A 127,324-nucleotide genomic window follows, 5' to 3' on the forward strand; every position below is an offset into this window, starting at 1 on the left:
TAAGTGCTGACACAGGATCTGACAAAATTTGTGTCAGATCCTGTGTCTAGGTGAGACATGACCTTTGACAAGATCTAAATGTATCCATAGAAGAGCAGGGAGACAAAAATGTGCACCACTTCAATACGAGACAGTCAAATAATTTACATCTCCCAAAGTTCCGTACTGGTCTGTGTCAGTTCTCCATCAGATACAGGGGGGCCCAGCTATGGAACACCTATACAGCAATCTCACCAAATTCTACTTAATTAAAAAATTTCAAACATAAGTTTAGGACCCACTTAATTGACCAGATCACCTAATTATATTTCTTTGTATCATCTATTCTTTTCTCTAATCATGTAAATAACCAATGTTGTGTTTTTGTTTTGTTGTTTTGTTTATGTTTTATATACTGCATTCATGTTTTCTGGATATCTCATGTACAATGTTTCATTTAAATTTATATAGGTAGAGGCCTCGTATAAGCCCCTTGGGCTTTTTTGCCTCAGCCTAGCACCTTACCCTTCTCATATTTATGTTCACTATGTTGTTTTTATACTGTGCTGAATAAATAAATACAAATACAAAATACAACCACCCCAATTCTATATAAGTTATATTGTATTAACATACTCTACCATACTGATTGGACAAAATGTAAATGTATTCATTAAAACAAGGATGGAATTGGCAGGCATTGTTTTAATGTTTTTAAGAATACAATTCACTGAACTGATGAAATGTAGGAAAACAAGAATAACACAGTCAAATTATACCAGGAAAAAAAGTTAATCCTGACCTCATGCGGCTACAGAGTTTCTAATGATCCAAATTTAACTAGGGTTCTGGTGAACGCTGACTTGTTCAGTCCACCCGCTTCGAATGTTATCAACCGATAATCACCAGTAGGTTACTTATCACTCTAATGCAATCGAGCCAACAGGCTGCAATTAGAAAATGCAGAAGTAAAATTACTGCCGCCGAAGCGAAAACATTGTGAAACTGACTTACGTGGCCGGTTAAGACTAAGATTTAGGGTTAGTGTTAATAGTCGGAAAACGCGACCAACCCCTACCAACTCCTGCACTGTCAGACATCTCTGCGTTTCCTAATCACAGCCTGTAGGCTCAGGCGAGCCTGCTGGCTCGATTGCATTTGAATAACACCTACTGGTGATTATCGGTTGATTTTCATTCAAATCCGCTATTCAGACACTCAGTCATTGGAGGCGCATTGAATTCTGAGACCAAGGGCTGTATTTTGCGTGTCTTAAGTACCAGGTCTTATTCCCTAACTTGAGTAAACTAAAGACCTGGAGGCGTGGTCAATGCTCTTTGGCCACTCAGAATAGCCAAATGGCATTGATCACGCCTCCAGGTCTTTAGTTTACTCAAGTTAGGGAATAAGACCTGGTACTTAAGACACGCAAAATACAGCCCCAAGGCTCTTACGCCCGTTCATAGAAGGCTATGGGAAGACGAGAAAGTCATGAAAAAAGTCACTACTAGCACAGCTACTGAATATACCTGCTTGCTCCACAAGCTGTTAAAAGAAATATGCTTTAATCATTAACTGGCAACAGGCCTACCTGGAAATAATAATGGAAAACTAAAATGAGAGTGTTTAAGACCCCTAAAATGTTGAAAATATGGAAAGAAGCTATAGAGAATGTGGGAATTGTCCAAAATTACATAGATTTTGGAGTGATATTCAGGAGAGATCAAACAAATCATGGGAGTTGACATACCTCTGATTGCATTCTTTACATGGTGGGATGGGAATAGACACCAGAAACCACACATATCTACTTGAGTGTTGCAGTTGAACTATAAAACCACCAAGTGTCCAACAATGGAGGGGGAGACTAAATAAGCTAAATAATGCAATTTAAATGTGTTCCAGTAATAATGCAACTACAGAGACTGATTTAGGAGACAACTATCAACAGGAAAAAGAAGACCATCTAACTACAGTAAATGGAGCCCTGTACTCTCATGGGATTCCATGAAAAATATTCAGTATTAGGAATAGGATTGTACTGATGATGTATCTGAAACATGTCCTCCTACGGGCGATTATTGTTAGAACAATGATGTGTGGTGCCTGTGATGCCTCTATGAACAGCACCAACTTCATTCAAGCCAACTTTATAATTACAGTAGTAAACGTTATTTGCATTCTTTAATATTCTTGGTTTGACTTATAATTAACTGCAGTATAGGTTACAAGACAGATTGTCTAGCTCCAAAAGGAAACAATGAAATGTATCTTTTTGTGGTTGGAACCCACCCAGGGACACACCACAGAGGTAGAACTCTGTGTGACTACTGACTGCAAACGTACAGCTGAATGAGTAAGCGATGCATGTGCTAGTCCAATGTTTAATGGATTGCATGAATCAGAATACACCTGTTGTGCTTACGGCATGGCTCCTCAGAGGTGATCATTCCAAATACAAGTTCCAGTACTATATGCTATGTGTATATGTACTGTACTGTATTAGACAAACCGTCTCTAAGTAAACACAATTATAACATACTGTATCTGGATATGATTTGGGGTGTGGGATCAGGTTTGAAGTTATATCATCATACGCATTATTCATTACTGAATAGTATTTTGAGGGACTGCTGTTGGCAGTAGAATTACGTCATCCAAGCCTATACCCATATAGAGATGGTGATATTGTGAAAAGGCTATTCATATATTATGGATGCACAGTTTGGACACAGTGGAGCCCAGAGGGTTCAATGAACAGCTGTCTCTTTCTTGTTTCTCATGAAGTGACTGTGCAAGCTCTACAGTAAATCTTTGTGACGTTGTACCCTAAAGTTTTATTTGCATCTATTTTATGTGTTTTTACTGCCTTATATTAGTTTGAACATAATGTATATGTATAGTATAGTGTTATTTAATTGATTACAGTCTGTAGATCTTAGAAAGTGCCATTCCGCCATAGGCTGTACAGTGTACGCCATAGAAGGCGTACAGCGGAAACATCAGCCTGTATTGGCCCCAATAAATCTTTGGTTTGCAGCAAAGAGAGTGCTCCTTCCTAGCCAGTTTCTTTCTTCTGAGATAGTTGTCTCATGAAGTGTCCAGGGGAAGTTTATCAATTTGTCCTCAGTTGAGTAGTTCCTTGTTATTATCTGATTCAATGTGGTACAAGAGCACTGGATTAATTATCTACATTGAAAAACCGGCAGAGATACTAGAGGGGTGGAGCAGGAAATTCAGGGAGAAGTAGACAGACAAGCAACAGGACTTTCTGATCTGACAAAACACAATGAGGGTTCCGTTGTATGTTATATTGGCTAGTAAATTTGTTCTAGTCAACCTTGACTAATAGTTTCATGCTGTTCGTTTCTGAGATATGTCTGTCTCTGGATGAAAAGAATGAAATATGTCTCTGAGACTCCATTCACTAGACTAGAGTAACACTCTACACTGATTAAGCAAAGATAATTAAATTAAATTAATGAAATGCTTTGCAGTATTTATTATGTATCTGTTCTGCTTAAAGTATACATGAAATAAATAGCAACAAATAAATGGCTCAGAAGTACAGTATAAGCATGCAACATTAACTCAAACAAGGTGGTGGTATTTAAGTAGGTATGCACAGTTCTTAATAATATAGGGCCACCATTTCAAATGATTAGTTACCATACCTTTTCTGTTATTTTGAATTTGTTGGATGCTCCTGCAGTCATTTCAATGCAGTAGTATTCTTTTCTTAAACAAGCTGAAGAATGGGCCTAATTATGAACATTCTTTGCTGACTTAGTGTTGAATGTGTGGTAAAACTGTGCCTGCCTTTGTCTTGATCCCTGAACTTGTTCCTTACTCGATTCTTGCAGGGGTCAGAGGTGACTTGGCTAATTAAGGGTCCCTCTCAGCCTTTGGACAAACTCATCTGAGCTTAATGTTTTCACTTTCATGGCCCAGCAGCTCTGCCTGGTACCTCTAAGCTAATTTTGCCTGCCTGCAAGGCTTTGGAGGGTCTTTGATAATCCACACACAGGTCAAGTTCAAACTGGCGCTATAGCGTTGTATGTGCTTGCCCGGGAAACTAGGATTTCCCTGAGTATTATGTGCATTAAAAAAGAGCCAGATATGAGAAAGACATGAATGTTGAATATGTCCTGCTTTAAAATCAGTCCTACCTTCCTAAGGAAAAGCGTATTGCATTGTATTGACAGATTCCGATAAAACAATCCCAAGATGACCTCATAATCAACTCTTTGGCACGTAACACCTACATTTATGCTATTTTTAGCCAAGTAAGGAGTAGGACACTGTTTAGGTGAATGTACTAGTAGTAAAAATATTAGTATTATTATCATTATCGTCAGGCACTGAAAAAAACGATCAGACAATAGAGAAGGTTCCTTTTAACACAGAGGCATAAAACAAATCAATAAATGCAGGACCACAAGCAAAATTCCACTCTGACTGGATTGAAATTTCATACTGAAATAATCAAGTATGATAGTACTAAAGGATTACGATACTCTGCTTAGTCTGCTATCAATAAAAACTGAAACGTCAAAGATTGAAAGAGTATTTAACACAACTCTACAATTGATGTCATTATGGTGACCTCAAAAGAATGTGCCTGTCACCCAGTGGTACAAAGCGCAAAGCTATCTTCTAATTTGCAGAACACATTGGAAATAATTCCACCACATGCATATCTGTGATGAATGGCAGATGAAGTGAGATACGACGCTGTTTAACTCATAGGCATAGAAAATCACTGAAACAAATTGCATACTGTATAAATACTGCACATGTCCAAAGTGTGCTTTCTTTCCCAGCTGGTTTGGCCAAACGTCAGCACCCTGAAACGCCGAAAATGAATACCAGACTCTGATAATGTATAGCCATGACATGGGTCAAGTTTGCCTGTGTAAAAGACGCTCTTACCCTGTAAAAGTTGTCTTTTAAGTAATATATTATATAGAATGTTGGTAAGTTACTTACCACTTCGTTCCATAAATTTATTTTTGAACCCATCTATTTCCAGGATACTTGCGAAGGTCTTTTGTCTCATTAAAAGTATTCTTATCCTCATGTTTTTGGGGTCTACTTGGACATACCAGGAATCAAAGCAGTGAAAACACATCAGTGTAGTGGAGCAAATAGGATTAAACATGTTGAATGCCAAATGTCTGGAAACAGAGGAATTCTGTCAGTAGATAATCCCCCTATGGATTTAACACAGTCCACTCTGAAAGAGCTGTATTTGTCTCTCAGAAGGTGACACAGTCACAGGAATTTCTTAAATGAAGTCTGTGATCATGTTTAATTAGCTACCTAAACAAAACGGAACATTTACACTTAAATCAATGATCCAGTCACAGTTCAAGTGTGGCTAGTAGACATTTCCACAGGAGAGCATGCACTTCACAGTGTCCTAAATACAAAACATTATTCCCTATTTATTTCCCCACAGGTACAGGTGGGCTTACCTTGAGAACTTCCATGGGCAGAGGGGTCTCACCAGCAGGCAGGCCAGGGGGTGGCGTGACATTAATGGTGGGGGCGTGAGTGCTGCTTTGCAGGTGGTTCCTGCTGGTCCTCCTCTCTCTGTCTTTCCTCTGCTCCTGCCCCTGGTGCTTGGCCCGCTCCAGTCGGAGCTGGACACGTGATGTCCTTGCCGGTAGTGGTGGTAAACTCCGAAGAGGCTTGGGGAGGCCATGCAGGTCCAGAGGATCACTGACGTCCCCAGCCCACCCAAGAGCAAGGAGAGGAGAAAAGAGATGAACTGAGTCAGGGCTAAATGACACACATTGCTTGCTTGCATGCTTACACACACGCACGCACGCACGCACACATACACATACACACACACACACACACACACACACACACACACACACACACACACACACACACACACACACCCCAATGGCATCTTTCTTAACTACTGAGTCAACGACCAATTTGAGGTATTGTATTGGAGTACAATATAATGATTGAGTGAATGACAATTATTTTATTGAGAATGTGATTATTGTTCTGTGTAGGCTATAGGGTATAAAAGTCTTTTAGTGGATATGTGTTATGAGAACTTTTCTATCATCATGAATATGCATTTCAACTAATTGCTTGAGCTCCACTATGTCACTGTATAGCAACGTTGATTTCCAAACACATTTATAAGCTAACTGGGCAAATGGAAGCCATCCTTGAACACATTTGAACGTTGTAATCTGCATCTATCGCAGTGTGTATAAGAGTAAGACAACCAATTCCCGAGCTGATTAAGGCAATTACATCAATTAGATTTCTGTTAATCACTCCACCATTGGTTACCAAGTAAGTGTGGTAAGAATCTTACTCCTAAATTTAGATTATTCCATGCTTCACATAATTTGAGGGTAAGCTGTTTCCGAGTATGTGCTCCCAGCTCCCAACAAGTGGTCTGTTGTGACGTCTGAGGCCGGCCTTCGCTGTCTGAAAAAGACTGCACATTTAATCAAGCTTCAGAATTTTACTCATGTGCAATGGGCAATAACTCCCTGCTTTCCTTCCATAACTCCACCGTCCACTTTCGCCTGACCCCATCAAATCTACAACATATCTCAGAGGACAGAGCCTCCCCAATGCAAACCTAAATGAATCTGACAGTGCGTAAGCTGTCAAGACGAGGCATTCCCTGGGTAAGTGATCCTTTTGATAAAACCACCGCAAAGCCCCTCAGCCTGCACAGCTGTGTGATAATCGCACTAATTAGGCAGACATGTCAAATCCAGCCCTGGTCTCTAGCTATAATATAACATCATCAATGACCATGCTTTGGGACCAGCAGAGGGGTTCCATGATCTTATTTTTCAGCATACCCATACTTCCCCATTATACACATGTGCACCCTTGATAAAGGTTGTGGAGATTGTGCCAAGTTAATTGCCCTTGGTCATTATAAACTGCAAATGGCCAGTGCCGTGGCCTGGTGTGTTAATGTGTTTAAATTGGCAATATTATTATTTAGTCATAATGCCCGAAAAAATGTAACGTATGAAGATTGATTGAGACACAACGCTAATATGTGCACGTGTCAGCCAGCCATTCATGTTGTTAACCCCCTCCTTTCTAAAGGATGTTCTCAAACTCCCGTCCAATTCTAAGCAAATAAAGACTTTGGCAGTGTTAAGCAAGCTACTTGGAAAATATAGCAAGCTAAGCTACCACTTTATAAAAAATATATACCGGTACTAAGATACTGCTGTACATGAAAGCTATTCCTCAGAGAAATGTTGTAGCTGTAGGCCTATAAAGGAAATTTAGCAGTTCAGCATGAAGAAAAGTAAAAGATGGCAGCACCAGCAACGTAATAACATTCAGCAAAGCTGGACAAACTTGTTTACAATAACATCCACCAGTCATATAGACTTGATAAATCTTAGGCTTTATTGAATGTTGTTAAACAGGTGGTGGATGGCACATGCAATGCATGCTTACAAGCATGTATGCTAAGTGCATAAATGTTTTACATTTGATAGATTATAATATGACGCTGACCCTCAACTATCGACTGTACATATTTATCCATATACAATGGTGTTCACTGCTCATTAATACGTTTAACTTTTTTTCGTCTATATTTTATCTCTTAATAGCTCAGTATGTCAATCCTGTTCAGACAGCCAGACCAGACCCAGATCTCCTAATTGGTACAGTACTACCTGTTTACTCCTCTTCTATAGTTTTTTTATTCTTGAAGCATAAATCGGCTATCTCTTAATTGTACAATATCTGTCCCATCTTCCCTACTACAGTGCATGCTGTCTGTCTGTCTGTCTGTCTGTCTGTCTGTCTGTCTGTCTGCCTGCCTGCCTACCTCAGGACATTGTGGTACTGCAGCTAAAACTGCTTCAGAAGCAAAAAAATAAATGGTTACTGGTTATATCAGAGTGGTGATTGAGGCTCAAACCATTAGAAATAAGTTTGAGGGACATAGACAATATGATATTAAAATATAAAAAACTGTTTTAAAATGCATGTTATAACTGCTTTAAAGTAATTTATTAAACCCCTTGTTTTCTTTTTTCTTCTTAAAATTGCTAAATACAATGCACAAGTACAAGTAGATACAATCGATGCAGATTATTTGCATTATTTCGATACAAAGTCTAACGATACAACTTGTTGCTAGGGGTAGAGATGCCGGTAGAGTGGCCAGATGGGAACCGCGAGGTTCCCAGTTCGATCCAGGGCTCGCCCAGAGTTAGTGTTGAAGTGTCCTTGAGCAAGCTGCTGAACCCCTAATTGCTCCCAATGTGTAAAGCTCTAGGCCTATATAAATGCACCATTTACCATTTATTTACATATCGATATATTTTGATTGTTGAAATTTAAATCGATTTTTCGATGCAGTTACTGTATCGTTATACCGTTACTTCCATGACAGATATTTATTCTCTTCTTTATTAAATCCACATGTCACATGTCCTTGGGCAAGACACTGCACCCTACATTGCCTCCAATGAGCTCACACCGACCGTGTGAGCTTGCCACCATTGGTGTGGGAAGTGAGGACGCTGGCGTCGACAGTTCACCGCTTAATTCACCTCCCAATGTATGAATGAATGAACAATTGTAAAGCACTTTGAGCATTTGGAAAAGTGCTATAAAAATGGAAAAAAAATCATTATTATTATTATTAGAACATAATGATTATTATTTTTTAACTAAAGAGGTGCGTGCCCCTTGGGCACTGGCCTGCTTGGAACGATGCAAGTTGGAAATGCATGCCCCACCCAGTTATTACGTCTGTGTCCCTTTCATGCCCATATTTGGAGTTCTTTGTCAGGCATGCCAAATATGGAGTCTATGCAGATGTCAGAACATAATTGACATATATGGAGATCTACGGGGGCTTAATTTGGGCCCTATCCACTTGTCCAGAGCCTGGGCAGAGGCTTTTGTGCTGGTTCTGGACAACCGGCTATCCGACAGACTTGACACTCCGTGGTGTGGAACACGTGTGTCGAATTTTAAGTTGGTGGGGAAAACGGTTCTCGAGTTACGTGGGTTACAGACGTACACACAGAGACATGGTTCATTTATAGATAGATAGATAGATAGATAGATAGATAGATAGATAGATAGATAGATAGAATATAGATAGATAGATAGATAGATAGATACATTTACGTACGGGCAGAAAAACAACCAGTTTTAGTCGCGATCTCAAAGTGAATTAATTCTATTGTTATCCATTCTATTGTTAACAACTGTTATTCTGCATTTTGAACTACTGTATGTTCATCACTTATTTCTGATTGTCCATGTATTCAAATTTTTAAGTTTCAGTGAAATCCAAATTAAGCCACAGCTGTGAAAAGTCCACAGTTTTTACGACATTGGTCCACATGCTTTCACCCCACTGTCTCCAAGTGTACAATGTACTGTATTGAACACATCGAACTAAAGTGATACAATTATACACAGCCAACTCATGCCATTGTTAACAAGTACTGCAGTGTGCCTCAGACAAACACATGCAAATTGTTAAATAGCAGTCAAGTAAAAAAATTAATCCTCAAACTAAAATCCCAGTTGCCTCCCAGTTGCCTTTTTTCTGTTATTGGGAGACTTTAAATGTTGCAAAACAGCAAATGTCGCAAAACCCTAATTTCTTACCTTTTTATTTTCATGTTAGAAAGGAGTACACTGGGGCTCACTTCACTGGCGCTGTAGTTTGTGGAATAAGATCCTTTTAAAGCACTTCACGTAGGATGGCAAGACTTCCTGTTATGACACAATGATGTCTCACTCGCCAGTTGACATGATCCTGGGGTCCTTGTGGCATGTCTTGTATACTAGGGCCCACCAAGCATGATGACTAAAATGATATCTATAATTATATTGTTCAACATTGTCCTTGTTATACTTGTGGTGTGAACTCTGCCATCCACTTGACTTTTGGAAATTTTGGAAAACGATAGATTTATACTTTATACATTTATACATAGTTATCATGCTTGAGTGTTGTTCATTTAACTCTGAGTCTACAAATGAAACCAAATGGATCTTCACATGTCAATGTGGTAACATTTTGTACTCTCGTCTCTGAGTTACTAGTGGATGAATTGTCGCTTACTGTGTACACTACAGCTGTTGATTTCATTTCCAGTTTTTTCACTGAATATGCGGTGTCTTCAACAATGGAGGGAAACAATTTAATGTTTTTATTAAAGTTATTCTTTATATTATAGTCTAGGTCAGGGGTTCCCAAACGTTAACCTCAAGATCGAACTCAGACCACAATCAATGTGTTTTTAAGAACACAACGCAACCAAGCTGACACTTTAACGGTGTTAACACCGTTTTATATTAAATACATTTAATAATTTTATAATAAAATTAATTATTATATTATTTGATTTGTTCCATGTTGTGGTCATTTTGTGTTTCTTTAGTGTTTTCCAGGTCATATAGTGTCTGCATTCACTATAGGGCCCTTAACCATACACCCCCAAACACACACACACACACACACACACACACACACACACACAAAGATATGTGACATCAGTGTTTCCTTTATAAGTTTAATTTTCCAACTCTGTAAACTCATATATGGTACAACTACTGTAGCAGCTACAGAAAAACAGGAAACGTGGACAGTGACTCAACGATTTCCATGCCGAAACTGGCTCTAAAATTGGTGTTTTCCATTCCAGATGGTTTCTGCACCTTCCTCTAATTGCATGAGAGGAGTTCTAGGGTCACTCTTGAATACCTTTTCATAACATTTATCAATCCCCGAAAAATATATGTTGTTGTGCACAGTGCAATATTCATTTTGGACAAGACAGAACCACAATCTTCCAACTCAAAACATGATCTTGTAGCATTTCACCTGCCTGCTTCTATTAAACTATCCAAAAGTACACTTTGTTTTTAATAACATGGCATAGCTGTACAGTATTGTTTTCACAATACATTTATTCACTCCATTGTAGAATCACTATGCAGTGATTATGCCGAGCAAGGCAGCAACCCCCCACACCACACACATGCGTGCGTGTGTGCATGCGTGCGTGTGCATTAGTAAGACAGTGGAATTACTGTAGATGCAGATACCTCAGAGAATAAACCACAATAAAACAATTGTCCGTCCATCTCAAATAAGGTGAAACAAATGAGAACAGATGCAATTTCGCATTTTAGAAAATAAAATTCAATTGCTGACTCAAAAGCTATTTGCAAGTGATTGTGTTATTCATAGAAATATAGTCAAAAGTACAATATTTGTCTTTGAGATAGCAGAGACTCAATAATAAACAAACTTCAATGCCATAGAGTAGTAGAAAAAAAAGAAAACAGATCATCTTAATGTAACCTGTTACAACTCAACTCATTGATGGTTGTCTATTTTCCTTTAAATTAGTTAAGAAAATATTGCAAAGACTTTCCCCTTAACTGGATGAAGAATAAAATTAATTTTGGCAGGGATTTGTCTCATTACCAGGGCCATTTTTGACTGTTAACAAAGACACAATTCAAAGCTCACCATGTGTTCTTTTCTCAAGACAAGAGCTTATTCAAAGAGTTTAATGCACAATGCAACAGATAAAGCTTCCTTTTTTTCAATTATCTGATCCAGAATGCCCATATGGAGATCTAGGGGGGCTTAATTTGGGCCCTGTCCAGAGCCTGGGCAGAGGCTTTTGTGCTGGTTCTGGACAACCGGCTATCCGACAGACTTGACACTCCCTTGAAGGTATGGGCTAAGCCGCTGAGGCTTATAGTAGATCAAATTCATATCTAAATATTGAACCAAGCAACTTAAAGAATTGTCCCACAAACGTCTGAGTAGACGAGAAAATGAACCCAGAATTTTGTTTTACTAGAACAGTGCCAGTTGGGGGTGATCAGGTGTGATCAATTGGCTAATAAAGGGCAAGGTTGTGTATCATTGTGATGTCAGAAGACGATTGTTCAGGCCAGCTCCATATATGGAGATCTAGGTGTGATCAGTGCCCTTTGGGGGGTGATCAAGTTATACATTTTATTATGCAGCATTGTTGCTTACTTGCCTGTCATGTTTTTGAGCTGTGCACCGCTCCAATAACTGACCGTATGTCTCTATAGACCGATTCAGAAACAGGTCCCCTGGTCGCAGCGAACGTATTTCCTGTAGGCGGAGGTGACATAGCTGCGGTGTAAACTCACAGGTCTTCTACTTAATTGAATGGTAGAGTGACTAGTCTGCTCAAATGTTACTCTTTTACCTGCTTTTTTATAACACTAACTTTACAAAGATGCTCAGAACATCGGGATGAACCTGTGTAGTTTATGGCTGCTCCAACAGTAGTGGCAACATTCAACTTTGGAGAAAAACAGAATGTCAAAAAATACACTGCGGTGGCTGAGACCAGAGCCATAGAGTAATGGTTGAGACGAAGCAGTGAAAGGTCCTGAAAGATACATAACGTCAGTCTTACCCAATACCCAATCTTTCTGTTGTATGAACACAAAGCTGCTGTACTTTAAACCTCATATGAGGGACCATGTATGATGACGACCAGGGGACCCGTTTCTGAATCGGTCTATATGTTCCTATATATGCCCCTATGTTCGTTTAGAGGTAAAACAGCCTTTTGTAGTGTTTGCAGGAAAACAAACTACAAAAACAACCCAAGGTTTTGTTATTCTTTTAAGCAGTTTTCTAATGCACCTGCGGGAGGACAGGTCTGAGCACAATTTAGGTATTTGTGCCATACTGTCACGTGTCACTGGTAGGTACTTGGTAGTTATGGGATCTGTGTTCCTGCAGCTGATGGAAGAAGAGAAAAGTAGCCTCTTGGAAGAGACAGAGCTGAAGAATGCTACTGTATATGGGTTTCATTCAGGGGTCAGTTCATTTATCACATGTCAGCTACACACAGCCTATGCTGCTACTTGAGAACAGTGCATATTTCATCTGACAGAGCTGGATGGAAGCCTACTGAGGAAAACTGTGGGCATGATGGAGAGCAGAGATAGTGTGATGGAGGAACTCTCTGGCACGCATGCACGCACGTGCGCGCGCACACACACTCTCTCTCTCTCTCTCTCTCACACACACACACACACACACACAAACATTTTTGTTTCCTTTTGTTTTCTTCAACTTTAATGTAGCCTATTTAAAGGACAACTTCACCACTTTTCAACTTATCTTCATATAATTGGTCCTCACTAATAATATATAAAATACCACAATTCTTTTCTACTCAGTCAGTGGGCAGTTCAGAAACCCATCCACCAGTGACATCATCGTTAGGCAGATTTATTTTAAACAAGATTTTTGAGGGGCGCTATGTCCAGTTTTTAGTGTTTGTGCAAACAAACATTGAATGCCATTGACAATGAATGGCCAGTTTTGAGTGTTTGTGCAAACAAACATTGAATGCCATTGACAATGAATGGCCAGTTTTGAGTGTTTGTGCAAATACAAACATTGAAGACAAAAGTGAGGACACAAATTGTGATTGGCCAGAATGAGATGATGTATGATGATGAGAGTGCCTCTCACTTCACACCGGTATATATCTAGATGTTGATCTGACCTCATATTTATCTATCTATCCCCACAGGGTTTGCAGTGGCTAGTGTCGAGTCAGTCGGACCCACGGTTGTCCAGAAACCAGCAACAACATTAGTGGACCAAGGTAGGTTGAAAAGTGGTGAAGTGGCCCTTTAAGTGAATATTGCTCTTGTTGCTAGATGGCGCCAAAGTCATGAGCTCTGAGTTTATATTTGGGTTTATTTCAACTCCACTACTCCACAACTAAGTAAAGTAAACGTGCAGAACATTGGAAATGCTCCAGTAAAGTACAAATACATCAAAATTAAACCCTGTACAGTACACTGTACAGGGTTGACCATTGAGTACTTAGTTACTTTAGTTTACACCACTGTCAGCAAGGCTAATGGTACTTCTCATGTATCTCCACTTGGTGGCACTGTAACATTTAATAAAGGCACATTCATTAACCAGACGATGGCCAACAAAAACATTTAACATTTAACTTTTGGATCTATACATCAATACGGAATAAATATATCAAGTGATCTCAAATCAATTATATTTTGTGTTGAACACACTTACACAAAAGATAACTATAGGCCTACTTCAACAAGCGAAAGAAAAGTAATATTAAGATAATAACAACCATAATAGCATTATTGTTATTAGCTCTATTAATTGGCCTATTATATTGTGATTATTATGATTATGATTATTATTATGTCCAAACCAACCAGGAAGTGTATCTTGCTCATGTGAATGGTCTTTGTATCATTGTAGTGCATTTTATATCTTTACTTAGCTTGTTGGTACAGTAGGCTACTTCTCTCAAGGGTTCATTCTGTTTGAGAGAATGAGATGGTCAAAGTCATGGGTCTACACAGTAGATTGGAAGGAAGTAGGTAGACCTATGTTTCTCAATGCCCTTTAATAAGTTACAGTACGATATGTGTCTGCTGAAGTATCCCTGGCTGATAATGCAGTTACTCTGTGATAGGAAACAGACACACTGTCTTCAGCACTTACATTTTATATTGTCCAACAGATTTTATGCTTTGTGTTTGAACCTGCCAGATAAATAGCAAAATAAAAAGTATTATATTGACCCTTTTTGCCTGTTGGTCTGTTTGAATAACTCCCACAAGGAATGAAGATGAACCCATAAATAATCATATAAAACTTGATAGAAAGACAAAATCTGACGATCGCCTCATGTAAAATCTATTCACATAATGTAAGACAATGGCCTACTAAATTAAATGATTGACATTTTTGCCCATGCGGGGGTACAGGACTGGGAAGGGATCAGCTAGGCTAGGGTGTATTTAATGTTCTAAACCTTTACCCCTCCTATATAGGAGGAGGTTTTATGTCACACTTTTACTGTATGAATGGGCAGTTGTATGTGTGTACAGTATAGTGTGTGTTGGGGGGGGGGGGGGGGGGGTTGCGGGTGTATGGTTAAGGGCCCTATAGTGAATGCAGACACTATATGACCTGGAAAACACTAAAGAAACACAAAATGACCACAACATGGAAAAGAATGTGTGCTGCTGGTGGTATATGAGGACAATGCCGTAACAGTCGACCTGTTTTGAGGTCCCTGAACGGGATGCATTTGTAACTGGAGCAGAAGGGAGGGGGTTCCATGTGCACGCAGCATGCCCACAACGAGCAATCAGCAAAACAGCACACGACAGCAAGATCCTTAATATGAATTTAACTCTGAGAGATGGTATTCACTTATGATAGTCCATTATTTTGAGATGCCTTAAAGTTTCAGTTTGAAGTTTTCTCTAACCCGATAGCTGCAAAACGTATTCATGTGTTCATGTCAGTCATCACATAAAAGAGGATAATGCCACCAGTCAATCAAGGTCAAGGCCGAGGGAATCTTGCCCCGGGGGGGGGGCAATGTGCCACAGTGAAGCTGCAGAAGACACACAGGATGCACATTGACAAAAGGCAGATGAGACATGGCACAGTCACAGTGTCAGTCAGACATGGGTGTCTTTCGTCTCTCTCTCTCTCTATAGAGGTTAACCCTCTCCCTGTTAACATCTGTTGTTCCACAAGGAGCAGAGCAAGAGCATAATCCCCTGTACTTAAAATTCATAGTCCTCTCCCTAGCTGGCCTGTACACACAATGGTGCCTGCATTCTGTGCTTGCTTATCTTTAGGCTGACTATTAATGTGTTGTTTTTATCAATGTTTAAATAATTAAGACACACACTGCCTTTCCTATTCAGCTTTTCACCACAGACTGCCTGTCCTATTCAGCTTTTCATTTAATGAAATCCTAAGTGGAAACATGGGTAGTAATTCGTATGACTTTACTTAATTTAGATGTAAGGCTTGCACCTATGTTTCTTAAAATCAATTTAGACGTGTCTTTTTGATTGCATTAAAAAAAATCATTAACTTGTATTTCCCCTATGCATATTGCATTGTATATCCTTCAGGGAGAATTACCAAGCCAAGAAAATAATGTTATATATTATATTATTATCATCATCACAATAGCCCGGGGGCTAATCTCAATAGGAGCCAAGCTGAGAGTGACGTGTGTGTGCGTCCGTGTGTGTGCGTCCGTGTGCGTGTGTGTGTGTGTGTGTGTTTATTTGTGTGTGTGGGGGTGTTTATTTGTGTGTGTGGGGTTGGTTTGGGGGGGGGGGGGGTACATATAGCACACATGGCACTGGGATGAGCCTAATCACGGGGTAGCAGAAATCCTCACAAATGGGGGGATGGGGCCTGTCCCTCCCTTGGGTGACTCATTAGGTTTTGAAGAAGGCATTTTGCTCCAGTAACAAATTAAGCAGTCCTTTTCCTGGACACAAAGATATTATATTTTTCTATGTACACGATGGCCGTGTACAGTACATTCTTGCCTCTTTGGCCCTGCAACCTGTCTCAGCTGGTGTACAGTGAAATTGGGTGGCCCTCCCATTTCCTTTCTTTTGCAGTTCCCATATGGATTACGTGGCTTTTCCATTGTTCAGTTTGCCACAGCTACGCAACAAGGTGGCACTCCTTTCCTTCCTCTTTAACATTATTGTCCAAAATGATGCATTAAAAGAATGCAGCATTGAACAATCCTATCAAAGCCTACATGATGCTTAAAGCTTTTATGCTCTTCTTACATCTTTTGCGAGTGGAACTTAACATGAAAAGCTGATCTGCCCATTATTACCAGATAACAATTGAGATCAGGATGAAAATATGGAACAGTGAGCACTGACTGAGCAGCAGCCTCGTATACATTCTCACAACCATGCAAGCCATGAAATCACAAGTCTGGATAGAAATGTCATAGATCCATTCTTTCACAAAGTGAAATGAACAGGACACCAACTGAATCATGAAATGACAATACCCTAATAATAATAATAATAAAAATATGGGCTAATATAATCATAATAAAAAAAAATATATATATTATGTTGACACTTATGAATAAAGTGTTAATGTAACAAATAGACATATGGTGGCTATATCATGACAGGTTAATATAGGTTACTGCTGTAGGTAAGCCAAAATAGCGCCTCTGGTAATTTAGACCTTGGTATTGGGTAGGTCTAGGGGGCTATCCCTTGGAAAAGGAGTAGGCCTCTAAGCTACATTTGGTTTGGCTTGAGTGATGATGAATTGAACATGGTGGACCCTCTTGTAAACAAGTGTAATGCTTAATTGGGTCGTCCACTCACCGTTAACAGTGTTTGTATTGAGTTTGTGCTTGAAATGTACTGTAATTCTGCAAACTGTTGATTGATTGATAGTTTTTTTTATTAACAGGTTGCAGAATGGGTAAGCCTGGCCTGGGTACCGAGGCTACAGAATGGGTACAGTCCAAGGAAGGTACAGGTCAATACAAAAACTGCTAACCAGATGAAGCAGACTTGTTTTACATCAGGGTCCTCCATTTTCAATTCATCAAAATCTCCCCTGGGCCCTGAGACCCGGGTGTTGCGTGCTTTTTCACCCACAGCTGTTTAAAAAGCTAAACAAGAACTAAGACAGAAGGTTCGGCTTGTTTATTCCATCGTGGTTGACGGCGATTCCATGATCCACACCTTCAGTAAATGACTGACCGTTTGACCCATAAGTGAATTACATGATTTATAAATGCCGTATAGTAGTAGCCTAGGGGCATATCCGTTTAATACCCCAAGGATAATATTGGCAAGGTCACATAAATGTTCCATTCATACATTTTATTTTCTTAAGACCTACACCCCATAACGGCAGTAACGGATTTTTTTTTGTTTTGTTGCTTTGAGCGTGTTTACGCACCAGAGAGCGCTCTTCCATTGGTCAGCCGGCAGTTGCACAAGCACGGCTAGAGGGAAATTCGTTTGTTGGATGGATTGGTTGAAGGTAGTGAGGGAGACAGGGTGCGCGCCGCGGATAAATGGCTCTGTGTGTACGCGCGACACAATGCCGACCAGGCTGATTCCCTTCCTGGACCAAACCGAGCACCGTGACCACCAGCTTTTTTTGTTGTAACATAATGAGTTTTCCCAGTACTGGTGGAGACAAGATTATTATTATTTTTCTTAAATAGGCTAACCCGGCACCGGCGCCGGTTTTTGAAAGAAGTGGAGTTCACTTCACATCGACCACAACAACGTGAACTCGCCAACAAAAGAAACAAGGTAAGATGCAGTAGTCTATATGTTTAACCTGTTTGATTATCACTCACACAGTCACGGCCATGCGTATATGAAAGTCGCTTTTACGCTACAATTTCACACGGTTTTCAACGACACCTGCAGCGAAATATTTCAGTCTCGCTTTATTGTATTGCTCCTTTGTAGTACAGGGCAGACTACTACTTTGTTGTTATCTCGCTTTTAAGTGTTGCATCTTTGTTATAAGCTTAGTTGCACAGCTGTTTTTATCTTTATTAAATATTAAGTAGGCTATTCCCCTTTCAATTTGTCCCTCAATTGAATTGATCTGTATGTCAAGTTAGTTATTAAACTAACTATATATTTATTTAGATGCTGTAGTGTTACCTGGTGACAAGACAACCGGCAATTGATGATGCATTATTGACTTGTCACTGTTAGTGTAGCCTAGCCTAAGATTTAGACTCGTCGTAGATGTATTGATCGATTCTGATATTTTCAATCTAAATGTCAGAATCGACAAATACATCTACGAGAGTCTAAATCTGAGGCTAAGTGTAGCCTATAATACTCACGTTTAATCGTTATCATTGATTATTTATCAATGTCCAGTGGCAAGAAGGTAAACATGGAAGTTATCTGACACTGTCACACACACACACACACACACACACACACACACACACACACACACACACACACACACACACACACAGAGAGAGATGAACAGAAAACGAAGGTCTACTTTTAAAAGACCCCTTCTCTCTTTCCTGCATGGGTCAGCTGGTCAGCTCTAGCCTACTCTGTGTGAATATCCTGTTTCCTGGACATGAAGAAACAATGGGAGAGAGCAGACACGTGACGTGATGTCCTACAGCTACAGTAGCCTATGTGTCGTGTGTCACCCACGACCATTTAAACATAAGGATGTCAAATGTATTTGGCACCTATGAATTGACATGCTTTGCTTTAGAGTTTAGATTAATCGAAAAAGTTTTAGATTGGATGAAGAACTTTACAGATGAAATGAACAGTGCTCCGACAAATCGAGTCTTGTAAGTCATGCTCTATCTGCCCTTTGCAGTGGTTGACACAAATGGGCTGACTTGAAGAAAGTCATTGCCATTAGGTCCGTTTGTCACTGATATAGAAGAAAGTACTAGTAGCCTACAGTGGCTGATTCAAATATTGAATTTTCTTCTATAACATGCTCTTCTGTCTGTCTCTGTCTGTCTGTCTGTCTGTCTGTGTGTCTGTGTGTCTGTCTGTCTGTCTGTCTGTGACACACGCACGCACAGACATGTGCACACCTATACAAACTGGCTGTACAGTGCAGCATTGTGTTTATTTTAGTCTAGGATGTTCAGTTGCTTTTAATGGGGTCAGCACTTTCAATTCAATAAAGCTATACTGTCACAGTAGATTCCACCACTGTTGCTTGGCTAGCATGGATAGCGAGTTATGTGGCAATCAGTCTAACATTTATGGACATAGGCCTATACGAAGAAAACTGGCAGAAAAATACTTGTTTGCTGCTTTTTTGACCTTTCACTTTGAGCACGTACAGAGCACTTTATGAGCATGTTGAAATAAAAGAGAAAAATGTTTTCTTAGTCTCTGTGTAAGGAGTCTTCCTTTGAAAGTTTATGTAGAGTGCAAGTCCTTTCCTGCCAGTTTTCCTTAAAAAGTTTGAGACCACAGCACCTGCAGTCGACCCTGAACAAAGGACAAAGAAGAGCGCAACAGTTTACCCTGGACCTGGGACATATACAAGACAGTCTGTAAAAGGCTAATCGGGTAAACATAGGAATGCTTATTTCTCGGCCAAACTGTTGATCCTGCAGAGGTCACACAGCATCCTGAAAACTGGGGCTGTGAACCGCACTAATGATATTTTCCCACCTAGCCCCCCCCCCCTACACACACACACACACCGCTGTTTTTGTTTTAAAGTTGCTTATCTGCACTTTCTGTTTCTTCCCACACGTCTTCATCCATTTAACGTTCTTCGTTCATATTTGAATGAGAGGATTGGCTGTCAGAGACACATGATACTGTGGTTGTGTAGGTCCTCCACACACGAAAACATTTCCTGCTGGACAGGTTTTGACAACATTTCTTTCCACAGACAAACATCTCTCAACTCTTCACAATTGTCACTTTGGAATTTATTATGAAGGTGAATCTGATCATTGCATGTGCTGTGAGCTGACCTGCACATTTGTATGTATGTACAGTATGTATGCTGTAAAATCCTCACTGTTAACAATTTAACTCTGATAGAGTACAAAGGAAAGGGAACCTTCTGGATCAATTTGGTTCCATTCGTACACTCTGGTAATTTATAAATGAACACTGAGGAATTTACTGTGCATGTGAATTGGATTGCTTAATGTGTCTGTTTGTAGGTTGAGGGCATGATCACGCCGCACTTTTATTCTACCTAATGAGGGCTGATTCTGTCAATGCATTTCAATGGGAATAAAGCGTTATTTAAAAAACCTAAAAATAAATAGAAATCCACAAATGGCAGAAAACCGCTCCATTCCCATTGAAATGCATTGGCATTGCGGTGTGACTGTGCCATGGCCGTAATTTATTGGTTTAACAGTGGAAATCAATTCAGATCCCCATGCAGGGAGAACATCTGTGTTGCTGCCGTAGTACACAGATGAGATGACCAAACCCCATACTTACTGTAGTTACTATACTAGGCCACCTCCTGTTTCCTCGACAGTAAATATCTTCAACAAGCTCATATTAAGGTGGTGCGTTGTGGTGTGTTTGTTATGCTTTGTGAGCCCCAGAATAGGGATGCTGCTAGGGTTCAAGTGCATGGTTAAAGAGGTTTGTTGCGAAATCTGCCCCGTGTCATTTGTGGGACAAGGCAAAAAGAGCAAGGTTGTAGGTTATCACATCAATCTATTTGACCTGTGTATGGGACAGCCCTTCATATTGCCCTCAGTGCTCCATGTGGCCTCAGCCTGAGGAAGTGAGGACCATTGCAAACATGGTTTATACTGTCACATGTATCAACAGGAATCTGTTCCTCCTTGGCAGTGAACCAGAAGTGCATAGGCTCTCTCTCTCGCTCTCTCCCTTTTCTTTGTTTCATGTCTTCTTTTGTCCTGCAGACAGGACATCCTCTGTAAAACAAAACAGTCTGTGCCTTGGCTCATTTTCACGTGCAAAACAGGCTTTCTGCAATATATCACAAGCACATGCAATTCTCACAGATTGTTCTATGCATGTTTAAAAAAGTGTTTGACTCTGCAATGATAACTTTATATCTCACATCTGTATTGTTATGGTTTCGGAGTGACTAATGCATGGTACTGACTGTGATTAGTCAAGACAAATGACATACTGTACCTTCTTTTCAATTTGTGTTTCCATTCAGAGTAATGGGAAAACAGTTGCATCAGGCTCTCAGCTGGCTGGCAATTCCTCTGAGAGACAGTTTCCATCGTTTTAGACGAAGAAGACTGTATTGGGATAAGCTGAGAGCTCCAATCTAGTTAAACAAAGAGGGCTGGCAGTTTGTGAACAGATTCTCCGCAAATGTAATCCTGACAGCTGTCTTCCTTGACATGATATACGTATTTAGAGAATGGACACATGGCATTGATTTCTAGATTTACCATCTGTATCAGTGGCCATTGACTGGGACACTTCACTTTAAGTGCCCTGTATCCCAGAGGAATATGTCATAAAGTTAAATTGTGGTTTTTAGACCAAGACAAATCAGAGCTGTATCTCCACCAGGTTGGGCTGCCTAGCCAGGGCTGTGTAAAGGCTTATAGACACCAAATTGATCATGGATCAATCATATGTTCATCATATGTCTGGTATAGATACATGTGTTAAAATATTGCTGTGCATTGTGCACGCTTTATACACACACTCACTGCAGAGACAGTTGGCTGTTTTAATAAAGGAAGGGCTCACTTTTCTTGCTCCAGACTTATAACATGTTTTAAACCAAACAAGACCATGAAGGTCAAAACGTCGTTGTTGCTGCCTGTGTTGTTTCAAGTAAGTTGAGGCCCTTCCTTATTGTTTTGGATTTTTAGATTATGTTTTGCACTCCGTCTGTGTGTGTGTGTGTGTGTGTGTGTGTGTGTGTGTGTGTGTGTGTGTGTGTGTGTGTGTGTGTGTGTGTGTGTGTGTGTGTGTGACACGTGTGTGTGAGTCTGTCCGTCCGTGTGTGTGTGTGTGTGTGTGTGTGTGTGTGTGTGCATCCGTCTGTCTGTTACCAGCTAATCTCTGGCACCATTAACCCGGTCGATGCCAAATTTTGCACACCCACTCTCTGGATGCCAATGATGAACCTCTGCTCGAAATTCTCCAGAGCGGCCTGTTATAGCGCCACCGGGAGGCCGACTTTTGAATGTTTTTATATTACTCCTCTAGATTCTGTCCAAAAATCCCGAAAATCGTTACACACTATCGCTATAGTCATGTGTTCAAGCCGAATTCAAGCTGGATTTCATATCCCATCCTAATTGGCTGACATTGGCTTTCAAAGTTTTCAGGACTGGCCCGTTTTGAACAAAAAGCCTCAAATCATGAACACGGCGTGCAATTTACGTGTAATCTTTCATGGACTGTCCTACTAGGCTGAGGAATATATCCCACCCTTTTCACATTGGCCTGTTAGCACCACCAACAGGTGAAGTTTTGCAAAACACATTTTTGGAACAAAATGCCTCAAATCATCCAATTGCCATCCAAGGCGTGAGAAGAAATGGCATTGTTGCGAGACAACAGCATCCTTTTCACATTGGCCTATTATATCGCCACCAGGAGGCCACAACCTGACCTGCCCTGGTGGAGACCTGTGGAGACTGTATCTAGTTGAAAATAAAATGAGCAATATATTTATTATATTGGTTTGGCGATGAATTGGATGTGCTTTGTAGGTACTCTGATCACACCATCAGCACCAGTCCCAACCATAGGGACTCCCCCGTACCTAAACAGCAGATCCAAAACGACAGGTGGTGAAGGGTGAGCAGCAGCAGCAGAATCAGTGTGTGCAGCAGCAAGCAAACAGGACGAGAGCAGTACAAATTACCAGTTTAAATAGCCGGAATGAAGATGTGTGATTGGATGAGTGAATGTTGTGAATGAGAATGTGATGCTGAGTCGGCCCAATGAACGGCCGGCAGCAACCGCACTGAGTTTCCTGACTGAACTTGCTTTGCGCATGTCTGTGACATTCACGACGCTCATATGTTTAACAATAATTAATAACTTTTGAGAGTGTAAAATGCGTATTTGGTTACACTCTTAAGAGTTAAACATCTTGTAAGGCTCCATTTGGCTACCAACTCAATCATTTAGCTGGGGACCACCTGGAACCTGGACCACTGGATGAAAACCATAGTTCTGTTAAATAAATGGTAAACGTTATCTTTAAATATATGAAATGGTGGCAGGTTTTTGTGGTGAAAGGTCTGTGGCTCTGGGAGTATTGTCAGGAATATGTTTTGTGTTGTTTTGTTTGTAACACTATCTCAGTCAGAATACACCAATTATCTTTATTAGAATAGGCAGAAAACGGCTGCCTTTCCGATTAACATCAGGCAAAAATAAGCACTCTGAGTCATGAATGTTGCTGGGCCGGTAGAGTACTGAGAGATGTGAAGTCTGTGTGATTGCTGCATTTAATGGCTTACAAAGAGCAGATACTAGTTCCTGCCTGCATTTTAGTGAGGCTAGCATAGTTCTTCTGTGCCTGTCAGTGCATTCTAGGAGCTTTATCATTACCCCGGGCAGCATTCAGTCACAGAGGGAAACATGAACCACAGGTTGAAATTCCCTACAGCTTTCTACAGAGAACTATAGCCATGCTTTTGTTTACGTTCCTGTGCCTGTCAGCCAAGCATGGCGTTGCTCTGAGGCGAAGAAAACGCTGAAAATATCAACAAAGCAAAGCCCTCTCCCACCCATTCTCTGTTTGTCTGACGGTGGATGTAGCTACTTTGTGTGTGTGTGTGTGTGTGTGTGTGTGTGTGTGGGGGGGGGGGGGGGGGGTGCTGTCAATGACCCTTGCAGTAATTATGCTGCCTGTGTACTTCTCACCATCCACCCATCCATCTACATCCTGCGCTCAACCTCTACACACACACACACACACACACACACACACACACACACACACACACTCGCAACAGGAGTGCTGTTTGGGGGGGGGGGGGTATTTTGATGGCCTGTACCTTGTATGATAATGACCATTAATGTCTCCATTGCACGCTGCTTGGGAGGGGGTTCAGTGGTCGTGGACTGAAAGGCCTGAGCTGCTATTATTTCCCTCTCTGACGCAAATAGAGAGGTACAGCTTGTGGAAGGCCGGGAAAACAGCCGTGCTCCCAGAGCAGACATACCCCACAGCCCTGGATCCGCACTGATCAATACTGACCTCACTGTGGTTAACATCCCGTGTGAGCATTTCACACATCTCTACTGCCAGAGGGGATAGACGGTGCACTAAAGTGGAGAATACCCAAATGGATGAATTAACACTGAGGATTTTACTGTGTATGAGATATATTGAGAACCACCACCCCCTCCCTCCACCCCACCCATTTCTCATCTGTGAACCCTGGAGTGATTTCCTGATTCTGTTATTAGGTAGGCGTGCACGATTGTCTTTGGCATCTCCAAACGCTGCCTTTGTGGGTGTGCTCAGTTTGGCTGTCTGGTGTGGTTTATTAAAAAAAAAAATCTAAACACTTTTATTGAATTTTCACGTTTTCACATAAAGATGAATCACAAATGTATACAAATAAAGTAAGACAAACTAGAAAGGTATAAATGAAAAGCACATGGTGTGGTTCAATTACTACTAGTGGAGGTGGGTTTGTGTAGGAGTGTTAAAAGGGTGTGATGTTATACTATAGAGACAATGTAGTGTAGATCATGGGTGCACTCCCTCTGGGAGAGCTTAGCATTCATCATTCATGGGTTGTTATATGAGCCCCTTCTTTTCTTCTAGACAGCTAATACTGCAGAGAGAGAGATACCCGCCCTCGACCTGGACAGACACGGTCACTCTCATCTACCCAGTACTCGCTCACATTGAAAGGCACACGTACCGCAGACATCAAGGATGCATACAATCTAGCAAGAAAGATTACACACAAAGGGAAATTAAGCAGAAGGCATGCAAGACAAGTCTCTAGCAGCTAGAATCTAGCTCTCTATCTATAGCTGGAATCAAACTGGGGACGTTGCGATTATGCTATTCCCTCACACCGTGTCTCTCCAACATCCTCAGACCCATTGCTGTTTAGAGGCCAATCCATTTAGGTAGCAGTCACCTTCACCACTGCAGCCTGGAGGAGGTGTAGGCGGGAGAGGAGCAGAGGGTTTTCAAGGAGGAGGAGGCGGTGAGCAGAGGGAGAGGAGGGAAGTTATTATCACCCGCCCCGTGGACCAGAACCAAGCTTCCTGCTGGTCCAGTCAGACAGGCCAATATGAGCTCTGAGAGGGGGTGGGAGTGTGTCTACTCTAAACCATGCATGACAGAAAGGACAGTGTTACAGAGGGCGAGAAAAAGGAAGTGTGTCTGGCTTCATAACACAGCCAGAAGGAAGCGCTATCTGAGTGACTAATTCAATAGAAAAAACTGGCCTGCTGCACTGTACTGTTCGGGCGCCTAGGCCACTTCTCGATGGATCAATGCGTGGGTTATCCTGTTAGAATGGCTCTATGGGTACCCTTTCCCCTACTATATGGCCTATTGTTGTTGCAGGAGCATGCCTGGCTCAAATAGCAGCACATTTACAGTAGCGTTGGGGCCCCTCGTGTAAGCGTTCATAAAGACAACTAAAGGTGTCCATCAGCAACATTAGCTCATCAGAACTACACTACCACTTCACCTCATATGATGTTACCCTTTAGTCACAATCAATCTTTGCCCACAGCCATCAGGCTAAATTGACGATGTCAGGTCTGTGTGTGTAGGGTATCTGCCGAGTGCCGATCATGTGACCTGGATAACGCAGCGAAAGACGATATGACGGCAGCAAATGCACATCACTCGAAAAGCATTGTGGCTGTATTACTACTACTATAGCAGAGTACTGTACTGTAACAGGTGTCAACCTCACTGGGTGGTAAAGTAATACTCCTGCTCCCCTACGGGGAAGGCAGTGGCTAATCGCTATTATTATAGGATGATGATCTTGTTGCTAGAATTTTGGAAATTATTTTCTCACCTGAAGGTTTGACAGCCAAATTACATTCAGATTGTCATTTTCGTGTTTGGCACCTTCTGTCAGAAATACATGTCTGAAGGGTGTGAAGATGTAGTTACATGACTCAAACTGTAGGAAAGAATTTCATCTTAGTACTTCATTGCACAAATGTGTTGCATCAACAATTATGTCAGTTGAAAACATGTCATTAAAAGCGATAAGGACACTCTTTGGAGTGCCTGTGTTTGCTAGCCTGGAAACCAGACAAATCTGCCATTGCAAAACAAATTGCCCTTATAGTCTGGGCATGCCGGCTAGGTCTTCACCAGGCTGTGTGGCATACCCAGGGCTGCATCAGGACATGAGGAAGCTCCAGGGGGAAATAGTTTCTATAGTTTCTACAACATATGGTTCATATTTTCATATTTATAGAGCGTCGCAGTCCCCCCCCCCCCCCCCCCCCCTTTCAGAACGACGAGGGCATCGGAAGAGAATTTCCCTTCCATAGACGTTTAACTAAATAACTAAAACTAAGACGTTTAACTAAATGACTAAGGCCGTCCATAGACGGCCTTAGTCATAGACAGCCAACTCAGCTCCTGACAAATCATGACCATAAACACAATTATTTTGCGACAAACTAAATAATTAGAATTATAAACATGATTTGTCAGGAGCCGAGAAATAATTAGAATTATAAACATGATTTGTCAGGAGCCGAGTTGGCTTAAAGGTCTTTAAATAAATACTTTCTGAAACTTCTATGGAAAAATGAATGGGAAATTCTCTTCCGTTGCCCTAGTCTTGAAAGTGGGCGGGGCTGCGACACTTTATGGGCAGAAGTGGAAACGCTTCTGCCTATAGAGGCCCCTCAAAATGCAATTCGAACATGGGCTTTAAATGGATGTGTGTTTTTGTTTTTGAAGGAAATTATAGTCAAACAGCATGGATTACCAAACCTCTGTTTGACATTTGTAGGATTGGTAACTCCCCCTATGGGTTTATGTGAAACATGAATTGCTTTCAACTCTGCATTATTTAGAGGCCTTTCAATGTGTGATTTATTGTGATTTATGTGTGATTTAATTATTTTTGGTCAAATGGGCCCCGCTCGCAAACATTGGAATCATAGCCAATTGGAAGGGAATAGAGACATTTCTGAATGATGCATTGTTTTCACAAATTTCACATGACTCAGTCCAGAGATCATGTGTACCGATTTGTGTACATTTTGGAAACAATCTGCAGGAGTAGTAACAGAAAGTGTTGGCTTGAAGAAAATGCTAAATGGTGGAAAAGATTTCTAAAGGGGAAATGGCCGTGGCAGTTGCGTTGTGATTTTTAAGGAATCCAGGGGAAAATGTTTGATTGTACAAAATACAGTTCAAGAGTTATATGCCAAAATGCAAAGAGGACTGGCCTACACCAGGGCGACACTATATGAGGCCGATTCTAAATATTTGGGATGGAGTGTCTTCCTTGACACACAGACACAGGGGCGAAACCATAGTCTTTGCCTCCTGGCCCATCGGCCTGGCAAAGACAATTAACCTTTAGTGTGCACAGTTAATTCCACAAACATGAGAAATGTTAGTGCAGACAGTGAGGGACAATGTTGAATTAAAATTTCTACTTGAAGTGAAGTGAAGCATAAACAGATCCTCTCCTCTGACGCCTTATTGCTCAGTAGAGCATTAAATGCATTACATTTTAACACAGTTGTCCTCACTTGACTCTCTGTGAACTTACATTCCCTGAAGTTAAAATACTGCTTCACATTATTGTGACAGAGCCGTTTTCAATGCATTTGTCTTTGCATTTTCTATCTATGAGACAATATTCCAATGGCAAAGCTCTCAGGGCCCTCTTGACCAGCTGTCATACACGTAGCTGCATGCTTTGTGTGATAAACATCATGTCATTGATCATGTAGTTGGCAAATTGGATTGACTGTGACGAACTTGAAGAGGATTATCTCTAGAGATTAAATGTAATTTGTTAAATGTTAACATGCTATAGGCTGTAGCTCTCATTAGGACAGTTTAAGTGTTATGAAATGTGTTGATACTATGGTAATGGTATCATATATCAGGTTAAATACATGCCTAAAATAATATGAATCCGAGATATCAGTCAGTGCTTAAGTTTAGGGCTCATGCCAGACGTGAGAAGTCACTGTAGACCTGCAGAATATTTAGTTTTTGAGCGGTGCCTCCGCTCCATTACGGAGATATGTGTCCGTCCATCCGTATGTCTGTGTCTGTCTGTATGTCCGAGCACGGAAAGCTGCAACACCTAAAGTGGCCAGTAGAGTACAGCACAGAGTAAAGTGAGTACACTACAGTACGAGCCCTGGGCCGTTCCTGGGGTTCTAGATGTTCCGGGGACCCCCACACGGACCCCCACATGGTAACTCTGTCATTTCTCGACCGTTTCGGACGCGCAGCGGCTTGCCAGACCCCTGGGCGTGTTCCTGGGGGTCTGGAATCTGGTTGTTCCGGGGACCCTCGGGGACCCTCACATGGTAACTCCGTCATTTCTCTACCGTTTCGGATGCGGGCGCGGCTCTTGTCCGTCTTCAGGCACTTGTGGAAATGAGCCCATTCATTATACTCGTTGACAACCAGTGACTCTTCATGTACCATCTGAGGAGTGCTTGGGGGGGGGGGGGGGGGGGGATTTTGATATAGCAGACATGTCTGTGGATGGTGGCCCACACTATGGCTTCTGTTCCCCCCACCCTCCCATACACACACACTCTGACCTACTCTGCTTCATGGCATCTGGGTTATACACACTAGCGTTTGTCATGGCCCACAGCCCCCAGCGCGGCCCTGAGCGCCGTTCCGTACAGCATGGAGGGCCAGCCCCCAATTCCCCAGCCGCAACAGACAAGCTGATGGGGGGCCAGTGGCGGCAGGCCTCAACCCCCAGGCCCTCTCTCCCCTCTGCTTTGCTTCTTTTCTCTTCCCACCCCCTGCCGGGCTGCACAAAGCTGGGCCTGACTGTATCACATCAACACACACAAAAACGCTTTTCTCTCCATTCATCTGGCAACTGAAGCTTTATCCCATGGCTTTAATTGGGCATAATTGAGATCCCTCATGATTTAAACAGATATGGTGGCAATTTTTATTCCAGACAATAAAGATATACACTAACAGTATAATGAGGATTTGTAGGCCTTTAGGGCAGATGTTTCTTAAAACCAGGAGCTCATTTTCACACACATCACAGCAGTGAACACAACGCATTCGCATGTATGCATGGTTTGAGACAATTTGCTTTGTTCATGTTTTATGAGATGTATTTTTAATCCATTAATTTATGATTCATAGAAACAAATCGTCACCACAGCGTGTCATGACACCCACCTGCTCCATTTCGAACTATTGAGTCAGTCTAAGCTAGCTATAGTCAAGTGAGGACAGTGTCCCTTGAAGGCAAGGGGGCAACAGCAGGTGGAAAAGGGTGTGTGAGCGCTACGGGGCATGCCGCTTACGTGTGCTATGCCGTGTGTCGTGCATACTGTGTACGGTATGTGTTCCATTCAGCCCGTCAGCTGCAGTCTCTGTATGTGGCATGGCCCATCAGCTGTGGGGCCATGTGGGCGACAGCTGTTTCTCTGACCTCCCTGCTCAGGCTCTGTTCAGTCTCATTTTTGAGTCTTCTAATTCGTTATTTCGTCGTGACACAACTGTGTCATGTTGCACACTCGAAAATCTTTGTTATTTTCGAGCGAGCAACACTGTCGTACGACAGAATATGAACGTTTCAGTGGGAGGCCTTCCCCTTTCAGACAATTAATCTACCACTTACTGTAAATGGTAATTGCCATCCCTTAGAAATGAGCCTGGGGACAGGGAACTATGATGATCTTGGCGGCGCCACTCCCCTTGCTCTGCCATGTATTCTCAACAGAGCCTAGCCCATTAACATTGAACTTTGGGAATTGAACTGAGGAGTCTGCTAAATGAATACAGACAGAACCCTTTCAGGCCAGGCTTGAGGCAGAGCATCGTCTGCACTACGAGTTAAATGAGACTCCCCATTTGAGAGAAAATAGGTGTTTTTTCATATAGGTAATAGACTAGGTACTCGGGGCATAATTTTGTGCGCAATCTCCAGCATAAATGTATTTTCTTGTTTTGTCCCCTCTGGGTGATACTGTCCAGTGACATTTCCCCATCTGCTGGTGACAAGTGACTATTGCACCCTGATTAGCTGGGGCTCAACAATTGATTGTACTTTGTTTGAGGGAAACAATAGCTTGTCAAGTGGCCTCTAGGCGTCATGGAAAATGGCGTGATCTTGTCTTGTGTGGAGCATATATGGCTTTGTTGGTGAAATGTCGACATTTGGAGTGACATCAGAGTCGGTGATGGGCAGTGGTGTGAGGTCATGCTGTTTGCCCACTGTGGTACCAGGCAGGAATCAGGGAGAGTCTGTGATAGGGGTGAGAACGTGACCTGATGAAGATGTAATCTTATATAGATTTCTTTCCTTCTGTGCTTTGCACCCTGTTATCAAAATAAAAAGGCCCCAATCGTCCAAGTTGCTCCAGTGCCTTCTTTATCCCATGCTGACCTGAGATCAGATTCATGCGAGGTTTCCGCTGGACACACACTGGTCTGATGAACCCATTCTGACCTGAGATCAGATTCTAAAAATGTCAGTCGCTCTTCGATTTTTCAAAAATAGCAGACCTACAAGCTCGTATCGCGCCACTCGGTGGCGCGATATGAGCTTGTAGATCTGCTATTTTTAAATAGCTAGAGCATAACATGATGCTGACACCAAAATGGGTGCCCGTTCAGAATGGGTTATTCAGCTATATGTGTCGGCTCCTGAGACGCACCGGATCAGCCTGATTTTGTCTTGAGGCGCGGTGGAATGTGAACGTGTTTATGTAGGACAGTGTTTGTCCAGATTTTTCATGTCAAGGACCACCAAATGTATTTGGGCAATCACACCGATTAAGGCTGGATAGCCGAAACGTCTGTCATTTCTGAGGGGCGCAGCTTTAATGTTGTCTGAACAAACATAAAAAAATGCCATTGACAATGAATGGAGAATTTACGTCATGTGTCTGAGCAAATGGGCATATGTCGGTGGAAACCCTTGGCCAATAAGGGACCACCATTCTTGATGATGATGTACGATGATTAGAGCGCCTCTCACTTCACACGGGTGTGTTTTTTCCCCGAAATCACAATCACAGACCCCCGTCTAAACGGTTTGTGTTGCAAAAAACGAATCTAATCTGTCTCTAAATTGTCTTTTTCTCCTTTTTCTAACTTAAAGTGGTTAAACTGGGACCACTACCAGCTGAATGAGTGAGAATGTCACGTTACTAGTAGCTAGTATGATGTAGATTTATTTAGATTAAAGAGGCTTTTGTATCATTTGGCAGTATAAGTACAAATTACAAATAGTATCACAGCTTAAATATATGTACATAAACAAAATAATAATCAAACATTTGTACACTAATTCTTAATTTGGTATCTTTGTCTGCCTGTAGCCAAGACTTGATCTGACTGATTATCAAATACATTTGTAATACAGCTCTGTCTGTTGAATTCATTACATTTTTCGTAAGTAAGGTCAACCAGTAAGGTCAGGTCACCCAATGAATCAGAATCAAGGAAGATGATGACAATGGGAAATGTTTTGACTTAAAAATAGTTATGAGCAACAAAGCACAGAGAATAACATCTAAGCTATATTTATTAGTCATGGCCCTGGCTGAGTCATTATACAGAGCTAAACCCAATATGGTAATGGCATCATCATTGCTTCAAATGATAATATGAAGTGATTTATTACGGAAGCATTTATGTTCAGATGAGGAGGACAGACAGTTGGTGGATCCAATGGAGAATGGCTACCTCTGTTAGAGCTTGTGCAGAAGTAAATTCATGTACTCCAAAAATACAGACACGGTAATTCCAGCTGGAAGCTGGCTTGCCTATTGCTGCACCCCCTCATACAGTATCAAACCTCTGGTCATCCAGCATGGATGTCAGCTGGGACTATCGATTTGTGATCTGTGGATATTGTGTGAGGTGCACGTGCGTGCGCATGCATTGGCATGTGATGACATTGATAATGACAACCTGTACATTATTGTGTTGTGAAAACACATCTTGTTTTGTCTTTCTCTGCAAGGAGAATCTTATACACTGAATGCATCCTGATCCAGTTGTGTAGACTTTGTCCACTAGAGCTCCATATTCGGACAGTGTGGTGACTTCAGATGAAAGATGGAGAACCACCTCTGTTTGTGTTCCCCAGATGAAACGCCTTGCTTTGCACTGGTGTGGCTGTCCCTGAACATTCGGGGTGCGAATTCATTAGAAACGAGTGGTTCGAAGGTTCGCTCGAAAATTCCTGGCGAAGTTCTCACAAAAAACAGGGCTAGGGTACAGCCTTACTTTGCAGCGAAAAGAAGGGGTGTGTGTGTGTGTCAGCAGTACATAGAATTAATAATGGATACAAGAAAAGAAAATCATGTTACAACATTTTTATCCTCCATCTGTTAAGCTTTTTGACAGACTCGTGCGAGACAGACTTGTGTGTGTCCAGCCACATCTGTCGGTCACGCCTGTCACTGAGGTCAGCTGTGTTCTCTTGGTCTTTTGTTTTGCTGTTGTGTATAATGTGTAATTACTACAGCATTGCTTCCAGTACAGTGTGACTATGGGTCCCTAATGTATTGTACCCTCCAGAAATGGATCAATCCAATTCTAACCACGCCCTAATGCTCATCCCTCCATCAATAACATCAATACCAACTTGGTTATGTCACTGGGCCCTCTGTTGCAAAGACCTTTCTTGTATTATAATAAATTGAGTGTTTTTAAATTACTTTCATGTTAAAATGGTATAGCAGTTAACAAGGATAGGTTAGGATAAAATGTTCTTAGGTATGTTTAAGGACGGCACCAAAACAACCCCTACATGCCATTTTAGTACAATGTATACGTTTTAATTCTTTTAACCCTTTAAATCTCCAGTGTTTCCATATGAGCTTTAGCCACCGAGCCAAACTAAACCCAGAAAAGCTTCCACCCCCCCCCCCCCTCCCCCCCCCCCCCTGGGTCTGGAAGTAGTTGCCACTATGAAGTGTATAAAACATTCAGAAGATGGATAGACCACTGGAATAACAAGTTGTCAGTCATATCAATAAATCTCACCCTAAAAGTGTAGCTCGTAAATTAAACTGTGTCATAGAGGGTTGATGGAAATCATTTGATGTGTCATAGAGGGTTGATGGAAATCATTTGATGTGATTTTTAGATTATAGTGGGCCTATTTTATTGCGCAGTGAATATATTTGTCATATATTGCCTCGATGCTACAGAGTCGACGCAACAGTCGATGCAACAGTGTAGGCCTATAACAGTGGCTTGCTGAAAAACATTGTTTTTAAACAAATATTTATGCTTCTGTCTCATACATACAGATGTCTTTGTCCTGTTGTCCTGTCTATTGAATTTGAAGGTTTTCTGTACAGCTCAAGAACTTATCCTCCACAGGCTCACAGGCCCCTACTCCTTTCACTAAGCTGAATTAGACTTTTCCCCAAAAGCCTGAATGAAAGGCGGTCAGTGATTATGTTAACTAATTATTGTGTTTATGGTAAGTTTAGATTTCATATCACACATCATATGCACTACTGTAACTGTACAAAATAAAATAAACTAAATATATAAAATAATCTTCAAAAATGTATGCATCACATAACCCATTCTGAACGGGAACCCATTTTGGTGTTAGCATCATGTCGTGCTTTACCTATTGAAAAATAGCAGATCTACAAGCTCATATCGCGCCACCGAGTGGCGCGATATGAGCTTGTAGGTCTGCTATTTTTGAAAAATCGAAGAACGACTGACATTTTTAGAATCTGATCTCAGGTCAGAATGGGTTCATCAGACCAGTGTGTGTCCAGTGGAAACCTCGTATGAATCTGATCTCAGGTCAGAATGGTATAAAGGTAATAAAGTAGTATGCCGTGGCTCTTGCCGAGCCATTAGACAGGAGCCTATCTCCTGTTTCTGTAGCGTGACTGCGTGAGGTGACTTCATGTACATGTACATCCCCCAGCCATGATGTACAAGCATTTAATAGTCTATGTGGTACCAATAGAAATCAAACCCTGACCTCCCAATCTCAGAGCGGACTCTATAACCACTCTGTGACCACTGAGCTGGTCACTCTCAGAGCGGACTCTATAACCACTCTGTGACCACCGAGCTGGTCAATCTCAGAGCGGACTCTATAACCACTCTGTGACCACTGAGCTGGTCACTCTCAGAGCGGACTCTATAACCACTCTGTGACCACCGAGCTGGTCAATCTCAGAGCGGACTCTATAACCACTCTGTGACCACTGAGCTGGTCACATAACTGTGGTAATACGGTTATTGTCTCCAGCCCTACTTCAACTCCAGGATGCCTTTGTTTGGTTTCCTTAACCCATTTTGGCCTGACCTCGAAATTTTTGAAAAAGTCTTCTAAATCCTCCAGTTTTCTGAAATAAATATTTTCACGATTTTTCAAAAATAGCAGACCTACAAGCTCGTAGCGCGCTATAAGCTTGTAGATCTGCTATTTTTCAATAGCTAAATTATAACATTGTTTAAAACACCAAAATGGGTTAATTCTGTTGGCACCTGTCACTGGTGTTGAAACCATTGCATTAAAAAAACATGTTCATGAATATGTTTATGAAAGCACCTGCCACTAGTGTTCAAGAACCGTTACATAAAAATGTGTTTGTGAATATATTTATGAAAGCTAAATTCTGCAATGTGAAATAAACCCCGATCTCCCCTCTCCCCTCACAATCAGAGTACAGACTACAGAGGTTAGGACTGGAGATAGATTTTTCCATCGATTACATGGTACAATATTCAGCATCTGCATGGATGAATATGTCGGTCCCTATGCCTGACTGAGACTTGCTATTCCGTACTGTCCCAATGTCACAGCTGCCACTGTTCAGTAATTGCCAGCCCACTGTTTGCATGGGCATTGGGCAATAATGTATATGTGATATTTTCTTGACAGCTTTGCAAATGAGGGTAAACCTCTATGGTTTCAATTTCAATTTATACCATATCTCAAGGGCAATCACACATCTGTGGATTTAAATGGATTAGATACAATTCGATGCTTAACTGATCCCGATCAGGAAAGCATATGATTGTCATGAATACTTATTATTCACATTTTCTGAAGACAATTCTAGCCAATCTATGTATTTGAACCGGTGAACTTTCAGTGACAGACCAGTATTTACAGTATAACAGACTACATACTGTACCTGCCGCTACCATTTACAGATGCTGGCATGCTGCTATTGCTATTGCTCACTTGGGCCATGTGTTGTTGTGGGGTATACAGTATGCATCATATTGTGTCTGGGTTGGACTGGACTCTTTAGGATTCTTAGAAATGAGCGTAGCGCAAACAGGCAGACATTCGTTTTCCAGATGAACCGCACCAGAGAACAGCGGACATTCCATCACGCACACCTGGGCCTTATATACCCGTGCGTGCCAGTACAACTGGTGTGTCTTAAAGAGATATCCACGTCACAAGTGAGGTGGGGACATTCCCCATACATATGAAATATGTTGGGTGGAGAGATAGTCTCTGATACGATAGAGAACAGCGGACATTCCACTGAAGTTGACATGAGTCAAGTGAATGACACTTTGATCTTTTGTCCATTCAGATCTGAACCCAGAGTATGAAATAATTGCTGTCTCTCCTTTCGTGGCAATAAAATATCGATGCAAAAACATGCTGTGATATAACAGTTAAGCCAATGCCATTTGCAAGAGTTCACACACTAAAAGGTGTGTGATATTCTCACGAACTGAATTCTGCATCTGAAGTTTACAGAGACAAAAATATAACTCCCAACTAAAGAAACAAACTAAAACTAAAAAGAATACGAATATGAGTCACAGAGATGATAACATTCTTGAGGAGAGAGAGTGGAAAGGACGGTCAGACTTTGTTTCTGAATATACCCTGTATTTGTAAACAAGTCTTGTCTTGTGTGGATGGAAGGCAGAGCCTTGAAGGCAGAAACTCTATAGTCCTGCCCTGTCCGGCCCTCCCCTCTTCGCAATGAGGCTGTGTCTTGGACCAGGGCCCAGGGCGGATGGCTGGGATGCAAGCCTGAGGCATGCTACACTACTCCAGGCTTTCCAGAGCACTGACATCACTTAAGTACTCACACATAGTACTACAGGACTGTAGCATTTTCTGAGAACAGAGCCAAACAAAGTGGTGCAGTTTGCCTGCTCAGTCCAGTGAGCATCTCGGGTCGAAGTGGACAGAGTCTGCTTTTTTCTTTTACTGGCAGAAACTTTAGTTAGTTCTGAGAAACAAGAAGGCTTTATCAGCAGTAAACTCTTACCAGCCATGGCTGTGCACATAGTGCGTGACATGGATGACCTGGTAGCGTCAGGTAGCCAGTTTTTCTGGAGCGTGGCACACCATTCACTAAAGAGATGGTACGACCGGAGACTGATGCCGTGCCGTCGCTTCCTAGGGACATTGCTCAGCATCGGAGACCAGGTACGCTGGCCTGTAGAATGATGGCCAACTCACTAATTGAGGGTTACTACATAGTATACATACTAATTATGTGTTGTGGAATTTATTGATTGCTTTATTGACAGATTATGTTTGGAACGACTTGGCACCAGGTGTTTTATGGTGACTTCCCGTCTAACGTTTTAATTGTTTATTCAAAAGAGTAAACCAGCTTTCCTTTAAGCACAGCTAAACTCTACCGTATGTTTATTCAAATGCACTAACAATTTTGTGTTTGTGTGTACGTGTGTTTGCTTTTGTGGACAACACACATACTGTTTCCTAGTGAGTCACACAGCCTGTTTTAACAAGGGTCTGTCTCCCCGCACATATGGCAGTCGTTAGAAAGCAACATGACCAACTGTTTGATCTCACCGTCTGGCTGTCGTGAAGCAAATGGAAAATAATGCAACTTATTTGGTGCTGGAACACCTGACCGAACACCGTGTGTTCCATACTTGCCTTTCCAGTGTCTACTGGAATTCCAGTGTCTACTGGAATGAGATGAGATGAGATGAGATTCAATTTATTGTCAATGTACAGTACAAGTACAGCACAGCGAAAAGTATTCAACTAGGTTTCCTTTTATGCTCTCCCTTTTTTTTCCCACAGTATTTTACAGTATTTTAATTTCAAAATGTCCCTGTCAATATTTGTTATTTCGTAATAGCTTTCATGTCACATGGGTGACTCAACATTACCAGGTTTCAGAGAGGAAGAAGGGAGTGGTGGTTGTCAAAAACGGCAGGGTGGATGCTGCTAACCCCATCTATAGGTCAGGGGCTGGGGGTCATATGAAAGGGGCTCCATCAGAGCTCTTCTGCCCATAATGACAGGGCTTTAGGGGGATGACCTCGCCGTCATGGTCATTACATAGCATCTGACCTTCCTTTTCAACATGGTGATCCTCTCTTTACAAAGAAGTGGTTATCTCTTCAGTTGGTTTCAGGCCAGCGAGCCGTATACTGCCTTTCTGTTATTTTGTATTTATCTCAAAACCTCTGCTAAGGCCGCAGAGGTCCGCAAGTGTATGGTGGGAAATAATGTGTTTTCATGTTCATGTTAAAGGATAAACTTTGCCTTCAAAACTCATGCATGCACAAAATGACCTAGGGAGTGTGAATCCTATTAAACTCATAGATAGGTTTGAGAAGTGAACCTGGCATTGGTTGGTTCCCTGTGGTTAGCTGTGATTAGCGAATCTGACTTAACTGTAGGGCCTTTGTCCGTTTTCTGTGTTTTGATTTCACAGGCCTGTAACAATGCAACATTGATAAACAAACTCCAATCGGGATTGTGCACTGGACAGCTCTACCAATCCTTGAAAGGGTTTCTATAGTGACTAATCCCTGCTTAGACAGTGGATCTTGTGTAATTAACAGTCACAATAATTACCAAGACAAATCACACAGAATTCTGTTGTTTAGTGAGGTCAGATGAAGTACTTTATTTTTCTTTTAAAGTACCTTTGTGTATATATATATATAAATGTACAGTATATACATTATGTTGTGATACGAGACATGCAAAACAAATCCAGTAATGGAAGAAATTGAATTGAAACTAGAAAAAGCGCTCCTCGAAGCACCAGATCAGGAATATTTGTGATGTCTTGCAAAAATGTGTACCGATTTGCGTGATGTATGGATTAAATCTTTAGGGGTAATATACAAAAATGTGTTTAGCAAGAATCGGCCTCAAGGTGGTACTATAACAGGCCGTTCTGGAAGATTTGGGGCAGAGGTTTGGAATTGGCATCCAGGTCTGTGCACAGTTTGGCAGCGACCGGGGCCAACGGTGCCGTAAATTAGCTATACACGGACGGACAGGGTGCAAAACCTACTCTGTCCCCTCATGTCTAAGGCCTGGTGGAGACAATCAAGATGCATTCGGTCTGGTGGAGACATTAACATGACATGAAACAATTTATTCATAGTCACAATTTTGCCTGCAAAACCGTAAATGTCAATGAGGTTGTGGGTGTATAAATATAAAGCAAAAAAGTAGGCTGTAAATTGTGGTAAAAAAAAAGGAGAAAGGACAGCTCTGTTGTGGTGACGAGAACAATATGAGTTGGTAGAATTAAGGTTTAACACCAGCCTGTGTTCACGCCCTGCGGTCGCACTGGTAGTCAACATGACCCTGACTTTCCACTAGAGAGGCCAGGCTCTGGCAGTTTGAAGCCACATGTTTTACACTTAGTCACAGAAATACATGTTGCCCTCACCAGTCTTTTCAGTAGGAAGCTGGTGCCTTGAGAGCCATGCTCTCTAGAAACTACCACAAGGACATTTTAATTAGATCAAACGGTGGTTTGATAAGTTTGTTAAAATACTTTTTCAAAAGGTATAAACTAAGAAAAGTAATCCTAAAAAGTGGGCAGTGTAAGAAAAGTAATCCTAAAAAGTGGGCAGTGTGAGCGTCATCTTCTCCCTTTTATATATTTTATTGAGAGGAAAAGGGGAGGGTCCAGCACTGGGACTGGCCACCGGGTCAGGGGGCAAGGGGCCCAAGCAACATCATCATCAATGGACACTTTACACTATTATTTAAAGAATTGAACAGAGAAAGACATTATAGTCCGTATAGGCAGGGCTTGACATTAACTTTTACAGGCACTTGTCCTTCGGACAAGTACATTTCCCATTATTCGTCAAATACATTTTAAATCAACTGTAAGTTGGTTTTGTTGAATACAGGTTTGAAAATTAGATAAATATTCTCAGTTTACAAGTTTTTAATAGCCCAAGAATGTCTGATTTTAAATACATTTCATGTATTACAAATACACAGCCATAGATCGGTCCTATCCGCGCACGCTTAGCAGACTGACCTCGTCGGCATTGGAGTAGTTTTGGGGACTGTTTCATATTCATTTTAAAGTTCTAGCAGAAAACGTGTATTTTTATTTCTCCACTTCTTCCACAAGCTGTGGTGAGGGACCCGGAATGAGTGCAGGACTGAACACATAAAAACTTCCTTTAGGAAGGACAAATGTATGGGGCACACAAAATAGGTGGTGTGATCAATTACCCCACACCAATCGCAACACACCTGCTATTGTGTGCCCCATATGTTTGTGCTTCCCAAACATCGACTGTTCCCAGTTTTGGACTGTTGCCACTTTTCTCGCGGAAAAGTCGCAATATTTTACTTAACACACATTTTCTGCCAGAACTTTCAAATGGATATGAAACTAGAAGACAATATCTGACTCCATTCTTGGGAATTAATTACTGGGTTAGTACACACAAAGTTTGTATTGCGTGTATAGTTTAAACGCCAACGTGGTCAGTCTGCTAACCGTCTGGGACCGATCTATGGCTGTGAATTTGGAAAGCAAGAAAACGATATGCACATCCCAGTTTCAGAATACGGTGCTGGATCCAAAAATGATTAAATGAAGAAAAAGGTGGAATGTCCGCACACGATATAATTCTGCTCCCCGTCTTTTTTATTTCAACCTAATACAACAACGTTTCGCCCCTCCGGGCTTTCTCAATTTGGGAGGAGACCCCCGGGGCAGACCAAGGCGCAGTCGGAGGAAACACATTGACTCACTGGCCTTGGAACGTCTCGGGATCCCCCAGGAGGAAGTCACTAATGTTTCTCTGGAGAGGGAAGTCTGGAGCACGGTTGAATATGGATGGATGAAATGTATGTAAGATCGCAGACATTCTAGTGCTATTAACAATATTGGGAAGGTGATTATTAGGAAAGCCACATAATAGTGCCAGACAATATTGTTGGCTGCTATAGGAGTCACAGAAAAAGTTAAATCAGGAGTCACTTATCCAACGTACAAGTACATTCTTAATGCACTTGTACTGAAAGATGTATTACTTGTCCCGGACAACCGGACAAGCCTTAATGTCAAGCCCTGGTATAGGAGAGTAACAACAAACCTTGTATCTCTTTATTTGTCATCCTAATATGGATCTAGTTTTTTCATAAACTAGACCAGTGCCCGGCTGTAGAGTACAGAGTTGGTAACGATGGAAGTTGGAGATCCATCCCCCACCCGGCTATGCAATAGTTGTTGTACCCGTGGCCTTTTGTGGCGGTTTTGGACAACCGTGGGTCCGACCTACTCAACACCGGGCACTGCACTCCCTGTGGGGATGTGGAACACGTGTGTCGATTGTCAAATTTTAAGTCGGTAGGGCGAACTGTTCTCGAGTTACATGGATTTCAGACATACACTCGTACACACTTACGTACATGCACAGAGACATGGTGCATTTATAGAGATAAGATGAATGCCCTGTTTTATGGCAGTGGAAAACAAAGTAGTGAAAATAGCTACACAATGAGACGAGCTTGTAGATGTCCTCTTTTCTCATTTTTGAAAACATTTCTGAAAACTGGGGAAGCCAGAAAGTGTTGAAAGTGATTAATTGTGTCTGTGGGTTTTTATAAATATTTAACCAATAATAAAAAGTATTAACCTAAGCTACTAAATAATAACTAAATTGGATCCATTTGAACACAGGTTTTTTTTATTATAACTATTTCTGTCACTATCTGTTTGACTGCTTTCCGTGACCGGCACGCAGAAATAAAGAGACCAGGTGCTTATTTTTGGGTTGGCACACGCACTCATCGCTTCTGAAAAGCGGGTGTGGCTGGAATGTGATGATCTCATACAGGGTGAAAGCTGTCAATCTGAGTGGGCCCAGATACAATTTGGGCATCGTTGTGGGTGCCCCCCTCCAACCCTAACCCCCAATAAATACATAAAATAAAATATAATTTAAATGCAAATTCACAGGGTATTGGGCAATTGATTATAGCTCTAATTTTGGAGGCCAGTGCTCACCTGTCACCCATCCCTGTGTATTGCATAAATATTTAGCTGCAGATACAGTGTTAATTAAGCTGGGGAAAGTGTGCTATGTGGGACATTTAGATTTGGTTTAGTCTGAACATCGGTGTGAATTATTTGAGAGCGTGGCAGTTTACTGTTGAGGAATATAGAATTGTGTGCAGTTATAATATGTGTTCATAACAAAAACAAAATACCACTTGAAGACCATTCACCCACACGGTAGTTTTAATGTCTGTCTGACACTGGAGAGTGCTTGTGCTGACTGCACCTGCACCAAAATGAACCTGACAGACGTTCATTGGGACAATGGAGAGATAATTGTATTTAACCTCCTCGATGCCTCCTCAATCCCTTCATGATTCAATTTCCTTGCATCACAGGAATAGCGCTGACAATATGATTTGGTCTTTTCTTATTTTCATTACACTGGTGCCGATGCAGAGAGTGGAACAGAAGACTGGCTGCCAAGCTGGACCCCCCCCTCCACACACACACACACACACCCCCCCTCCTCCCGCAGTGCAGATGATCATGTAATGTCGATGTCCCCGTAAGTACTTTTAGTACCTTCGCTGACTCCCGTCTGTGTTCTTCTTGCTTCAGATGACGGAGGGCCGTCTGTGCCAGGTGCACCTCCTGGATGACAGGAAGCTGGAGTTGCTGGTCCAGGTAATCTCTTATTTAGAAATGATGGTCTGTGTCTTAGGAAAGGATTGTTGATGCTATATGAATTGCCTTATGACCTGTTCTTTGATTTTGTGTTTGCAAAAATGTACAATATATTTGCCTATGCTGTATTGTCTGAATAATTGTCATGCGTTGTTAATTTGTTTTGTCATCAAATCTTTAGCCCAAGCTCTTGTCCCGTGAACTGTTGGATTTGGTGTCTTCACATTTTAACCTAAAGGAGAAAGAGTACTTTGGGATCTCCTTCATAGATGACACGTAAGTACATTTCCAAAGCTACACTACATTCTATGATTGGCATATAGGTGTGTGTGTGTGTGTGTGTGTGTGTGTGTGTGTGTGTGTGTGTGTGTGTGTGTGTGTGTGTGTGTGTGTGTGTGTGTGTGTGTGTGTGTGTGTGTGTGTGTGTGTGTGTGTGTGTGTGTGTGTGTGTGTGTGTGTGTGTGTGTGTGTGTGCTGTACGTGCACGCATGCATGTGAGCGTGTGTGTGACTGTGTATGTGTGTGTAATCACACTGTTTCAGTTATGGGTCAAATGAAAACCATTTGCTACCTGTAGCAAAATGCATTTAAAAAAGGGGGATTGTAAGCTAACATGTTTTCTTTCATCAGTGATCAGAATAACTGGCTCCAGTTGGAACGCAGGGTACTTGATCATGACTTCTCCAAAAAGAGTGGTCCTTTAGAACTCAAGTTTCTAGTCAGGTGAGTGGTGTTGTTATTACAGCATTTGTTTTAACACTCTAGAGTTAGAGCTTCACCCATATGAGCTAGAATGTAAACATGATTTTTTTTTTTGTATAACTGAGACATTCAAGAATGATGCCGGCCTGCCTTGACATTTCATTTGACCTTCTGTATAACAAATAATAGCACTGCCCCAATTCAGGGGATGCGTCCTTTGAATGCCAAATTGAACGCTGCATTTGAAGAAGCCTTTGAAAGGGGACATCCTTGGTTGCACCACTGTGACGACATTGGCCTTCAAATGCAGCCTTTGAAGGACACAGCCCCTGAATTGGGACACGGCTTTTATCTTGAGAGCTGTGAGCACCTCTTACATGAAGTTTTGTACTGTAGTGTTGTAGATCTACTGTACATCCAGCAGATGGCACCAAGCGACCTGATTTAGAGACAGCTTGTATGACATTGACAACACTACTACCGCCATAGCGCACATTCCACACAAGTAAAGCTAAATGTGCTATTATTCAAGCACTGTTACATTGACAACAAAAAATGAACTCTTCACAGGTTTTACATTGAGAAGATCACATTCCTAAAGGACAACACAACAGTGGGGCTCTTCTTTCTGAATGCAAAATCGTCAGTGTTTAACGTAAGTGTTTATACTTTAGATTAGAATGTTATGCTGCTACAAGTTTTGTGAAATGTCTTTACCATGCTGAAGTGAAGACCAAATTATGTCTGCTCTGCATGTCAATATCTAGTGTAAACACTGAATCATTTTTTGTATGGTTATTGGTTATTGCTAAATAGATTTATAACCAATACATTGAAGTTATGCCGACAGAGAACTGCAGGGAGTAGGTCGCCTGAATAGCCTATTTGGAATATCACGTACAACTGCGACAGTCGCATATCGGCATATGCACATGCTGTAGTAGGCTACAGTAGAACGAACCGCGTGGCGCGTGTTCAACAACATCCTGCACACCGTTTCACGGTCTCAGTATATGCCTACTTTGTTCAGTTTGTAAAACAATGTTGCAATGCAGACTTTTTTCGCGGGGTGGGCAGACTTGTCACCACGGGAGACGGGAGATTGTTGAACCTGCTTTCAGACTGTACCATTTCACCGACGAGTTGTAGCTTTGAAACTGCACAACGTCGAGTTTTGCGCAGCCTATTAGTTGTACGTGTGTTGTTTACATTTGTTTTACACTATTTAAATATGACTCGTGTTTAATAATAGGTTATTACGAGCGTATATACGATCTTGAAAGCATTCCAAACATGCGCACCCTATTCGGAGCGGTAATGGTTCAGTCGGTAACAGTGGGACGAGGTACGGGTGAGGAGGAGGAGGTTTCTTCTCTCAAGTCAAGTGTTTCGGAAAAGCTACACTTGTTTTGTCAACGGAATCGCTTTACTTACTTCTGCTTTTCCCACAACAGGAGAACATCGAGGTGGAGAGTGAACATGTCTTCAAGTTAGCGGCATTCGCGTTGCAGGTAAGCGCAAGTTTGACACAGCCTAGGCGTTCGAGACTGAATGTTATTAACTCGACATTTGAATCAAAGCCGTGAATGTGCGTCCACACCTTAGAATACTCCAAGGTCCACTACCGTCCACACACGCTGCATGCAACATTTGAAAACAGTTGTCTCTGAGAGATCGGTTGGCTGCTGCCATTGTTTACATATGGATGGTAGGCTGTGAGGTTATAAACACACGAGTCAGCTGAGTAGATCATAGATATTTCTTATTCGGGGTGAATTGCTTTGCTCATGCGTCTTCTTTTCTATTTATTTTTTTCTAAAGGAAGCCAAAGGAGAATTCACAAGGTAAGGTCTATTGACATAATGCTGCAAACACAAATGAGCTTCTGCTTTATACTATAGCCTACTGTGGTTAGCCAAGTATTTCTTGCAGTATTCTGACAAGGAAGTACTTTGGTTTATTGATCTGTTTGGCCAAAGCTCAGTGTAGTTAGTTAATGTTCAACTTAATTTGCTCAGAGTTGTATTTCATGCTGGAGTTCCCTCAGTTAATAATTTCCTTGATGGTATTCTGTTACTAAACTAAACTCAAGCTGGCCAATTCCACTCTCATGCTGGAGAATGGAAATATGTTGCTTTTACATAATAATTAAAACATAGGCCTAGTTGCATTTCCTAGATGAAATTGTTCCATGTCCTAAAGAAACATGTCCTAAATGGCTGTCCCTCTGATGTTTTGGTAGTGAGTGTCATGTACCTGGGAAAGGTGACCCTCAGACTACAAATTTTGCCTACAGCATTGGTCAGACACAGTAGTGGTGTGATGTTATGCACGAGAAGACCACAAATCATTAACCAAATGACCACCTCCCAGGTGGGGATGGTGTTTTTGTATAAGGCCTTGCACTTAGTGAAAAGCTTGACCCACTGATATGGTCTGTAGGGAGTGTTCAGTCTATGGAATGAAGGGTACAAGCTGCGATGAGTAAACATTGGTCTAACTGAGAGTAGCCGAGCAGGTTTTGGCAGCAGACTCTGTCTGTGTGTCCCAGCATGGTGCCCCTAGAGGCCCCTGTGCATTATTTGAACACAAAGCTTTGTGCTCTGTAAGGAATTGTAGTACATGTACGCTGTGACTGCACATAGCTATATAGAATGCTGAAAATGCAGTTTGAGTTCCTGCAAAACTGCTATCTTAGTTCTCTCAAGAACAAAATCGACAGCATCCATTCATCACTGTTAATCTTCCAATGTTTTATTAAGTGTTGATAGAGGATGGTTTGTTATTAACAGTATTTTTCTTTCTTACTGCTTAGCCCTGGAGTGCAGTGTGTGAGTTAGTCCAAACTTTCCAACTTGTGTAGGTGTTGGGATGGGCCGTCCTTTGTCCACACTGTGAAAGCACAATAAACCAAAACCTGCCAAGAGATCTGTTAGAAAACCTGCCAAGAGAGTTTGTAAGAATCAATGTCCTCTGTGTTTATTTAACACTGAAACAGATGTATTTGTACACGCAGTGTTAAATTTTCACTGAGGTTTTTACTGTGTAGGTTTTCTTTCCTCTCCTCTCTTGCACGAATGACACCAATGCTGCATATACAGTTTCAGTTTTGTCCCACCGGGAGTATCAATACAATCCATTCCATTACTTTTACTTGATCACTAGTTTGGCATCTAACATACTGTGTCTGAACTGAAGGCAATAAATGCAAATTCACTTTTTGACATTGGTACTCCTGGGGTAAACTCTCCTAATACAGCAACATACAATTTGATAGTCATAGTGTTATTGTCTCAAGAATATTCAATGCTAGCAAAGTGTTGCCACATCCCTATTTATGTTATCGTGTCTCTTTCTCCTGTCTGATTCCTTTCATTTGTACCTCTGTGGCAGAGGAAGGCCAGTTAATCTCCTCATAAAGCATATGCAGCTCCTCAACACAGAAGCAAGCAAAGGGCCCTGTAGCAGTGAGATTAGATGTGGAGGAGTAGAACTCCTGTTCCTTGCTAGCATTCAGCCTGCCTTATGGAGGATGAACTGTGTTGCTCAAAATGTAGACAGTCTGGCGTCGGAAGGACTCACCATAGTGATGTCGTCATCATGGTGGTCTGAGCAAGGCCCCTGCCAAACGTTAAATTAAACTACATCATCTGATTTTGAGCTATGCTCGGGTTAATGAGGTTAGTCTACTTGTTGCTAAATGCAAATGTCACATTTCTAGTGTTATATGGGTCCTGTACGACGTGTACGTGATCTGTAATATAGGCTAGCATGACGAATAAAGCAATCATGACATGGGTGTCATGCCATTGTTTTACTAAAATATAATGCACTGCTACTGCACCACGTTTGAGAAAGACCAATGTTAATGTTTCCAGTGCTCTTGAGTCAATAACAGCATGACCGTTTTAGCTCTCTGCTCGATTTGTTATGTGTAGACTGTAGTTATTGGTTCATTCGTGGCAATGGGGAATCCCGCAGGCTCTGTCATTGTATTACCTCAACAGTCACCCAGTCTCAGCCCAATGCAATCGCTGACACATGAGTATTATCTCTCCCACACTAGCTGGGCTGAGCTGTACTGGGCTGGGCTGTACTGGGTGTAGGAATTGCCCCCACGCTGCAGGAAGATAACAGACGTAGTAATGAATTCCAGATTGCTGACAGGGCAGTGTGGCTGTGGAGTAGATCACCCCGACAACGCCAGGCCCCAGCGCCCCATAAAATGTATGCCATCAAACTCCCAGTGAAGTGCCATGGCAGCAAAACCCAGTCAGCCTAGAAGAGGCAGCTAGTAGGAGCAGTTATTCAAGTAGCTCTGCATGTGCAGCCGTTCCCCCGCCCCCTTTTTATGTTTAGTTTTTTGGTTTTGTTTAGTAAGCTGGTTCATACAACTGGATAATTAAAGGCCACCTTAGTATATAGCATGGGATCGTTGGCTTCCATTGTCATGATTATCAGCCTAGGATTAATGTGTACACTTCATGTTGAGAAACGTCAAGTTCAGGTAAATTTATTTTACCCTACCAAGGTCTTATTAACTCTTAATATCGTGGTTATTAGCTCAGCTAGTACAATGGAAGTGTTCCAGGATGTCCTAATGTTTGATGTTATGTTGGAACCATAGGAGCGATCTAGTCCTGTCTTGAGAAGCCAGGGCCTATTTTGGAACAGCACTGGGACTCGTACAGTACCTTTCAACACTGGGAAGGTTTGCCAAGTGCTGGTGAATGGCTTTTGTTCAGTGCTCCAGTAGACTGGCCTGCCAAGCCATAGCCGTCTTTGTCCTGTAGCAATTGTAGACCAAGTTCTCCCCCCACATGTTGTTGCAGTGACTCAGGGTTCACTATCGCAAACCTTGACAGTGACATACACCACAGTTTGTCCACACTGATAATGTTCTTATATTTGCAGTGTTCATTAGATCACTTTCGGTCTCTGCTTAACATTTCTCGTCTGTGATTTTGGGTGAATTCTACCGGCTACTACATGGTTGGCTGGTTGATCTGAATTATATAATTAGTACTTTGGCATGATGTTCATTCTATACATAACTTTATGCTGAAGTACCCTTAGATTATGGCCGGGTCCATTTTTACACAAGTTAAATTAACACAGAGGACTTGACTGTGTAGAACGTTTTTATTAAAGTACTTTTTTTAGCCCCTTAAAAGGCACCTACGGTTTCCTGCTCATGTGCTTCTATAATTTAACTCTGGCAGGACATAAGTAAAGCTACAGAATAATCTTGGCAAGCGTCAGTGCTCTTATAGATAAGAACAAAAATCCTGACACAGCACCTTTTGGCTTTGATTTGCAATTGTGAGTTATCTCTGCCATGCGTTAAGTCTTAGAAATTCAAACCACACTGCATAAACACATGGAGAAAGTCTCTCCGTTCTATCCTAGCATATCTCCTGGTATTCTTATCTAAACATTTACCTTAACTTCTCATACGTTTTGCATACTTGTTTGTTGAGCTCCTTTAAGGTCAAAACGGGACATGTGAGATTTATGAGCACTGAGGGTGTCACGTGTAGGAGGCCTAGTAATTAGACAGTAATAACATGTTTTTGATCAATCAACAGTATAATTTCTGAGACTGTACTGTGTCCCTCCCAGGCTCCCAGCTCTGTAGAATAGATGAGGTACCCACATCCACATGAATGACTAGAAAGTAGAAACTAAGGACACTAGAGTTAGTGCATTGGTTAATCATATAAGACATTATTCTTTTCTCCCAGTGCTGAGACTACTAGATCAGACTTGAAGCAGCTCCCAGTACTGCCCACCCGAGTCTTGAGGGAGCACCCTTCTCTGGCTTACTGGTAAGTTGTGTCAGCTGCTGGAACCTCTGGAAACCACAAAATACAGCACAACATACTGCCTGCCGCCCCTCTTCCACCTGCAACGTGCACCCCCTCCAAACACCCATCAAATGGCCTCAGCGTTCTGTAACACCTGGCTGCACAAAGCAATTATTTCCCCAGATGAGTTGAGCATGCATGCCTGCCTGGCACCAACAGAATCTTTCCCTCTGATGGGGCAACTAATTAATGCCAGGGCTATGTTAATTAGGTTTGCCCATTAGTTCGGAGAAAGAAAGGGTAATGCTGACAGAGGTGAGGCCAGCCGCTCTACAATCCTAAATTGTTCCTGCCTGGCTTTCTCTTTGAATATTTGCTCCTTTCTCTCTTTAGAGTTTTGGTTCCTTTTCCTCTGTGCCTGCCATTTATCTGACTGTAGCACCGGGACTTAAATCAACTGCCAGTTATATTGTGTATGTGTGTGGGCATGCGTGCGTGCATGCGCAAGTTTCTGCAAAGTTATAGGATCTACAGTCCGACAACGTTGTAAAAGGGTATGATTGCAGATATGTAGTATGCGTGCGTGTGTGCACATGCACGTAGAAGAGGGGAAGAAGAGAGGCACTAGTGGGCCAGACAGAATTTCCTGCATGAGCGAACATGGTGTTTGTCAGAAACAGGGCCATCTCATACACCCTCTCTGGTTGGTGGTGTGTAGTACTTGATGGATTTTTCATTAAAGGTTTGATCCCTTCCATTGCAGTGAGGACAGGGTGATCGAGCATTACAAGAAGCTGAAGGCGCTGAGCAGAGGACAAGCCATTGTGCAGTAAGTTGTGGCATTAATGGTACCAATAATAAACAATTGTATTTATATATCACCTTTCAAGCACACACTGATTGACATGGTTAAAATCACAGTATGTAAAATGTGTCAATCCTTAAAATGATCATCTCGCATAATACCATATATACTTTCTCTGTGGCATTTTTTGTAGCTATTGAATGTAATTGTGTTCTGCAAGTGCTTCTGTGTGGCAGTTTTATGCATGTAACAGGAGGGAAGAGCCACCGGCTAATTGGCTGGTTGCAAATTTTAGAGCTTGTCTTCTTTCTCACAAATCCACTACTTCACATTTAACCTTTTAATCAAAGATTTGTTGTGTTCCTGGTTCAACCACCGCAGCAACATACGTTTTGAGATGGTTTGAGTGGTAGATGACAGCCCGAGGGCTATCCTTTAAATAAAATGTAGCCATAATAGCCATTTTCTCATGAAAAAAGACTGACATCACTAAATGTGTCAGAGAGTGAGAGTGTGTTTGCTATGTAATCTTCAAACAAACTTCATAGGCCGACAGACATGAGCGCAGGTTTAGTAGAAAAAACATTTGCACGTTCGTTTGCATTTGCGTAGTCTGCACACCTTGTCTGGCCCGTGTGAAGATGCATTTGACCCAATCCAGCCTGTGACCTCAAATGTTTGACACTGCTACTATATGCGTATAGCCGAAAATAGCAGATCTACATTCTAACTATTTTGGCAGAATGTTCAGCCCCTATAGGGATGCTAGCTGGGGTTCATTTGTGCTGTCCTGCTGACCTATGGTGGTGGTTGTGTAAGGACATGGCGGTCCCCATGCCAGAATGTGTCATTAATTAGGATCGGCACTCTTGTCAGTCTGCCAGCTATGGGTGGGGGGGTGACAGACCTCTACTGTGTGTTTTCCCCAGGAACTGCAGCTCAAAGCAAACCCAGGCCATTTACGCACAAATTATTTGTGCCCTTGAATTGATCAATGAACTCTCACTCCTGTCACAGCCCTGAAAGAAATCGATTGGCCTTCCACTGAAAATGACTGTGGCTTCTGAATAGCTATAGGGCTTAAATCCCACTCTGTTCCGCAGTACAGCAGCCACTGGTTGACAGTGATTAAGTGTAAGTGGTGGAATTACTGTTAACCTGTTCCCATCTCTTCTTCAAAGGTATCTTGCCCTAGTACAGTCCCTGCCGACATATGGAGTCCATTTTTACCCAGTGAAGGTAAGACCAGCACCCTGCGTACACATACAATAGCTTCAGTGGACACACTGTCTTCTTCACATTCTTCTGTTAACTGACACCGGTTCTCAACCTGGGGGTCACGACCCCCATAGGGGTTGCCAAATACTTTGGAGGGGTTGTCAGATACTTTTCTGAATGTGCAAAAGAGAGAAAACTAGATAAAGTGCCAATCGGCACAGGTCTCCACCAGGGCAGGGCAGGTTGTGGTGCCACTCCGTGTTGATCACATGACTATGGAGATATATTTGGGGCAGAGGTTCGTCGTTGGCATCCAGGGAGTGTGTGTGCAAAGTTTGGCATGGATCGGGCCAACGGTGCCGGAGATTAGCTGATAACGGACGTGTTTTGCCTAAATCGGCCTTATGGTGGCGCTATAACAGGCCGTTGAGGAATATTTGGGGCAGAGTTTCGTCGTTGGCATCCAGGGAGTGTGTGTGCAAAGTTTGGCATGGATCGGGCCAACGGTGCCGGAGATTAGCTGATAACGGACGGACGGAAGGACGGACGGACGGACACACACGGACGGAGTGCAAAACATACTCTCCCTCCATGCCTTCGGCCTGGTGGAGACAAAAAGAAAAGAAAATGTTAATAAAAATGTATAATTTAAAAATGTTTTATTGCTTCATTAATATTTCAGTAGAAGCACAATAAAATGGAAGCAAAATCAAGAATGAATTAGACAAACTTTTTTAGAGGAGGAGGAGAGAGTGAGGGTATGTGTGTATACTATGTGTGTGTGTGAGCACACTCCGTAAGATCGATCTAAAAGTACCAAACATCTGACGAGTATCGCTCGCGACTGTGACCACAAGTGAGAAACTCTGTGGGTGTAACGTTGAGGGCCACAGCTGTTTACATTGCGATCCAAATACCAGCAGAGTTTGGATTCACATATATATTAATATATGTGATATTTCCACACCAAACGACAAATGACACTGATAAATTAAACCAGTATCGTTTTTTTCGGCATAAGAAGGAATGTGGTTGGGTACTGGAGCAGCGGCTTTTACATAAAAATGCTTTTGCTATTTTATTTCATCAATTAATTATAGCAGTTTGTATCTGTGCACGCACATGTTTGGTAAGTTTACTTTACGCACACGCTCGCCACATGCATGCACATTTTGTTCAGTGCGTGTGTATTTTGTTAGATTGGTGAGTCGTGAAGGACGGGGTCGCCAGCCAAAAACGTCTCTATTATGTTCCGTCAATACTTCCGTCTTCTCCTCTTCTTGTCTACATTGATCTATGGAATAATTTCACTCATTAGAAGCAAACCTTTTCCTCCATACTACAGGGATTTTTATTTACGTACAGTATTATATATATATATTGTGTGTGTGTGTGTGTGTGTGTGTGTGTGTGTGTGTGTGTGTGTGTGTGTTTGGTTAGATTTACACAAATTAAAATTAAAACAAGGTGCAGTCTCACAGACACAGTGAGGAAAAAATACAAATGGCTTTCATTTTCAAAATATGCTTAGTTTGCAGAAACTGAAGCTATTTCCTTGCTCCTGAGCCACATCAACTGACTTTTTCTACCTAAACTCATTAAATCAGGGTTTCTGAGGAGATCAAACAGTGGTGTTAAAATGACTCTGTCTGCAGAGTTTTTAAGGCTCCTTTTAAATGCATTTGATCCCTCCTTGCATCGCTATTGCTCAAAGCCTAATGGGCTAATTGCGCTGGTCGTTTCTTTTTAAACGATTAAACCAATAATCCTTCCTCTAATGAGCGGTGTTCTGTGTGTCCGTTTTCTCACAGGATAAACAGGGCATACCGTGGTGGCTGGGAGTTGGCTACAAAGGCATCGGCCAGTACGATTTACAGGACAAGCTGAAACCAAGAAAGGTAGGTTGGATATCAACACTAGGCTGGAACAGCGTGTGGCGGGATTCTGTGACTCTGTCTGTGAGCAGCTTATCTTGGCACCACTGGCGACCAATTGATTCTACCCCAAACTTCCTCAATTTTCATAGATGTTTCATTTTCTATCTGATTTTGTCCAAAACTCACACAAATGTAATCATGACTCCAAATCGTGTAGATGGGCTTTTTTTGGCAAAGAGATTTGGTGTATATAGTGGGTAAAAAGGGCACCAAGTATAGATTCCTGGAGGGAAAAAAACAGATAAAGGTCTGTATATGCATCCATCAGTGTTTCTACATGAATAATGGTGCTTTGTATTGATTCCCTCCCATCATCACCCCATTCCTCCCACATGTTGATCCCACAAAATTGCAAATAATTGAAGAAAAAAAGACTCTTCCTGTCGAGAGTTATGAGAAATGAAAAAAAGGGAGATAACTGCAGGGAGTGGAGGAGGGAAATATTGGTTTGACTGGGGTGGAATGAAGTTTACAGTGATAAGAGCATGTACAATAAAATCAGACGGTGGGATAACAATATTGGGATGATGAATAGCCCTGAGGATTATAAAAAACCTGACAAAACAGCTTTGGAATAATACAAAAAAAACTATCAACTTGCCTGAGTCTACCCTCCCCTTTTATTTGTGAGGTATAATTTAGTTAACTTTTCGTAGCAACCCAAACACATGTTTCCCCCCCAGACCCTTTCATTACTGCCCTCGTACCTGTTCTGTGTGGCAGCGTTGCAGCAACCTGTTGACATAGTCGGGTATGCTGTTAACATTGAATACCAAGGCATTAATGGGCATGGCCCACTTATTAAAGCCACCACAGCGCCTCTCTCTGAAACCCTCCCAGTGGAAGGTATAATTATGGCACTCTGTGGGGAGCAGCAGTGCGCTGGGGCTGGCACTCTGCCAGCATGGGCTGGTTGGGTGGGGTCGGAGTTGGTGTTGGGAGGTAGGGGTTAAAGAGTGTGTGGTGTGGTGGGGGGGGGGGGGGGGGGGGGAGGGAGTTTACTTTAGCAAACTGAACTAAACTGTCTTCCCCATTCCCAAACACCTTTTCACAAGAAGCAGGGGGCACTCACAGCAAATCTTTTCAATGTACACAACTTATGTCCTTGTTTCTGTAATGTGATCTGGCGAATATCGATAGGTCTTCCCTTCCTAGCTGTCAGGCATTGTATTCATTCCCCCCCGCCCCAATTCAGCCTGTTCTCATTCAGTACTGTGTGTGTGTGTGTGTGTGTGTGTGTGTGTGTGTTCAACCAATAAAACACATTTACCTTGGTAGGGGGCTTTTGGGGTGGGGGTGGAATTGGACAGCAGCAGTTGTAGAGGGATGCATCTGGAGGTGTGGATAGATGGGTTTCACCCTGGAGTTTTGGTTACATTCAGAAACCAGGTGAGCAAGTAACCAGGGGTTGACATTAAGTAAAATTTGTCACTGGAACATTGACCCTTGTATTGAACAATGCAATGTATTGCAATGATCATTTATTTTAAATTTAAATTCTAAATCTGGAGCAGAGGTTCTTCCTTGGCCCCCCAACAAAGTTTCACGCTGATCAGTCCATAGCTGCTCACAGACATGCACATGGACACAGACATGCACACGGACAGACGGAGGCAAGCAAAAACATAGTCCAGCCTGGCGGAGACAATTATACGTTACTTTTTTTTTTTAAAGCAATATTTTAACTTTGCAGGTCAGTGTTCCATTTAAAATGTGGAGCCCTGCACTACGATAGTTTAACCTCTCATTATCTTCACTGTATAATGTCAGTGTTTTCACCACTTAATGAATGGTCTGAAGCTCAAATGATCCCCCCTCCCCTGTTGTGTTTTAAGAGAAGTTGGCACTTCTCGAAATCTGAATACTCTCGTTTATGTACTAGAATTTCACGGCCGCTCATCCCAGAGTTACTTTGCCGCGCACTATGGGAAGAAGGAAATTGCGGGAGTTGACTCCACATGTAGTAACGGATGGGTTATTAGTTATTATTATGTGTCCTTATTAGTGTAGTGTAGTGTAGTGTAGTGTAGTGTAGTCAACACGTTATGGCTCATACACACTGCCCGGTATTTGCTCCGATTATGCTGTCGGGGAGCATTTTTGGCGCTGGCCGACAAAACCCCTGATCTGACGTTACTGGTAGATCGTGATCTACCTTTTGGGCACCGCTTAACTCAACCTTTTTTGTCCCAGGGCACACCTAGATATACGGTTTGTGTACACTGTATATATACCGGTGTGTGTGTATATATAGTAAATATATATATTATATATATATATATATATATATATATATATAATATATATATACATATAGAATATTAGTGGTCCATGACATGAAACTGTTTGAGAACCACTGCTGTAAAACAACATTGGACAATGATGTTTGACAGTCAGCAATATTGTTGCTTATTCTAGATTTATTTTCTGACTTGATCTGGCCTGTTAACATTTTCATAGACCTGGTTGCTTGTTTCCCTCTCAGTCAATGTGGCAACCCTGGTCAATGCCGTGTTGACTGTTCTAAATCTGATGATTTAGCTTAGCACACAACAGCTAGGAGGATGCAGCAGGCTGATGCCGTCATGTTTAACAGTATTTTGCGCAATTTATGTCCCCGAATTTATGGATATGGACTTATGGCTCCATCGCTGCCTCTTTCTTTAGTAGAAGTAGAAATGTAACGTGTTGCTGACTGTTTACGGTACCTCCCTCTCACACGCGCGCGCACACACACACACACACACACAGCTGATGTCCTCTCCCTCCGACGTCAGCTGTTCATTTATCTCATTCATACACGCTTTGAGCTGAGAGAAGCTATAAAGCGCCTTTTAAATATGACAATGCTGTATATATATCAGCTGCACAGTTCAGGCAAGTGTCTGTGGCATATGTAACTTTAACAAAATAGTTTTGACAGCTTAAATCCGCGCGGCAGTGTTGTGTGTGTGGGGGACACGGGGTAGTGTGTGTGTGTGTGTGTGTGTGTGTGTGTGTGTGTGTGTGCGTGCAATCAGAAGTACTGGCAGTAGCGAAATAACAAACGCGATCTGTCTAATCGTAGTAGTTAGGTACAAACCAAGTAGTTTCTAAGAACAATGTTAATGTAACTAAGACATTCGCTGAGCGACCTATATTTTAAATGCAGAGATTTAGAAGGAATAAGCGAAATGGTGAGGCGACTATAGGTAAGGTTTCTCTGCGGAGTGCGGAGATCCATAGGGGAGATCACATTACAGCAGCCAAAGAGGGAGGGGCTGAGAGCTTTATGGGCACATCTTTTCATTGGCTATGCGCACATCTTTTCATTGGCTATGCGCACATCTTTTTCGCACGTGACAACTTTAGACTTGTTAATATAGATACTAGATACAGCATATCTACAGCATCAGTAGGCAAAAATAGCATATTCTGCACAGTAAAATCCTAATGATTTATTCTCTGCGATTGTAACAAATGACCCAAATTCAAATCGACCATTACAGGTTCATTTTTACACTGTCAGAGAACAAATAACACTGCAGATTTTACTGTGTGGAAGTAGGCTGGGACAAGAGGGGAGAGATGAGCTGTCAAAGGAGCACAGAATGTGATCATCCAATCAAACACACCAGAGGAACGTGGTACCAGAAGGAACCAGACACAGAAAGATACCATTTATTCTATTTTGAGCAATTGCATGACACCTTGGTTCGTTACTTTCTGTCGTGTCTGGCTACCTTGCACCCTCTCCCAGCGTGTAATAGGACACTCTCTACCCACCACATGCTGTTGCACATATGATGACCCAGCAGACTCAAAATAAATCTTCAGTTTATTATGGATGACAGACACTTAAAGCTTAGAGGTAATAGGAATTTCCCCACAGCTACTACAGCTAATTTTCCCACAGTCTTCTTGCCAGCTAACTAAAAAAAGAAAAAAAGGAAGAAAAAAGTTTGCTCTGTCTATCATATTTGATGTACAGTGTGTGTTGAAACAAAAACATACCCATGTGACTTGTTATTGTCTTCTAATGCTACAGCAATGTTTGGAGCTTAGTGTGGAAATGTACAGAGCTGCCAGCTACTTCAAGTTGACTGTGTGACGTGGTGCGAGCAGGGTGGGGTGGCATATCCTGTACAGGCGTGTGTGAGTCAGGACCTTTGACGCATATTTATCTATGGATGGTTTTGTAGCCTCTCAGCCCGCGGGGGTCCTTTAGGCTGTGGGATGGGTCCAGATCTTGAACATTTGGAGCCCATCTGAAACCACAGGCATTTTTGGCACACTTCCACCTACCTCTAATGAGGAGTTGCAACAAAACTGAGGGATATGAATGAATGCACTGAAGATAGGGAAATTCTGTATAATTAGCCAAACATCATGTGGCCATTTCAGCTACTGTTTTTTCTTTCTTTCAGGGCTAGTTTAATGAAAAGTATGATTTGCATTTGAATGTGTTTTTCTGTTCGTTTTGTTTTTACCGGGATGTTTTAATGACCCCGATTTTTACCTGGATGGAGACGATTACCTTTTGTGTAGCTTGTGTGCAGGGCTGCATGGTTCCTTGTTTTTGTTTTCCCATGTATACTTACAGGAAGTAAATGTGACTAAGATGTCTGAGGTGTGTCACATATTTGACATATTTTGGCAGTAGTTCATCGTGGTTATAGTTGCCTGCTCTCCAAAGGTTTCATGCATATTGACACACAAGTGTGGAGTTTCACCTGTGGTCTAATGACCCATTTGATTTGAGTGTAATGCACGTTATCTGTCATTAGAACGTAAATGACGCTAACTAATAGCGTCCTCAGGGTGTGAATTGGCATGGGGTGTTACCCCCACAATGGGATGGGTTTGTGGGATGTGGGGAGCTGGTTCCCTTTTGTTTACTAATTACCATGCTCTTCGTTTCACTGGGCTGGCAGACTGGCTATGATTGAATAGGATCCCAGTGTTGGCCGGATCATTATGAAGCTCTTGTTTGGGAGCTATAGTTTCTTAGGGAAAAATAAAGCCTAGGGAAGCCAAGATAGATGACTTTGACTTTTACTGTTTGATCTCCACTGGAATATTAAAGGTTACTGGATTCAAACACACCCAGTTCTTACTGTGCCATACAAAGTAATATATTATTGACCGTTGTGAGCTTTTAGATCTGCTAATGTTGGCAATTGTTAATTTGTGTGCCTATTTTCACAGAGTCTTAAGGTCCCCTGCACACTGGACACGTTTTTCTGATTTTTTGTGGCATTTCCGTCCCGTTTTCCGAAAAACACGTCCAGTGTGCAACCACCTTTAGTCTATTATGACAAACCCGGAATAGGTGCGCTAGGATTAATGTAGTTTGTGTTTAAATAAAGAGTCCTAAAAGTTAATGGCTTAAATTCCGACAAAACTCCTCTTGTTATTATATTACCACTCATAATCATTAGTTCACTGTATATTAAGAACAGTCTTTCGAAGGGCAGTGAGAGATTCTTCCTCGGGACGAATGAAAGTACTGTTGAGTCTTCACATGGAGGTGAAGAAGGCCCTGCTGAGGCCCTGCTATTAATGATTAGACCAAAGTCGTATATTACTAACATGTTTGCCTCGGGGCTGCGGTGGGAGTGTAGCATTGACTGGACTCAATAAACAACAGGGATTTGTGTGGTATTTACAATATGAAAAGCAGAGGCGTGTTCCCAAGAAGGAATTGGGAGATTCACAGAAAAAGTTGTCGTCGTCCCCCCCCCCCCCCCCCCTCTGATCCGAGCCTGAAGGGGAGCAGAGAAAACATAGGTGAAGTGAACTGGTCTCAAGAACAGGAACGAAGACCAGGACCTTACGTGTGTGTGTGTGTGTGTGTGTGTGTGTGTGTGTGTGTGTGTGTGTGTGTGTGTGTGTGTGTGTGTGTGTGTGTGTGTGTGTGTGTGTGTGTGTGTGTGTGTGTGTGTGTGTGTGTGTGTGTGTGTGTGTGTGTGTGTGTGTGTGTGTGTGTGTGTGTGCGTGCGACACTACAGTCTGTGTGTGTAACCTGTTCATCTGGTTTGACTGAAAAGGAAGCAAGTAGGATAGAGGGCAAAAGAATGAGATCGAGCCTGGTTGCGTGCGTGTGTGATAATCAATCCGTGTGTGAGAGACAGACAGTGAGTGTGAGAGGACGGTGAGTGTGCTAAAGAGAATTCATGTGACCACAGGGTGGACCTCGTTCTGTGCGGAACAGCGCGAAGCATAGTAAGCTGCCTGCCAGCGTGGTGTGAGGTGTATGTGATGTCACAGGGAGGAGGAGGGGCGTTAAAAGGGGGCGGGGCCAGCTCAGCTGAAACTCTTGCGACACCTACATGGCTCTCCTGAGATCAGACAAGAGAGAGTATTGTTCGAGGAAGCTCTAGCCCTGTGGGAAACTCAAACTAGAGGATTCAATACAAAACCTAGAGAATTCACTAGGGACAGAAACAAAACTCCCACCCCCCCCTCCCGGTAAGCCCCACCATTTTGTACACTTATTATACCTGACAATGATACCAGAGATTGTTTTATAAATGTATTTATTATTATTATTAATATTATTATTTAAAAATCGGCATTTGTTCCCTTGTATGTAGTCAGGACAGTGTTGTGTGGTTTGTGTCCACTCCAGTTTCAGATATAGAGGGTATGTTCTACAAATGTGTTAGCCATGTACTGTGGAAACAAGGTGTGTGCCAACTGCCAACTAGTTTGTTAACATGATAAAATGATACATGTAACTGTGCATTTCTTAGTGAAATAGTAGGTTTACCCTGAACAATATAAGAGAACCCATTGGAAGTTATATTTACAAGCAAACTGCTCTGAACAGCCAGCACTGGTTCCCTGGAGCAGATGTTTCACCCTGACTTAGAAAACTCCTTGTCCTGTTTTCAGCGCTCTTGCTCCAGGGCACAGTGAAATGAGAAGCTTGCCAGACTTTACTCTTTGCTGTTGCAGCAGCATCATAATTGATCCTCTGTTAGACCGATCTTACACCTGACTGTCCAGTCGACTGCACATGATGGCAGGGCCCACAGCTAGTTTGGTTATTGTTATGTCCCTGTCCATGTTGTGTGTTGTACTGTGCAAATGTTTCAAGTGCAACTTTTAAGTTGAACTTTGTTTAGAAATCTGTGCAGAAAGACAGAGGCAGACTGCTGTGTTGGACTGCTCTTTTACAGATGTTGGTTTGAGATTCATCTGTTGTCCAGTTGTCCTAGATTATTTGAAGCACTACATTTTTGCCCAAGTGCCTGTATTTACTTTGTCACTCCTTTACTCTGAATTGCACTGCTAAATGCCTACATTGTTATTATGGAGAAACGTGCACGGCTGCACGCCGTGCGGGAAACCACCTCTGAAAAACTGGATATATTATTAATGTTTGTTTTTGCATCTGTGTCTGTCTATGAAACCCCATTTCAATAGAGGCCCATATTCAAATTGAGTGTGGTTTCTTGCATGGTTTCTTTTGTACTCAATGATGTGTCCTCACTGTCCTCTTCCCCAATGTGTTCCTCTCTCTACAGTTGTTTCACTGGAAGCAGCTGGAGAATTTGTATTTCCGAGAGAAGAAATTCGCAGTGGAAGTGAACGACCCACAAAGGTCAGAACGCATACTACTTAATTTAACTAACTACTCCCCTAATAGGCTGGCCCCTGCTCATGAGGCACTTTCTATTTTAACCACTGTTTTCTAGCTATAGCCTAGATGTCCTTATCATACACCTTGGCCTGCTTGAAAGGTGTCTGAAGCCCGCTGCCCATGTAGAGTACCATGTTAATGGCCGTAACTTGTCTTCCTGCTGTTAAGAGCACCACTGCAGCATTCCAAGGGCTTCTTTACACCGTTCACACAGGTTTTATATGGTGCTACGAGCCACCTAAGCTGTAATTACGGTCCACTGATCCAAACTAAAGACGCCTTTTACGCTGCTTCCCCCTTCCTCATCATTGTATTGTGTTACAGAATCAGCCACTTGTATAATTGGGTTGATGGTTTAATTATAGAGTGGTTTTCTAATACCTGGCTCGTGGCTTTTAAAGATTTCATATTGTTTTTTTAAATTACAGTAATTCCCAAGTTGTTTTATGAAGGTATTGACTTGGTTGTTTTTGTTGTTGCTGCCTCTAAAAAAAGAATTGCTTCATGCTGCAGTACAAATAATACCTTGCAGAGGCACAAATAATATATCGCAGAGGCTTTATTTGCATGCTTGTTTGTATGTTTCTCAGAAGGACAGTGACCAAGCGTACTTTCGGGCAGTCGGGGCAGGTCATCCACACATGGTATGCCAGCCACTCTCTGATTAAAACCATCTGGGGGATGGCAATCAGTCAGCACCAGTTCTACCTGGACAGGAAGCAGAGCAAAGTAAGTGCTCCTCTTCTCTTCTGCTCCTCTCCGCTCCTTGCCTTGCCATGGGGTCTAATCATCTCTTCTTATCAAAGCTCCCCAGACAATATCTTTCCGTTCTATCTACATTTATAGTACATTTGGCTCATCCCTGGAGATGGCTTAATGCATTACCCAACATGGCTAGACCTCTGCTCAGCTATGTCCTTGTGATTCGTTCATCAGCAAGTACCAGAAATTGGGTTCTAAATCATTTTCCAAGAAAATTGTTCGCAACTTAGTGTCAGAATGCTGTGAAGGTATTGTATTTATGGTCCATATTTGCAGAGCATCAGGGCCATTATAGGGTAGGGTATGAGTGGTGTCTGTATGATGATGAGTGAATGTTTGGGGGGCTGCCGTCGAATGAGGATATTCAGCCTGTTTCTCTCGGAGGCAGATGGTGTGTCAGTGTTACTGTTCAGGAATAGTGCCGGGACTGATTGATGAGGATTGGATTCCCAAGCATGCAAATGTAGCCGCCACTACGCACTGCACCATCATTAAGATGAAATACTGACAAATTCCTCTCCCTGTCCCTCTCCTGCTTGCCCCCACTCACCTCCTTCTTCCTTGCAGTCAAAGATTACAACAACCAGGAGTTCAGGAGACATCGCCATGGACCTCTCCGAAATTGGTGCACCGCGGATCAGTAAACTGTCCAGCATCAACAGCAAAGACCAAATCATCATGGCCAGCAACGGGAGCCTCATTTCAGCTGGTGTGTGAAGAGTTAATGATCCATCTCCCTAACAGCTACTGTTCTGTTCTGCTTCACATCACACTGATGGGAGAGATGATTTATCGCTTTAATTCAATGTTAATAAGCTCCACGGCTCTTGCAGGTTCTGCCGAGACCGAGGTCAGCGAGGAGCAGAAGAAAGAGAAGATTGCTGACCTAAAGAAGAAAGAGCAGGATCTTCAAGATAATCTGTCTCAGAAACTGGAGGAGTTGAAGAAGATTTGCTTGAGAGAAGCGGTGAGTGTTTGTGTTGGAATGGTTTCTTCACTTAACCACCTCGAACGCCCGAGGGTATTTAGGACCATTAAATCAGAGCGCCCAGTGATTTGCAGCAACAGAGCACATTTAGCGACGCACCAGGCGCTATCCCGGTTGTAGCTGAAGTAGCTAGATGTAGCCAAAACACCCCCGAGGCAATCGACAACAACGGGAGGTATGATTAATTCTAACGTGACTAGCGACAGGACCGCGATGATGGGGGGGAACATGTTGCCCAACAGACGCTCCTAGCCTGTGGAATTGATGCGATCGGTTTTGATATCAATAACTCAGTCCTTTTATTAATCTCCGTCCTGAGCGCTGGGCGTTACTATTTGATAGGACGGAGAACTCTGTTTATGCCGCTCAGGGTGTTGATAATGAATGTGTCCTATGACTATGTGTGTCATTTTCTCATTCCAATTCGTCTTTGTCACATGTCCAGGAACTCACAGGCCGGTTGCCCAAGGAATACCCCCTGGCTACAGGTGAAAAAGCCCCCCAAATCCGACGTCGCATGGGTACAGCCTTCAAGTTGGATGATCTTTTCCCATATGATGCGGTTAGTATGACTACAGCAAATGTATCCACAATCTATTATTGACCTGAATCTATTATCAGTTCATTTACATTTGTTACCTTTTTTGGGAAAGAATGTGTCCAGTGAACATGAATTTTAGGCTACATGTATATTGAAGCTTACATTTATAGCCTGATCTAAGGCAGACCTGAAACAAGTCATCCTACTATAGATGCACAAAATCTCTGTTCGTGTGTGTAGTTCACAACACAACACAACTGTCCCAAAAACCGTTGCATTGCATAATCCATGTCAATTATATTGGGTATACAGTATACTCAAAATGTAGTTTCTAGTTGTCCCTGAAATGGCTGTTCAAAATACTTTCATGGCCCAGCTACTGCTTCCATTGCTGGGAAATTCCCCATTAATTGATGTTTGTTCTGTACCTTTCCCTTCAGGACCCCCACCTCAGGAACCTGGAGAGCCGTTTCGCCCTGCAGCAGAAGATCGTGGAAGCAGCCATGAAGCTCGCTAGCGAGGGTGACCTGTGTAAGACGGTCAAGAAGAAGAGGAGGAGCAACTGCCTGGATGCCATGAGGAAGCTGCAGGAGATGGAGACGGAGATCAACGCCTACAGGATCAAGAAGGGAAGGAAACCTACGCAGAGAGCCTCACTGATCATAGCAGGTACACCAGGTGTCTTATCAGTACACAAACATCACAGACAGACACCAAGATAACATGCTTTATGCTGCACTGAGCTTATAAAAGGAATCAAAGCCTGATTCCCCTGCAGCACTTTGTCTGTGCCGGGTTGAAAGTCAAAAGCAGAACACCTCGGGACTTTGATTGTTATCTGGTGGAAATTGATTAAATGCATGATGTCCCTTTTTAGGGAAACATCAGTAGTCATCTCTGAACACCCTTCTCTCTCTCCTCATGTTATTAGATGACATAAACCCTGCAGAGCTCAGCTCACTGTCTGACAGCCTCAACCTGGATGATGGTGAGTGCTGTTGAGAACAATGTGTTTCCTCCTTTCACATTAACACTGGATATTCGGATATTAACCGCATTTTCTGCCCACCTCAGATGATGAGATCGGCTCCCAGCGGCTTCGTTCACGATCGATCGAGTACTCCCCCAGGCCGCACCATGCAAACACACTGGACATCCATTACCATCAGGAGAGACGAGCCTCTGCCAATGACCAGCTCTCAGACAGCAGGTAGACAGCAGCAGCTGTGGGCACTGACGCACAACAGGACGTGTCTTCTTATACCATAGCGTTTTTGTTTTTCTTGGGGCCCTGAGAGCAGCTAGTATGGACCTGTAGATTAGAACCAGGGAAACATTCTTGCTGGTCTCCACCTCCTCCTTCGTTCTCTCTCTTCTGCTTCCCTGCCAGCCTTTCTCTTATCAGCCCAAACGCGTCGTGGCTTTAAAAATAGACAGGAGTTGAGCATGTCACTGCCTGCTAAGGAGCAGACAACAATCCCAAGCAGAGTGGAGGAGGAGGGGAAACGGGAAAGTGGTGGTGGAGAGTTTAAATCTGCTGGATGACTACTAAATGATATGGATGATGTGTTGCCCAGAGAGGAGAGCCAGTTATTCGTACTCATTTCATTCAGACACTGTCTGTTACTGTAATGATATTTGTTTGCCGGTCCATGAAAAGAAAGATCAATGAGCTATGAAATGACAATCATCCAGGTGAATGTGATGAGTAAAAAGGCTATGATGTAGGAAAACTGTGGTTTATATTTGTTCTTCATGTTTTGTTTTGAGAGCGGGCAAGGACAAGCAGTGTTTATCTTGATGGAGAGCTCTTCCCTGTAAGAAGCAGAAAACGTTTTGAAAGCATTGTTCTTATCTAAAATAATTTAATCTTTTCCAGATTAAATTACGGTCAAATCCAGGAATCACTGCACTACAATCACCGCGACGCCCTGTCGAGTCACGGCAGCCCATACAAGTCGTCCTCTAGACAGCCCCGTGACACCCGCAGCATGCCCCCCACCCCCCTCCTCACCCGCAACGCCTACAGCAGCACCCAGCTCAGGTACAGGTGTTCCAGATCAACCTCTCCTTGCATGCCCATTCACATACGCTTTGATGAGTGAACATCTCAGCCTCATCACAGACACCTGTGAGCCAAATAGTGAGCCAGCATGCTGTTAAAAAAAACCCTGTGTGTCACTGACACACAATTTACACAGCTAAACGCTGACGACTTCTCATTGTTATACGAGTGTTGTTTTTGGTAGTGTGTATCAATGTATGATAAATTGATAATATAATAACACACTCTCCTTCAGGTCGGAGGACGGAGCACAGCATTTCCGACAGAGAAGCGGCAGCCTGGAGTCCCAGTCTCAGTTCGTGACGGAGAGTGAGCCCCCGGCTCCGCCCTTCGCCATGTCTCCAGCACGACGTAGCAACAGCACAGAGGTGCTGGACGATGGCTCCTCCTACACCAGCCAGTCCAGCGTGGAGTACAACGCCCCTGGCAATCACCACGCCTATCGACGCAGAGCCCGCGGCCGCCACAGGAAGGACGTCTACGCCAACGCGGGCAGCATGCCCAACCTCGCCCAGCCGGACACTCATTGCTACAACTACCAGCCACGGCCACGGCCCACCACCACGGCCTACTACGTGACAGGCTACCCTGCCTACGTGGAGCCTGAGCCAGCATACACCAACGGTGCCTACACCTACGACAACGAGATGGAGGGACACTACAGCGTCAACCCGTCCTACCACCCGACCACAGCCACCTATCGTGGGCAGGACACGTATAGCCGCTACGGCAACGACGAGCTAGACAGCATGTCGCAGAACCCGTATGCTACGTTGCGGCCGCCCAGGAACCGTCCAGTGCCCCGCAGCAATGAGCATGTGACCAAGAACATTCAGAAGGCTTTGGTGGCCGAGCATTTGAGAGGCTGGTACCAACGCAACACGGTACAAAAGCAGCCAGCGTACGACTATGAATATGACAGAGGCTCCCAGCAGAGCCTTGGCTATCAGACCATGCCTTCAGCTTACAGCCACAACAGTAGAACCATGGCCTACGCACCAGGTTAGCTCACCATTCTTTTACACCATAGAAGTTAGAGGCAATTGTTTAGTCCTGATAATGGACTCTTTTCACAGACGTGTTGTAGCAGGGTAAACACAGCTGCAGCTTTACTGGTATACCATTTAACAAGCATTGACAATACTGTTGACTACTGTTGATGCATGCTAACTGGTCCACCTACATCAAACATATCCAGTCTGATTATCTACAGCTGTGTTTTTAGACTTTTACAGTATATTAGAATGGTCCATTCATGTATTCACTCATAAAATTTATCTTACTTTTCAAAACTGTCATTTGTTTATTTGTTAAAATTATTTTCTGATTTTAGTTTTTGCCTCCAATGTCCACAGCTTCTTCTGCTGGCAACTGGCACGGCCACATGGGTGTTGGCATGCCAGAGTATGACATACCTGTTCATGCGCCACAGTCCTACTCCTACAACAACGCACAATACGGTCACACCACCCATAACAGGTGAGAAGAAAAACAAAACACAACAACTTGGCCCTAATTCATGTCTTTATCCAATTAGCTACTCCTTGATCCTCCTTATCCCCGGAGCTAAGTGCTACTGTTTAATTACCTGAAAAGGATGGCTGCAGAAAATATAAGCTATTCCTTGTCTGTGTTATCCCCTCCACATGGCTATAATGTGAATGTATATTGTATGTGTAAGCCAATGTCAACATTCTTTGCTGCAACATCTTCCTGAAGTCTTGGAATGGATGCGTCTCGGGTCAAGTCTATTCTCCAACTACTTAGCATGGCTACCTAAGTTCCTGGGTAGGGATTATAGGATCTGGGCAGCAATGCTCAGTTCCTCCATAGAGCTTAAGACTGGTTCTCCTCTCATCGATCCATAACTGTCCACTGGGCCCTGCTCTTTTATAGATATGGCACCGTCGCCCAACTTTTTAAGGGCTCCTGGTGCAGCCCCAATGGCCAGAGGCGCTGTGCCCTTTTCCCCGCTAGCTCCTCCTCCTCTGCTTCATCCTCCACCTCCTCCCTCCTCTCCTCTTCCCTCCCCTCCTCTTCCTCCTCCCCTGGCCGTCGAGCCAGGCGGGTGGTCTCCAGTCCTGGGCAGCCCCACGCCTCCAGAGGGCACAGGCTCACTAAGGTGTCCTATGCTAAGGGTAGCCCACCATAGTAAGTAATCAGCAGTAGCCAGAGCCTATGAGGTCTGAGCTTTTTTTCCAGTGTGTCCGCAGTGACCTCATAGGCTGCTTGTTGGATGTTTTAGCCGTGAGCTCTGGATTTTGCTCTGTTTGCCTGTTTGTTCCTCGTGTATGATCAGACGACTGCATGGCTTGTACAACCGTTAGCCATCATGGCTGCCCTGTCCTCATTCAACTGCCATGTTATCATCCAGTGGTCACATTTCTCCTAAGGCTTGATTCATACTTAGTCGCAAGACAGTGTCATATGATGAAAATAACTGAAAAAGCTGTCATCACCCAGCACATAATGTCTTTGTATCTATACTTGTTGCCTAATTAAATAATATATATAATTACATTTACAGAGGAGATATTTACAGAGGAGAATACTAGTTAGTTATGTTATTTGATGTATGTTGCTTACTTATATTCCATAGATATAGATGTATGCAGTGTGGTTGTCCACAAACTCCACATACAGTATGCCATGATTGTTATTTAGACAGCTGATAGGTTTGATGTCAACTTGCTATACTAGTTATTTTGTAGCACTTAAAGGACCACTTCACCACTTTTCAACCTATCTTCATATAATAAGTCCTCACTAATAATCATGAAAAAATGGCGCAATTTTTTCCTACTCTGTCTGTGTCTCATATTAGGGCTGTGGGAAGTTCAGAAACCGTCTTCCAGTGACATCATCGATTGGGAATACACGCTAATAAAAACTGCAGGCTTTCTAGTCCTGAAAAGTTGCAATGTGAAAATGGAAGCCATCGTTCTCACGATAATGAAAATCTAAAAAAAATTGTAAAAAAATCTTGTTTAAAAAATAATCTGCCTAATGATGATGTCACTGGAAGACGGTTTCTAAACTGCCCACAGCCCTCCTATGAGACACAGACTGAGTAGAAAATAATCGTGCCATTTTATCATGATTATTAGTGAGGACCTATTATATGAAGATAGGTTGAAAAGTGGTGAAGTGGTCCTTTAATTATGTTCTTAGAAGTCACCCTGTTGTTGTGACTAAGAGTCACCCAACTTTGTAGTTTTTCTTTTGATTGATTGAATACTTTATTAGTCAAAAATGTAAACACCGCGGAGGTACAGTAAATCACTTGGGCTAAAAGGATAACACAAAAAGGTCCTGGGGATATTCTGATTATTATTATTATTATTAACACATTAATACATGTCATCAACAAATACAAATAGTTATATTTACAGAGGAGAAAAGGGGAAAACGGAAAAAAAACTAAATCAGTGGCAGTGTATGACCCCTTTATGTCAAGAGGATTTAAAATGTATCTCTACTTGTAGTTTACAGATGCTTGTTCAGGCTAGTTTTGAAAGAAGCATCGTTTAATGGATGATGTACGTCAGGGCATTCCTTACATTATGGTGGCAGAGTAGTAGAATGGTCACTTTAGATAAGAACGTCTGCTAAAGGCCAAAATTGTAAATTGTCGATGCATGTCACAGCCAACACTTTTTTTCAGTTGGAATTTGTAAATGTAATTTCTGATGTACGATGCGGTCGTGCGACAGAGCATAAATTAAGCCTTTACAGTGTGCATTCACCACTCAGACTTGTCTTGTGTCCTCTGCTGTCTTGCCCCTCTCCCTTGCCCTCCTTAGAAGTGCCCCTCCCATGTGCTGCCATTCACCCATGACCCATGACCCTCTCATGCACAGATGTCCCCCCGAGTTTGAGTGGCGGAGCGGTGGTGATAGGATGGGGGGGCCTGTGGGACATAGGCCCTATGCTACTGACCAGGATAATTAACCCCCTCCTCCCCCCATAATCAAAGGCACAGCATAAAAGAAAAAGGGTGAGAGACAAAACCACTGAACTCCCCCACGTGGATGTGATGGTGATGGTGATGCATTCTTTTGTATGTGGCAGGGACTTCAAACAAACAAAACAAACAAAAACTACACAAATATTCATTTCTCCCGGTGTCCACTGGTGGTGGGAGGACATTTCTGTGTCAGGGAGAAAATGTGACCCCTGAAGGTTTTGATGTTTGAATTAATTGCTGTGTGATTTGTGAGTGTGTGTGTGTGTGTGTGTGTGTGTGTGTCTGTGTGCATTTGCTCTGATTGGAGGGTTTAAGAATATGTTTGATCCTGGGTTTGATCTGTTGTCTGAAAGATTAACCGCTCCTCAGCATTTTTTCATTCTGAATATGACTAACAAAACCCTGCCTAAAATACCTGAAGCAGCAAAGTTGATGGTTTTTTTCCTTCCTTTTTGTGAGAAATACATTAAGGTTAAAATAATACTGTTTTTTCAACCCAGGATTAAATAATTCTAAAGGTCTTTGCATATCAAGTCTGAATTTTCCATGTGTTTTTCCACATCTGTTGTCCAAGGACATTGAGCAACCAAACCTCCTTACAAGCATATTGACTGAAACAGAGAAAACTGTCACGTCTCAACTATTGATTTTATGACGTGCAAAACATTCGGACAAATAAAATTTACTTGGTTTGTAAAGACCTTAAGGACTCCCATTCAATTATATTCCTTTGCTTGCATTGAATCATCAGCTCACGTTCACTGGTCTAACATGTACATGTTTATTACAGATCCTCTATTGACGTGAACCAAATGGACTCGCACTTAAGCAGCCAAACCAACAGCGACTTTGACCCAGAGGAACAGATTTGTTGGCATGAGAGCGCTAAGCCAGGAACAATAGTTTAGTTGTCGATCAGCCATCCATGTGGTTTTTACACTTTTAACATTTAACATGTGGACAACGTGCCTTAGACTGCACTTACCTGTTTTTCTGGAAAAGGATCCAAAGAATCAAGGAAGAACTGTACAACTGAGGACTTAAGCCCATAAAGGGAAACCAAGTTTTTATATTTTAGTTCTCTTACTGTACATGCAGATGCCAAACTGGGATCATTGGGTGCACTCTGAATTAACACCCACCACCACCCCACAGGGCATTGGCGTGTTCTAGATTGCGCCATTGCGAGTTTGTGTGGTGATGGCATTTGTGTTGCGTGCACTGTGCTTGCACGTGAGAGAAGCTGCCGTGCTCTGTGTGCAACTGCCAAAGGGAACGGGGACCACGCACGCCTGCATTTATCCCTGCCATCTTCTATTTGGTGCTCCTCAACACACACTGGCTTCACAAGACCAAGGACTCTAGGACCGTACCTAAAGTCAGGATACTGAGGCACGATAAACAAAGTATGACTCATCCTCAACCTGCTTATACTCGTGTGTGAACACTGTAACAATGAAGGACCTGTTGAGAACAGATGGGACGCTATTTAAAAAAAGAAAATGAAGGACTGAACTCCTTTGAGTGGAAAGATGGCTACCTGCTGAGACAAACGGTCATGGTATTGTTTGGAACTACTGCACTGCTTTTTCTATTCTTATGCGTTTGTCATTCAAGTAATTTGCGACATATTCAACCTTAACACAGTCACATTAATTCAAATGCAGCTCACTGCCAATTGCCAAACTCTACTTTCTAAGTTTCTAACACACCACTCAAGTATATAACCCAACAGTTTTATTTTAATACTCGAAAGCCTCATCTCATTGGTCATTACAGTAAATTACAGCTTTTATTTGACAAGCATCCCATGCTGGTATCCATGGACCGGTGCTCTCAATTTCTCCCAAGAGAATGAAGCTATTTGTACATGTTGATATTGTAAATAGATTGGTCTTTTTGGAGCCTTTTTAATGTATGTTTTTAAAAAAGAAGCATGTAATATATAGCAAACAATCAATTTTTGTTAAGCTGGTTCTTAGTAATTTGTATAATTGCATTTGTTTGAATTAAAAACGATCTAAACATTTTGAGCCAGTTTGATTTGCATTTCATGTGTATTTTATTATTGCAAATTCACAGAAAGGAAATATTTGAGAGGGAAATACAGAATGAGGAAGAGGCTGATTAGGCTGAAGAAAAGAATCTCATCCCAGCATGAGCTTTAAACCAACCCCATTTAACTAGGTCATTAATTGAATGCCCCATCAGCCAATTCAATTAGTAGAATGGCGAGGAAAGTACAATGTTTTTCTCGACTTAAAGGTTTTCAAGAATGGTTAATTAACCTGAAGTCCCCTTTACATGTAATGGCTGGAAGCGGGGGGGAAAAAACAACTTTTATCTTGTCTTGCCCTATAATCTACACTTATAATCTACACTTTGCATTGTGTGTAAGTAGTTGATGTTGGTTGTATTGAACAGAGAAGGATTAACGTCTGCTGGGGTGTTTCAACATTGGGCCTTATCTTAATGTACACACTTTAAAGTAAAGCTATTTTATTTAGTCTACTCTTCTAACTCTGCAATGCTGTTTTAGGAACACCTTCTGCAGCCAAAACAAATAAGTGTTCTGTGGCATTTTGCTGCCCTTTCCCACCAGTGTTGTCAGGCTGGTTCTCTGTCTACTTAAGCCATAAAGCTACCAAACCAGTCCTTAAAACCTGACACACCCACTCTGACCAAATAACCTCTTTCTGCCCTCCCTGTGAATGACAAGCTAGCATTTATGGCACTCAATCCTCTCAATAGGTGTCCATGTAAGCAAGCCTGTTGTACACATCTATTGGGCTTGCACTCCTCCATAGATGACCCTGGGACCTTTGACCCCACTCCCACCACTTCGCTTCCTTCCCCAGATGACACACATTTTTCACCAGCCATGAGGGTTTCCTACATTGTGTCCTGCAGCAGTAAACCGTAAACGGCAGGCTGCCCTACATTTGAACAGTTAATAAGGGTGTTATGGCTCATTTATAACTTGTAGTATTGCAGTGTCACTCACCGACAAGACTTTGATGCGTCACCCTTCTCAGTCGGTCCATATCTAATCTTGGGGACTGCTGAATCGATTGTCATGAAATTTTGCACGCACACTCTCAGGAGAAGAACCTCCACCCCTCATTTAACGATTTCCTTTCACAGCTTCCTTGTATCCTGACTGCTGCACACCATGACTGACACATACCTGGAGAGGCAACACCAGCCTGGCCTAGTTCCAGCCCTAGTTTTTTTTAGTTATTGGCCGTAAACAGCTGTACAAATGAAATATGAATTAGGCTTCATGTTTCTTCAAATTGCTATCCGTAACTTTCATGTCCTACCCTGGATTGAAACCTGGGTCCCTTCCCTTGCACGTGCCAAATCTTTTACTTTTACTTATTTCCAATACCTCTGGTCCTACTTGATATAAATGTTAGTAGAAGGGCAGGGAGACCACCTCCAACCACTGCAGTTTTTAATATTACCATACTCTAACATACAGATTGGTTGTAGTTATGGATTGCAGCTCTCTAACTTGAATGAACCCCAGGGAGGTCGTGCTGTTGGAGAGTCTGCAGCTCATTGAGGTTAGACTGGGTGTAAGGAGAGTAAGGGACGGTGTTTAAGATCCAGCTGTCTTTCTGTCTCTGCTTCTCTGCTGGACGCCAGCTGCACACAGACATCAGGGGGAGGTTTGTTCCAGCTGACACACGACTACATAAACAATGGTGTCTATGTGCAAACCCCCTCCCCCCCCCACACACACACACACACACAGTACAGACCAAATTCAAACCCCAAATGTTGAGAGCAGATTATGTAATCAAACCCACACACAATTACGACTCCTGTCTAGCTCAATGCAGGTCAGATCTTGTTAGTGGGCCCGATATCAGCTGCATGCAATTTTATCTATAGGAGCTAATGCTTCTGATTATTTGTCAGGTTATGTGCACTTCCGCATTTTTATTATGCATAACCTTCCCCCAAGTAATGAAAGTGCAATATAGGCGTATTCACAACTGGTCAAATTGCTCCCACAGAGACCTGCAATACACTGCAGAGGTCATTGCGGGTCATGAGTAACCACTTCAAACCTGGTGTCCTTTTTTTTGGCATGACATTATATACAGTAGGTGAAGTTTTCAAAGAGTGTATAACATTATCTAAAACATACATATGTTTTTGAGAGAAGTGTCGACATGATCACAAAAAAGCATATGCATATATAAAAAACAACAAAACAAACATTGGAGCCAAAGAAAATAAATGAGTCTTAATTAAAATAAAATAGAATAAATATAAATAAATAAAATAAAGTTACATGGTCAGCTATGGCTATGGCCCCTGCAACCAGACCTGAATCGGAATGACAGATTGTTTGAGTGATGAAGGTAGTTAACCAGCTTAGCTACGCCAAAGCCACTCTCGGGCAGGCCAAGCGTGCCGTCTGCACGATGGATCACACACAGGCAGCTCGCCTGAGGCTGTGCCTGAGCGAGCAGCAGAACTTGTATGTTGTATTACGCTAGATTACTCTCCAATTCATGCCGACACGTTATTGAGACAATGGAAACAGGATACAGATGTTATTCAAAAGACATAACACATATTGTGGCGAGAAGAGCAGTGTTCTTACTGAACAGCATATGCAAAAAAAGAACATGGTTTTGTGTTCATTGTACAGTACTATGGAATAGCTGTGGTATTAACATCACATACTATCTGGTGGTGGACTAGTGAAGTTTGCTCTGTCAATTTTGTACTTGCAGTTAATGTACTGAAGTACATGCTTTGGAAAATACTTAAGTATCAAATGTGCAAATTGCGAAGTACATTTTCATTGTAATATCAATGCATTGCTGTTTTTAAATAATAGTGATCTACAAAATGCATCTCTCAAAAGGCATCACATTGTGACTAGTGTTGTCACGATCGGAAATCGGGGCCGATCACCTCATTTTCAAATGATCGGATTGGGAGCCAAAAAACGTGATCGGGACATCCCTATTATCAATGATATCCATATCGTGATATTAGACTGGATATTGTGTGTGATTTCAGATATTCTACTATTGTGATATGGCATAAACATATATATATATATATATAAAATATAAATATCGGATCGGGAAAAATCGGTATTGACAGATGCTCAAAATCAAACGATCGGAATCGGATCGGGAGCAAAAAACATTATTGGGACATCCCTAATTGCGACCCATTGTGAGCTTGTAGATCGGCTATTTCACTATTATTTTAAATAAGGCTTAAACGGTTCATCATAAAATACTCACAAAATAAATCTACTTAAGTGCAGTACTGAAATATCGTCCGCCACTGCATAATTATACTCTCGCAAAACAGCACAAGAAGATAAGTCTTGTTTTTGAACATGGTGCAGTAAAGAAATCCGTCCTTGCCAGGATCCCACATCTGTTCAGGAGAATGCACCACAGGCACATGACTGTTGGCTGCGCTGCACCCCAGCAGACGCACACATGTTTTGTGAGGATCCTGCCAACAACACAACAGCTGCAGAGAGAGAGGGAGGAAGAACAAGGGCATACACTGTACCCCTCACAGACTTCACTCTGCAGCACAGAGAGAAAAGCCCTGCAACTCCACACCAGTGTCAATGAGAGAGCACTTACGCCTGAATATGTCAAGGTCATCAGGTGATGATCTCGCTTTCTCTCTCATGCATACAGCATAAATATAGGCTTCATTCCAAAACAATATACTGTACTTCCGATTTCTGGGGGGGGGGCGTATTTCCACTGGGAATTCAATTAATCCCCATTTTAAAAGGCTACCATTTAAGAATCTGTTTAAAATAATAAAGTTCCAGCATCACTCACTTGTATATACAATAATGGAACATCTTTCAAGAAGACAGGAATGTTTTCCCCCTCTCCAATCTGCTACCACCTAGATGTGAATAACAGCATCAATAGAATACTCCAGATGCACTCCGTTTATGTGCAATTTCAAATGGATTCCAATATGAAAGGCAAAAAGCTGACAGTGGCTAAACTCAGGTACGGCCCGGGGGAGTGCCTGCAGATGAACCCAGTCTATCATCATGCTCTCCACACACTAATCTAATGCAGTGGTTCCCATAAAAATGACAAACATTTTTCTAAAGAATTTCAGAAAATGGCAGATATACAAGCTCAGAGTGCACAGTGAGCTTGTAGATCAGCTATTTTCACTATTTTTGGAACAGGGCTTAAGTGATTAATTCATAATTATTTTAAGTTTGGGTCTGGTCCAGGGGTTTTCAACTGAGTATGAACCAGGGACCACCACCCTGACTGAGAATCAACCTGGGGACCACCACCCTGACTGAGAATCAACCTGGGGACCACCACCCTGACTGAGAATCAACCTGGGGACCACCACCCTGACTGAGAATCAACCTGGGGACCACCACCCTGACTGAGAATCAACCTGGGGACCACCATCCTGACTAAGAATCAACCTGGGGACCACCACCCTGACTGAGAATCAACCTGGGGACAACCATCCTGACTGAGAATCAACCTGGGGACGACCACCCTGACTGAGAATCAACCTGGGGACCATTGTTGTGTTGGGAGGGGGGATATGGTCGTGGTGTGGGGGAAAAAAATTAACCTTCCATATTAAACTCATGTTGCTGTTCATTGTAACTTATTGCGATTAATTATGGGCACATTTCCTTATAAACAGGCAATCCGGTACAGTTTCCCTTGAGATTCTAACTCACTTTTCTGTGGAAGTTCTTGACATCCGTCTTCCCAGTAACTGACAAGATCGATGCGTCATCATTTGTCACCAGATTATTTACTGCATTGTTTCTCAACTTGTGGTCAATACAATAAATTCAAATACGAATCTTCACTTTCCTACATTACGGTAGGGACCACATGCAACACCTTCACGGACCACCAGTGGTCCACGGACCACCTGTTGAAAACCCATGGTCTGGTCCATAGCGTTAGGAGGGCGACCAGAGCTAGGTCCTGGGGTGATCTAATGCAGCCTACTGATTAGCATTGGGACAAAGTGGAGAGGAGAGTAAAGTTAGTCAATCCATCACCCAGGGGGGTGGGAGCACTGTCAAGATAAAAAAACACTCAGGTGCAGGATGAATACTGATAGACACAGGTTAAGACCTCATGCCCCTTTGAAGTCTTCATTCATAGACACTGCAAGACCTCACATGCCTTTGAAGTCTTAATTTAAACATTTGCACAAGGACCATTTGATCTGACCCAGAACGTAGTAGGCTATAAATCATAAATCTATGTCAAACTCAGATCGACACAATATGCTCATTTTGTGTGGTTCCTTTTATTTGCATTTGGGTTCCTATCTATACCCATTCATGTAGTTAACAGTTACATTTTATGGGGGAACATTATCCAAATGGGTAGACTTGAAAAACAGGCCAGTCCCTGGAGTATCTTGGCAGTGCTGTGTGTTGAGTGTGCACTTTTCATCTTTGTTGCAAACAGCATGGTTCTGATTGGTTTCATAACTTCAGTGTACTGGCAACACTGAAAGCAATTTCTGAGACTGATTGCATACAGACTAAACACTTTTGCATGACAATTGCATGCGTTTCCATTGAAACATTTTTTTCAGCACAGTTACCCTTTTAAAAAAAGAAAGAGAGACCCTATTTTCACATTACATTAGTGTGCATGAATAAAATAAAAACAAAAAGAAATGAAAGCCCAAAGCTGCTTAGCTGGACGGACGTTATATTCAATTAAATTATATTAAATGAAGTGACCCGAATCCCTTGAGTCAACTGCACTTCATATTTTTAATACAAACGAAGCAGAGGGTACACCAAATAAATGTTTTCAGTAGTTTAAGTCACTTCTGTGAATGGTTTCCTTGCCGCATATAGGAACAGTGAAACTGCACAGCAAAGATGAGAGGCAGTATTGAGGTGCCCTCATCACTGCTGTTCTTGAGAGAAGTGCCCCAACAAGTTCTGGGTGGAGTGCCAAACATCCTGAGGGAATGTGAAAGTCCTTTGCACAACAATGCTTGCTGTCAGCTGCTCCTCGCCAAACACACACATGAACACACTTGCATGTATAATATGGTTTCATATTAAACGGGTTGAGATGAAACTACAATCATTTATGGACACAATTCAAGTTAATTAAGTTTTTTCCTAAAAAACCAAATAAAACCAAATGACCTATGGCAAAACAGGATTGGGTACGTGCATGTGTTTGTTATGCTTAGTTCATATTTGGTTGTGTGCCGCAACAACCAAAATAAGAAACCAAGTATAAATCCAGCTTTCTGATTCACAATCCTCCCTTAAGTTTTGCCTCCAGTAAATTCTGGATTTTTTGGAAGTTCTCTTCCTGCTGTCCCAGGGCTTCCAGCAAAATGCCCATCGGTGACCTCTTCAGTCCCGCCCCCTCTATCTTGTTCTCCAGTTTATTCTTCATGTTACGGAGGCGAAATGAAGAATGAGCCAATATCACTGAAATGCATAATAGATGAGGAAGCATATGTTAACTGTTGTTTGGCATATTTTTCTGGCAATCTAGTTAAGGTACAAGAGTACCTGTACAGTGTACATGTAAATGTATTGTGTAAAGCTTTGAAACTAAACTAGAACATCATTATCATAAAGATGACATTCAAATTGCAATGTAACAGTTTGAAGTTACCGGTATCTTATAACATTCACCCCCACAATTAAATTTAAAAAAAATGATGTCATTTTTCCTCAATGTTCCCCTCATTTTTTTGGTTGTCTTTTCTTTTCTTGTTTTTACTTGTATTCTTCCGGTGGCACAAATGTCAACTTTTAGTATTTCAATGTAACTTACTAGCCAGGGGGAAAGTGATTCCCGACATGAAGACCATAACACCTCCTAGCAGAGACATCAACATATAGCTGGCTATCATCACTGCAAAGACAAATGCCAAGGGGTTCTCCCTCTTAAAGCTCTTGATCATGGCTTTATTCTCGCCGGCCCACACCGAACCCAGGAAGACCGCTGACACCACGGCCACCCCATGAACATCCCCAAAGGGTTCAGGAACCTGCAGGGCAACAGGATGACACAAGGCAGGGCTTAATGCTTCTTTAGAGTAGACAGAATCGTTTTACCCTGTGGTCACTAGCATCCCCTAGTGGTTAAAAGTTTGTTTGCGCTAAAACACAACTGCAATCAGAATCTATTATGAACCAATGAGTCACTGTCTGTCTAGGATGATATCATATAATTCATTCCACATGTGAAAACTAACATCCTGTACAGTAAGTCTATTTTTTTTCATATATATTATATATATTTATCCCAGATATACTGTTTTGCCTGTGTTGACTGACATTGGGAGAAAGTATCAATGGAAAGTGATACAGTGGCAGCAGGCACTCCGCAATGGGCTGCAAATGTATGAAACCACCCTGGCTCAACACCATGAAGCTAAGAGGACAAAGAGAAAGCAAAAACAACTGGTCACCAGTCGCACCACCACACCATCAACAACTCTGGGACCAGCCCACACGCGTGTCATCTGCGGCAGAATCTGCCTCTCACGTGCTGGTCTTCTCAGCCACATCAGAAGCTGCATCAAGACCTAACTCCCAGGGGCACGGTGGCACAGTTGGTAGTGCTGTCGCCTCACAGCTAGAAGGTCCTGGGTTCGATTCCCGCTCGGGGCGCTGTGGGTGCTGGCGGCGTGTTTCCTCTCGCCGTCATCAGTGCCCATACCCGAAGGCGGGGTTGGCGAAAGGGCCTTTCTGTGTGGAGTTTGCATGTTCTCCCCGTGTCCCCTAGGGTAGGTAACCTCACAAAAACATGCAGTAATCCTGGTCTCTAAACTGCCTCCCCCTGGCCAGCCGGGACGCCTGATGGAGGGGAAAGGAACTGGTTGGAATAACGTGCTCCTTCCACGCGCTACGTCCAACCAGGGAAACTCCCCCCTGTCAGGTGTAAAGGAGCAACTTGGACACTCAAGCATGAAGGAAGCATGAGTTAAGTCCGTTGCTCTCCCTAGGTTGGCGGAGGGTGTGTAGAGCCCAGGATCACATCACAGGATGATTGACACAGGGGTGAAAAATGGGTTACAAAATTGTGGGACAAAAAATATAAATTAAAAAAAAAGAAAAAAGACCTAACTCCCAGGCACAAGATATCTATGGTCTTCCGAGACTGCGATGCCGATGACATATTGCTGTATGTGGATATATTATGAAATTGTGTGTGTGTGTGTGGGGGGGGGGGTCCTTTCGAATTCCAGATGTAGAGCTCTGAATCTCGTGTGTGTGTGTGTGCGTGCGTGCACAGTGTGTGTGTGTGTGTGTGTGTGTGTGTGTGTGTGTGTGTGTGTGTGTGTGTGTGTGTGTGTGTGCGCGTGCACAGTGTTTATTACTGAACAAACCTGAGCCTGCTTTTTGACTACTGTTAAAGTCTAACACCACTGTTAGAAATGCTCTCACCTCATCTTGATGATTACCATAGTTACCTGCCAAGTTGGCACTACAACCTTAAGATTACCGACTCTTCATCACATGGAACTCCATATATGGAACGGATCAGCACCGACATGATCGGTTGAATCTCCATAATAGAGCTGGCACATTTAATTTACGTCTGACATCACAATCATCAAACTGGATCTCCATACATCACTCGGACAGCAGGATAACCTGAATAGTATCAAGGAGAAAAGCTCCTCTAGTCTACAGATGTGAACCAACGCAATCAGGTATCTCTAACAATCTCAAATCCCCAGAATCTATCTCAGGACACAGACCTCTTCAAGACTCTACTTTCAAGACCTTTGACATTCAGAAGAGGATCAGAATCAAGGACATCTCAACCACTACGAGCCAATGTATCCGGCCTTGCAACCCACCTTTGCTAGCATCCTTTAGACCATCTTTCCAATTACACGTGCTAAACGTCCCGGTTTAAGTTCTAATCAGACACCACCGAGGTGAGGCCTAACCTAACCTTTGGACAACAGTCCTTTCCGTTTAGTAGTATTTTTCAACCACATTTGACTCACTATTGACTTATTGAGCATTGGATCCTTGAAATATTCTTCTGTCCTTTCTCCTTAGTCATGGAACAGTGAACAGCTGTAATCTCAGCACAATAGTGGTTCTCAACATTTGAATACCATAAAAACCTGTTTAACCCTAATATAGGCTATATTATATCAGCTATGTGAAAATTGCAGATCTACAGCACGTTGTAACGCGCTGGGAGTTTGTAGATCTGCTATTTCCAAAAACATTTTAATTACACAAATCAATTACTACTATGGGTTCTCTAGCACAAAATATTTTCAAGAAGAATAATTAATTATATATAATATTATTATATATTCATTATTTGGCTTGATATGAAAAAGTGTATTAACAGCTGACTGGAGACAGAGATTATGAAGCCTTTCATACCAACACTGTCATCACAGAATGGCACTATTATTAGAACTCTATATCATGTTTTCCAAAGGGTCTAGCACTCTAGCAAAAAACAGAATTGCCAACTAATCCAGAATCCAGATACAAATGACAAACAAACATATTGGCCAGACACCTTTCCCCCACTATACCCTCATTGGCCTATGCAGTTATTAGCAAATATACCACTATTGGCATCTTCGATGTTTTGCTAAATATCTCGGTATTCAGCTGGGGGACCTCCCAAGCCCTGGAGCATCGGTGGTTCCACGTCGGTTCAGAACGTTCCGTTTCACAGTTTAATTATGTCACAGCTTCTGAGCTTCATGGCGAGCCTTTAAAAAGCCAAACTACCTTATAAAAAAGCATTATAAAAGTAAAAACACGAATAACTTGTACCTACTACCTACATTAATAATAGACTAAGGCATATCATGATTCATGACAACAAAATAAAAATGTTGAACAAGATCAAATACCATGACACACATGTCACGCAGTGAGACGAATGATCATCAACACAGCCTATTAAGCAAACAAGCGCATAGGCTAATGCGCATGTAGCACAATTTGTCACACTTACCCAACTATAAGGAAAACAGCGATGGCCATTAATAAATAGTTAGTTTGATAGTAAAGCAAGTTGTTGACAACTCTGTTGTTCCATTTCGTCAAGTCTTTCATATCAGGCTTGGCAAATCTATCCGCAGCAGGGAGAAAATCGTCCCATGTCCTGAGAGGTGCGAGTTCCAGTTCTTTGGCCATTTGTCTTCGGTGACTATTATTACTATTATTTATAGTAATACTGTTGTTACTGCTGTATTATTACTAACTTACTGACTGACAGCAGCCAGCAGCAACAACGCGAAAACGGAAGAGCAGAGCAGCCTGCAGATACAACACTCTCGCGATAACAGGAGTGGTGAATCCCTTTGACTCCGTCCTACAATGTATTGGGAACAACAATTAAAAAAGAAAAATCGTGTTATTTTCCAAACAATATTTCCAATAGAATGTTCAGAATAACCTTTATATATCATTATCGTGACTATTTTTTATTTTAACGCAAACGACTATGACGTCCCGTCGTCCAGCCTTCTTATGACGAAACGTTGTCCCACTGGTCAGCGAGCACCACACGTGATGAAAACACTTCCTGCACTGACTCCATGCATGTTGTTGGCGGATCGCAGAAGGATGTCATGGAGTGATTGTTGCTTTTTCATAGCGTAAACTCTTCACGTTCTGCCACAGGTTAGTTAGCCTCTACCACTACAGTTGTTATTAGAAGAGTGAGTTGAAACGATGTGTTTTGCAAACGAGGGACGCTCACCTTATTGGCCGGGGCGAGGGTCAGCAATATAATGTGACAGGTGACAGCCATGGTCCATGACCATGATGGCTGTTGAGGCGTCAGGCGAGGACAGCTAACTACAGAACGCACGCATTTAAATTACCGTACTGTATTTTAATTCCTTCCCGCAGATGTGGAGCAGATTATTGAAACCTCTGGTAAATAGCAGACCAAGCTCAGTTTGGCGTTGCAGAAGTCTCTTTACCATGCAGCTGAAAACCAGTCAGTTTCAGTCCTTGTTCACAGAGGGTCTGACTGGCATAGCAGGTGAGCTTTTCAGTGCGTTGCACAACAAAATTGCACAGTGGTTAAATAGCTGTTACGTGTCTTAAAGTGCGATATCATGTTCTTGTGATCTTTGTAGAACTGTTTGAGAAGCACCAGTATGAGCTGAGGATAGCAGGGGGTGCTGTACGGGATCTCCTGTTTGCGAAGCGTCCAGAGGATGTGGACTTTGCCACCACAGCCACCCCAGAGCAGATGAAGACCATGTTCCAGACTGCAGGGATCAGGCTGATCAACAACAGGGGAGAGGAGCATGGGACCATTACGGCCAGAGTAAAGCCCTCATTTATGCTCTATAGTCGCACAATGGTGGTTTTGCATGCCGAAATCAGCAGCCACAGACCTACAAGGTCACAACGTGTTGCTTCCATGCCGCGTTGTGAGCTTGAAGGTTGGCTGTTCTCGGTGTGAGACTTGGTATGAATCGAGTTTAAGATTGCCAACGGTCTGTTGAACATGTTATTGTTTACTGTAGCAGAGTGGCCCTGAGCCTCTGCCTGAAGACCAAAAGCCAAATATCTTTAACCCATTCTGACCTGAGATCAGATTCATACGAGGTTTCCGCCGGACACACACTGGTCTGACTAACCCATTCTGACCTGAGATCAGATTCTAAAAATGTCAGTCGCTCTTCGATTTTTCAAAAATAGCAGACCTACAAGCTCGTATCGCGCCACTCGGTGGCGCGATATGAGCTTGTAGATCTGCTATTTTTCAATAGCTAAAGCATGACGTGATGCTGACACCAAAATGGGTTCCCGTATAGAATGGGTTAATGACATTAAATATCCTTTCTAGCTACACAATGAGAACTTTGAAGTGACCACGTTGCGAGTGGACGTTACGACAGATGGAAGACATGCCGAGGTAGAATTCACCACTGACTGGGAGAAAGATGCTGAGCGGAGAGATCTCACCATCAACTCAATGTTCTTAGGTATACCAGTAATGTGCAATCTAAAAATGGCCACTGACAAACAAGACTTATTACTGTTTTCTTCAGTCAGTGACAGTGCGAAATGCACCATGTTTTGTCGTATTTTGTCTTACAGGGTTAGATGGAACCTTATATGATTATTTCAATGGATATGAAGACCTACAGAAACGTAAAGTTCGGTTTGTTGGCAGCGCTGAAAAAAGGATCCAAGAGGACTACTTGAGAATTCTGCGTTATTTCAGGTGGACTGACATCTTTTTACTAGTCCAAGAGATACATTCTCTTTTAAATGAGCCTCATTAAGAATTTAAAGTGGAACTACAATTCATGTGCTCAAGAGCATTTACTCCTCTTAGATTGGATTTGGACATTAGTGTTTCATTTGGGAAGGCAAGTCTTAGTCACTTTATTCTTTTTTTTTAATATATTCAATTTAAATTATTTAATTGAAAGTGATTCAACCATAATCTTCTTTGATCATAGTTCAGCAAACAAGGGAAAAACTAAGTTCAAAACTAGTTGTATTATTAGGTTAAACTGATACTTTAGGTATGGGTTTGGTTAGCTCTGGTCCATAGCTCTAATGCGTTGCATTTAGAGCTATGTTACCCTCGTTTTTGCTACTCACCAAAACAAAGGAGGGTTGTGTCATTAGAAAGCCTACTTTCCTTAGTGGAAGCACTCTGAGGCCCCCACCACACGTATACCTTTTGGCCAGAAAGGGATTTATTTTCACCGGAGGAAAATATTCTCTATGAGGCAATTCTCTGGGCAATATCGGTAGAAGGCACAGCCCCTTTTGGCCAAAAAGTACCGTTTATACGTGTGGTGGGGGGGCTCAGAGTGCTTCCACTAAGGAAAGTAGGCTTTCTAATGACACAACCCTTCTTTGTTTTGGTGAGTAGCAATAACGTTATTTTTATTTACTCTAAAGACGAGGCTGGTCTGCATTCATGCGAGCGGTGGAAGGTGAGAGTAACATAGCTCTAAATGCAACGCATTAGAGCTATGGACCAGAACTAGGGTTTGGTGTGGTTAGCCAATGAGATTATATGAACTCAAAATCCTGGAATGCAGAAAAATTATCGTTGTTCTCCCATCCTCATCTTGTTTGTCCGGCATGCCTTTCAATGTTTTTTTTTTCTCTTACTGTTTTGTTTATTCAAGATTCAGGGTATACAGTAACTCAAACAAAATGACAATATATGTGACACACCCATACGGAACATATCAAAGAAATAACATGTACATATATAACTGTTGTGAGCACCATACACAAAATATTGTGGCAGCATCAAATAAAATAAAATAAATAAATAAAAAGTTGCATAGTCCTATGCTAACATGGAAGCGACACTGATATAAACCACATAACCTGAACCAAGGCCTTTCAATGATTTTACCCTAGGTTCTATGGCAGAGTGGCCTTGGAGCCAGGTGACCATGATCCTGAGACCATGGAGGCCATCAGGGAGAATGCCCGTGGCCTGGCAGGGATAGCAGGAGAGCGTATTTGGGTAGAACTCAAGAAAATGATGGTTGGGAGCCACGCAGCTCATCTTGTGGAGCTCATGTATGATCTGGGATTGGCCCAGTACATTGGTGAGTGACTAAATGGATGTGAGTGTTTCTGGTAGTGTGATGGTTTGGCTTTGTGGTACAAAGTTTGTTTTACTGTAGGTATTTTGTCAAATCTTTAATTAGGCAATAGGCGCGATACTTTGTATTCTTAAGTACAAATGTAACAGATGGGACCACAATTATGGGCTAGCACTCTTCAAATAACTACACCAGCTCAATCAAAAAAAATGTTTTGTACATTTAAAATTTTCTGAGCCATTTATCACAAGTTGCTTTGTAGACATTTTCCCCTCTACTCTGTTCATTAAATATGTCCTCACTCAGGTTTACCAGTAGATGGTGCTGTTGAAGAGATGAAACGAGTGTGGCAGCATGCCAAGGACCACTCTCCTAAACCCATGACACTCCTGGCTGCTCTTTTCCGCTGCCCAGAGGAGGCAGAGAGGATGGACATGCGACTGAAGGTGTCCAAGGAAGAGAAAACTCTGGCTCTCTTCCTCATAAAACACAGACGAGAGCTTCAAAAAAGTCAGGATTACCCAGACAGCCTCAAGCCCTTCACTGACTTCATCATAGATGTAAGTTTGAGCATTCCCACTCAACCGGCACACTATAGTAAATAATCAGTGTTGTATGTGGTGTAACTAACAAATGAGAGGAGAGATTTATAGTTCAGGGTTTCTCAAAGTGGGTGCCGTGATGCAAGTCCAGGGGTGTTGCAGATTAGAATACTGTGATTAATATTTGGAATTTATCAATGTATTACTCTTCATGTGACCACCGCGCTCTGACTGTAGGTGCGCTACCCGTTCAAAACATATCAAAAATAATGGTAGTGGGACGCACACACCATGAGTCTTGGTGTGTGCGACATGAAACGATTATGAAATCTTGCTATCTCTCTAATTTTCCCTAAAATATTTGCGATTCAACAAAAAGTGCACTGGCGATTATGTAATAATTGACACAGGCCTACCCACATCAACACGATGTCAGTAAGTGTTGGACGACAGGGGTTTAGTATCTCCATATTTGGTTGATCGGTTGTCTGGTTGTGGTGAGTACTGAACTGACTACTCTGACAATGGGTACAATAGGTGACGAGCGGGGCGCCTGCTGGCCAAGTGGTCCAGGTGGGCATCATATAAGCTTTGGCCTGACAGCGGGTCGCGTGTTCGAGTCCTGTTCATGACGACCTTTGCTGCATGTCTCTCCCAGAAAAGCCAAAAACAAATCTTAAAAACAAAATCAAATAGGTGACGAGCATTCCCAAGTTGCATCGTACTAGCCAGGCTAGCATCGTACCAGAGTAGACAGGTGCCCGTTTATATACCCATTGATTGTTCAATTAAATTATTTTTATTGTATCATATAAATGGTGCATTTATATGGCGCCTTTATCCAAGGCACTTTACATATATTGTGCATTACATTCACCCATTCACACACACACATACACATACACTGATGACAGAGGAAACCATGCAAGGCACCAACCTGCACATTGGGAGCAATTAGGGGTCCAGAGTCTTGCTCAAGGACACTTCGACACTAACTCTGGGGGAGCCCGGGTTTGAACTGGCAACCTTGTGGTTCCCATCCGGCCACACTACCCCTGAGCCACAATAATCTTTTGTAATCCTTTGTAATTGTGTACATGAGAGAACATTAAACGATAAAGTAGGTAGATACAGAGGCCTCCAACATTATAATTAAAGGCACATTCAATGATAACGTTGTCATGAGGGGATGTCATTATAGATGCAGCTGTGCATAATTGATAAAATGAGCAACACAAGCTCAGATTATTCCAGGAGGAGAGAGACGGGGGAGAGAAAGGGAGGGAGACAGAATAGGAGAAAAGTATTTATTTTAATTTATTTCTTTGCGTGTTGAACTGCCTCTGCCCACCCCGCGATAATTGCTGAATCATATTCATAACCCGGTCCTGCTCGCCCTACAACGGGTCGGCCCGCACATCACTAACGAGTAGCAAGTACTCTGACAACAGGTACAATGTGTATTGCATGATCCAGTGGGGAATGCATTCCCAACTTGCATCATTCCTGTCTTCCCGACATACAGTGTTCCCAACTTCCGTCGTCCTCTAGTTATCAGGTCTAGGTATATATTCTAATCTAAATAATCTTTGACTGCAGTAGTTCTGATGCTCCATCCGACAGCTGAACAGAAGGAATTAAATTTCCACCATGTTTTCTTTTAACAGAGTCGGGAATTGGACTCCCAGAGTAAAGTGTGCGAGCTGCTCAAGTATCAAGGGGAGGCCAAGCTGCTGTCGGAGCTCTGCAGATGGGCTGTCCCACGCTTCCCTGTTAGCGGCCATGATCTGAGGAAGATGGGCATCACTTCAGGCAAAGAGATCGGCAGCACCCTGATGGAGCTCCGTGACGTTTGGAAGACCAGTCACTACCAGATGGAGAAAGAAGAGCTCCTAAATCACGTCCAGAGCTGAACACTTCAAAACAATTTGTGCTGCAGAAGCTTTTTCTTTTTCTGCTATAGCTAACAGACTGAAACAGTTGCTTCGTGTCATGGAGTTAATGTTCAGAAGTCCCCTGATGATGTCTCTTCCATGACAGCAACCTCCAACAGTTACCGATAGGCCTACCGTTGAAAACCGAATTCAAGCTATATCCCTATGAGAGTTTGTTGAGTTTTTTTAAACTAAATTAACCGTGGGTAATCTCTGTTACCTAACGCAAATTTCATGAGTTATTTACACAATCATACTGTGTTGTTGGTACTATCATATGGTGCCACCATATGAGGAAACATTTGGAATGGACAGAAAGAACTGAACATCTGTGCTGTTTTGCTGCCTGCAATAAAGGCCTGTGAGGATATCACTAAAACTGAATTTATATACTGTAGATTTCAGTATTGCTACCATCACTGCTGGTCTGGGAAAACAAAGCTGTATTGCATTATTTCGGTTATAGAAAGACTATTTGGCTTATAATTTAGATTTGTTTTTGGAATGTTATGATTTGTAGCAAAAGTAAAAAATACTTTTTGAGATGTTATGTTCAAAAGTAAAGCTTAATTACTTGAGGCTATACATATTAGTTTTGTTATGTCTTCTCCATGCACTACATTTGTATATGATACAAGTATACTTTTAACTGCTGTACACTGCCTGTCTGACAAACAGAGATTGCTCCTCCTCGTGCAGCTCAAGAGGTTATAAAGCCCACATGATCACACCTTAATCTCTAGTCTACTGCATGCAGGGTCCCAATCATGTTGTAAAGGAAGGTTGACGTTCATGTAGAATTCAACATGTTTCTTCAAATAAATACCTTTTGAGTCTGGATGATATATATTCTTCTGTTCTATTCACCTTCACTTGCTTCAAATTGTGGGGTTTTGTTTATCCTTACAATACATCCTTCTAACTCACATATTTTTTAATGTGTGAAACTATGACTTGGCTCAGTGTAAATATTAATGATACTATGGAGTCTGGGTTATCTGATACGCCGCGAGATGAGCGCTTGGCTCAATTGGAAATGGCTCTTTTGTCTTTCATATTCATATGTGCAGGAATTCTAAACTTTGGACTGTTACTGGTGCTGTGGAGGCGGCGGAGAAGTTAGATAAGAAGAATAAGAAGAACTTGAAGAACTTTGTATCCTTTAGGAATTAGGATACAAAGTTACATTTGTTACATTGTTACATACACTGGATCACTGGATCAATGAAATAATTATCCTTTCCGAGTCTCTCTAGCATGACTGAACTTCTCACCCTATATCTAAGGGAGATGCCAGCCCCTCCGTCGATTTCGGCCACTTGTATTTTAGGTGATAATGGTGACCACCAAAAACTACAACATGACATCACGCCTCTGTGATAAGCGACTCACCGCTCACCCCAACACCATGTTTCTGTTTTTAGTACTAACCACCTTTCGGTATTATGCTCTTCAAAAAAGCTTTCGTATGATAGCCTTTGAAACATTTAATATCTCATATCTGTTCATGCTTTATTCACACAATCACAATTATCTCACATGATTATTGGATTTATTTTCATATAAATAATTTTAGGACATAGGAGACTGTCACGGGGCAGGCCGGGCCCTTAGACAATATCAAGGACCTTGCAAACAGACCACACAGTTAAGTCAACTTGATCAATTGACAAACAGCTGGACTGGAAGTAACGGTTTTATATATATTGTACAAATGACATTCTTACTAATTAACACAATGGTTGAAAGAGTTTTAAATGTTTATTTGTATTTATTGACACTGAAGTTGCATTGGTATACTGTCACCTGTCTCCCCTCTAGTGCTGGCACTCCTCTCTAGATTGGAGGGTGCCAACTAAGTACTGTAGAGGAGGAGGGGTGTTTGTTCCTCTCTGTATTCTGTTTGGTCTATTTATGTTAGGTTCTCTAAATGAATTGGACCTGTAAAATAGTTGAGTGTTTGTATATCTAGTATTCCTGTAATGTATATAGTAATGTGGAATAATTACTCATAGGCTTAGTTAGCCGTGTGGCGAGTTGACTAATGACCACTTACTTAATTAGAGGATGGTTTGCCCCACCTGTTTAAGAGCAGGATTGCTGCAGGGGAAGGCAGTTCAGTCTCACTTGAGGCTATAGGTAAGAGACAACAGGAGAGAACTGCCAGCCAGGGAAAGGCCTGTACCAGTTCCTTCTTGTCTCTTGATTGTATATAGTTTTCAAGTGTTTGTTTTGTTTTATTGGAAAGTTGTTTTGGCCAGTATTATTTATTTTTGTACTTTGTCGCTGACTCACACTGCACTTTCAAGGTAAAAAAAGCCTAAAAAGTACTTGTGGACCTGTCTACTCCCTGGAGCCTCCGGCCAACGGCCAGGATTATCAGTGGCCTGAGTCGTGGTAGTTTGAGTCCGCCCTGGGACTGGGAGGTGCAGGATTCCCGGCCAGGTCATACTAAAGACTCAGTGCCACTGCCTCCCTACTTGGCGCTCAGCATCAAGGGTTGGAATTGGGTAAGTCCCTGCGACATACTAGTCAGGTTTACTTGTACATCAAGCGAGGAGGGTGTTCAACAGCATTGATTTATGAAAAATACATATCAAACCCCTCAGAAATGGAGTTAGGTGGCGATATGCACTATTCTTTGATGTGCTGAAGAAATGCAGAATGAAGTATGATTTTACATTGCTGTGGGCTCTCTGCATGTCCAGAAGATGTCAGTGTTGTCATTTGAAAGTTTACAACAATATGAGTATTGCTTCAGAGATACATGGCCAGTTATGGACAGTAACAAAATGCATATTTGAGTATTGTATTTAAGTTTAAAAAAAAATCTGTACTTTACCTGAGGATTCTTTACAAAATTTGCTACACATTTCTCAATTCTGAACAAACTTTATAATTTGCACACACACACACACACACACACACACACACACACACACACACACACACACACACACACACACACACACACACACACACACACACACACACAAAGCAAGTACCCAAGTGCACATTTGACAGAGAAACCTTCATTTGTACTTGATAATTTGAGTAATATTTGACTGGGGCTGAGTAGGCCACCTTGTCCACTGTACAATCTACAGGCCCATACATAACTCCAGCTAAAGCATGTAGCGGTAAAGTAGAAAGGACATGTTTGTGTAGTCAGCCTTTGACATAAATATTTAACCACATGAACCCTAGCGTTCCTTTTCTGTGCCGAATATTTGGAAAATACTAAATAGCAGATCTATGGATTGGCTATTTTCAGCGAAGATATTTATTTTAGAGAGAAATCCGGAGGGGGCCTAGAGCCCTGGGGTACTCAAGACAACTAAAGGGTTTAAGTGGTTAAAACAGCTGACCCAAATGGTCTGTGCCTAATTTGATTTTGAGAGGAGAATGGAGAGGTGATGTTAAAATAACTTCTGGAGGACAATGGAAAGGTGGTGATTATACCTACCTAACCTGTGTGGGTGGTAATGGATTTGGGAAAGCAATGAAAAACGATGATGTGCTACTGTGGGGACAAGTGGATTACTATATGATAATGTCTCTCTCCTCTAAGATATGTACGGAGCCCCTGAATTCTTGAACTAAAAAATAGTAAAGGGAACTGACTATATTCGTACAGTAGATGACCCTTTATCCTGCTGGCTAATACTTTTCTATTCATCATGTATTGTTGTACACTAGGGTAAATCATCAAGTTTCTGTCAACTAAAGCTCTCAACACTCTGATATGATTGCCAGAAGTATTTCCTCTTACCCACTGGCCATGACCTTAACTCTCCAGGGAGGGACACCCCCACCCCCCCTTCCTCTCATTACACATCTCTTTTCACCAATCTACAAGATCACAACGCAACATTTTTACCTAATATTTGCCTTATATGAAATGCCCAGAATAGTGACGCCAGGGTTAAAGTGGTTCATTATAAATACCAAATCGATTGTTGTATCTTTGTCTCCACCAGGCCGAAGGCCTAGGGGGAGAGTATGTTTTGCACTCCGTCCGTCCGTCCGTCCGTCCGTCCGTGTGTCCGTGTGTGTGTGTGTCCGTCCGTCCGTGTGTCCGTGAGCAGCTAATCTCGGCCACCGTTAACCCGGTCGATGCCAAATTTTGCACACACACTCCCTGGATGCCAACGATGAACCTCTGCCCCAAACTTTCCAGAACGGCCTGTTATAGCGCTGTGCAAAACAAGTTTTTGCACAGTACACCTACAGATTTTGTCCAAACATCACGCAAAGTCGTACACAGTCTCTCTAGAGCCATTCAACGAAACTGGTCTTTCAGATTTCCAGAACGGCCTGTTATAGCGCCACCAGGAGGCCGCTCCAGGAGGCCGCTTTGTGCAAAACAAGTTTTTGCACAGTACACCTACAGATTTTGTCCAAACATCACGCAAATTGGTACACAGTCTCTCTAGAGCCATTCAACGAAACCAGTCTTTCAGATTTCCAGAACGGCCTGTTATAGCGCCACCAGGAGGCCGCTTTGTGCAAAACAAGTTTTTGCACAGTACACCTACAGATTTTGTCCAAACATCACGCAAATTGGTACACAGTCTCTCTAGAGCCATTCAACGAAACCGGTCTTTCAGATTTCCAGAACGGCCTGTTATAGCGCCACCAGGAGGCCGCTTTGTGCAAAACAAGTTTTTGCACAGTACACCTACAGATTTTGTCCAAACATCACGCAAATTGGTACACAGTCTCTCTAGAGCCATTCAACGAAACCAGTCTTTCAGATTTCCAGAACGGCCTGTTATAGCGCCACCAGGAGGCCGCTTTGTGCAAAACAAGTTTTTGCACAGTACACCTACAGATTTTGTCCAAACATCACGCAAATTGGTACACAGTCTCTCTAGAGCCATTCAACGAAACCGGTCTTTCAGATTTCCAGAACGGCCTGTTATAGCGCCACCAGGAGGCCGCTTTGTGCAAAACAAGTTTTTGCACAGTACACCTACAGATTTTGTCCAAACATCACGCAAATTGGTACACAGTCTCTCTAGAGCCATTCAACGAAACCGGTCTTTCAGATTTCTCAGACTCCATCCTGATTGGTTAAGATTGGCTTCCAAAGTTCACAGGAGTGCTCAGTTTCAAACAAAATGCTGCAAATCATGAACACATCGCGTGATTTCCGTGAAATTGTGCACCCACATTCCCACTAGGCAGAGGACGAAATGCCACATGAACAATTTCAACTCAGCCTCAAGGTGGCGCTATAACTGGCCGAAAAGTGTTTTTACCTCTAACTGCACGGATCTGTGGATAACTTTGTATGCCAACTCCCTAGAGGCCAAGGAAAAACCTTTGCCTGGAATTCTTCACATCTGCTCATCCTGGTGGAGACCTGTGCCCAGTAGGGCACTTTTTCTAGTTTTGTTTGGCCTCTACTGTATCTGCCGTCAGGTATACCTATATCAGAGACGACTGTCAATACTAGACACGTGATTGAGCACTTTGACAAGCCACACAACAGCACTACCAGATTCAACGGTTGCATATGCGCTGAACTATGATTTCACAGGCTCATTGTAGAAGTAATACCCAGCTATAGAAAAGAGATCATGACTAATCTGACATCAAACTGACACACATTGAAATGTATAGGCCTGACCCCAGTACAGTACTGTCCTGTCATTGCAATGAATCAACCAACGGCCAGCTTAGGCCCAGTATCTGCAAAGAAGTGTGGTTGAAACTTGCTGTGTATGTGTGTGCTTACACACAGTTGTGTACACCGTACATGTCCATGCATAGTGTGGTGGAAATTTAGAATGTCATACGTGGAAAACAATTATACAATTAAAGATACACATGATGTGGTTATACTGTCTCATCATCTCAAGTGACCAGCAGCTGCCACCATGTTCTAATTAGGCCACTGTAGCTATGCACCTACCTATTCATGGAGAGAGTCGAACCCACACCTGTCAGTTGTCATGTTGTAGTTAGTGCCACATATATCCATTTGTTACCTTTGCTCCGGATCCAAGAAAGGACATGTTTAGATCATCTATGACTGACTGTCAATGCTATTCTGGAGTGTGGGTGAGGGAGAATAAAGAGGAGAGATTGAGGAGGGAGAGAGAGAGAGAGAATTGAGGATAGAGAGAATGGAGGAGAGAGAGATTGGAGGAGAGGGGGATTGGAGAAAGGAGAGGAGGATGGAAGTATGTTTGTTTGCTATGTTGTAAATTGACCGGAGATATGAAAATAAAGAACGGAGCCTGAAACTATGGAGATCGAGTCCTGTGTCCTGATATCTTTCACTCTGCTGAGATCGTGAGATTCATAATTGCTCCTACAATTTGGCGTCACGAACAGGATGAATGTTTTGTTGTACTTGACAGCAAACACTTCATTCAAAGAACAATGGGGGCAAAATCCAGCACCAGAAAGAAATTGAAACAGGACTTAAAAGACCAACAACTAACCAAAGAGAAATTGAAACAGGACTTGACTGAACAACGACTACAGGAGAAAACGCTACTACAACAGATGGCGGACCAGCGGGTTGACCAGCAACATCGCTACTTAATACGTGAAAAGCAGCTCGACTTCCAGATGGAGGTGATGAACGAAGCACAAGAAAATGTGACACGCCTACAACAATAGCTTGAAAATGCAGTGATGCAATTAGCAAAGCAACACCGCTACAATGCAATACTGAAGGCAATCAACACCATTCCTGTCGATGAAGGCCAGGGAGATGACACACATGCAACCAACACGATTCCTAACAACGGAGGAGAAGATGACAACGGAGATGACCAAGACCATTATGTAACCAACACGATTCCTGACAACGGAGCAACAGATGACGACGCGTATGCCACACCTGACGACGGAGGGCTACCAAGGGCTGTCCAGGGACTGTCGCTTGATTTGGGGACGGCTTCGGGATCAGATTACATCAACCAGGCGCCCTACCAACGACGCCTCCAGATGCCCACAGCCGCACCACTGTTTTGTAAAATCCCCTTCTGGATGAGACATCACCGACCACCACAGTTTGGTCCCCTTCAACCGCCACAGCGGGCCGCGCCACACAACCAACGCCAAAAAGATGAGCCCCAGCCAGATGACGCTGCTAGAAGGCAGGAAAGGGGGTTCAGGAGAGGGAGACACCGGTATTACGCACGCATTTTGGGACACGATGTTTGCTGTTTCTACTGTTTCAGATCAGGACACATGCAGCGTGAGTGTCCACTTCAACTGGAGGCCTGGAAATGTCGTAATATATAGGCTAAATGTCAATATTGAGATATCGAAAGGAATTTGTTTGATCTAATACTATGTGGTTTAAACTACGTTAGTCTTACTTCATTCAAGCAAGTACAAAATGTATCCACAATCGTAATATGTGAGTTAGTCCATTAGTATGTGACTACGACAATACTCGACAATTAATGTTTCAAGGTGTTAAATCAATAATGTGGAAGCTATTATTCCTGATGGTTTAATAGGGTTAAAATCTCTAAATATTATTTGGTCCATCAATCATTTTAATCTTACAAAGTTGTAGCCATTATAGATCTGTATTTTTAGTCATTCATAAAGTTTCACGCGAAAAAAGTGCAAATGACGATTTGTCCACGCTGATATTGAAATGAGGGACTGAAACTATAACATACGTATTTGTGAGAACTACTAAAAAAAACCTGGCCACATAGTGGGTAGGCAAAACATCTGAAGAAAAAGTGAACTTACGTAAAAATTAAATAGGTCCCATCTGTAGGCTAACTGAAGTAATAATTTATTACATACGTATTTGTGAGAACTACTAAAAAAAACCTGGCCACATAGTGGGTAGGCAAAACATCTGAAGAAAAAGTGAGCTTACGTAAAAATCCTAATTGGAGTAATATGATAAGGAAAATGTTGATCTGACATTATCAATAAATGTAAAATAACAGTCATGTTATTTTATTTGATAAAAATAATATCAATGTAAAATAGCAGTCGCATGCTATTTGATAAGAGAAACCCCACCTTGTTTTAGGAGTGGAATCTGTTACAAAACTAATGTCTGACGATCAGTCAGCATCTCTTCCCTGTTTAGCTAGCAGGGGAGAGCAGAGATGAAAGGAGAATTTGTTTGTCTATCTGTCAGGCCTGTCTGTCTGTTTGTGAGAGAAAGAATGTCACTATTTTATCTGGGTGTGAAGAAGTAACCAGAGTGATAGGAACATTCATTTCAAAGTATTTAATCATTTACATTCTATCCTAAAGTAACCCATTTTAAAAAAAGTCTTAAGATCCTACCTTAATCATCATTTGAATCATTTCAATTCAATCTAGATTCATTTAAGTTTTAACGTTTTAAAGTGTTATTTGTGTGAGGAACTAGTTCATTTTACCTTAGTGGTGTGAAAAGTGGTGTGAAAAAGAAAAGATAAAAGACGAGGAAAAAGAAAAGAAGTCAAGAGTTCATTTTACTTTAGAAGTGCAGTGTGGAAAAGGGAAAAAAAAGAAGAAAATAAAATAAACATTATTTACCTTAGATGTGAAGTGTGCAAGAAAAGGGAAAAAATATATAATGTAAGAATAAATAATGAAGCCTTCTTTATCTCAGACTTAAGATCCCATGTAAACATCCATCATTAAAAGAAAAAAATTATAAATAATGATCTATCAATGTTACCAAGCAGAAATCTAACAACGAATTTTCTATCTGTAATATTTGTCATTCTATAAATCTCCTGGGCTATGTAAATTATTCATAATTTCCAAAATGAAAAGCGGTGGAACTGTGGTGGAAATTTAGAATGTCATACGTGGAAAACAATTATACAATTGAAGATACACATGATGTGGTTATACTGTCTCATCATCTCAAGTGACCAGCAGCTGCCACCATGTTCTAATTAGGCCACTGTAGCTATGCACCTACCTATTCATGGAGAGAGTCGAACCCACACCTGTCAGTTGTCATGTTGTAGTTAGTGCCACATATATCCATTTGTTACCTTTGCTCCGGATCCAAGAAAGGACATGTTTAGATCATCTATGACTGACTGTCAATGCTATTCTGGAGTGTGGGTGAGGGAGAATAAAGAGGAGAGATTGAGGAGGGAGAGAGAAAGAGAGAATTGAGGAGAGAGATTGGAGGAGAGAGAGAATGGAGGAGAGAGAGATTGGAGGAGAGGGGGATTGGAGAAAGGAGAGGAGGATGGAAGTATGTTTGTTTGCTATGTTGTAAATTGACCGGAGATATGAAAATAAAGAACGGAGCCTGAAACTATGGAGATCGAGTCCTGTGTCCTGATATCTTTCACTCTGCTGAGATCGTGAGATTCTATACCTGTCACAGTACATTGAAAAAGGTGCACTCGGTTTCAACTGATAATGAGATGCAGCTCGTTTTTCAATCTGACTGCATGGTCTTCCAGTCATGCAGTGTAACATACATTATATGCGCATCCATGAACGAGCAGCCATGGTTGCTTACTTCAGTGGTTGGATCTAGGAGTCCAAATGGACCCTTATGGGTCTGTAACTCAGAGAGTGTATCATGTGTAATCTCTCAGAGGGGGTCGGTGGCCCATTGCATATCAAACTGGAGGTTCTTAAAAATGGAAAATGTTGAGAATCAATGGCTACATGTTCCTAAAGCATTTGTCTGTTTACATCTATTGTACTGCAGTATGGTGCCGTGATAGGGTGAGCGCCTGACCTTTTAGTGAATGTCATGGCATGTGTGTTGTCTTCCTGCAGGAGGAGTAGCTGCTTGCCTCTACTTCTCCTCTCTGTGTCAACAGCAGCGATCCACTGAAGGCCACCAGTTTCCTAATCAATCTCCCTCACTTGATGTGCGACAAAAATAGCTGATTCACAAGCTCACAATGCTAGCGGAAGCAACACATTGTGATATTGTAGATCTATTTGTACCATGCAAAACCTGACAGAGGAGCATAAATTAAGCATTATCTGACTGAATGTTGTTCCACAAACATATCGGCACAGCCTTCTTCTTTCCTTTCTTTTTACAGACATGTGCTTGGCAAGCTGTGATCGTATCCATTTTGGATTAGTCAGTGTTAATCTCTGATTATCTTACAGTTAATCACATAATTTTAACATTTCTCCCCACTGTAATAATAGGATTGTTAGGTTTATTATGATTCCACACGGACTGATTTGAGACTGGATTGTAACATGGACAATTGGACACCAAGCACGAAAATAGCTTGGTTTGTTTTCACCATTTCTCACCGTTTCGGCTCGCCGGAACTGGGCCAGCCCCCTGGCCGCATTCCTGGTGGTCTGGATGTTCCGGGGACCCCCCGGGGACCCCAACATGGTAACTGTCATTTCTTGACCGTTTCGGACACAGGGCAGCCTGCCGGAACGGGCCGGCACCCTGGCCGCGTTCCTGTGGGTCTGGAACTTCTGCGGACCCCCCGGGGACCCCCACACGGAGTTGCACCACTCACTTCACACGGGTGTGATTTTTTTTAATTTCTTTTACATATTTAGAGATAAATTGAGTGAGACACAAACGGAGTACATACTGTAGCGTACATACCAGCTACATTTAACAAACTAGAAAAAGTGCCCTTCCGGGCACAGGTCTCCACCAGGTTATCCACAGATCCGTGCAGTTAGAGGTAAAAACACTTTTCGGGCAGTTATAGCGCCACCTTGAGGCTGAGTTGAAATTGTTCATGTGGCATTTCGTCCTCGGCCTAGTGGGAATGTGGGTGCACAATTTCACGGAAATCACGCGATGTGTTCATGATTTGCAGCATTTTGTTTGAAACTGAGCACTCCTGTGAACTTTGGAAGCCAATCTTAACCAATCAGGATGGAGTCTGATAAATCTGAAAGACCCGTTTCGTTGAATGGCTCTAGAGAGACTGTGTACCAATTTGCGTGATGTTTGGACAAAATCTGTAGGTGTACTGTGCAAAAACTTGTTTTCCACAAAGCGGCCTCCTGGTGGCGCTATAACAGGCCGTTCTGGAAAGTTTGGGGCAGAGGTTCATGGTTGGCATCCAGGGAGTGTGTGTGCAAAATATGGCATCGACCGGGTTAACGGTGGCCGAGATTAGCTGTTCACGGACACACGGACGGACACACACACGGACGGACGGACGGACGGACGGACGGACACGCGGACGGACGGAGTGCAAAACATACTCTCCCCACATGCCTTCGGCCTGGTGGAGACAATAACGGTACCCTGTATCACCAGCAGTAACACTCAGCTCCAGCTCCATTGTGGAGCCCCAGCAGACACCTTATCCAATTACGCCCACAGAAACACTGGCTGCATTGGAATGAACTCTGGAATTGCCTTGTGTGAGTCAGTGCAGCTCACATGACATGTGTAAAATTGACGGTTTGATTTCAGGCTGTGTTCCCAATAGAGATTTCCTCCCACAGGACATCCGCTGGGCTGTCGGCCAGCCTTCTTCTTCTTTCGTGTATCATCAGATGGCCAACTCGGTGTCATGCAGCTATGCCCTCGTCGGCCAGCCAAGGAAGCAGTAGTGTCTAGTCTATTGTCTCGCTTCTGAAGGCTTCAGTGGCAGACACCTTAAGATAATAGGTTTGTTTGTTTTTATTTAGGTGTGATGAGTCCAGCTTTCATTATCTTCAGCTTGTAATTTTCAGTGTTCTATACACAACGAGGGGATGTTGTGTAGAAGGGGGTTCCACCGTGCCTCAAGCCTATTTTAGGCTGGTCCGGTGCATCTCAGGAGCAGTACTGGTATGAGGTGGAGCAAAGTCGCACAGTTAAAGCCTTTATTTTAAAGGACAACATTTCGATGGAATTATAACATCTTCGTCAGGTCATGAGGGGATGCTGTGTGTTTGGATTGATCCTACGACCCCTAGGGAATTGGATAACTAACATTTTCAAGAGACTAAACTAAAATGCTTTGTGTTTAAAGCCTTCATCCTTCATTCATTCCAAGGGAGATGATAAGCTTACTTTGTGTAAGGATGTCAGTCTTTCAATCAAAAACTCTGTACCACTGATATACAGAACTGCACACACCACTATAGGTACTTATATATAATGTAGTGATTATAATGAAAGTTTAGAGAAAGTTATGAGAACAGTCAAAGACTGACACTAATGAATGACACAGAATTAACTCAGCAGTGCATGTCTTGCAAGCTTCTCTAAAATGTATACATTCCTGATTCTGTCGGTTTTCCTGTTGTCCTTTGTAATAAATTGTAAATGTGCTTAGCTGCGAAGTTGACATGGAATAGGCACAACTTGAAAAGACACATTTTCAGCTTTGTCAAAGTCACAGTTGCTACGTGGAATATTCATAAGTTTGTTTCAGATCTGACACTAAGGCCCCTTTTCCACTATGGGGTGGAACCAGAACTATCCAGAACCTGAACCTATTTTTTTTAGTTCTGGGTTTGTTTCCACAGCGCACAGCGCGGTACGGCACGGTTTCAGACCAGGTTCTCAGAACCTTTTTTCGGCCCTGCTTTTGAGGTAGTACTAACGCTGAGTTCTGGGAACCTATGGGCGGGGCCAGCAGCGCTGCTGCTCTCGATTGGTCGAGCTGAGGTGACAGCACTCTGAGGCTGAGCACTGAGGAGACCGGAGCGAGGAGAAGCGCACACAACACAACAGCGTACATTTTAAACTCCTAAGTGCGACACAGCGACAGCGGACACACATAAAAATAACCTGGAAAAGCACACAGAAACACTATGGCCACGAGAGAGGGAGAGACAGAGCTTGTGTGTGCGTGAGGGAGAGAGAGAGAGAGAGCCATAAAGCTGTCGCGACGAGTTGTTTGCTTGCAGTTGTTGTTCTACACTACAGCTAACAGCTAGGCTAACTGCAGATGTGTGTGTGTGTGTGTGTGTGTGTGTGCGTGTGCGTGTGCGTATGTGTTTGCGTGCGTGTATGTGTTTGCGTGCGTGTGCTCGCGCGCGAGAGCGCCATATAATCTATTCTAAATTGCCAGAACAGAATTTTCTTTCTTTTTCAGGGCAAGGCATTAGGCATATCATTACTAGAAATGTGCTGTACACAATACTACACATTGGAAGAATTAAATTCAACTAGCACAAGCTGCACAACGGTTAAATGATTTGTATTTGCACATTTCTTGATATTGACATTACAACTGGACTGGATGTTATGGCACAATTTGCTCAATCTGCTCAAGAGGCACTATAATTGCAACCCACACAATGTTAAATGCTATATTCAAAAGGTGGGTTATCATTTATCATATGAGCTATAGCCTATATGATATATATTTTTCTCTTGCAGTTTAAGCAAAATATTGTAGACAGGTAAAGGTTGGAGAACAACTGGTCGAATGCATTTAAAACGGGTGTTTTACTGTTGTCCCACTCCCCACATGGAAAGGAAATCCATATCGGCAAATATAGCCTATATATAATGTATGCTGCATATATCCATGTTCATATAAACTACAGTATGTGCATATACAGTATATCTATTATGTATAGGAAATATATGTGACAGCTGTGGCATGTGGCTGCCACAGCTGTGGCACATGTGGCATATAAAAATATGTTCATATTATTGGTTTAAAAAAGTACAATAAAGCAAATAAATTTGAAAATAGACAATCTACAAGCTCACGTGTCTCATCGAGCTTGTAGTTTGTCTATTTTCAAATGGCCGAAATGTATTTAAGTAGAATACTATATACAGCTACTTTCCACCACTGTTGAATAATAACCAGTCATTATTTAAACATGAATATCTCTGTATTCCGGGACCCCCCCGGCCGTGCCAAGGGGGAGGGGGCCCTGCCGGCCGAGCTACTCAGCAGTGGGGGAATAGGGGGGGGGGGGGGGGGGGCAGACTTAACAGGTTCTGGGTTCTGGTTATATGGAAACGGAAGCAGAACTTGGTTCTGGAACTACACATGGTTCTTGGTAGTTCTGGGTCCTGGAAAGTTCTGGTTCTGGTTCTGGTTCCACCCCATAGTGGAAAAGGGGCCTAACGCTCCCTTTGATGAGCCAGTAGCTTATACTGATTTGCTGTGAAGACATTCCTCTCATTAGAAATTCTTTAAACTCTGCCTCACATCACATTAACCAAGAATCCCATGCAGAATCCCTGGAGATGCAGCCCCATGCGGCTATCTGCAGCCTGGTGTATCACTATGAAATCACCAGCCCCATGCGGCTATCTGCAGCCTGGTGTATCACTATGAAAACACCAGCCCCACGCAGCTATCTGCAGCCTGGTGTATCACTATGAAATCACCAGCCCCACGCAGCTATCTGCAGCCTGGTGTATCACTATGAAATCACCAGCCCCACGCAGCTATCTGCAGCCTGGTGTATCACTATGAAAACACCAGCCCCACGCAGCTATCTGCAGCCTGGTGTATCACTATGAAAACACCAGCCCCACGCAGCTATCTGCAGCCTGGTGTATCACTATGAAAATACCAGCCCCACGCAGCTATCTGCAGCCTGGTGTATCACTATGAAAACACCAGCCCCACGCAGCTATCTGCAGCCTGGTGTATCACTATGAAAACACCAGCCCCACGCGGCTATCTGCAGCCTGGTGTATCACTATGAAAACACCAGCCCCATGCGGCTACAGACTGGTGTATCACTATGAAAACACCAGCCCCACGCGGCTACAGACTGGTGTATCACTATGAAAACACCAGCCCCACGCGGCTACAGACTGGTGTATCACTATGAAAACACCAGCCCCACGCAGCTACAGACTGGTGTATCACTATGAAAACACCAGCCCCACGCGGCTATCTGCAGCCTGGTGTATCACTATGAAATCACCAGCCCCACGCGGCTATCTGCAGCCTGGTGTATCACTATGAAAACACCAGCCCCACGCAGCTATCTGCAGCCTGGTGTATCACTATGAAAACACCAGCCCCACGCAGCTATCTGCAGCCTGGTGTATCACTATGAAAACACCAGCCCCACGCGCCTATCTGCAGCCTGGTGTATCACTATGAAAACACCAGCCCCACGCGGCTATCTGCAGCCTGGTGTATCACTATGAAAACACCAGCCCCATGCGGCTATCTGCAGCCTGGTGTATCACTATGAAAACACCAGCCCCATGCGGCTATCTGCAGCCTGGTGTATCACTATGAAAACACCAGCCCCACGCGGCTATCTGCAGCCTGGTGTATCACTATGAAAACACCAGCCCCACGCAGCTATCTGCAGCCTGGTGTATCACTATGAAAACACCAGCCCCATGCAGCTATCTGCAGCCTGGTGTATCACTATGAAAACACCAGCCCCACGCGGCTACAGACTGGTGTATCACTATGAAAACACCAGCCCCACGCAGCTATCTGCAGCCTGGTGTATCACTATGAAAACACCAGCCCCACGCAGCTATCTGCAGCCTGGTGTATCACTATGAAATCACCAGCCCCACGCAGCTATCTGCAGCCTGGTGTATCACTATGAAAACACCAGCCCCACGCAGCTATCTGCAGCCTGGTGTATCACTATGAAAACACCAGCCCCACGCAGCTATCTGCAGCCTGGTGTATCACTATGAAAACACCAGCCCCACGCAGCTATCTGCAGCCTGGTGTATCACTATGAAAACACCAGCCCCACGCAGCTATCTGCAGCCTGGTGTATCACTATGAAAACACCAGCCCCACGCAGCTATCTGCAGCCTGGTGTATCACTATGAAATCACCAGCCCCACGCGGCTATCTGCAGCCTGGTGTATCACTATGAAATCACCAGCCCCACGCGGCTATCTGCAGCCTGGTGTATCACTATGAAAACACCAGCCCCACGCAGCTATCTGCAGCCTGGTGTATCACTATGAAAACACCAGCCCCACGCAGCTATCTGCAGCCTGGTGTATCACTATGAAAACACCAGCCCCACGCGCCTATCTGCAGCCTGGTGTATCACTATGAAAACACCAGCCCCACGCGGCTATCTGCAGCCTGGTGTATCACTATGAAAACACCAGCCCCATGCGGCTATCTGCAGCCTGGTGTATCACTATGAAAACACCAGCCCCATGCGGCTATCTGCAGCCTGGTGTATCACTATGAAAACACCAGCCCCACGCAGCTATCTGCAGCCTGGTGTATCACTATGAAAACACCAGCCCCACGCAGCTATCTGCAGCCTGGTGTATCACTATGAAAACACCAGCCCCACGCAGCTATCTGCAGCCTGGTGTATCACTATGAAAACACCAGCCCCACGCAGCTATCTGCAGCCTGGTGTATCACTATGAAAACACCAGCCCCACGCAGCTATCTGCAGCCTGGTGTATCACTATGAAAACACCAGCCCCACGCAGCTATCTGCAGCCTGGTGTATCACTATGAAAACACCAGCCCCATGCAGCTATCTGCAGCCTGGTGTATCACTATGAAAACACCAGCCCCACGCGGCTACAGACTGGTGTATCACTATGAAAACACCAGCCCCACGCAGCTATCTGCAGCCTGGTGTATCACTATGAAAACACCAGCCCCACGCAGCTATCTGCAGCCTGGTGTATCACTATGAAAACACCAGCCCCACGCAGCTATCTGCAGCCTGGTGTATCACTATGAAAACACCAGCCCCACGCAGCTATCTGCAGCCTGGTGTATCACTATGAAAACACCAGCCCCACGCAGCTACAGACTGGTGTATCACTATGAAAACACCAGCCCCACGCGGCTATCTGCAGCCTGGTGTATCACTATGAAACACCAGCCCCACGCAGCTACAGACTGGTGTATCACTATGAAAACACCAGCCCCACGCGGCTATCTGCAGCCTGGTGTATCACTATGAAAACACCAGCCCCACGCAGCTATCTGCAGCCTGGTGTATCACTATGAAAACACCAGCCCCACGCGGCTATCTGCAGCCTGGTGTATCACTATGAAAACACCAGCCCCACGCAGCTATCTGCAGCCTGGTGTATCACTATGAAATCACCAGCCCCACGCGGCTATCTGCAGCCTGGTGTATCACTATGAAAACACCTACTGTGTGGCACAGAAGTGCTATTTATCACAGCATAGCCTTAGGAGGGAACACAAGGAAGGGAAGCATGCAGAGGAAGTTGTTTTGCTTGTGTCTTGTTTGTTCACCCTTTCAAGGTCGGCAGACACACTTGCATATTGATGACAGAAATGATAGGCTATTCCTTGCTTGCAATCTGGCACCCAACACGTGGAAATCAATGCTGGCAGGAAAGCTAATTAGTCTGACAAAATATCTACAGTAGACAACCAAGTCTTAACCATTGGAAGGATGTGAAACTTTCTTTCTCGTTCTCGCTCTCTCTCTCTCTCTCACGCGCGCGCGCGCACACACACACACACACACACACACACACACACACACACACACACACACACACACACACACACACACACACACACACACACACACACACACACACACACACACACACACACACACACACACACACACACACACACAGTCAGTGGTCATTCAATGAAATAGGAGAGCAATATTTGCAGGCATTTAATTTAACACAGATGTGCCCAATTCATATTGGACAGACAATGAAGTCACAATAAATGTCCCAGCTTGCTACATCAATAATGCACCGGCCCTTGTCAATAATTTAACTTCCAGTTCTGTATTGAATAATTGAGAGAGAGTGGATTGTCTAATTCTAGGGCTTACCCTGGAGCTCCTACAACGCATGGAGATGTTTTGCATTTGGAGCTGACTGTGACAACAAGGAGCCTGGTTGGGATGACAGACCATTTAACACATCCCAGCTGAGCTCAGCTTTCAGCATTACATCACAATGTTGAGAGGCTGTACTGATAACTGTGCCGATTTGTTCTATTGGGCCTACATTTTAGAGAATGCAGATTGGTGGATTACCCCCCCAAAAAACTAAGTAGCACCAAACAACCCCATTCATTCAACGATACGGTTCAGATTGTAATTAATGGTTGCTGTTGTTTTTTTACAATCGCCACCAGATTAGTGAATAGCCCATTCTGAACGGGCACCCATTTTGGTGTCGGCATCATGTTATGCTTTAGCTATTGAAAAATAGCAGATCTACAAGCTCATATCGCGCCACCGAGTGGCGCGATACGAGCTTGTAGGTCTGAGCTTGTAGGTGAAAAACGACTGACATTTCTAGAATCCGATCTCAGGTCAGAATGGGTTAATCAGAACCAGTGTGTGTCCAGTGGAAACCGCGTATGAATCTGATCTCAGGTCAGAATGGGATAGAGAAAAGTATACTGGTACTGGTCATGATGAGCGGTGATGTCAACACGGCAAACGCGGTCTGTGCCGGAGAGTGCACTGAGGACTGTGAGACTCTGACAGAGATTGAATGTCATGATGGGTGTATCTGCTTTTTGTGTTTTGAGTAGAAGTGTGATTTAGAAGCATATTAAGTCATCTGGTATCTGGCATGACTAACGTGTAAACAATATAGTGCTATTTGGCACCTCTGGTGCTATATAGCGACTTTTGGTTCCATTTAGCACCATTTTTCTTAAAGGTGCTATATAGCACCCTTTACCAAAGGGTGCTATTTAGCCCCTATATCATTAAAGGTGCTATACCCTTTGGCAAAGGTACTATATAGCACGTTTAAAGATTCGTGCTATATAGCACCTTTAACAATCGGTGCTATATACAGCACCATTTGACAAAGGTGCTATATAGCACCTTTAAAGATTGGCGCTACATAGCACCTTTAAAAAATTGTGCTATATAGCACCAAAAATGGTTCCCATATGAGCCAAAAAAACCACTTTTGGTTGTATACAGCACCGTTTTTTTCTTGTGTGTAGATTCCCTATGTGAGATCTGTGAACAGTGAAGAGGCACCTGTTACCTCCAGCCTTCGTTACAAATATGTGTGTGTTAGGGTTAGGGTTAGGTCGACATCGCATACACAGTAAGGTTTTTAATGATTTTTCAATTAAGCATACAAAATAGGCTACACATGATATTTACCATCACCACAAGATTAGCTTGTATTATGCATTCTGTATCAAGTGCCCATACAGGACTACAAAACTAGTCCCAGTATTGAATTAAATTAAAAGGAAGTGTACGTGATTTCCCAATAGACGACGTAGACAGACGAGGTACTTGGTGCAATCAAAAGGGTTTATTAGATCTACAGAAGAGTCAGTCCACAAAAGGTGCAATCCAGATAGAGGCCATCTCACAAAGGTCAAAGGTCTCATGCAAGATCGGGCCCGGAGTTCCACTGCCGGGCTGTAGAACTGGAGAACCTCTGTTTCTACCAGAGTTTATATGCTCTGAATTTACCCAAGGGACCTTCCCCTATCGGTGCTTTTACTCCTAACATGGCGTGATTCGGCCCCAGGCTCCACCCAGGCGTCCTTGGGGCTGTCATCGGCCCTCCACGCCAAACATGGTGCGAGGGACTGAATCTTCCACCGAGGAGGCTATGACTTATCGCCACCCCTCAACCGCGCACCCTACTTGGCCATGGTTACCGCTCGTGTTTTGATTATCGACCCCTGGTTGTTCAATAACAGCCAGTCTGAACAGCCAGTCCCCCTTGGCCAAGTCTGGTTCACTCTAAGTATGGTTAACTTAGGCCTGGAGATTGCGTCACCTACGAGCTTTCTCCCGGACAGACGAATTGAGAGGGATACGAGGTTTTCCCCCGGACAGACGAATTGCGAGGGAGCTCTCCAACTTTCTCGCATGATTCATGGCTTGTTTGACACATCTCCATTCCATTCTTAACCTGACGCTGCCAGAACCAAGAAGCTTGCTACACAAATTTGTTTCACAGCTTATTGGGATCTGGGATCGCGGAAGCAAATTCGATGACGGGGCTGTTCCTTTTTTCAAGATACTTGGTAGATGATTGGATGGGACCGTCTGTCTATCACCGTGTGGGCGTGCAAACACAACCAATCATATTGACGTGTCTATATAGCTTCACGTCCGGTTTCGCACATATCCCGCCCTTAGCTCACGCTGATTGGTCCGGTACGGAACGGATTTTTGTCAGCTCATCTGCCTGAGAGATCCCAGATGATTGCAGTGTTGGGAAACATGGTTACCCAATACCGCCCTCATCTGGCAGAGTCAGGTTATTCCATTCTAGCCTCTGGAGCAAAGTGTTTATGTTACTCTGCAGCGCACGGCCCTCTCCCTCTCTCGTTTCTAACAGGAGAGATGGTTAGAAACGAAGGTTCAATAAGGCCTAACCTTTAGGCACGTAAATGTATTTTAGCAAGGTGCCTATGAATAACAGCACATGGGGTGTATAGTATATTGAAGTAGGCATAACCGTGCATAGTGTGTACAGTATATTGTAAGTGCATAGTGTGTACAGTATATTGAACATTAGTACATGTTGAATTACAGTATGTAGTGACCATCAGAGTACATGCTGAATTACTGTATACAGTTCAACCCCGGTGATCCATACCCCCCCTCAATACCTCAATTATTCCCCAACAGAAGATACTCGAAGAACATGCACCGCAGGGGCGCTGACGTAGTCACTTAACTACAGGGGGTGTTTTGACAGAAGAGAAGCTATTATGCCTCTAATGTAAGCCCTAGTATTTCCTTCTCTCTCAGCCGAAAATAAATTTAAATTAGCATTTAAAAAAAAGATTATGTAGGACTGCATTTAAAATTTATTTATGAAAAACAAAATACACTGTAAATTCAAACAAAATGCACCCAGATATGATAATTTACATATTTTAAAATGTAAATTTAAAATGTACACATCAGGGTTAACAGATGGGAGACTGTGTGTGTCATTAACCTCACTTCACCACCTGCAGAAAGCTTGTTACCGAATTACTGTAAATACACTGCATATGTTGTGATTCTAGTAATTTCCACTCAAACACATACTGTATACATACATCCATGCACTAGACAGGATATACAAAGTTTGTATATTGACCGCAGTCTTGGATAAGTCAAGTTCAGAGAAGCTGAAGGGACAAGAGGATGAGACTGAGTTGGGGGAAAGGACAAGGGTCACTCTCTTGGGTTGTCAGCGATGCCGCGCCATGTTTGAAGTCGGTCACCGCCGGTTTTCACGATGCGGGAACTGACACAAGTACACACAGGTGGACAAAGATTTGCACATTAGTAGTATAATTAATATTAAAGGGATAATTAATATTAAAGGGATATATCACTTTTAAAAACTTTTGGTCATTTTATCGTCTACTCGGACTTATGTGAACAACCCAGACAGTTTTTAAGTTGCTCGATTCAATATTTAAAGCTGCCCCACCTCCTTCCTATATACAAACCAAACTTTGCAACTTAAAAATCCATTTGAACCATGATAAATTCATCAAAAACACGAATTAAATGAACAGTAAATGAAAAACCACGGCCCCAGAATTAGAATGACAGTATCAGTCACCAGAAAAAAAGACGGGTGTTTTTGATGTGACAGCTCGGATGGCAAAAGAGATGGGGCCAAGATACTAAAAAAGATAACAGACTAACAGAATAGAAAGGCACAATTCATCATGTCAGTTGAGTTAAATGTGATATTTTGAATTACATAGGGACTGATTACTGAGCTGTCAGTAAGACACGAAGTGGAAGATATTTATTTTGAATTTCAAAGGTCTGAAACATTGCCTTTTCTGGAGCGGAAGAGGTCCTCTTGTCAGAAGAGTGCATTCAGAATTATCCACGCTCACAGTATGTTTTGATGTACTGTATGTATGATGGAAGTGTGTGGTCCAACTGTATTTAAGTAATGCATACAAAACAGACAAATACGTACACGAGTTCATGATTACACACACACACACACACACACACACACACAGAACCCCCCCCCCCCCCCCAAATAAAAGCACTGCTGTGTACAAGCATTGTAGCCAGGACTGAATAGGTACTATTTCTCACTCACATGCACACCAACCAATCACCTCACCCAGACAGCCATTTAATCTGACATGATATACATGGTATAGTCGAAGTCGAGTAGAGTAGACTATGAACTATTATAGATGCTAAAGTCTGATAGCTAGTTCTCTTTCGTGTTTGCTCACATCTATTTAACTCTCCTGTTTTGTGAAAGAGGTCTTCGTGCAACTTGTTTCCAGTGCACCCCAGGGAGAGGTAAAACAACCAATGAAAGCACAATGCACGGTGCCTCTTCCATTTCAAGTCACGCCTATGAGATGTATGACACAGCGTGCTCGAGACAGCCCTCAGCCGCCGTTGCTATGAGCTAATTAGCCATCACTAATGTGAATCAGCTTCCATTTTTACCCACTTTGATTTACTGGGCCCATTCCATCCAATTATATCTCCATGGCAACAATATATGTTTTATGGTGTTGTGATCTCTGGTGCACTAAATGATGATAGGCTTTATGGACGTTTAGCATCACTACCTCCACTCTCATAACAGTGTGCATACTGTATGGGATCAAACAGTGTTTCCTCTCTGTGGCCCCAGTCAGATGATTTGAATGGCCTTTTCATTCCATACACAGCACCCATCTGGAGAGAACAGACGATCCTTTAGGGCAGTGGTTTTCAACCCTTTTCATATCAAGGCCCATTATTGTCTCCACCAGGCCGAAGGCATGTGGGGAGAGTATGTTTTGCACTCCGTCCGTCCGCGTGTCCGTCCGTGTGTCCGTCCGTCCGTGTGTCCGTCCGTGTGTCCGTGAGCAGCTAATCTCGGCCACCGTTAACCCGGTCGATGCCAAATTTTGCACACACACTCCCTGGAGGCCAACGATGAACCTCTGCCCCAAACTTTCCAGAACGGCCTGTTATAGTGCCACCAGGAGGCCGCTTTGTGCAAAACAAGTTTTTGCACAGTACACCTACAGATTTTGTCCAAACATCACGCAAATTGGTACACAGTCTCTCTAGAGCCATTCAACGAAACCGCTCTTTCAGATTTCTCAGACTCCATCCTGATTGGTTAAGATTGGCTTCCAAAGTTCACAGGTGTGCTCAGTTTCAAACAAAATGCTGCAAATCATGAACACATCGCGTGATTTCCGTGAAATTGTGCACCCACATTCCCACTAGGCCGAGGACAAAATGCCACATGAACAATTTCAACTCAGACTCAAGGTGGCGCTATAACTGGCCGAAAAGTTAAAGCAGTTCACATCTGCTCTTTATAGCGCCACCAGGAGGCCGACATATGTAAAACACATTTTCTATTATTACTCCTTTTATCCAAATTTCACGCAAATCGGTATACACTATCTCCATAGTCATGTGATCAACACGGAGCGGCACCATTTCCCATCTTCCATCCTGATTGGCTAAGATTGGCTTCCAAAGCTCACACGATTCGTCCATTTCCAAAAAAGGCCACAAATCACAAACACAGTGTGCAATTTCCGTTCAATTATACACGCACATTTTCACTAGGCCGAGGACGACATGCCACAATTTTTTCCTCAAAATCAGCCTCACGGTGGCACTATAACAGGCCAATTCCTGTTTTTAGCTATAACTGCATCGATCTGTATACAACTTATGTATGCACACATGGAAAAACATTGTACCTGCATCCCTCCAACACGAACCTCCGGCCCAAATCTTCCTCAACAGCCTGTTATAGCGCCACCATGAGGCCACAACCTGACCTGCCCTGGTGGAGACCTGTGCCGATTGGCACTTTGTCTAGTTTATTCTGCATTTGAGCCACGAAGCACCATTTGATGAGATTTAGCCTTGCAGATCCAAAACTATAATATGTCCACATTTCCATACTGTATTGATGTTGGTACCATAGGATAGATAACAGCCAAATGTTGATCAAAATACCAATTATTCTACATTCTCTAATTGTGTATAGACTTCTTGTAAATTTACTAATGCCGATGTTTAACAATAATGTTACACTCTCAAGAGTTAAAGATGTATAAGGGTACATTTGGTTACCAACTCTTCATCATTTAGCTGGGGACCACCTGGAACCGCCTCAAGGGACCACTGGTTGTCCCCAGACCACTGGTTGAGAACCACTGCTTAGAAGTTAGGAACACCATCTTCCAACATCTCCCATTCTAATGACTTTCAAATCAAGAAATGTAAACCTGCTGAGGAGGACCTCATGCTTCCGTCTATGCATGAGGAGTCTAAGCTGCTTCTTTTCACAGGGGAGAGTTTTCCCAGCTGGACGTAGCGCGTGGAAGGAACACGTTATTCCAACCAGTTCCTTTCCCCTCCATCAGGCGCCCCGGCTGGCCAGGGGGAGGTAGTTTAGAGATCAGGATTACTGCATGTTTTTTGTGAGGGTACCTACCCTAGGGGACACGGCGAGAACATGCAAACTCCACACAGACACTGCTGTTTTTCATTCAGACATACCATTTTGAATATAAATCTTCATCTTTCACAAAGAGAAAGGAGAACGGTCACTAATTTATTTTGATAGCTACTCAGTCAAATTAAAATCCTCAGTATTCATTTAAATTTGGGTCAAGTTTTACAGAATGTACTCTCTCTGAGCATTAATACAGTGTATTTTACCTGTCACACACAGAGTACACACTGTGACAATTTTGAGAAACAAATGAGCTAAATAATTTATGTACTATATTGCCTTTGAGGCCACCTGCTGTCAAGTAGGTTGCAAGCAACAAGGGCAGTTAAAGCAACCAAGAAAGCACTCTCTGTTTTGTGAATGCATCTAGGCAGTGGTCTGAGAATCCCAGCTGACTACTAAATAGTAACTTAAAACATTTGCAGGCCAGGGGAGGGTGAGCTGAATCAACCAAACCGTGGCAGCTAGTGGCTTCAGCAACTGCTGGTTTCCATAGAACAACATAAACCTCTCACATCCACATGAGCCAGCATCTAATCAATGGCCATGATAAAGAGCCCTCTACATCCGATCATGCTGCCATTATTGCGTATTACAGCCACCCACAGACGGCTATAATTGTACCATGTCGACCGCCTCACTCGGCTGCCAGTTGGCCCTTGCGGTTAAATGGCTGGGACAACAATCTATCACCATAAGCATCAAAGAGAGATCTGGGGAAAAACAGACACACTCTCCAGTATGAATGTACATGCCCACATGGTTTGGTTATGAACATATTCGAGGTGTGTGTGTGTGTGTGTGTGTGTGTGTGTGTGTGTGTGTGTGTGTGTGTGTGTGTGTGTGTGTGTGTGTGTGTGTGTGTGTGTGTGTGTGTGTGTGTGTGTGTGTGTGTGTGTGTGTGTGTGTGTGTGTGTGTGTGTGTGTGTGTGTGTGACATGTGTGTGTGACATGTGTGCATGCATCAGATGGTGCATCTCTCCTCTCTGTCTTGTGTGTTTGTGTAGCACATTGATAGATTAGCTTGCAGCAGTCACCTTTGTTACATGCGTATCAGTAACTTTGAAAGGCTTCTGATATAAATGCATACTGTATATCATTTAAATAACAAGTTGGTATGTATGTCAATTCATTAATAAATTAATGCTGTTTGCATTCTGCAGAAGAGAAATTAAGTTATGCTATGCATAATACAGTACTGTATGTCAGAGACTTACATCTGCATTTCACATGGGTTGCTTCTCGTCGGAAGGAATCTGATTGGTGGAAGGGAGGAGATTTTCATTTGTAGGTTTAGGTCTCCATGAGGGAAACAATGCCTCGGGTAAGAGGCAGATAAAAGGCTCTAATGACTAATCTAATAATTATTTAATTATAATTTACACTGTACTGCTGGCTGCCAGCAGTTGAGATTAGAAATACTACCTGTTTTAAGAGTGTACAAAAAGATTGCTGTACAGCAATAATATTTGTGCAATTTCTAGTAAAAAAAAAAGGCTACATTAAATTAAATTATTATAGGCAATAATATATTTGTGGACCCGACCTATACAGCTAGATGGAATGCCTGAATAGTGAATACGGTATATCATTGCTGTATTAAACTGTTTGGATCGCCAGATTAACCAGAGGGTACTGCTCAGCCGTGCCAGTCAGATAATTGTACACAATTCAATTGTCCTAATTTAACATGGCCATAGCCAATGTGAGGTCTGTGCATCAAATGTAGGCCTACTAAATACGGGTGAGTCCCGATGGGACACATCGGACATATCTGGTGGCCACTCTCAAAGTGACTCAGAAAACAAAAGAACTGTCCTTGGCAAACTTTCCGAGGGAGACTGACTTGAAGGACAGACATGTGGAGGTCTGCTATGGGCTAATGAGAAGGTATTTTTGCACACCGTAATTTCTTTCTCTTAGACACTTTGATACCATGTATCTCCACTGCCATCTGTATTAATGGATGTTATGTCCTTTTTATATGCCAACTGTTTGTTTGCATGTACATCGTGGCCTACGGGAGGAATAGTCTAATCAAAAAACAACAAATGACAAAACAATTACAGTTCAAGGAAACAAGAATTGATGAACATCAATTAAAATACTTTTATATCTGCAGAATTGTGCTATGAAATGTACACATGTGTGCAGTATAAATAAAAGTGACACGTGGTAATGTGTACTTTCTACATGGCTGTCGTTAATTTCCACATGCACACGTGGTTGTCCTTTTGTGTGTGTGTGTGTGTGTGTGTGTGTGTGTGTGTGTGTGTGTGTGTGTGTGTGTGTGTGTGTGTGTGTGTGTGTGTGTGTGTGTGTGTGTGTGTGTGTGTGTGTGTGTGTGTGCATGCGTGTGCAAATTAATTCAACACTCTTTCACAGTTGTTGTCCACTTCCTCTAACCATGCAATTAACGGGCAATTTCTACCGTCCACACAGTCCTGTGGTTTGACACAGTGAGTTGATCCCATTCGTCTGTCCCATGGCCACCATCTCTCACCAGACCCTCCACACTGCTGGGGACCCTATCTTCCAGAGCAGAGAGGCTGGGGACTTAGTAGGAGAGGCTGTCAGGCTCTTATCCTTATTACAGTGAGTGGATAAGCAGCAGCAGGTGTGTCCTACCCCCAGGTATGGAGCAGCTGATATTTATAGTATTGATTGTCTAACTGCTCTGTGACAGTGTAGACTCATTCTGGACTGCAGCAATGCGGGCTGTGCTTATATGTATGTATAATACAGACATTTTGGCCAAGCATTTGTTAGGGAAAGTGACAGGTTGCTGAAAATATTTTACATAATGATGTGCATGGTTTGGCATTTAAATGGATTACAACAAAACTAATGATTACATTTTGTTGGTAAATGGTGCATTCATATAGCACTTGCCACTTTTATCCAAAGCACTTGACATATATCGTACATTACATTCACCCATTCACACACCGATGCCAGAGGTAACCATGCAAGGCACCAACCTGCACATCAGGAGCAATTAGGGGTTCAGACTTCAGAGTCTTGCTCAAGGACACTTCGACACTAACTCTGGGGGAGCCCGGGTTCGAGTGGGAACCTCACGGTTGCCATCCATCCAGCCTCTCTGCCGGCCACTCTACCCCTGAACCACTGCCACTGTTTAGTTGGGAAATACTGTCCTCAAGCTTTCTGCCAGTTTGCTGCCTCTGTTTGCAGTATATTCCTGTAGCATGAAAATAGCACACATAATGACACATTATACATATTTAATTATATTTAAAATATGTAGTAGCTTCCCACTTTACCTCACAGTTTTTCATATATATTTTTTCTTTCTTTGCTTTGCTTTGCTTTGCTATCTTTTTTTTTCTTTCTTTTTTTTGAGGGCCTATGTCCAGCTTTTGGTGTTTGTCCACAAACTTTACCTACACAAACATTAAATTCCCATTGACAATGAATGGAGAATTCTACGACATAGTGTCTGAGCAAATAGACACGGTGTCTATTTTACGTCATGATGATGTATGATGATAAGAGCGCCACCCCTCACTTCACAGGGGTGTGATTATTATTATAATTTTCCTTTTTTTACAAATACAGTGTGCTAACCGCTGAGAAACAATTTGACATCTCGATGCACAAACATAATCTTGGCAAAAATACTGTAATTATCCCCATTTTCTGACGGAGAACATAATTCTAAATGTGATTTCGGGGGCAGCTGTGCCGTTAGCAGATGGTAGATAGGACAGTGCGTTGACCACATAATTTCAATGTCCCCGATACAATTCCTGTTGGAGACCTTCAGCTTATTGCATTTTTCCCCCTCCCCTCCCCTCCCCGGTAGAAAAGAGTGGAGAACACTGAACAAATTCGGGGATGCCCCTCTGCACTGTAGTTCACTTCCACTTCTAGACCAGGGGATGTGGCTCGTTTTCCCAGGCTTTTCTTTTTCTTGTGAAAATGAAACGCCCGCGTTCTCAGAGGCTGCTCTAGTACTGACATGCATGCATTCACTCACATGTATATAAATATATAATACATACAGCAAGAAACTACTGAGGAGGCCTGTATGAACAAAATCACCAGCATGCCAGCAGAATGCTGAAATGTGATTACATGCTGAAATTTGATTACATGTAGAGTAACATCGGAGTAACATCCATAGAAATAAATGTATTGAGCAGACATTCATAGCAATGCTGTGCATCCATGTCAAACAAAGAACAGGAAGTAATCAATCCAAGGGGGCCTCAGTGATGCATTTGTTCAATAATATTGATGAAGACGTATTGGTTTTATATAATCTATTCAAATAATTCATATTCATTTCCACAACCCTTTACTTTACACTGGATTGACTTAGCATACAATTACTACTGCTGACTGGCTGCTTAGCTCTGACTTAATTTCCTGTGAGCTGTCAAATAATGTCAGTGTGATATGAAATTATGTTTGTGTAAAAAATAAAGTAATAAATGGCTAAATGACAACCTGGGGCCAAAGTTCCAAACGTAATGACTGGTAATTCATAAAGGATTCATTGAAATTGTACTGTACAGTATAACTGCTCAGAATGTGCTGGCCAGAACAACAGGCTGCTTATGGAGTTGTGAGACGCACGCACGCACGCACGCACACACACACACACACACACACACACACACAGACACGCGCACACACACAAAATTACATTTTATGTATATATGAGATGCTATTTAACATGGGTGTCTGGCTCAGAGGAGACGGAAATTGTGTGGGTGGGGTTAATTAATAAGGCCTGTGGTACGGGAAAATGTAATTAGACTATTACAGTCAACAAGGTTGCAATTAATCCAGGATCTATATAGGCTATAATGTAGGTTTTATTTATTATTCACCAACCTCAGTCCCGGTGGATAAAACACATGACACTTCTTGGAGATAAACTGTACTTGCCACTATCAGTAGCTGAATGAACTTAATGCATTGAGACAACAGTCCCTAGTGTCTGCGTGCAGCAAGTGACTGACAATGTTATCTCCATACAGGCAAATTACTTTCTGATAAAAATAACAAACTTGCATGATCTCACAGCGACGTCGATGTTATCGGATGTTTGTTTTGGAGTCAATGATATCCTTTCTTTGCCCTCACACACACACACACACACACACACACACACACACACACACACAAATATACTGTGTCATCACCTAGCTTGCGTTTGCTGTCTCTTTGTTTCCGCTTGCCTCAGCAGTGCGCATTTTCAAGGAGACACACAGCCTCACCATGGATCACGCAATGGAGAATACTAGCCCTAAGTCCTAGCTGTGCTGTGCATCACAATGGCACCATAATGTGCACCTTTACAGTATCTGCACTGCAGGGAGATGTACAGTAGCCTACTGTATACGGGAGGATCCTGGCAGAACTCTCCTCCTGATTCCAGGATGACATTCAGTCCCCACCTGGGGATGCCTTGGTTACGAATGAGCTATGCTGGCATCTGCACAGGGAATACTGACCAATGTGGTGCAGTCAGAGAATATATTCAATCCCATGGCAGGTGACATGAACTTTATTTACCAGCAGTGAGTCTGCTCTCTATGCTATGTTATTAATTCAGGGTGTGAGCTGATACTTCTTCATTAATCAAAGCATATCTGTGAAAATACTAGTACTGAGCAAGGTTGATTCTTACTTCTGACTGCTCAGTGCTCAGGACAGGGACGTACGTAGCTGACCATTGGTTACCCTAGATATTTGTCCTCATTCAGATCGGCTATTTTCGCCGTTTGTGAGGATGCACACCCGCTTGTTGTTATGCGGCAGAGCAATTTGTTATGAGGGGTCGGCTTGGCATTTTTTGTCACATTGTGTTGCCCCCCTCGGCGTGTTGCCCTACTCGCAGTGCGTATTGCGTGTATACGTAGCGACGGCACTGGCTCACCACCTTGGATAGTATTCGAGTTAGTGCTCAAGCCGCACAGCTGTTCTGTTGACATCCTTAATCATTGGCAATTTGTGAAGGAATCTAGTTTAAAGACTGCATATTTTTGGCTATGTATCAATCAGTCTGTGGGTCATTATTAAAAGGTGTGTTGCTGACTGTGTGCTTCCATCTTTCTGTATGCAAAGGTCACTTGAATTGACATTCTGGGACAGTGGGCTCTTGGAAATTGGAAATTAAATTCCCATCAGAGTGAGAAAAATCACTTTTCACACATGAACCATAGTAGGCAAAGACAGCCTAGACAGGACCCTCACAATGCTCCATTTTAATTATGGATTACAGCTGCTTCTCCATTTTTCACTCGGATAGTTTTTTGTTTTCCTGGCAGAGTGGAAAGGTTAATTACATAATTAAATTACTATTTGTGCCTTTGTTTGTCTGGGGTTAGTGACATACCGGTAGCTCAGATTATAAGGAATCACTCTGCAGTTGCTCAAACCCTTGGTATTAAGCTTTGTTCGGCTTACTAAAAAGCAATTTGCTGCACTTAAAACATTCTTGGACATCTCCAATATATTAAAACCGAGTGACCCAATTCTTCATTATACCGGTATCTATAAACATTTTTTTTAATACATTTTGTTTGTTATTTTTCCAGGCTTTTCTTGCATTTATTAATAGTCCATACAGTGTAGAGAGACAGGGATAGAAATTCAGTAACAGTACATACTGCAACGGTCTGGGAATTGAACCTAGGACTCACTGTCAGGCATTATTATTAGAGCCTATGTGTGCGCCTTAACCACTCAGTTATTAGCACCCAAGTTAGATTAATAATAATAATAATAATCATATATTTTATTTAGAAGGCGCCTTTCAGGGCACTCAAGGTCACTGTACAACAGGTTTAAAAACAGTTGATACAAAACACAGTTAACAGCAAAAACTAAAGTATAGCTTGCAGAAAAAGACAACATGCTTGTAGAATTTTTAAGATTAGCAATCATCACTTATTTATTTTTTAAATCTCCATCCATCTTAACTGTCTTCCCTGCCTGAGAAGCCTTTTTGTGAGGTTTTCGTCACCTCTCCTCCCCTTCTCCATCCATCATCCACTGCCATGAATGGTATTGTGACCAGGCAGATGTTCTCGAACAGGCCTGCGTTAAAAGAACATACTGTAACTCTGAGAGTATACAATGGTTCCTTTGGTTATTTTCTTATACTCTCAGAGTTAAAACAACACTGTGGATTTTACTGTGTTCATCCACGGCCATGGACCACTATCAGTCTCACGGGAGGCACAGGGCTCAGTGACTTCTCCCAACCCTATGATAATGCCTTCTCTCTGGGTTAGCCCCATTCTCTCTCCATAGTGCCCAAGGTCACAGTCCCACAGAGAGGTCAAGGTGAAAGGCAGGCGGCAGCCTGCCGTATGCATATGGATGAGGAAGGATTCTCCATCTGCTCCAGTGCAGTGTAAACTCACACGGCTTTTTGTGCCTCAAAGGGCAGCTCTACCAGACCATACATGGCATTCTTCCCACTTGTTGGCCACAAAAAGTGACAATTAAAGAGACAGCATAATAGAAATTGCAAGTCATTGCCACACAAAGCCTGCAAGCCAAGTAGCCAACCCCCATCTCGACCCGGGTCTTGCATATTATCTTGTGACTTGATAATGCAGGCCCCATGTTGTCATTCAAATAAAAACTGCATTGCACAAATTATTTTTGTACTTATCATGCTGTACTGGACGGCTGCCAGGGGCGACAGTTTGTGACTGAGCATCTCTAAAGAAGAGCATGCATCTGCTCTTCCCTGTAATCTGAATACATGTTTTTATTTTTTATTTATTTTATGGCGTGGCTCTGCAGAAGTCTGGCTGTCTGTAGGAAGCTCGGTCAGTCTGTCTGTGTGACATGAGTGGTTCTCCAGATACGCAGGTGGACATATTCCCTCACTTATTCTCATTTATAGAAGGCAGAGATACGGATCTCTTTTCATACATATTTATAATTGCTCTGCAGATAAGTCCATCTCTTGCTTTTCTCACTGCTGAGTGTCTGTGTCCAGCTGATAACCTTTACCGCTGAGACACCTGGTTGTTGAACATCAGAACCCGTGTACACACTACCTGCATGTGTCAAGCAGCTGATTGGCCGATTCCATGGCGCTACATGCACCAATGATCCAGAGTGACATCATCACCTGTTTAGACACATGGGGAGGGAAAGAGAAAGATAGACATGGGGTGAGTAAGAGAGACAAGAAAGACACAGGAGAAAGAGGATAGAGAGATAAAGGGGGCATCATTGTTACAATATTGAAAGAAATTTGAGTGGACAGTTAATAAACGTTTTTGTTACAGTGGACACCAATCGCTGCTCTGCTGTCAGGCTATAGTACCCCCGATAAGTTCCCAAGCTGTCAGGCAGACTGTTGCTCGCTAGCTGTGTGATCCCCATGAGGTTGATCTCTAAGCTCTGTCTATCTGATGTGCCAGTCGGGGGAAGGGGCTGAACGCACACTCAAGCCCCCCCTTTTTGCAAATATCATCCCAGCATGCTTAAAAGAGCAGCATTGTGCTTTGCTGACTGAGCGCCAGCAGGTGTAACCAGTGCCTTTGTGAAGTATTTTCACGCTGCTTAATGACAGCAGGCGTTTCTATTCAAGCAGTACAATAAGAAACCTCAGACTTCCCTGAGCAGCTCCCTGATACCCGATATGACTGGGCACATTTCCAATATCAATTGGCCAATAGCTTAAGCATATGCCTTTGTTAGCTCTTCATTCTCCCACTTTGTAATTTTATTATCAATCCAGTAAATTGGCTTTGCGTGATCAGTAATTTTAATGATAACACATTCGATGTGAAAAGCTTGCCAAAGAATAGTGTCAAATGTAATGTATCATCTATTTATTTTCAATAAATATTGTATATTGTTTGTAGTATTTTATTGATCTCAATGGCAGACTGTTGTTACTGGACGTATTTATTGAGTACACCCTTGCTTTTTCTTGGCTGGATGTGCTGTGCATATTCATGCTCCCAAGAGCAAGACACTTTTTGTGACCCTGTGACCTTTTCTCTAGTGCTATGCTATTCATATTTAAATGAGAGCATCTCTCACTCAACATACACAGTTAACTCTTCACATTCATTCTCCCAAGAGGAGCATGAAACCTACAGATTTTGATGACCCCCATGATGTTTCCTCTAGCTCCATCATCAGGGCAAACTTTCAAATTTGAAAACTGATAGGATTTTTAGGCCTTGGCACTGCAGAGGTCAGTGTATCTTTGTTCACCATTCATATCATTGCATCATCAGCACCATCGCTGACCATGTCTAAAATAAGTGTAATGGAGCACATAAAGAATAAATCTGAAATGTTGACTCTTCACCTGTGCATAGAATACAAATTTGTAGTAAGGTCATTATTATAGGAGCAGCACATTCAGATTCTTAGCCCAAATCACCTTTAATGTACCTGCAGAACGGTCTCAAAGAGAGGCAAAAACTAGAAAGTTGGGGCTGTGAGAAAATTAAGATAAATTAGTTGTCCTTTCCTTTTAGTTGAACAGCCTTATTATAAGGGCAACTCTCGCTGTAATGACCAACACTGCAAGTTAGCTGACACACAGGTAGTTGACACTAGCCTGTGGCAGTTACTTCTTTTAATGGGTGATAGTGATTACTGTGATTTGTGGATTGTACTATGATTATGATATGTGGTATCTTAACTCATGCAACTGAAAGGTGTAATGGTATGTTCATGTAATAATAACTGTATCTTATGCTTTGCTCTGGGGGGGGGTTGTGATCTCAGATTCTGTGTCATGCTTAATGTGCAGGTAATCTGTAATCTGAGCCACACTGCCAAACCGAATGCAATTGCAATAAATGGTAAATGCAATTTCATTGCAATAAATGGTAAATGGTTCATCCTGAGTGTGTAGGAAGAGGTGGGGGTTTGGATCATGTCCTGAACGGAAGGTTGTCCCATACCATCGATTGTCTTGATAGGTCATCACAGTCCAGCACTCACACACATAAATCATTCTGTCAAGTGACCGAATTGTATAAACAAATCAAATTGCATCACAAATTGCATCACTACCCAAATTAAATCTCCAAGTTGTCTTCATGGATGAAGTCCATAGCATTTTAGTTTTTGTAACAAAAGGCTTTTTGTAACACAAGGACATTAGAATGAAGGTTGACCATCTGTTGACCAAGTAAATTCAAATCCCTCTATTTGTATTATTTTCATTTACCAAAGCCAAGCATTAAGGAGATAAGAACAGAACACGAAAGTTGTTCGGCATGAGGAGATGCATATGTGTAGCGAAGTTTTATTGCTGATGGTCAAACGGTTCATGAGTTATGCCTGTTCAAAGTTTGCATTTTCAATTGAGTGCTATAGCGCCACCCTTTGGCCAATGGCTTTGCACGTTTCTTTGCAAGTTTAAGTAGCCAGAACTGCAATTTTTGGTGGAAGGAGAAGAATAAAAAATCAGACAAATACAATAAGGGACCATAAGCCGCCCTGCAACATACTAGCGTCATGTCCAGGGGGTGTACTTGTACATCAAGCTGCCTCGCGCTACAGAAACAGGAGATAGACTCCTTCCCTATGGGCCTCATGGCTTGGCAAGACTTACTTGCTTGCTTACTTACTTACTTACTTGGATTTCTGCTTGGAATATTGGAAAAATGTTTTTTTTTTATAAAACTACAATTATGAGCTTTCATAATTTGTTTTATTAGGATAATCAGAATAGAACAAATAATATGCAACACAGGTTTTCTGTGTTGCATATTACCCAGTATATTATGATCACATTGTCAACATATTAAGTTGTTAAAGGCCATCTCGAACGCAAAGTCTTCTTTTTTTCTATTGTAAAAAGTGTCTAAACTGTTCCCAGTAAGAAGGTAATTTGAGGTAATTGTCCATGTCATCATTGGAAACAAACGGTAAAAAAGTATAATTGTATTGTATCTGGTGTTGTGACTAGTGCTAATACACTTACAGTAGTTAGAAGTGCCTTTGGGCTGGGTAAATTCTCATGCCTAGTGTACCTCTGTCCATGGTGCTGAAATTTCCATGGCTGTGGCTCAGCAGCAGTGATTCTTAACACTAGAACACTAAACATAATTTTTGTCAAACCATCACTAAACTCCTGTATATTTTACCATATGTAAAATGGCCCATTGTGGGTGTATGTATACTAAACACGTGAAATTCACCCGAACACCTGCCTGTAGAAAATAAATAGGGATGTGGGCAAGGAAACAAACCTACCTTCTATCTATGATGTCACTGAGCATCATGAAGGTACTGAAAGACCCACCCACATCAGACATTATGAAAATTACAAAAATATAATTGTCCGGGGGGGAAATCACTGTGTTTAGTGTTCTAGGGTGAAAATGGTGTTCCAGACAGTGGACCATTTGTCTGAACAGCAGCTGCACTATACCAACTTCACCCCGCAGGGCTTTGGGTTTAACAGAACATGGAGCTCCATGGAATAGAGGGATGGCATGGCAAAGTGCAGGTAAAGAGTGTATGGGTTTCCTTCGCTCCTTCCTGTCTTGCCTCCATGCGTTTACCCCAGTCTCATCCACACAAAAGGCAGGCCATACTTTTTCTCAAGCTGATATTTCTTAACTGTTCTTGGGTTACTGTTCTTTGCAATCAGAACTGCAGATTCGCTCCCAATCTTCAGTCTGAAAACGCACCTCTTCAGACTCCATCTTAGCCCATAGCACTTGCCGTAGTACTTAGCCTCTAGACCTACAGGCGTATGAAAAGGCTCAACTTATGTATCTTAGATAGCATTTTTATGTAGACTTAGAGAGAGCAGTTTATGTAGACTTATAGCATTTTATGTAAACATAGCACTGTATAGTATCTTAGCTTATGTATTCATGATAACTACTTCGTATGTATTTGATGTATTACCATGCTTTTTTATTCTTTGTTCTTGCTTAATGTAAATCGCTCTGGATTAAGAGCGTCTGCTAAATGCCTAAATTGTTATAACAGTACAGAATGTCCCAATGAGAGATCATGTGTGGTTACTAGGCAGAGGTTATTCATAATTAAAGACAGTGTTCTTGTGCAAGTGGGGTATAAATCCAGTTCTGTTATCCTCAGCAACTGTGCAGAGGTGGTGGGGTGGTCTATAAAATGTGGGCTCTTCCTCTCCCGTCACACACAAGTGACAAGATACAGCGAAACCCTCTTACTGTGTGTTTGCTTATTTATATTCCAAAGCCATCAGTTACATGGATCCAGAAATATACTCCTAGTTTTTCTGGCTTACTTCAGTGACATTTGTTCATTTATTTCCATGCTATGTTCTAAAATTCGACATCAATTAATTTACTGCTGAACTGAACATTATGGATGAACATATGCAGGCCTGATATGCAGGATCCACATGTGTCAAGTGTGAACGTAACTGACGAATATGAAAAAAGTGAGTGAGAAACACCTCATGAATCTGTTAAATGGAACGAATTTGGCTACCTTGGAAACAAAGGATGCGAAGACAAAAACTAGACTAGAAAAGGAATGAGAGGAGAGCATGCAGGCTGTCTATTTAGCATTAGCCTAAATCTGCCTGGCAACCTGAACCTATAGCTAAGCAAGCTGGTCTGCAAGTGGGACGGTGGACACTCTCTCTGGATGTATTCTCAGATTGACCTTCTAACCTGCACCTGCAGATTGCAGTGTGTCACTGGCTGCCCATCTCTTTGTTCTGTACAATGAACCTGCAGGTAGAGCTGCTTGAAACACAGAACCAAGACAAACAAAGGCATCGTCTGCCTCACACAAATGAACACCTGCTTTAATAATGAGTAAATAGTTACTTCTTCCTGCAGCAGACATATTAGATTGTTGCCACAACATATTATGTATTTGTCAGTTGCTAAATGATTCTCTCTTTGCACCTTTTCCTGATTTAATTCTTCTGGACTTGTATTATACCCATTATAATTATTTATTTGCTTTTGTTTAATATAATAATTATGTTAGCACAGTCTGGTGCAGAGCATGTCACACCAACATTTCACTACATTTGTAAGTGTGTGTGACAAATAAATCCTCTTGAATCTACATAGACAGATTTGTCTTGTTTTTGATGAATGCTATGAAGCCATTATATTTATATATATTTTTATAACTTAATCTGCGTCTATTATATGGCCATAATGGATCATTAACAAAAGATGAAAGTAGAAACTCAACAGCAGCATATCTATGATCTGCATTATGGCTAAGCCCCAGGTAACGGATTAGAGGACAAATTGCGCTTTGGATCCCTTACTCCGGCTCTGCCTTGATATGAGCAGAGAATCCAGAAAGCCTGTGAGGTGTATTAATTATTGTAACCTCCATGGTGGTAGGCTATAAAGAAGAAATTCATGCTAAGCAGAAAAGTACATTTGACTAAGCCCTGAGAGTGTACTTTTCCTGGCCGGATGAAATAGCTGCATGACTCCTGATATCAGGTGGAGTATGTCAAACAGAACAGACTACAGCGAGGAGAGGGGAGGGAGGGTGCACAATGGTTGTGTACTTCTAAGAGAAGAGATGGCTTTGGATAACGCCAGTCTGCCAGATATTTAACTGATGGGCAGAAGGTAGTCAATCAAAGATAAGCTCTTGAGCTCACACACCATCTGTTTTCAATCCTAATATAGCTGTTATTAAATTTAACCACACATAGATCAGAAGGTTTTGGGGAGGGATGAATTTGACCTGCGCACCCCACTTTGACAGTCATATCCCAGAATGAGTCATGCTACAGTGAGTTGCAGTGAGCGAAGGTCTCTGTCTACTCCTGTCTCCATCCAGCACCATCACTTTGGCTGGGTCTCTGTCTGCTCCTGTCTCCATCCAGCACCATCTCTTTGGCTGGGTCTTAGCTGACTGTCAGCAGTCCTCCGAACAGCCTGACCTCCCACCCAAATGCCACGTCATGTTCCATTCCAGGCCTGGTGGTGATTGGCTCTGGCCCCAGAAGATATTCACACCCTCAGCCACCTTTCTCTCACTCGTTCCCCACTACTTGTCAGTTTGCCACCCCCTGAAATTAAATCACACTCCTTGTTCCTCTTTCATATTCCCAAAAGGAATGAGTGAGGAATCTACAATTAGCTTCTGTGTATAATAAGTACAATACTTTACATGTAATAATCCATGTGTATGCCCTCTTATATTGTAGCTTTATATTGTATTATAGCCTTTATATTGTATATCATTGTATCCTTTACCTTTATAATTTAGCTTATTTTTAGATCTTACTGTGTAAATATTTTAATATTGTTGCTATCCAGTGTAATGCATCAATCTTACTGAGACAATATCCTCTTACCTGCTCAAATAACTGATTCTGAATCTGATACAGATTTGTGGCCTGGCAAGATTTTCTTGTTATCCTGTTATTTACAACCAGCTTATTTAAGGAAGGTTACCTATTTGTTTAATCACTGAGAACCAAACACTTATTATTGTTATGCATAATGTACTTATACTTATTATTGTTTCCATGCTCACTCCTCCGTAAAACAGAGGAGCCATCTGATCACTGCTGGCATATATCTCTTTGCCCATTCCAAAATGTTTCCCTTTGTGAGATCAAGGGGTGTTAGAAACTCCCCACCAACTCTGTTTGTTGTTGGCATCCCCGGAGGCATCGTTTAAACCTGGCTATGTGATCTACAGCTCAACATTCACAGTGTCTCCTGTGAGCATATGACAAGGCCAGATAAACCACAGTGTTTACGGCACAAGTTAACGGGGGAATCAATAGCAACACTCAATACCCTGAATACAGACTGGCTGAAAAGGAAAGCACGACACGCCTGCCAAAGGGTCTATATCCTCCACAACAGCAACGTGTCACCTGATCTCTTTTAAATCCATTGTATTGACATTGATGCTCCTCTTCTACCAGGCTATAGTGGAGAGCGTCATTGGGTATGGCATTATCAGTCTGGTTTAGTAACCCTACAGTAAAGTTGAAGTCACACAGTGACATATCCCACCTTACGCAGACAGCCTTGAAAAGCAAGGTTGTCAGGCAGCTCACCCCAGGAAATCTTTGAAGAAACTACCACCAGGACCTGCAGGTGACTGCCTCTGACCCTTATGTCCTGATTTGTTTTGATTTGGGTAAAATAAATGAGTAAACACTATAAGTTAAACCCAGGATATACACAAAAGCACAACACCTTTTCCAATGTGGTGCTCTACTCTGACTATCAGCTTCTGCCCTCAGCTAGGCACTTCAGTTTCAAGAGGCATGAGCATTATACAAGTTCAGTCAGATAACTCGCGAATAGATTTAACCAATATTTATTATAGAATGAGAAGTGTGCATATATGTTCTATCTTGGCGTTCGGCTGTACTAAATTTTTCTCCCCGCTCGGCACAACATTAACATAAACATTAAGAGCAGGGAGATAGATATACAATAACAACCCCCCCATGGGGAACATGGGGGGGGGGGGGGGGGGGGGGGGTTGTTACAATAACAGAGCCCACTGGTGGTGCTGGTGTGGCGGTGGGGGCAAGCATCACAACAGTAACCAGGAACCATAATGCAGAAGCAAGGCAGGAAGAAGCATGCAGTCTAGGTGAGCTTAAATACCCCGCCCAATTGGTCAGTTGACTGCCACATCAGCGAATGATATCATTGATATGTGGGTCTTGCAAACACTGAATATACCCACATCATACTATAATTCTAACAATGTCTGTGTGTGTGTGTGTGTGTGTGTGTGTGTGTGTCTGTCTGTGTCAGAAACACCGCATTATCTCCTCATTGCCGGCACCAATCGCTCCCACTTTTCACACAGGCATTGACCATATGAATATGGAGGGCGTATTCGATTTGACACATTAATGATTAATAATGAATTTATTAGTGAATTCCTCACACACCTCCGCCCCTTAGCGACACCTGTATCACAGGCCACCGTTCTCACTGTTACCCCACTGGCATGCTTCCTCTAGCTACTGGCGCAACACAACAAAATGTGCCCTATAAAATTTGGTCCCTCCCCCTCGCTCTGGCTGCTGTCGAGGCGAACACTCTACCTTAGTAGGATCCGAGGGTTTTCTTCTTCCTCTTTGTTT

General features: G+C 42.6%; 3 protein-coding genes across 10 annotated transcripts; 2 read left to right on the forward strand and 1 right to left on the reverse strand.

Annotated features, from left to right (window-relative positions):
- Positions 1-17,904: 17,904 nt before the first annotated feature.
- frmd4ba (FERM domain containing 4Ba) lies at positions 17,905-70,914 on the forward strand. Of its 8 annotated transcripts, none has more exons than XR_014569602.1 (24): positions 17,905-18,165; positions 42,397-42,462; positions 42,644-42,738; positions 43,093-43,185; positions 43,735-43,819; positions 44,619-44,675; positions 44,986-45,008; positions 48,909-48,992; positions 49,735-49,800; positions 50,958-51,015; positions 52,806-52,892; positions 60,443-60,519; positions 61,149-61,287; positions 61,888-62,029; positions 62,154-62,287; positions 62,754-62,870; positions 63,290-63,518; positions 63,781-63,837; positions 63,924-64,059; positions 64,729-64,893; positions 65,150-65,916; positions 66,270-66,393; positions 66,811-67,621; positions 68,063-68,850. XR_014569602.1 is itself a non-coding variant. In XM_083770714.1 (24 exons), the coding sequence occupies exons 1-23, from the start codon at positions 36,792-36,794 to the stop codon at positions 68,863-68,865; spliced, it is 3,105 nt and encodes a 1,034-aa protein (XP_083626840.1). In that variant the 5' UTR covers positions 36,756-36,791; the 3' UTR covers positions 68,866-68,911; positions 69,672-69,805. The 8 variants fall into 8 exon arrangements, 5 of the variants coding, with proteins under 5 accessions (XP_083626840.1, XP_083626838.1, XP_083626839.1 ...); XR_014569603.1 differs by lacking the exons at positions 17,905-18,165; positions 66,811-67,621 and adding exons at positions 36,756-36,947; positions 69,502-70,914 and having other exon boundaries at positions 68,718-69,445; XR_014569604.1 differs by lacking the exon at positions 17,905-18,165 and adding an exon at positions 36,756-36,947.
- Positions 70,915-76,181: 5,267 nt separating this feature from the next.
- arl6ip5a (ADP-ribosylation factor-like 6 interacting protein 5a) lies at positions 76,182-81,162 on the reverse strand. Its single transcript, XM_083770788.1, is given in 4 exon segments — positions 76,182-77,360; positions 77,713-77,898; positions 77,901-77,929; positions 80,887-81,162. Coding segments are annotated over 4 exon segments (579 nt in total). The 5' UTR covers positions 81,069-81,162; the 3' UTR covers positions 76,182-77,178.
- Positions 81,163-81,463: 301 nt separating this feature from the next.
- trnt1 (tRNA nucleotidyl transferase, CCA-adding, 1) lies at positions 81,464-87,781 on the forward strand. The gene is made up of 8 exons (XM_083770767.1): positions 81,464-81,557; positions 81,789-81,924; positions 82,022-82,215; positions 82,741-82,879; positions 82,995-83,121; positions 84,288-84,481; positions 84,785-85,038; positions 86,688-87,781. Exons 2-8 carry the CDS (start codon positions 81,789-81,791, stop codon positions 86,931-86,933), a joined length of 1,290 nt encoding a protein of 429 aa, XP_083626893.1. The 5' UTR covers positions 81,464-81,557; the 3' UTR covers positions 86,934-87,781.
- The last annotated feature ends 39,543 nt before the right edge of the window (positions 87,782-127,324 follow it).

The sequence above is a fragment of the Protomyctophum parallelum genome, assembly GCF_964188405.1.
Source record: "Protomyctophum parallelum genome assembly, chromosome: 8".
Classification (NCBI taxonomy): domain Eukaryota; kingdom Metazoa; phylum Chordata; class Actinopteri; order Myctophiformes; family Myctophidae; genus Protomyctophum; species Protomyctophum parallelum.

What these genes read in the sequence shown, in the direction of transcription:
- frmd4ba (XM_083770712.1), top strand. Translation starts at nt 36,792, where the DNA reads ATGGCTGTGCACATAGTGCGTGACATGGATGACCTGGTAGCGTCAGGT. An exon ending in CACCCTTCTCTGGCTTACTG is followed by an intron (nt 48,993 to 49,734) that starts GTAAGTTGTGTC and finishes CTTCCATTGCAG; the next exon opens with TGAGGACAGGGTGATCGAGC. An exon ending in CGGGAGCCTCATTTCAGCTG is followed by an intron (nt 62,030 to 62,153) that starts GTGTGTGAAGAG and finishes CGGCTCTTGCAG; the next exon opens with GTTCTGCCGAGACCGAGGTC.
- trnt1 (XM_083770767.1), top strand. Translation starts at nt 81,789, where the DNA reads ATGTGGAGCAGATTATTGAAACCTCTGGTAAATAGCAGACCAAGCTCA. An exon ending in CATCAACTCAATGTTCTTAG is followed by an intron (nt 82,880 to 82,994) that starts GTATACCAGTAA and finishes TTTGTCTTACAG; the next exon opens with GGTTAGATGGAACCTTATAT. An exon ending in GGGATTGGCCCAGTACATTG is followed by an intron (nt 84,482 to 84,784) that starts GTGAGTGACTAA and finishes GTCCTCACTCAG; the next exon opens with GTTTACCAGTAGATGGTGCT.